The sequence below is a fragment of the Lepisosteus platostomus genome, chromosome 15 (assembly GCF_059453375.1).
Source record: "Lepisosteus platostomus isolate fLepPlt1 chromosome 15, fLepPlt1.hap1, whole genome shotgun sequence".
Lineage (NCBI taxonomy): Eukaryota > Metazoa > Chordata > Actinopteri > Semionotiformes > Lepisosteidae > Lepisosteus > Lepisosteus platostomus.
Window position 1 is genome coordinate 1,293,047 of NC_142625.1, and position 136,629 is coordinate 1,429,675.

Here is a 136,629-nt window from a genome sequence, read left to right on the forward strand (position 1 = left end):
GTTTACTATAAGGATTGATTTGAGAGTTATAATTGCAGGAGGGGTGGGATTATGAGGGAATGATGGAAATGTATAATGATGAGTTGTGATATTGATTTGCTATGTATTGGGTTCGTATTTTGTTTGGGGTTGTGTTATAAGGTTGACTGTTTACGGGTTATGTATTTTGGTTGTCTGTAATTTGTGAATTGTTTATGTTCATATTTGAAAGTTTGCTTTTTGTAATAATAAAAAAAAAAAAAAAAAAAAAATCTGTTCTTATCAGTTTAATATCTGATACGTCCCCCATCGGGGGACCACATATTAAACGGATTTTTGGAACAGGGAGCTGGATCAGGAGCTTGCTCCGTCCTCTCCACGCATCGGCCCGGTATTGCAGCGCCTCCGGGAGCGGTGCACCACCTTCTCTCAGCGGTGAAAAGACAGACGTAGGTAGCTAGCGAGCGAGCGAGCGAGCGAGCGAAGTGGACTGGAGCTCCTTCTTCTCGGGTCTCGTCCCTCGTCCCCCATCTGTGTGTCTCTGTGTTCTGTCTCTCTCTCTCGCCCTCTCGGTTCCCGTGCTCCCTCTGTGCGCTTTCCCGCGTCTCGACTCTCTGGGCAAGCAGGCCGGCCCCCTTTTCGGCTCCCGTGCGTTTTCCCTCCAAAAAACTTAGGTTTTTCAGCCTTTTCCCAGGGAGGCAGGCGTGGCTTGCTTGCTTGCTTGCTTGCTTGCTTGCTTGCTTGCTTGCTTGCTTGCTTGCGTGTGTGTCCGTCCCCGTCCCTGCAGGCGGGCCCCTTTCGACAGCTGGGCGTTTTCCCTCCCAAAAACTTAGTATATCCACCTTTTCTTTCTTTTTTTTCGGCAGGCAGGCGTGTGTGTGTGCGCGCGCGTCCCCGTCCCTCCCTCCCTCCCGAGAGAGAGCTGCCCCTTGCCTCTGCCCGCAGGTGCTGGCGCTCGGCTTTGGCTTGCAGCCGGTTGGGCGCAGCTGCTGCCGGTGGGAGGGGCCTAAGCTAAGGAGGCCGGGCGGCTGGCGCCCCCTGCGGCTGCGGTCGTTGTCGGGCCGTTGACAGAAGATCAAAGAGCAGGGCCCCCGCCCGGGACTGGCAGGAAGGCAGGCGGGCAGGCAAGAGAGAGGGGGAGCAGAGTCCCGCGGCAGGCCTCTGGCTGCAGGGAGGCCGGCAGCTGCGCGGGTCCCGGGCTCCAGAGGAGTCGGCCTGCGCCACTGTGCGCCAGCGGAACGCCCGCGCGTCGGTCCGCGCCTTTGTGGGCATCGCTTCTCGGCCTTTTGGCGAAGATCCTGAGTGCGTGGCCTGACCGCGGCTTGGGCTCTGAGTCAAAGGCGGGAAGGGGTGGACGGCGCGGCTTTTTCCAGGCGACGGCGATTTTTTCTTTGTGGCGGATAGGATTCCGGCCACTCTACACAAGATGGAGAGGACTTCAAGCAAGAATGCAAGACCAAGGCATACTGTGCGTTTTGTGCTGCGAGTGGAGGCTTCTGACAAGGATTTTGCCAAGAGGGATGCTTTCGAGGATGAAGTCCTTTTCAAGCATTTGTCCTTACAGCCTGAAGAGATCTATTGCCTCCAGGACTTTCCAGGTAAAAAGATTTTTGATTTGTCACTTTACTCTGCTGAACAGTGCACGAAAGTTTGGTCTGTTTTGACTGCTCGCAGACTGGAGGAACCTTTTGTTCATTTTTTCCTTGAACCTTTGTTTGCACGGGAGGCGAGACCCATATGGGTCCATATGAACAACCCTTTTACCCCAGACGCAGACATTGTTAATTTTCTTAAAAGATTTGTTGACGTTCAGGGCACGGGTATCAAGGAGATGGATAGGAAGAGAGTCTGGAACGGGAAAAGGAAATTTCTGGTGCGTTTCAGAGCGGACCCTAGTGCTGAAGATGGGCTCTTGCACCCTCCTGCTAACTTCTCAATTGGAACTTATACAGGTTATCTGTACTACCCTGATCAACCCTTGGCGTGTAGACGATGCAGGCAGAAGGGCCATTATGCTGCTGACTGTGATGTGGAGGTCTGTCGAAGGTGTGATACTGTGGGGCACAGCACCTTCATGTGCAGGGCTGAGCCGAAATGTAATTTGTGCGGGGTCTCTGGGCACATTTACAGGGCGTGCCCAAAGAAAGGTATGAGTTTCGCAGCCGTGGCGGGTGGCACATCGGCAGCAAGTGTTACCTCAGTTCACCAGGCAGAAGATGCAGCAGAGGGCCCGGCACCGGCGTCGCTGGTCCCTGACGCTGGCGAGGAGGTGATGGAACCTGAGGGTGTGGATCAAGGGCAGGAGGTAACGGACCACAGGCAGACGGCAACAGCACTTACCTCAGCAGAAGATCGCAGCGGCGAAGAAGAGACGGAGGCTCCGGTGAGTGCTGAGGAGGTCCTGGGGAGCGCAGAGGAGGAAGGTGGGGTCTCGCTCGCCGCGCTAGAGCATATAAGAGCGTTGGCTGAGGAATCAAGCCTGCCCTCTGCGGAGGAAGTAGGGTCAGACTGGGGGGACAGAGTGGATGAAGAGGAGGCCATGGACACCGTCCAGGCCAGGAAAGTTGTGAAAAGAAAGGCGGAAAATGATGTGCCGCCCTTGGTGAAGAAATCGGGTGTAGATCCCATGGAATACCTTGAGTCGATGGCCACAGATTCGTTGGCCCAGGCCGAATCTACTCCACTAGGGTCGGAGGGCGAGGTAAGTGGTGTGGGTGACCCCCCCCTTACGGCAGAGTCGGGTATGTCCTCAGGCTTTGTCATTCCAGAAACGGAGATGACCCCGACCTCGGCAGAAGCCTCAGAAGAACACATGCAGCCACGCGTCGCCCTGCAGAGAGAAGAACGAGATGTCTTTATATTCGCTGAGGTACCTATGAGGTTCAAGAAGTTCTGTAAATGGGACGAAAAGGCCAGCAAAATAGTCTGGCCTAGGACCTTCAATGAGCAAGGGCTATCTCCGGCAGGGATTGTCGTGCGTTGTGAGCACTCTGGTGAGGAGATTTCAACCCTCGAAGTAAAGGGCCGCAACCAGATAGATGCGACCAATAAGAAGATGTTGTTGGGTGACTTTGTAAAGAAATGGATAAGGGACAAGGGAGAACTGAAGGAGATGTACGAGGTGGGGGTGGAAAGGCGCCCTGACAAAGTGCTGAAGATTCTGGAGGTCCCGCTGCAGTTTTTGGAGGCCTGTGCCTGGAAGAACGGAAACGTGCAGTACCCGCCCCGGCCGTCAAACTTCCGACGTGTGCTGAGGTTGCATGAAGGAGTGTCAGTTGGCTGTACGCGATCAGGAGGTAAAATAGATAAACTATATTTGCAGGGACAAAGGGAGGCGTCAGTGCGTCAAGCCTACATGGAGCTGATGAGCCTTTTTACTGCCCCCTAATGTTGAAAATATTAACTTTAAATATTCGGGGTTTAAGGAACTTAGTAAAGAGGACGGCCTTTTTTTCTTACCTGAAAACCATGGTTTTTGATATTTGTTTGGTGCAGGAAGTCCATCTAAAAGATGAAAGAGACGTCATACAGTTCACTCGTGAGTGGGACAGAGGAGATTCTAGATGGAATATCGGAGGTGTCCACTCCTCGGGAGTTGGAGTTTTATTTGGCAATCGCAATTTTATAGTGGAGAAATGTGTGAATGTAGTGCCTGGGAGAGCCTTATATTTGGATATTTGTTCGGGTGAGAATTGCTTTCGGTGTGTGTGTGTGTATGCCCCGGCAATGATGGCTTTACGGGCAGATTTCTTTAAGGAACTTTATCCTGTTTGCCTTACCAACAAATGGATCATCATGGGAGGAGACTTTAACGTGGACCTCCAAGATAAGAGGGATCCAGGGGCAAAGCAGCTCAATCTTCTTCTAGCACAGTTTGGACTTTACGACTGCGCCTACCGGATCCGAAAGGAGAAAGCAGAGGCCACGTGGAGGAACGCTCAAGGTACTGTGAAGCGCCTTGATTATGTATTCGCCTCACTGGACGTACCTGTGGAGAAGGTGGTGGTGCTGCCGGTAGGTTTTTCTGACCATGCCCTAGTAGAGGCCCATTTTCCACATTTAAGGAACCAGTTTGGGCGTGGGGTGTGGAAGTTAAATACGGAGAACCTAAGAGAAGACGAATATGTCAAGGTAATGAGGTACAAATTGCAAACATGGTGGAAGGAGAGGAATCTGGGGACTCCCCTGATTGATTGGTGGGAACACTTAAAAAAGAAAATTAGAAAGGAGACCAGAATTTATGGCAGAGCAAGGCTCAAGCGTGAGCGGCAGAAGGGCAGGGCGCTGCAGGAAAGATTAAACACCTTGTTTTCCCAGTGTAATAAGGATATGTCAGTGTGCCCTGAAGATATTGCAGCAGCTAAAGCTGAACTGCGCACTTATCACGAGCAAAAGGCAAGGAGTTACCTGTTCAGAGCCCACGTGCAGTTCATACAATCTCACGAAACATGTTCCAGTTTTTTCTTCCGGCAAATTCGTCAGAGACAGAAGCGCAGTGTGATGACTGGCATTCAGACTTCGGAGGGGAAAATAGTTACTAGTAGTGAGGAGATGCTGGAAGTGGTGAGGCACTTTTACCAATGTCTTTTTTCCCTAAAGACGGTGGACGAGGCCATGGGTGCAAAGCTGCTGAGCGGTATTACAGCGCAGGTTCCTGTCAAAGCCCAAGAACAGTTGGAGGCTCCTATAAGCTTGCAGGAACTTGGCGACGCTCTGCTCGGCATGAAGGCTGGTAAGGTACCAGGTAAAGACGGACTACCAGCCGAATTTTATCGGACGTTCTGGGATATCTTAGGGCCAATCTTACTTCAGGTGACGGAGGAAATCTTTCGTAGGAAGGCTATGTGTGAGTCTATGAGGGAGGGAATCCTCACACTGTTGTATAAAAAAGGACCTGCAAAGGACCTTAAGAACTGGAGGCCGCTGCAGATGTTGTGCGTGGACTATAAGCTGATCGCTAAAGTGCTGGTAAACCGCTTGAAGGGGGTCCTAGCTCATGTGATCGGTTGGGACCAAACCTGCGGGGTTCGAGGTCGGCGTGCCAGCTGGACCCTCCAACTAGTACGGGATGTGATAGCGTGGTCCGAGAACAGGAACGTCCCGTTGCTGATCGCCAGCTTGGACCTAGAAAAAGCTTTTGACAATGTCTCACACACCTTTGTCTGGCAAGTGATGGAGAAGATGGGATTCGGCCCTGTCATGCTGGGCTGGTTAAAAATACTGTACTCACAGGTTGGCAGTAGAGTTCTGGTGAACGGGCACCTGGGAGGACTGGTTCTCCAAGAGTCTGGTGTGCGTCAGGGCTGCCCCCTGTCCCCATTACTTTTTGCACTATATATGGAACCTTATGCGCGGGCAGTCCAGAAGGAGCCATCCATTGACGGGATCCTCGTACCTGGGAGTGGAGGAAAAAGAGTTAAGGTGGCATTATATGCTGACGATGTTACCTTATTTCTCAGCTCTTACCTTAGCCTACAGGCGGCCTTGGACGTCTTCGAGAACTTCTCCCTCGCGTCAGGTGCAAAGCTAAACAGGGGGAAAAGTCAGATCAAGTTCTTCGGGCCTTGGAAAGAACAGCTGGGACCAGCGCATGGATTGGACATCTGTCAAGGGCCCCTTAAGATTCTAGGGGTGTTATTCACGGCACAGGATGCTGCTTGGTGCAATTGGTCCCAGAGGCTGGAGAAGGCTAGGCTGCAGCTGACGCACTGGAAGAACAAGCAGCTGTCCTTTGTAGGTAAAGTCCTGATCCTGAAAGTGGTGTTTCTGCCTGTGCTGGTTTATCTAGCATCGGTGTATCCCATGCCTGCGCGCTTCAACAGATATCTGGTAAGGGAGGTTTTTATGTTCATGTGGGGGGGAAAATATGAGTATGTGCGCAGAGTCGATATGTATCGCCCAGTGGAAGAAGGCGGACGGGGAGTTCCCAACTTCCCTGTAAAGCTAAACTGTATATATGTGTCTGGCCTGTGTATAGCTCTGCATTCCCCAGTCTCACATCCCTTTCAGTATTTTGTCAGGTTCTGGCTATCTAGCCACGTGCGCGCCCTGGCTCAGTGGTCCAACAGTTTGCCTCATGGGAACGATCTGCCATGGCACTATCGGCATGCGACACACTGGCTGAAACAGCACCCTGAGCTTAAAGATCACCAGGTCCTGCTTAACCACAGACGGCTCTATTCTGCAGTAACTCAAGCTGAAGAGGCCAGCCTCGTAGGTGGCGTCCCCAACGTGGTCTGGCGGCGAGTCCAGCCCAGAGGGCTACAGCACCATCTAATGGATTTGAACTGGCTATCCGCTTGGGGTCGTTTGGCAGTTCGTGAGGTTTTGTTCAAACATAAGCTGACAAAGCAGCAGGAGTGTCCTAGAGCCGGGTGTCATGCGGTGGAGTCGATCAGCCACGTGTTTTGGGACTGTAATTTTGCTCAGCGGACCTGGAACAAATGTGAAACTTTGTTTAGTAGCCTGTCCTCCACTTTCTGTGTACTTCCTGCAGTTGTGTTATATGGGTTGAAGGTGGGAGGTGGGGCAAACGCTAAGAGCTTTGTGTTATGGTTGCTAGTTAGTTTAATTAAGTTTGAGTTATGGAATTCCAGGAATTTGTTAGTCAAGAGGGGAATTGTTTGTACAGTAGATGGGTTATATAGAAGGCTTTTATGGAATTTGAGAGGGTTGGTAGAAGGGGACATAAAAAGATGGGGTTTTCATGCCGCAAAGGAGAAATGGAAATCCATAGTGGATATCTGGGATTGGAAATAGTCTAGGTCCTTTAATGTTCCTGTAATTTGTAAATAAGACTGTTGGGTGAATTTGGGGGTGGTAGGTAATTTGCATAAGGGGCGGGATTATGTAAATAGGGTTGGGGTTGGAAATCATGTACTGTGTTTTTCAAGTAAGTTGTTTATTTTATGTACGCATATCTGCTTCATGTTAATTGTGGGTTTGTTTTTGAGCAAGGGAATTGTATTGGGGTGGGTTGTGTCTATATAAGGGATGAGATTATGATACCTTTGATTTAGCTGTGTAATTGTTTTTGTTTTTGATTGTGTTTTTGGACTTATGTATTTGTAGTTTTGGTGTTTTATTTTGTATTTTGTATAATAAAAAAAAAAAAAAAATCTGTTCTTATCAGTTTAATATCTGATACGTCCCCCATCGGGGGACCACATATTAAACGGATTTTTGGAACAGGGAGCTGGATCAGGAGCTTGCTCCGTCCTCTCCACGCATCGGCCCGGTATTGCAGCGCCTCCGGGAGCGGTGCACCACCTTCTCTCAGCGGTGAAAAGACAGACGTAGGTAGCTAGCGAGCGAGCGAGCGAGCGAGCGAAGTGGACTGGAGCTCCTTCTTCTCGGGTCTCGTCCCTCGTCCCCCATCTGTGTGTCTCTGTGTTCTGTCTCTCTCTCTCGCCCTCTCGGTTCCCGTGCTCCCTCTGTGCGCTTTCCCGCGTCTCGACTCTCTGGGCAAGCAGGCCGGCCCCCTTTTCGGCTCCCGTGCGTTTTCCCTCCAAAAAACTTAGGTTTTTCAGCCTTTTCCCAGGGAGGCAGGCGTGGCTTGCTTGCTTGCTTGCTTGCTTGCTTGCTTGCTTGCTTGCTTGCTTGCTTGCGTGTGTGTCCGTCCCCGTCCCTGCAGGCGGGCCCCTTTCGACAGCTGGGCGTTTTCCCTCCCAAAAACTTAGTATATCCACCTTTTCTTTCTTTTTTTTCGGCAGGCAGGCGTGTGTGTGTGCGCGCGCGTCCCCGTCCCTCCCTCCCTCCCGAGAGAGAGCTGCCCCTTGCCTCTACCCGCAGGTGCTGGCGCTCGGCTTTGGCTTGCAGCCGGTTGGGCGCAGCTGCTGCCGGTGGGAGGGGCCTAAGCTAAGGAGGCCGGGCGGCTGGCGCCCCCTGCGGCTGCGGTCGTTGTCGGGCCGTTGACAGAAGATCAAAGAGCAGGGCCCCCGCCCGGGACTGGCAGGAAGGCAGGCGGGCAGGCAAGAGAGAGGGGGAGCAGAGTCCCGCGGCAGGCCTCTGGCTGCAGGGAGGCCGGCAGCTGCGCGGGTCCCGGGCTCCAGAGGAGTCGGCCTGCGCCACTGTGCGCCAGCGGAACGCCCGCGCGTCGGTCCGCGCCTTTGTGGGCATCGCTTCTCGGCCTTTTGGCTGCGATCCCAGTACGTGGCCTGACCGCGGCTGGAGGAACAGTCAAGAGGAAGGAAGGTGAAGGTTTTTTTTCTGAGCCTGCCTATAGGCTAGGCAGGAGCTCTTTTTTTTCTTGTGGCGGAGATGGATCCGGCCATAATCGGAAGGATGGAGAGAGGACCGAGCGGCAGGGAGGCGAAGATGCGGAATACCATTCGATTTGTCTTGAAGGAGGATTGCGGAAACCAGGAGTTCATCTACCGGGATGTTTTTGAAGAATTGGTCCTTGAAACGGCTTTGGGAGTGCGATGGGAGGACACCTTCTGCCTGCAGAATTACCCCGGGAAGAAGGTATTTGACCTTTCACTAATCTCTGATGTACGATGCAAGGAAGTATGGGCAATTATAAATGCGCATCGGAATGAGGAGCCGTTAAAAGACTTTTATGTGGAGCCATTGTTTGCAAGGGAAGTGCGGTGGCTGACTGTTCATATGTTTAGCCCCTATGTTGCGGAAGGAGACATTTTGAACTTTCTCAAACGCTTTGTGGATGTGCAAGGTGAAGGGGTTAAGCAAATAGATAAGAAAAAATACTGGACCGGGAACTGGAGATACCGAGTGAGGTTTAGGTTCAGCGAACAAGCAGTGGACGGTTTGGCGCATCCGCCGGCGAACTTTGCAATCGGTTCAGACCGGGGGTACCTGTTTTACCCGGGACAGCCCCTCACTTGTAGGCGATGTGGGCAGGAAGGACATGTGGCCCTCAACTGTGAGACTCAAATATGTAGACGGTGTGATGGGATTGGCCATATTTCGTCTATGTGCACGGAGGAAATCAAGTGTAACCTCTGTGGAAAGCGGGGCCATGTTTTTAAGGAGTGCCCCAGGAAGGCTGGCAGCTACTCAGCCGCCATTAGTAAGTCCTTGAGGGTTGAGAAGACCAAGCCTGATGATCGTGAAGGTGAAAGAGGTGGGGCAGAAGATGGAGGCGGGGCAGAAGTGGCGGTTTCGGTTGTGAACACGCCAACAGAACAAGAAGCAGCAGAAGAAGGGGTTTCCGGAGTCAATGATGTGCAGGTGCAGAATGAAGAAATGGAGATAGGTCAATCAAGTGGTGAGATCAGTGCCGGAACGCCTGGGCTGGCTTTTTTAATACAAGCGGCCGAGGAGGTGGCGCACGTGGGCCCACAGGCCAGAAGGAAGAGTTGGGGAGAGCGGATGGAGGAGGAGGAGGAGGAGGAGGAGGAAGAGGGCGCAGCCATGGCTCGAAGAACTGTGAAGAGGAAATCTGCGGAGTCAGAAGAGCTCTCCGCAAAGAAAGCGGGCAGAGAACGGGAGGATTCAACACAAAGTGACAGGCCTGAGTCCGTGACCCGAGGAGACAACTTACCTTTAGCCGAGGGGGAAGAGGAAGGGGAGATTCGAGAAGAAGAGGCAGTGGAGCTCCGCGGTAGTGCTTCCTCAGATTTTGTTGAGACACCATGTGTTCCTGAAACGGCAGACACACACGAAAGCGGTGGTTTAATACTCACCCAAGGTTTGGAGTCCGGAGTAGATCCACAGCAAGGAGAAGAGGAAGGCCTCTGGCTGGATTCGGAGTTGCCTCGGGACTTTGTGAAAATCTGCAAATGGGACGAGAAGAATAATAGGGTCAAGTGGCCTGCTGGGTTTGAGGAGCAGGAGATTCAAAAAAAAGAGATTAATTATGAGTGTGTACTTGTAGGGGGGGATATTCAGCGGTTTCGGGTGTTTGGGAAAACACATGCTGAAATAGGTTCTAAGAAAATCCTCTTTTCAGATATTGTGAAACGATGGAGAAGCAATGGGGGTATGGCTAAGGAGGCTTTCGCAGCTGGGGTAGTTAGAACAGAGGGTAGAATAATGAAAGATTTGGATGCGTCTGCTAGTTTTCTCAGGCAATGTGAATGGGCGAATGGAAATGTGCGATTCCCGGTGCGAGCAGGTGGTCTTAAAAGCATTCTTAGAGCTTTTCCAGGTGTTAGTTTAGAAAGTGAAGGAAGATCGAAGAGAGTCATTAGGTTATACGTGCACGGGCCTAAGGAGAGTGAGGTGAGAGATGCATATATTGCAGCAATGAATATCATTAGAAGATGGGAAGAGAGAAACTGTTAATCTTTAAATGAAGGTTGTGACACTTAACACAAGAGGGCTTAGAGATAGAGTTAAGAGAACTGCTGTCTTTCAGTCCCTAAAAGACCTGAATTTTGAGGTGTGCTTTTTACAGGAGGTGCACTTGAAGAATGAGAAGGATGCAGTGCTTTTTTCACGGGAATGGGATAAGGGGGGATCCAAATGGAGTGTGGGTGGGGTTCACTCGTCGGGGGTGGGTATTCTGTTTGGTAACTGTGAAATGATTGTGGAGAATTGTAATATAGTAGTGCCGGGAAGAGCCCTGAGTGTGGATGTGTGTTATGGGAATAATAACTTTAGGTTTGTATGTGTGTATGCGCCCGCAATAAGTTCACTGAGAGCAGATTTTTATAAGGAGCTCTACCCGATATGTGCTACTAATAGGATGCTTGTCATTGGTGGTGATTTTAACGTTGATCTTAGTAAACAGGAAGATGTGGGAGCTAAGCAGTTACGTGTGCTCCTAACCCGTTTCAACCTAGTGGATTGTGTTTTACGAGTCACGGCAGGTGCTGTGGCGCCCACCTGGAGGAATGCAGCAGGAGTCGCGAGGCGTCTCGATTACATGTTTGCTTCAAGAGAGGTGAGGGTGGAGACAACAGCGGCGCGTCCGATGTGGTACTCTGACCACACGTTAGTGGAGGTTAAGCTGAGCCTGCCGCAGAGGATGTATGGTCGAGGTATTTGGAGAATGAATGTTGAGATCTTGAAGGAGGAAAAGTATGTTGAACACATGAGGTTAAAATTAAATGAGTGGTGGTGTGCGAAGAAGGAGCACATCTCTGCTATGGATTGGTGGGAGATAATGAAAAAGAAAATTAGAAGGGAGACTAGAGAATATAGTCTTAACCGAAGGAGAAGGGAGGCTAAGGAAGGGAGATTGTTGCAAGAAGAATTGAATGATCTCTACATGCAACTTAATGAGGGGAAGGTAGTGAATCCGGATGAGGTGGCGGCTTCTAGAGCTAGACTCCAGGCTTATTACAAACAGAGAGCTAAGAGTTTTTTGTTTAAGGCCCGAATAGATCTTTTGTTACAGCAACAGATATGTGCTTCTTTTCTATTCAGGCAAGTGAGACGACAGCAAAGGAAAAGACGAATGGACGGGGTTCGAATAGATCAAGGCAAGATTGTAGAGCACCCTGATGAGATGTTAGAAGCGGTCTACTCCTTTTACAAGAACCTCTTTTCAGCACGAGCCTTAGAAGGAGGTTTGGAATCCACTGCTCTTGGATGCATCTCCTCACGGGTGCCCGAGAGTAGCAGGCGTCTCTTAGAGAAGCCTATTACTATAGATGAACTTAGGGGAGCCTTGGCAGGGATGAAGAATGGGAAGGCGCCTGGATTAGATGGACTTCCTGCAGAATTCTATAAAACCTTTTGGGATTTAATAGGGCCCATAATGTTAGTAACAGCGCACGAGGTTTTCAACAGGAAAATGTTAGGAGACTCGATGCGAGAAGGGGTGCTGACCTTGTTGTTTAAAAAAGGGCAGGCAACTGATCTAGGCAATTGGAGGCCACTCACGATGTTATGTACAGATTACAAGTTAATTGCTAAAGTTTTGGTTAATCGTATGAAGGAAGTGATGGGGACAGTAGTAGGGAGCGATCAGACTTGTGGCGTACGGGGAAGGAGAATTGACTGGTCTCTCCAATTAGTCAGAGACGCAATAGCGTGGTCTGAACACCGGAATATTCCGTTGGTACTAGCTAATTTAGATTTAGAGAAAGCTTTCGACAAAGTGTCGCACAACTTTTTGTGGTGTGTGCTGGAAAAGATGGGTTTTGGGCCAATTTTTATTGGATGGTTGAAGACCTTGTATACGCAGGTGGGTAGTAGAGTAGTGGTTAATGGTTTTGTTGGCAAACTGGTGAAGCAGCTTTCTGGGGTAAGACAAGGTTGCCCACTGTCCCCTTTGTTATTTGTCATTTACATGGAACCATTTGCAAGGATGGTAAACGGGGACCCGGGCATAGAGGGATTAATACTGCCTGGGAGTGGTGGAGAGCAAGTTAAAATGACACTGTACGCAGATGATGTTACCTTGGTGCTGACCGCCGATCACAGTTTGCAGAGGTCCTTGGCCATCTTCGAGGAATTTGCCAGGGTATCAGGGGCCAGACTAAACAGAAATAAAAGTAAAGTTAAGTTTTTTGGATTATGGAGAGACAGAGAGGAAGGCATACATGGCCTGGATTTTTGTAGGGGCCCTTTAAAGGTTTTGGGGATTTCTTTCCAAAAGCAGGGAACGGTGCATTATAACTGGCTTCAGGCTTTGGAGGCAATAAGGGTCCGATTGTTAAGATGGGGTGACAAACGCTTAACATTCGTAGAAAAGGTAACAGTTTTAAAGACGGACATTTTACCAGCCTTGATATACTTGGCGAATATTTACCCAATGCCAGCGAGATATAATAGGTATCTAACTAGAGAAACTTTTAGGTTTCTTTGGAACGGAAGATACGAGTATATCAAGCGACAGGATATGTATAGGTCAATTGATATGGGAGGTAGAGGAGTACCGAATATACCAATCAAGTTAAATTGTATATATGTGTCGGGGTTATGTGTTGCTTTAAGCCAATCTGTAGTGCATAATTACCAGTTTTTTGTAAAGTTTTGGCTTGCCAACAGTTTCCGACATCTCACCTGTTGGAGGAACGATGTCCCGCACGGAGAGGACTTACCGTGGCATTATAGGCATGCGGTGTCCTGGGTCCGGAAACATCGGGTGGCAGAGGATGTGCTGACTCTGAGGAATCACAGGGCACTGTACAGCGCTGTAATGGGGCAAGAAGAGGACAGAATTGTCGGGAACGTGGCTGCTGAGACCTGGAGGAGGGTTCAGCCCAAAGGTTTGCGGCCAGACATGATGGACCTGAATTGGCAGCTGGTTTGGAAGAGACTTCCCGTGCGAGACGTCTTGCACAGGCACAAGTTGTCTAGACAAACTGAGTGTCCTCGGGCAGACTGCCGAGCTAGAGAGACAATGGAACATGTTTTTTGGTTCTGTGTTTTTGCTCAGCAAGTGTGGGGTAAATGCACACCTTTATTGGAATCGATAGAAGCTGGGTTTAAGGTAAATTTGGCCACGGTAATGTTTGGGGTAAGAGGACGTGGAAGAACGAGGGGTGTGGCTTTCATATTATGGTTTGTTATGAGTTGTGTTAAATTGTATTTGTGGGCCGCTAGGAACACTTTGGTCAAAAAAGGGGTGTTATGGAGTGTGGGTGGGGTTTACAACAAAATTGTGGGGGACATTAAATGCATGGTGGCTGTAGATAAAGAAAAGCTAAGTTATCACGCTGTAAAAGAAAAATGGAAGTCTTTAGCAGATATTTAAAAAGATTGGTTGATTGATACCCAGTAGTGATTTGTTTTTGTTAAGATTTTTGTCTGCTTTGTTATTTTTGCTTTTTGGATGTGTTCATCGGAATTGATGGTATAATTGTGATGTAGTATTCCTTTGTTATCTTTGATAATAAAAAAAAAAAAAAAAAAAAATCTGTTCTTATCAGTTTAATATCTGATACGTCCCCCATCGGGGGACCACATATTAAACGGATTTTTGGAACAGGGAGCTGGATCAGGAGCTTGCTCCGTCCTCTCCACGCATCGGCCCGGTATTGCAGCGCCTCCGGGAGCGGTGCACCACCTTCTCTCAGCGGTGAAAAGACAGACGTAGGTAGCTAGCGAGCGAGCGAGCGAGCGAGCGAAGTGGACTGGAGCTCCTTCTTCTCGGGTCTCGTCCCTCGTCCCCCATCTGTGTGTCTCTGTGTTCTGTCTCTCTCTCTCGCCCTCTCGGTTCCCGTGCTCCCTCTGTGCGCTTTCCCGCGTCTCGACTCTCTGGGCAAGCAGGCCGGCCCCCTTTTCGGCTCCCGTGCGTTTTCCCTCCAAAAAACTTAGGTTTTTCAGCCTTTTCCCAGGGAGGCAGGCGTGGCTTGCTTGCTTGCTTGCTTGCTTGCTTGCTTGCTTGCTTGCTTGCTTGCTTGCGTGTGTGTCCGTCCCCGTCCCTGCAGGCGGGCCCCTTTCGACAGCTGGGCGTTTTCCCTCCCAAAAACTTAGTATATCCACCTTTTCTTTCTTTTTTTTCGGCAGGCAGGCGTGTGTGTGTGCGCGCGCGTCCCCGTCCCTCCCTCCCTCCCGAGAGAGAGCTGCCCCTTGCCTCTGCCCGCAGGTGCTGGCGCTCGGCTTTGGCTTGCAGCCGGTTGGGCGCAGCTGCTGCCGGTGGGAGGGGCCTAAGCTAAGGAGGCCGGGCGGCTGGCGCCCCCTGCGGCTGCGGTCGTTGTCGGGCCGTTGACAGAAGATCAAAGAGCAGGGCCCCCGCCCGGGACTGGCAGGAAGGCAGGCGGGCAGGCAAGAGAGAGGGGGAGCAGAGTCCCGCGGCAGGCCTCTGGCTGCAGGGAGGCCGGCAGCTGCGCGGGTCCCGGGCTCCAGAGGAGTCGGCCTGCGCCACTGTGCGCCAGCGGAACGCCCGCGCGTCGGTCCGCGCCTTTGTGGGCATCGCTTCTCGGCCTTTTGGCTAAGGTCAGAGGTCGAGGGAGAGAGGAACAAGAGGACAGCGTTTTGCGGAGACACGTTTTGGATTGCCTGGATTTTGGACCCGGATTGCTTTTGGACTACGATTTTTGCCTTTGGACGTCGGACTTTTGATTTTTCACCCGGCTTTGCATTCCGTGGCTGTTTTGGTGGCCGAAAGGCTGCCCAACCATGGCTGCAGGGCCTGGAGAGGCGAGGAGGGCTGGGAAGGACCCCAGCATTAAGTGGACTCTCCGCTTCCGCTGGAAGCCGGAGACGGCACCACCTGGAAGGGAGAAGTTCGAGGATGACGTCCTGTTTGGAGCTTTGGGGCTGAAGGCGGCAGAGATCTTGTGTGTGCAGGGGAACCAGCCACAGAAATTCATGGACACCACCTTCATCAGCGCCGATATCCACAAGAGAACGGTAGGGAAATGCATCGAGATTATTAAGAACGGCGGATTTCCGGAGTATGAGTGTGGGGGACTGCAGAGCGACAGCAAGAGGTGGGTGGTTTTGCACATGTTTGATCCGTTTGTGAAAGACGCCGACGTGAGTACCTTCCTAAGCAGGTACGTGGATGTGAAGGCGGGTCCCTTGGGGCTCAAGGACACACGTACTGTGTGGACGGGAAAACGTCGGTATCTGGTGGAGTTGCGGCAGGATAAAACATCAAAGGACGGATACAGCCACCCACCAGGCACATTCGCCATCGGAGGAGGTAGGGGGTACATGTTTTATTGGGACCAGCCTGATTTTTGCAGGAGGTGCCGGACTTTCGGGCACCGAGAGGGGGCATGTACGGCGGAGAAGTGCGGCAAGTGCGGCTGTCAGGGACACCAAACCCGAGAGTGCAAGGTGAAAGAGTGCTCCTTGTGCGGGGATAGAGGCCACCTGTTCCGGCAGTGCAAAAAGAGGGGCGCGGCCACGGAGGAGGCGGCTACGAAGAAGACGGCCGCGGAGAAGGCGGCCACCGAGGAGGAGAGCATGGAGGAGGTGGTCAGAGAGTGGATGGCGCAGGAAGACGAGGCTAGTGAGGGGGAAGGCCGGCCGAAGGGTAGCAGACCCCCTGGTAAGGGGGAGAAGAAGGGAGGAAGACAGGGGAGAGAGGTGCACCAGGGAGAAGAGGACGGAGAGCGACCAGGAACGTCGTGGGGCTCCGACGTGGAGCAACTGGAGACGGCGCAGGGAGGGGACGGTGAACATCCGGGAACATCAGGAGGAGCAGACGGAGGGGCCGGAACCTGGGCGGAGGTGGTGAAGAAGGGGCGCCCCCTGAAGGGCGGGGGAAGAACTGCGACACCGGCACCGACGCCAACAGAGGAGGAGGGGATGGTAATTCTGCAGGGCGCAGGGAAGAAGAGGAGGTCAAAGAGGCAGAGGGCGGAAAGGCGTCAACAGGAGACGCAGGAGAAGAAGAAGAGGACGGCCGAGGAGGAAGGCCAGGAGGAAGACCCGGGAGACTTCGCAGACTCTGAGGGGATGGAGGAGGAGGAGGGAGCTTTGTCGGCTTCGAGTGACTCCGAGGCCGAAAGCACCTCGGAATCTCTCCCCCCAGGGCAGGGGTCAGGGGCGGCAACGCTGGCCGTCTACTCTGTGTCGGCCAACGTAACGGACGATGGCAGCCCCGTAGTCTACTGCCAGCCTGAAACGCCAACTCCGGAACGAGAGTCCCCGGACAGCCGCGTGGTCCACTTTATGGACACAGAGGATGGCAGCTCGGAGAGTACAGCAGGGACGGCGAGCTCACCGGATTCCAGCCGATCGGAGGGAATGGAGAGTGACAGCCCCCCTCAAGACCCTCCATGACCCTCACAGTTGCAACAGCTAACGTGAGGGGTCTGAGGAAGCAGGAAAAAAGAGTGGCAGTGTTTTCCTACCTGTCTCGAAGGTATCTGGATGTGATCTTTCTGCAGGAAGTCCATCTCAAGGACCTCGACGACGTGAGGACCCTTCAGAGGGAGTGGAGGAAGGGTCCTTCGTGGTGGAGCGTCGGAGGGGTGAACTCCTCTGGTGTGGGTATCCTGTGCGGCTTGCCAGGGTTCGCCGCCCAAACAGTCAGCTCAGTAATTCCCGGACGTCTGCTGGTGGTGGACGGAACCTGGAGGGGAGTGAAGATAAGGCTGGTTAACGTATACGCCCCAGCAGACAGAAGGCAGCAGGGCTCCTTTTTGAAAGACCTGGAGCCCGTGCTGTACACCAACAGAGAGCTGATTGTAGGCGGCGACTTCAACATCGACCTGGGAGACCCGCACGGCCAGGGAGTTCATCTGTTGAGGTCCTTGATCGCGGATTTTGGCCTTCGAGATGGGTTTAAGAACGTTGCACATCACACCTGGGACAATGGAAGAGGGAGTTTTCGACGCCTCGACTACATCCTCTCTACTGTGAAGTGGACAACGCTAAGCAGGCAAGTGACCCCTACCTGGTTCTCGGACCATCGGCTGCTCACGGTCTCCTTCGGTGTTGAGGACCCGCGCTTCCAGGCTGGGTACTGGAAGCTGAACAAACAAGTTCTTCACGAGGAGAGATACCGAAGGAAGATCGAGACAGTGCTGAAAGACCTGGAAAAGAAAAGGGAGCTCTATAGCTCTGCGGTGCACTGGTGGGAATCGTGCAAACAGACTCTCGCAACGGTCACCAGGCGATACTGCTGGATCCGGCGGAGTCTGGAGGAACGCCAGTGCGCCCAGCTCCAAGAGGAGCTGGAAGCACTGTATGAGCAGCTGAACCAGGGGGGCGCCTTCGACGGCGAGAAGATCGCCAACGTCAGGAGCCTGCTTAGGGAAAAGTGGCTGCAGAGAGCAAAGAACTTTCTTTTCAGGCTGCGGGGAGTTTGGAAGGAGGGAGAAGAACAGTGCTCACCCCAATTCTTCAGCGCCGTGAGGAAGCAGCAGGAGCGCTGCTGCTTCGAAAGTGTACGGCGCGAGGATGGGACTGCAGCCACAGACTTGCCCGGGATGCTGGAGTGTGCCACAGTTTTCTATACAGCCTTGTTCCAGGAGAAGGAGATCGACGCCAGCATCAAGGAGAGGCTCCTGGAGGGTGTAGAAAAGGCGGTAGACGATCCCGCCTCGCTGGTTGGGCCTGTGACGGGGGCGGAAATAAAAACAGCATTGTTTGGATTGAAGAAGGGGACCGTCCCCGGAGTCGACGGCCTACCAGCGGAATTCTACAGGACCTTCTGGGATCAACTAGAGCCTTTTCTGGTGCAGGTTTTCAATGAGGCCCTGGACAGCAATGAACTGGGCCTCTCGATGAAGACCGGCGTCGTGACTCTGATCTACAAGGGAGGAGACAAGGCGGACCTGGGAAATTGGAGGCCGATCCAGATCCTGTGCACCGATTATAAGATCTTGGCCAGGGTGCTGGGCGGCCGTCTGAGAACGGTGATGCCGGCGCTGGTCGGGGCGGACCAGACATGTGGCGTGGCAGGCCGGAAGATCAGCTGGACCCTGCAGCTGATCCGGGACATCATCGCCTGGGTGGAGGACAGAGGCCTGCCGCTCATGCTGGTAAGCCTAGACCAAGCAAAGGCGTTCGACCGGGTCCATCACGGGATCCTGTGGGCACTCCTGAGGAAGAAGGGTCTGCCTGACGTCTTTGTCAGGTGGATTGAAGCGCTCTACAACGGCGCTGCGTCCCGGGTAAGAGTCAACGGAGCAGTAGGGAGGAGGATTCCGGTAAGGTGTGGTGTGCGACAGGGATGTCCACTCTCGCCCCTGCTGTACGTCATCTTCCTCGAGCTGCTATTAGACCCCTTGCGGAAGGACCCTGGAGTGGAGGGAATTAAAGTGCCAGGTGGAGGTGGGCAGGAAGCCAAAACTGCGGCCTACGCGGACGACGTAACGCTCTTCCTCAGCTCTGACAGGAGTCTGGGGAGAGTGTTGGAAATCGTGGAGGCCTACTCCAGAGGCACCGGCGCCCAACTGAATCGCGCCAAGAGCCTGGTGAAGCTGTTTGGAACCTGGCCGTACGTACCAGAGATCGCCGGAGGACTAAGACACACAACGGACCCGGTGAAAATCCTGGGGGTCCTATTTCACACCTTGGACCCCTCAGGACTGAACTGGGAGGCCAGGTTCCGGAAGATCAAGCAGAAGCTGGGCCTTTGGCAGCAACGATCCCTGACGTGGATAGGGAAGGCGCTGGTGCTGAAGGTGGAGATCCTGCCCTTGCTTCTCCACCTGGCAGTAGTGTACCCCCTACCAGCAAGAAGGAGAAAGGAACTGGTGAAAGCAGTTTTTACCTTCGTGTGGGGCCACTCATACGAACGGATCCGCCGGACAGACATGTGCAGACCTATCGTGGAAGGAGGCAGAGGGATCCCGAACTTCCCAGTGAAGTTGGACTGCGTCTTCGTCGCCAACCTGTGCGTCATCCTGCACGGTAACCCGCCCCACCTGTGCGGCCGGTTCGTGAGTCTCTGGCTGGCAGCGAGTATGCGACACCTGGCCGCCTGGAAGAACACGACCCCGAAGGCTGAGCGGCTCCCACTGCACTACCGCCACGCAGTGCAGTGGCTGCGGGCACACCCAGAGGTACGGGACAAGGAAGTAGCGCTGAGCCATAGGAGGATGTATTTGGTGGTCACAGCACAGGACAGGCCAGCGCTCCTGGGTGTGCCCAGTGACATCTGGCAGCAGGCCCAACCAAAGGGCCTGGACAACAGGCTCAAAGATCTGAACTGGCTTGGTGTGTGGGGTCGAATGGCGGTCAGGGCCGTCATGTACTCGCACGGACTGTCAAAGAAGAGCCAGTGCCCGAGGCTCGGCTGCACAGGGGAAGAAACAGTCAACCACGTCTTTTGGGAGTGCGGGTTCGTGCAGAGGGTGTGGAGGTCTAGTCAGCACCTGTACGCACAGGTAGGCCTGGGGTCCCTCTTGACGCTGAACACGGTAATGAAGGGTGTGGCTGGTTCCCGAAGATGGAACGCGGCGTTTCTGCTATGGCTCCTTATCAGCCTGACCAAGCTCCACGTCTGGGACGCAAGATCTGAGCTGGTCAAACACGGAGTAGAGAGATCAGTGCCGGCCATCTTAAAGAAAGTTAAGAGGGACGTCTCACGGAGGATTCGGTGGGACGTCCTCCGATGGGGATTCGCCGCGGCACGTGAACGTTGGAAGGACTTGATCACATGGGTGTAAAGGTGGAGGGTAGTGTAAACTTTTAAAGCACTGTTTTTACTGATTTCTAATAAAACATAAAAAAAAATCTGTTCTTATCAGTTTAATATCTGATACGTCCCCCATCGGGGGACCACATATTAAACGGATTTTTGGAACAGGGAGCTGGATCAGGAGCTTGCTCCGTCCTCTCCACGCATCGGCCCGGTATTGCAGCGCCTCCGGGAGCGGTGCACCACCTTCTCTCAGCGGTGAAAAGACAGACGTAGGTAGCTAGCGAGCGAGCGAGCGAGCGAGCGAAGTGGACTGGAGCTCCTTCTTCTCGGGTCTCGTCCCTCGTCCCCCATCTGTGTGTCTCTGTGTTCTGTCTCTCTCTCTCGCCCTCTCGGTTCCCGTGCTCCCTCTGTGCGCTTTCCCGCGTCTCGACTCTCTGGGCAAGCAGGCCGGCCCCCTTTTCGGCTCCCGTGCGTTTTCCCTCCAAAAAACTTAGGTTTTTCAGCCTTTTCCCAGGGAGGCAGGCGTGGCTTGCTTGCTTGCTTGCTTGCTTGCTTGCTTGCTTGCTTGCTTGCTTGCTTGCGTGTGTGTCCGTCCCCGTCCCTGCAGGCGGGCCCCTTTCGACAGCTGGGCGTTTTCCCTCCCAAAAACTTAGTATATCCACCTTTTCTTTCTTTTTTTTCGGCAGGCAGGCGTGTGTGTGTGCGCGCGCGTCCCCGTCCCTCCCTCCCTCCCGAGAGAGAGCTGCCCCTTGCCTCTGCCCGCAGGTGCTGGCGCTCGGCTTTGGCTTGCAGCCGGTTGGGCGCAGCTGCTGCCGGTGGGAGGGGCCTAAGCTAAGGAGGCCGGGCGGCTGGCGCCCCCTGCGGCTGCGGTCGTTGTCGGGCCGTTGACAGAAGATCAAAGAGCAGGGCCCCCGCCCGGGACTGGCAGGAAGGCAGGCGGGCAGGCAAGAGAGAGGGGGAGCAGAGTCCCGCGGCAGGCCTCTGGCTGCAGGGAGGCCGGCAGCTGCGCGGGTCCCGGGCTCCAGAGGAGTCGGCCTGCGCCACTGTGCGCCAGCGGAACGCCCGCGCGTCGGTCCGCGCCTTTGTGGGCATCGCTTCTCGGCCTTTTGGCTAAGATCAAGGTTTAAGCCGGCAAGCCCGCAATTCCGAGGTCTTAGTCCAGGGGGTCGGGAAGGCGAGGGGAGGATCGGACGGACCGGAAGGAGTGGATTGCTGATGGTGGAACCTGGAAGACCGGAGCGGTGTGGACGAGGAGTTTGCTGAGGCGGTGGTCGGTGCTGGACGACGGCGTTTTGCTTGCCTGGAGGTTTCGGAAGGAGAGCTGAGGAGCGTTGCTGGAGTGATGGCTGGGCATCCCTGGGCGAGGAAGGAGCGGAGGAAGAACTCCCTTTGTTTCTCGTTGAGGAGCCGCGATGGACCTGCTTTTTGGAACAGAGATAAGTTCAAGAATTTGGTTTTGATTCAATGCTTGGGTGTTGATTTGGCAGACGTATTTTGTCTCCAGGATTATGTTGCTCGGGGAGTGTTTGAACTAACTCTTGCGACAGAAGCCTTGTGTTTTGAAGTATGGAGAAAAGTTCAGGAGAGGAAAAATGAAGATCCTGTTAAGTTTTTTCGTGTTGAGCCAATGTTTGCTGGGGAGCTTACCGTAATGATGGTGCATGTTTTCGACTCATTTGTTCCGGAGGAGGATATTGTGTCTTTCTTACAGCAGTTTGTGGATCTGCAAGGAGCAGGGAAGAGGCACTTGGATTCCGATGGCGTGTGGAACGGGAAGCGGACGTATCTGATGAGACTGCGACTGGGGAACACGGCGGAGGAGGGGGTGATACATCCCCCTGCTTTCTTCGAGATCGGGACTCACAGGGGTTACCTGGTGTATTCTGGGCAGCCCCTTGCTTGCATGTTATGTGGAGAACGTGGACATTTTGCTGCACAGTGTGCGTCAGTGCTCTGTAAACGGTGTGGGAAAACGGGTCATGTGGCTAGGAACTGTGTTCAAGAGAAGAAGTGTTATCTGTGTGATGAGCCTGGACATGGACATCGGTTTTGTACGAAAAATGTGAAGAAGAGGGTTAATACAAGTGGTGTAGGGGAAGGAGGAATTTCTGTTTCTGAAGGTGTGGTATTGTGTAGGGAGGATTTTATAGATAGTGATGATGAGAGACAGTATTTAGTTTTTGAGGAAGAGTGTAGACGGGAGGATGGGAATTTTGGGGAGAGTAGGAAAGTGGAGCAGACGGGAGGGGAGGAAGTGGTAGAGAGTTTGAAGGTTGACGAAAAGAAGGGGGAAACTGATTGTGAAATAAGTATTCAGGATGCAGAACTTGAGAAGGAGTGGAATCAGTGGTGGAAGGAAAGAGAGAGGTGTATCTACTCTACTTGGCCACAGGAAGGGAAGAGGAAGGGGTTTAAAGTGGAGAAATGTACAAATGTTAAGCTGTCAGGAGATTTTGGGCAGAGTATGTACAAAAAGCGAATGATGGCTGTGACTCGTCATGTGGAGACAAAATATAAGCAATTCCGATTTGAGTATGCAATTCAGGACAAGGAATTTATTGGGTTTCGTGTGCTGGGGAAACCGAAAACGGATTGCAATGGTCCTTTCCGTGAATTCTGTGATACGATGTTTGAAGATGAAAGTCTGAGTGACATATCGGAAGATTCGGAAATGAATGTTTTTGAGGAGGTGAATTGAGTCTGGGGATGTAGTATCGATTTGTATAAGGGGAGGGGATAAGTTAATGTGGGGTTTTGAGAAGAGTGATGGTTGATTTTGTTGTGTAATAGTTTTTTTTGGGGGGATTTTGGATTTTCGAGTTTATGGGACTAGCAGAATTGAGTTTGGGGATGTATTAGCGATTTGCATAAGGGGAGGGGATAGGTTAATGTGGGGTTTGAGAAGATGGAGATTTAAGTTACAGTTTTTTAGTGGTCGGGGTTATATTTGCATAAGGGGTGGGATTATGATAAATTGTTTTTGTGGAGTTTTGGGTTATAGGGTGGGTTGCTTAGAAATGGTGGAACTGAATAATGATGAGCTGTGATATTGTTTTTGCTGTGTATTGTTTTTGTTATTAATTGACCTGAATATGTATTAGTATAAGAAAGTTATTGTATTGGTTGTTAAATGATTTTTGATTATTGGAATAGTTTGTATAAGGGGTGAAAAATGTAAATGAGATGATGTTGTGGGGTGAATTGTTTTTGAAAACTGGGATGGGGCGTTGATTGTATATAATGAGGTTAAGAAAATGAATGTATTGTAAGTTTGGGAAAGGGATCTTGTTTAATTTGCATAGGGGGCGGGATTATGGAGATTAGTGGGGTTTGAGGTTATGTAATGGGATATGAACAGATTTGTGTTGTGTATTGATTTTTCTGTGTAATAATTTGTTGAGAATGGAATGGGAAGTGTTGTTAGTATGCAGAAGTTTTTGTTAGTTGACTATTGAATGGAATTTTGTGTTTAACAGGATTATGGGTCGAGATGACTTTGGTTGTTATTGTGACTATTGTGTATTTGGGATTGTGTTTTGTTCTTTGGAGTTTTTGGAATTTCTTTTGTATTTTGTATAATAAAAAAAAAAAAAAAAAAAAAAAAAATCTGTTCTTATCAGTTTAATATCTGATACGTCCCCCATCGGGGGACCACATATTAAACGGATTTTTGGAACAGGGAGCTGGATCAGGAGCTTGCTCCGTCCTCTCCACGCATCGGCCCGGTATTGCAGCGCCTCCGGGAGCGGTGCACCACCTTCTCTCAGCGGTGAAAAGACAGACGTAGGTAGCTAGCGAGCGAGCGAGCGAGCGAGCGAAGTGGACTGGAGCTCCTTCTTCTCGGGTCTCGTCCCTCGTCCCCCATCTGTGTGTCTCTGTGTTCTGTCTCTCTCTCTCGCCCTCTCGGTTCCCGTGCTCCCTCTGTGCGCTTTCCCGCGTCTCGACTCTCTGGGCAAGCAGGCCGGCCCCCTTTTCGGCTCCCGTGCGTTTTCCCTCCAAAAAACTTAGGTTTTTCAGCCTTTTCCCAGGGAGGCAGGCGTGGCTTGCTTGCTTGCTTGCTTGCTTGCTTGCTTGCTTGCTTGCTTGCTTGCTTGCGTGTGTGTCCGTCCCCGTCCCTGCAGGCGGGCCCCTTTCGACAGCTGGGCGTTTTCCCTCCCAAAAACTTAGTATATCCACCTTTTCTTTCTTTTTTTTCGGCAGGCAGGCGTGTGTGTGTGCGCGCGCGTCCCCGTCCCTCCCTCCCTCCCGAGAGAGAGCTGCCCCTTGCCTCTGCCCGCAGGTGCTGGCGCTCGGCTTTGGCTTGCAGCCGGTTGGGCGCAGCTGCTGCCGGTGGGAGGGGCCTAAGCTAAGGAGGCCGGGCGGCTGGCGCCCCCTGCGGCTGCGGTCGTTGTCGGGCCGTTGACAGAAGATCAAAGAGCAGGGCCCCCGCCCGGGACTGGCAGGAAGGCAGGCGGGCAGGCAAGAGAGAGGGGGAGCAGAGTCCCGCGGCAGGCCTCTGGCTGCAGGGAGGCCGGCAGCTGCGCGGGTCCCGGGCTCCAGAGGAGTCGGCCTGCGCCACTGTGCGCCAGCGGAACGCCCGCGCGTCGGTCCGCGCCTTTGTGGGCATCGCTTCTCGGCCTTTTGGCTAAGGTCAGAGGTCGAGGGAGAGAGGAACAAGAGGACAGCGTTTTGCGGAGACACGTTTGGATTGCCTGGATTTTGGACCCGGATTGCTTTTGGACTACGATTTTTGCCTTTGGACGTCGGACTTTTGATTTTTCACCCGGCTTTGCATTCCTTGGCTGTTTTGGTGGCCGAAAGGCTGCCCAACCATGGCTGCAGGGCCTGGAGAGGCGAGGAGGGCTGGGAAGGACCCCAGCATTAAGTGGACTCTCCGCTTCCGCTGGAAGCCGGAGACGGCACCACCTGGAAGGGAGAAGTTCGAGGATGACGTCCTGTTTGGAGCTTTGGGGCTGAAGGCGGCAGAGATCTTGTGTGTGCAGGGGAACCAGCCACAGAAATTCATGGACACCACCTTCATCAGCGCCGATATCCACAAGAGAACGGTAGGGAAATGCATCGAGATCATTAAGAACGGCGGATTTCCGGAGTATGAGTGTGGGGGACTGCAGAGCGACAGCAAGAGGTGGGTGGTTTTGCACATGTTTGATCCGTTTGTGAAAGACGCCGACGTGAGTACCTTCCTAAGCAGGTACGTGGATGTGAAGGCGGGTCCCTTGGGGCTCAAGGACACACGTACTGTGTGGACGGGAAAACGTCGGTATCTGGTGGAGTTGCGGCAGGATAAAACATCAAAGGACGGATACAGCCACCCACCAGGCACATTCGCCATCGGAGGAGGTAGGGGGTACATGTTTTATTGGGACCAGCCTGATTTTTGCAGGAGGTGCCGGACTTTCGGGCACCGAGAGGGGGCATGTACGGCGGAGAAGTGCGGCAAGTGCGGCTGTCAGGGACACCAAACCCGAGAGTGCAAGGTGAAAGAGTGCTCCTTGTGCGGGGATAGAGGCCACCTGTTCCGGCAGTGCAAAAAGAGGGGCGCGGCCACGGAGGAGGCGGCTACGAAGAAGACGGCCGCGGAGAAGGCGGCCACCGAGGAGGAGAGCATGGAGGAGGTGGTCAGAGAGTGGATGGCGCAGGAAGACGAGGCTAGTGAGGGGGAAGGCCGGCCGAAGGGTAGCAGACCCCCTGGTAAGGGGGAGAAGAAGGGAGGAAGACAGGGGAGAGAGGTGCACCAGGGAGAAGAGGACGGAGAGCGACCAGGAACGTCGTGGGGCTCCGACGTGGAGCAACTGGAGACGGCGCAGGGAGGGGACGGTGAACAGCCGGGAACATCAGGAGGAGCAGACGGAGGGGCCGGAACCTGGGCGGAGGTGGTGAAGAAGGGGCGCCCCCTGAAGGACGGGGGAAGAACTGCGACACCGACACCGACGCCAACAGAGGAGGAGGGGATGGTAATCCTGCAGGGCGCAGGGAAGAAGAGGAGGTCAAAGAGGCAGAGGGCGGAAAGGCGTCAACAGGAGAAGCAGGAAAAGAAGAAGAGGACGGCCGAGGAGGAAGGCCAGGAGGAAGACCCGGGAGACTTTGCAGACTCTGAGGGGATGGAAGAGGAGGAGGGAGTTTTGTCGGCCTCGAGTGACTCCGAGGCCGAAAGCACCTCGGAATCTCTCCCCCCAGGGCAGGGGTCAGGGGCGGCAATGCTGGCCGTCTACTCAGTGGCGGCCAACGTAACGGACGATGGCAGCCCCGTAGTCTACTGCCAGCCTGAAACGCCAACTCCGGAACGAGAGTCCCCGGACAGCCGCGTGGTCCACTTTATGGACACAGAGGATGGCAGCTCGGAGAGTACAGCAGGGACGGCGAGCTCACCTGATTCCAGCCGATCGGAGGGAATGGAGAGTGACAGCCCCCCTCAAGACCCGCCATGACCCTCACAGTTGCAACAGCTAACGTGAGGGGTCTGAGGAAGCAGGAAAAAAGAGTGGCAGTGTTTTCCTACCTGTCTCGAAGGTATCTGGATGTGATCTTTCTGCAGGAAGTCCATCTCAAGGACCTCGACGACGTGAGGACCCTTCAGAGGGAGTGGAGGAAGGGTCCTTCGTGGTGGAGTGTCGGAGGGGTGAACTCCTCTGGTGTGGGTATCCTGTGCGGCTTGCCAGGGTTCGCCGCCCAAACAGTCAGCTCAGTAATTCCCGGACGTCTGCTGGTGGTGGACGGAACCTGGAGGGGAGTGAAGATAAGGCTGGTTAACGTGTACGCCCCAGCAGACAGAAGGCAGCAGGGCTCCTTTTTGAAAGACCTGGAGCCCGTGCTGTACACCAATAGAGAGCTGATTGTAGGCGGCGACTTCAACATCGACCTGGGAGACCCGCGCGGCCAGGGAGTTCATCTGTTGAGGTCCTTGATCGCGGATTTTGGCCTTCGAGATGGGTTTAAGAACGTTGCACACCACACCTGGGACAATGGAAGAGGGAGTTTTCGACGCCTCGACTACATCCTCTCTACTGTGAAGTGGACAACGCTAAGCAGGCAAGTGACCCCTACCTGGTTCTCGGACCATCGGCTGCTCACGGTCTCCTTCGGTGTTGAGGACCCGCGCTTCCAGGCTGGGTACTGGAAGCTGAACAAACAAGTTCTTCACGAGGAGAGATACCGAAGGAAGATCGAGACAGTGCTGAAAGACCTGGAAAAGAAGAGGGAGCTCTATAGCTCTGCGGTGCACTGGTGGGAATCGTGCAAACAGACTCTCGCAACGGTCACCAGGCGATACTGCTGGATCCGGCGGAGTCTGGAGGAACGCCAGTGCGCCCAGCTCCAAGAGGAGCTGGAAGCACTGTATGAGCAGCTGAACCAGGGGGGTGCCTTCGACGGCGAGAAGATCGCCAACGTCAGGAGCCTGCTTAGGGAAAAGTGGCTGCAGAGAGCAAAGAACTTTCTTTTCAGGCTGCGGGGAGTTTGGAAGGAGGGAGAAGAACAGTGCTCACCCCAATTCTTCAGCGCCGTGAGAAAGCAGCAGGAGCGCTGCTGCTTCGAAAGTATACGGCGCGAGGATGGGACTGCAGCCACAGACTTGCCCGGGATGCTGGAGTGTGCCACAGGGTTCTATACAGCCTTGTTCCAGGAGAAGGAGATCGACGCCAGCATCAAGGAGAGGCTCCTGGAGGGTGTGGAAAAGGCGGTAGACGATCCCGCCTCGCTGGTTGGGCCTGTGACGGGGGCGGAAATAAAAACAGCATTGTTTGGATTGAAGAAGGGAACCGTCCCTGGAGTAGACGGCCTACCAGCGGAATTCTACCGGACCTTCTGGGATCAACTAGAGCCTTTTCTGGTGCAGGTTTTCAATGAGGCCCTGGACAGCAATGAACTGGGCCTCTCTATGAAGACCGGCGTCGTGACTCTGATCTACAAGGGAGGAGACAAGGCGGACCTGGGAAATTGGAGGCCGATCCAGATCCTGTGCACTGATTATAAGATCTTGGCCAGGGTGCTGGGCGGCCGTCTGAAAACGGTGATGCCGGCGCTGGTCGGGGCGGACCAGACATGTGGCGTGGCAGGCCGGAAGATCAGCTGGACCCTGCAGCTGATCCGGGACATCATCGCCTGGGTGGAGGACAGAGGCCTGCCGCTCATGCTGGTGAGCCTAGACCAGGCAAAGGCGTTCGACCGGGTCCATCATGGGATCCTGTGGGCACTCTTGAGGAAGAAGGGTCTGCCTGATGTCTTTGTCAGGTGGATTGAAGCGCTCTACAACGGCGCTGCGTCCCGGGTAAGAGTCAACGGAGCAGTAGGGAGGAGGATTCCGGTAAGGTGTGGTGTGCGACAGGGATGTCCACTCTCGCCCCTGCTGTACGTTATCTACCTCGAGCTGCTACTGGACCCTTTACGGAAGGACACTGGAGTGGAGGGAATTAAAGTGCCAGGTGGAGGTGGGCAGGAAGCTAAAATCGCGGCCTACGCGGACGACGTGACGCTCTTCCTCAGCTCTGACAGGAGTCTGGGGAGAGTGTTGGAAATCGTGGAGGCCTACTCCAGAGGCACCGGCGCCCAACTGAATCGCGCCAAGAGCCTGGTGAAGCTTTTTGGAACCTGGCCGTACGTACCGGAGGTCGCCGGAGGACTGAAACAAACAACGGACCCGGTGAAAATCCTGGGGGTCCTATTTCACACCTTGGACCCCTCAGGACTGAACTGGGAGGCCAGGTTCCGGAAGATCAAGCAGAAGCTGGGCCTTTGGCAGCAACGATCCCTGACGTGGATAGGGAAGGCGCTGGTGCTGAAGGTGGAGATCCTGCCCTTGCTTCTCCACCTGGCAGTAGTGTACCCCCTACCAGCAAGGAGGAGGAAGGAACTGGTAAGAACAGTGTTTACCTTCGTGTGGGGCCACTCATACGAACGGATCCGCCGGACAGACATGTGCAGACCTACCGTGGAAGGAGGCAGAGGGATCCCGAACTTCCCAGTGAAGTTGGACTGCGTGTTCGTCGCCAACCTGTGCGTCATCCTGCACGGTAACCCGCCCCACCTGTGCGGCCGGTTCGTGAGCCTCTGGCTGGCAGCGAGTATGAGACACCTGGCCGCCTGGAAGAACACGACCCCGAAGGCTGAGCGGCTCCCACTGCACTATCGCCACGCAGTGCAGTGGCTGCGGGCACATCCAGAGGTACGGGACAAGGACGTAGCGCTGAGCCATAGGAGGATGTACTTGGTGGTCACAGCACTGGACAGGCCAGCGCTCCTGGGTGTGCCCAGTGACATCTGGCAGCAGGTCCAACCAAAGGGCCTGGACAACAGGCTCAAAGACCTGAACTGGCTTGGTGTGTGGGGTCGAATGGCGGTCAGGGCCGTCATGTACTCGCACGGACTGTCAAAGAAGAGCCAGTGCCCGAGGCACGGCTGCACAGGGGAAGAAACCGTTAACCACGTCTTTTGGGAGTGCGGGTTCGTGCAGAGGGTGTGGAGGTCTAGTCAGCACCTGTACGCACAGGTAGGCCTGGGGTCCCTCTTGACGCTGAACACGGTAATGAAGGGTGTGGCTGGTTCCCGAAGATGGAACGCGGCGTTTCTGCTATGGCTCCTTATCAGCCTGACCAAGCTCCACGTCTGGGACGCAAGATCTGAGCTGGTCAAACACGGAGTAGAGAGATCAGTGCCGGCCATCTTAAAGAAAGTTAAGAGGGACGTCTCACGGAGGATTCGGTGGGACGTCCTCCGATGGGGATTCGCCGCGGCACGTGAACGTTGGAAGGACTTGATCACATGGGTGTAAAGGTGGAGGGTAGTGTAAACTTTTAAAGCACTGTTTTTACTGATTTCTAATAAAACATAAAAAAAAAAATCTGTTCTTATCAGTTTAATATCTGATACGTCCCCCATCGGGGGACCACATATTAAACGGATTTTTGGAACAGGGAGCTGGATCAGGAGCTTGCTCCGTCCTCTCCACGCATCGGCCCGGTATTGCAGCGCCTCCGGGAGCGGTGCACCACCTTCTCTCAGCGGTGAAAAGACAGACGTAGGTAGCTAGCGAGCGAGCGAGCGAGCGAGCGAGCGAGCGAGCGAAGTGGACTGGAGCTCCTTCTTCTCGGGTCTCGTCCCTCGTCCCCCATCTGTGTGTCTCTGTGTTCTGTCTCTCTCTCTCGCCCTCTCGGTTCCCGTGCTCCCTCTGTGCGCTTTCCCGCGTCTCGACTCTCTGGGCAAGCAGGCCGGCCCCCTTTTCGGCTCCCGTGCGTTTTCCCTCCAAAAAACTTAGGTTTTTCAGCCTTTTCCCAGGGAGGCAGGCGTGGCTTGCTTGCTTGCTTGCTTGCTTGCTTGCTTGCTTGCTTGCTTGCTTGCTTGCGTGTGTGTCCGTCCCCGTCCCTGCAGGCGGGCCCCTTTCGACAGCTGGGCGTTTTCCCTCCCAAAAACTTAGTATATCCACCTTTTCTTTCTTTTTTTTCGGCAGGCAGGCGTGTGTGTGTGCGCGCGCGTCCCCGTCCCTCCCTCCCTCCCGAGAGAGAGCTGCCCCTTGCCTCTGCCCGCAGGTGCTGGCGCTCGGCTTTGGCTTGCAGCCGGTTGGGCGCAGCTGCTGCCGGTGGGAGGGGCCTAAGCTAAGGAGGCCGGGCGGCTGGCGCCCCCTGCGGCTGCGGTCGTTGTCGGGCCGTTGACAGAAGATCAAAGAGCAGGGCCCCCGCCCGGGACTGGCAGGAAGGCAGGCGGGCAGGCAAGAGAGAGGGGGAGCAGAGTCCCGCGGCAGGCCTCTGGCTGCAGGGAGGCCGGCAGCTGCGCGGGTCCCGGGCTCCAGAGGAGTCGGCCTGCGCCACTGTGCGCCAGCGGAACGCCCGCGCGTCGGTCCGCGCCTTTGTGGGCATCGCTTCTCGGCCTTTTGGCTAAGATCAAGGTTCAAGTGGCCTGACCGCAGTCCCAAGATCTTAGTCCAGGGGGTCGGGAAGGCGAGGGGAGAAGGACGGACTGGAAGGATGGGAATCGGAAGGATGGAGGCCGGAGTTTGAAGGATCGATGTGGCGGTGAGGACGACGAGGAGAATTGCTGGACGGTGAACGGAGTAGAGCTGCGGAGGATTGCTGAGCGGTGAAGGAGCTGGAGTTGGGAGGATTGGAACGGCGGTGGTGAGGAAGTTGGCTGTGGTGGACGGAGTTTGTGGACGGCGGTTTGCGTACCTGGAGGATTCCGGAAAGAGCGACGACACGGTTGGAGCGATGGCTGGGTACCCTTGGGCGAGAAACGAGCAGCGGAAGGACTCCCTCCGTTTTTCGCTGAGGAGCCTGGAGGGACCGACGACCTGGGACAGAGACAGGTTTAAAGAACTGGTTTTGGTGAAATGTTTGGGAGTGCATTTGAAAGATGTTTTCTGTTTGCAGGACTTTGTTAGATGTGGGATTTTTGAAGTGACTTTTACATCGGACGTGTTGTGTTTTGAAGTGTGGCGGATGGTGCAGGAAAAGAAAGAGGAGTTACCAGTAAAGTTGTTTCGAGTGGAGCCGATGTTTGTTGGAGACTTGAAGATTATGACAGTTTTCTTTTCAGATCCATTTATCCCTGAGGAGGACTTAGTTTTCTTCTTGCGGAGGTTTGTGGATCTGCAAGGAGTCGGGAAGAGAGAGCTGGACAAGGATGGCGTGTGGTCTGGGAAACGGACATATTTGATGAGACTGAGACTGGGGAAGACAGCGGAGGAGGGGGTGATCCACCCCCCAGCTTTCTTCATGATCGGGTCGCACAGGGGTTACCTGGTTTATTCCGGGCAACCCCTCGAATGCAGAGCATGCGGAGGAAGGGGACATTTTGCTGCGCAGTGCACGTCCGCGCGCTGCAAACGGTGTGGGGTGATGGGACATGTGGTGAAAGATTGTGCAGAAGAGAAAAGGTGTTTTAAGTGTGACGAGTTGGGTCATGTGTCATGGGAGTGTGGGGTTTGTCCGAGACGGAAGCCTGAGGAAAAGGTTGGTGAGGAGAATGGACGGTGTAGAGTTGTTGGAAAGAAGGAGGGGTGTGTGGGAGGGAAGAGGGTATGGAGAGTAGAGAAGAACATGGAAAAGAAAGGTGAAGTTGTGGAAGGAGGGCGGAGTGAGGATGTTGCTGTGAATAGTCGGAGTGTGGAGAGTGTACGGTTGAGTAATATAGATGGGGATAGTGGTTTGGATGAATTGTCAGATGTGGTGAGTGAACTGACGAGTGAGATGGATGGAGATAGTGATGTGGATGGAATAGTTAAGGCGGGTGTGAAAGGTGATGAGAATGGGCAGCGGAGTACGAATGGGGATGATAGCAGACGGGGTGAAGAAAGAGAGAGTGAGCAGTGGGTGGTTCCGATTGTTCAGTGTATAGATATGTATGTAGAAGAAGAAAAGAAGCAATGTTCGTATCCTGGGTGTATGGTTTTGGGAGATGTTACTTGAAGGGAAGTAAGGGGAGGAAGATGGTGGAAGGATGGTAGTAAGATGATGGTATTTGCATAAGGGGAGGGAATATGGAAATTAAGTCTATTTGGATTGTGGAGGATTAAGGTTTGGGAGGGAATGGATTATTGTGTATGGGGAAGGACAGGTTGATTTTTGGTTTGTTGTGTAAGAATTTAAGTTTGTGTTGTGTAACGTTTTAGTTTGAAGTGGGAGGGTTAAGATGAGGGGTTTATGGTTGAATTATGAATGTGTTTTTGGTGTTACCCTGGGTTGTTGTGCGGGTTTGTTATGTTGGGTGGGGTTGTTATGTTTTATTAGAAATGTGGTTGTTGTGTTTGATATTTGGTAGAATTATGAACTGTAATGAACTGTTTTCAAATAAAAAAAAAAAAAAAAAAAAAAAAAAAATCTGTTCTTATCAGTTTAATATCTGATACGTCCCCCATCGGGGGACCACATATTAAACGGATTTTTGGAACAGGGAGCTGGATCAGGAGCTTGCTCCGTCCTCTCCACGCATCGGCCCGGTATTGCAGCGCCTCCGGGAGCGGTGCACCACCTTCTCTCAGCGGTGAAAAGACAGACGTAGGTAGCTAGCGAGCGAGCGAGCGAGCGAGCGAAGTGGACTGGAGCTCCTTCTTCTCGGGTCTCGTCCCTCGTCCCCCATCTGTGTGTCTCTGTGTTCTGTCTCTCTCTCTCGCCCTCTCGGTTCCCGTGCTCCCTCTGTGCGCTTTCCCGCGTCTCGACTCTCTGGGCAAGCAGGCCGGCCCCCTTTTCGGCTCCCGTGCGTTTTCCCTCCAAAAAACTTAGGTTTTTCAGCCTTTTCCCAGGGAGGCAGGCGTGGCTTGCTTGCTTGCTTGCTTGCTTGCTTGCTTGCTTGCTTGCTTGCTTGCTTGCGTGTGTGTCCGTCCCCGTCCCTGCAGGCGGGCCCCTTTCGACAGCTGGGCGTTTTCCCTCCCAAAAACTTAGTATATCCACCTTTTCTTTCTTTTTTTTCGGCAGGCAGGCGTGTGTGTGTGCGCGCGCGTCCCCGTCCCTCCCTCCCTCCCGAGAGAGAGCTGCCCCTTGCCTCTGCCCGCAGGTGCTGGCGCTCGGCTTTGGCTTGCAGCCGGTTGGGCGCAGCTGCTGCCGGTGGGAGGGGCCTAAGCTAAGGAGGCCGGGCGGCTGGCGCCCCCTGCGGCTGCGGTCGTTGTCGGGCCGTTGACAGAAGATCAAAGAGCAGGGCCCCCGCCCGGGACTGGCAGGAAGGCAGGCGGGCAGGCAAGAGAGAGGGGGAGCAGAGTCCCGCGGCAGGCCTCTGGCTGCAGGGAGGCCGGCAGCTGCGCGGGTCCCGGGCTCCAGAGGAGTCGGCCTGCGCCACTGTGCGCCAGCGGAACGCCCGCGCGTCGGTCCGCGCCTTTGTGGGCATCGCTTCTCGGCCTTTTGGCTGCGATCCCAGTACGTGGCCTGACCGCGGCTGGAGGAACAGTCAAGAGGAAGGAAGGTGAAGGTTTTTTTTTTCTGAGCCTGCCTATAGGCTAGGCAGGAGCTCTTTTTTTCTTGTGGCGGAGACGGATCCGGCCATAATCGGAAGGATGGAGAGAGGACCGAGCGGCAGGGTGGCGAAGATGCGGAATACCATTCGATTTGTCTTGAAGGAGGATTGCGGAAACCAGGAGTTCATCTACCGGGATGTTTTTGAAGAATTGGTCCTTGAAACGGCTTTGGGAGTGCGATGGGAGGACACCTTCTGCCTGCAGAATTACCCCGGGAAGAAGGTATTTGACCTTTCACTAATCTCTGATGTACGATGCAAGGAAGTATGGGCAATTATAAATGCGCATCGGAATGAGGAGCCGTTAAAAGACTTTTATGTGGAGCCATTGTTTGCAAGGGAAGTGCGGTGGCTGACTGTTCATATGTTTAGCCCCTATGTTGCGGAAGGAGACATTTTGAACTTTCTCAAACGCTTTGTGGATGTGCAAGGTGAAGGGGTTAAGCAAATAGATAAGAAAAAATACTGGACCGGGAACTGGAGATACCGAGTGAGGTTTAGGTTCAGCGAACAAGCAGTGGACGGTTTGGCGCATCCGCCGGCGAACTTTGCAATCGGTTCAGACCGGGGGTACCTGTTTTACCCGGGACAGCCCCTCACTTGTAGGCGATGTGGGCAGGAAGGACATGTGGCCCTCAACTGTGAGACTCAAATATGTAGACGGTGTGATGGGATTGGCCATATTTCGTCTATGTGCACGGAGGAAATCAAGTGTAACCTCTGTGGAAAGCGGGGCCATGTTTTTAAGGAGTGCCCCAGGAAGGCTGGCAGCTACTCAGCCGCCATTAGTAAGTCCTTGAGGGTTGAGAAGACCAAGCCTGCTGATCGTGAAAGTGAAAGAGGTGGGGCAGAAGATGGAGGCGGGGCAGAAGTGGCGGTTTCGGTTGTGAACGCGCCCGCAGAACAAGAAGCAGCAGAAGAAGGGGTTTCCGGAGTCAATGATGTGCAGGTGCAGAATGAAGAAATGGAGATAGGTCAATTAAGTGGTGAGATCAGTGCCGGAACGCCCGGGCTGGCTTTTTTAATACAAGCGGCCGAGGAGGTGGCGCACGTGGGCCCACAGGCTAGAAGGAAGAGTTGGGGAGAGCGGATGGAGGAGGAGGAGGAGGAGGAGGAAGAGGGTGCTGCCATGGCTCGAAGAACTGTGAAGAGGAAATCTGCGGAGTCAGAAGAGCTCTCCGCAAAGAAAGCGGGCAGAGAACGGGAGGATTCAACACAAAGTGACAGGCCTGAGTCCGTGACCCGAGGAGACAACTTACCTCTAGCCGAGGGGGAAGAGGAAGGGGAGATTCGAGAAGAAGAGGCAGTGGAGCTCCGCGGTAGTGCTTCCTCAGATTTTGTTGAGACACCATGTGTTCCTGAAACGGCAGACACACACGAAAGCGGTGGTTTAATACTCACCCAAGGTTTGGAGTCCGGAGTAGATCCACAGCAAGGAGAAGAGGAAGGCCTCTGGCTGGATTCGGAGTTGCCTCGGGACTTTGTGAAAATCTGCAAATGGGACGAGAAGAATAATAGGGTCAAGTGGCCTGCTGGGTTTGAGGAGCAGGAGATTCAAAAAAAAGAGATTAATTATGAGTGTGTACTTGTAGGGGGGGATATTCAGCGGTTTCGGGTGTTTGGGAAAACACATGCTGAAATAGGTTCTAAGAAAATCCTCTTTTCAGATATTGTGAAACGATGGAGAAACAATGGGGGTATGGCTAAGGAGGCTTTCGCAGCTGGGGTAGTTAGAACAGAGGGTAGAATAATGAAAGATTTGGATGCGTCTGCTAGTTTTCTCAGGCAATGTGAATGGGCGAATGGAAATGTGCGATTCCCGGTGCGAGCAGGTGGTCTTAAAAGCATTCTTAGAGCTTTTCCAGGTGTTAGTTTAGAAAGTGAAGGAAGATCGAAGAGAGTCATTAGGTTATACGTGCACGGGCCTAAGGAGAGTGAGGTGAGAGATGCATATATTGCAGCAATGAATATCATTAGAAGATGGGAAGAGAGAAACTGTTAATCTTTAAATGAAGGTTGTGACACTTAACACAAGAGGGCTTAGAGATAGAGTTAAGAGAACTGCTGTCTTTCAGTCCCTAAAAGACCTGAATTTTGAGGTGTGCTTTCTACAGGAGGTGCACTTGAAGAATGAGAAGGATGCAGTGCTTTTTTCACGGGAATGGGATAAGGGGGGATCCAAATGGAGTGTGGGTGGGGTTCACTCGTCGGGGGTGGGTATTCTGTTTGGTAACTGTGAAATGATTGTGGAGAATTGTAATATAGTAGTGCCGGGAAGAGCCCTGAGTGTGGATGTGTGTTATGGGAATAATAACTTTAGGTTTGTATGTGTGTATGCGCCCGCAATAAGTTCACTGAGAGCAGATTTTTATAAGGAGCTCTACCCGATATGTGCTACTAATAGGATGCTTGTCATTGGTGGTGATTTTAACGTTGATCTTAGTAAACAGGAAGATGTGGGAGCTAAGCAGTTACGTGTGCTCCTAACCCGTTTCAACCTAGTGGATTGTGTTTTACGAGTCACGGCAGGTGCTGTGGCGCCCACCTGGAGGAATGCAGCAGGAGTCGCGAGGCGTCTCGATTACATGTTTGCTTCAAGAGAGGTGAGGGTGGAGACAACGGCGGCGCGTCCGATGTGGTACTCTGACCACACGTTAGTGGAGGTTAAGCTGAGCCTGCCGCAGAGGATGTATGGTCGAGGTATTTGGAGAATGAATGTTGAGATCTTGAAGGAGGAAAAGTATGTTGAACACATGAGGTTAAAATTAAATGAGTGGTGGTGTGCGAAGAAGGAGCACATCTCTGCTATGGATTGGTGGGAGATAATGAAAAAGAAAATTAGAAGGGAGACTAGAGAATATAGTCTTAACCGAAGGAGAAGGGAGGCTAAGGAAGGGAGATTGTTGCAAGAAGAATTGAATAATCTCTACATGCAACTTAATGAGGGGAAGGTAGTGAATCCGGATGAGGTGGCGGCTTCTAGGGCTAGACTCCAGGCTTATTATAAACAGAGAGCTAAGAGTTTTTTGTTTAAGGCCCGAATAGATCTTTTGTTACAGCAACAGATATGTGCTTCTTTTCTATTCAGGCAAGTGAGACGACAGCAAAGGAAAAGACGAATGGACGGGGTTCGAATAGATCAAGGCAAGATTGTAGAGCACCCTGATGAGATGTTAGAAGCGGTCTACTCCTTTTACAAGAACCTCTTTTCAGCAAGAGCCTTAGAAGGAGGTTTGGAATCCACTGCTCTTGGATGCATCTCCTCACGGGTGCCCGAGAGTAGCAGGCGTCTCTTAGAGAAGCCTATTACTATAGATGAACTTAGGGGAGCCTTGGCAGGGATGAAGAATGGGAAGGCGCCTGGATTAGATGGACTTCCTGCAGAATTCTATAAAACCTTTTGGGATTTAATAGGGCCCATAATGTTAGTAACAGTGCACGAGGTTTTCAACAGGAAAATGTTAGGAGACTCGATGCGAGAAGGGGTGCTGACCTTGTTGTTTAAAAAAGGGCAGGCAACTGATCTAGGCAATTGGAGGCCACTCACGATGTTATGTACAGATTACAAGTTAATTGCTAAAGTTTTGGTTAATCGTATGAAGGAAGTGATGGGGACAGTAGTAGGGAGCGATCAGACTTGTGGCGTACGGGGAAGGAGAATTGACTGGTCTCTCCAATTAGTCAGAGACGCAATAGCGTGGTCTGAACACCGGAATATTCCGTTGGTACTAGCTAATTTAGATTTAGAGAAAGCTTTCGACAAAGTGTCGCACAACTTTTTGTGGTGTGTGCTGGAAAAGATGGGTTTTGGGCCAATTTTTATTGGATGGTTGAAGACCTTGTATACGCAGGTGGGTAGTAGAGTAGTGGTTAATGGTTTTGTTGGCAAACTGGTGAAGCAGCTTTCTGGGGTAAGACAAGGTTGCCCACTGTCCCCTTTGTTATTTGTCATTTACATGGAACCATTTGCAAGGATGGTAAACGGGGACCCGGGCATAGAGGGATTAATACTGCCTGGGAGTGGTGGAGAGCAAGTTAAAATGACACTGTACGCAGATGATGTTACCTTGGTGCTGACCGCCGATCACAGTTTGCAGAGGTCCTTGGCCATCTTCGAGGAATTTGCCAGGGTATCAGGGGCCAGACTAAACAGAAATAAAAGTAAAGTTAAGTTTTTTGGATTATGGAGAGACAGAGAGGAAGGCATACATGGCCTGGATTTTTGTAGGGGCCCTTTAAAGGTTTTGGGGATTTCTTTCCAAAAGCAGGGAACGGTGCATTATAACTGGCTTCAGGCTTTGGAGGCAATAAGGGTCCGATTGTTAAGATGGGGTGACAAACGCTTAACATTCGTAGAAAAGGTAACAGTTTTAAAGACGGACATTTTACCAGCCTTGATATACTTGGCGAATATTTACCCAATGCCAGCGAGATATAATAGGTATCTAACTAGAGAAACTTTTAGGTTTCTTTGGAACGGAAGATACGAGTATATCAAGCGACAGGATATGTATAGGTCAATTGATATGGGAGGTAGAGGAGTACCGAATATACCAATTAAGTTAAATTGTATATATGTGTCGGGGTTATGTGTTGCTTTAAGCCAATCTGTAGTGCATAATTACCAGTTTTTTGTAAAGTTTTGGCTTGCCAACAGTTTCCGACATCTCACCTGTTGGAGGAACGATGTCCCGCACGGAGAGGACTTACCGTGGCATTATAGGCATGCGGTGTCCTGGGTCCGGAAACATCGGGTGGCAGAGGATGTGCTGACTCTGAGGAATCACAGGGCACTGTACAGCGCTGTAATGGGGCAAGAAGAGGACAGAATTGTCGGGAACGTGGCTGCTGAGACCTGGAGGAGGGTTCAGCCCAAAGGTTTGCGGCCAGACATGATGGACCTGAATTGGCAGCTGATTTGGAAGAGACTTCCCGTGCGAGACGTCTTGCACAGGCACAAGTTGTCTAGACAAACTGAGTGTCCTCGGGCAGACTGCCGAGCTAGAGAGACAATGGAACATGTTTTTTGGTTCTGTGTTTTTGCTCAGCAAGTGTGGGGTAAATGCACACCTTTATTGGAATCGATAGAAGCTGGGTTTAAGGTAAATTTGGCCACGGTAATGTTTGGGGTAAGAGGACGTGGAAGAACGAGGGGTGTGGCTTTCATATTATGGTTTGTTATGAGTTGTGTTAAATTGTATTTGTGGGCCGCTAGGAACACTTTGGTCAAAAAAGGGGTGTTATGGAGTGTGGGTGGGGTTTACAACAAAATTGTGGGGGACATTAAATGCATGGTGGCTGTAGATAAAGAAAAGCTAAGTTATCACGCTGTAAAAGAAAAATGGAAGTCTTTAGCAGATATTTAAAAAGATTGGTTGATTGATACCCAGTAGTGATTTGTTTTTGTTAAGATTTTTGTCTGCTTTGTTATTTTTGCTTTTTGGATGTGTTCATCGGAATTGATGGTATAATTGTGATGTAGTATTCCTTTGTTATCTTTGATAATAAAAAAAAAAAAAAAAAAAAAAAAAAAAAAAAAAAAAAAATCTGTTCTTATCAGTTTAATATCTGATACGTCCCCCATCGGGGGACCACATATTAAACGGATTTTTGGAACTGGAACCCGGACTGCCTTTTGGACAACGATTTTTTGACCCTTGGACGTCGGTACCTTGTTTTTTTGCACCAGGCTCTCGTGGGGGCTGTTTGCAGCCGAAAGGCTGCTTCAACCATGGCTGCGGAGCCTGGAGAGGCGAGGAGGGCTGGGAAGGACCCCAGCGTTAAGTGGACTGTCCGCTTCCGTTGGAAGCCGGAGACGGTGGCACCTGGAAGAGAGCAATTTGAAGATGAGATTTTGTTCGGAGCTTTGGGGCTGAAGGTACCGGAAATTAAGTGTGTTCAAGGGAACCGGCCACAGAAGTTCATGGATGCTACGTTTATGAGCGCGGATATCCACAAGAGAGTGGTGGGGAAGTGCACAAAGCTCATCAAGGACGGCGGATTGCGGGATTATGAATGCGGCGGATTACAGTGCGACAGCAAGAGGTGGGTGGTCTTACATATGTTCGACCCGTTCGTTTCAGACGCCGACGTGACGACTTTCTTACGCAGATATGCGGAGGTGTTGGTAGGACCAACAGTGCTCGGCGACACGCGTACTGTGTGGACAGGGAAGCGTCGGTACCTGGTGGAGCTACGGCGGGGGGACAACGGAACACCGGACGGACTCACCCACCCACCAGCCACTTTCTCAATTGGAGGAGGTAGGGGGTACTTATACTACTGGGACCAGCCGGAATTTTGTAGAAAGTGCCGGGCCTTCGGGCACCGAGAGGGGGCGTGCGACGCAGAAAAGTGCAGAAAGTGCAACCGATCGGGGCATGACACACGGAGTTGCCCGGTAAAGGAGTGCTCCCTGTGTGGGGAATCGGGGCACCTATTCCGGCAGTGTGAGAAGAGGGACAAGGACAGGGCAGTAAAGGAGTGGATGCAGCAGGAAGACGAAAAGAGTGAGGGGGAAAACCAGCCGGCGGGTAGCGGGCCCCGTAAGGGACCGAAGAAGGGGGGAAGACAACCGGAGAAGGAACAGGAGAAGGAGGAGCGCCCGACAGAAGAGGACGGCGAGCGACCCGGAACATCGTGGGGATCGGATGTCGACCAGCTGGGATCAGAAGGCGAACAGGCGGGAACATCGCGGGAGGCGGACGGAGGGGCCGGAACTTGGGTGGAGGTGGTAAGACGTGGGCGCCCCCTGAAGGGGGGGGGGAGAACTGCAGCGCCAGCTCCGGCACCAGCCGAAGAGGAGGGGATGGTGACCCTGCAGGGCGCGGGGAAGAAAAGGAGGTCGAAGAGACAGAGGGCGGAAAAGCGCCAGCAGGAGACACAAGAGAAGAAGAAGAGGACGGCTGAGGAGGAAGGCCAGGAAGAAGACCCAGGAGATCTGGCAGACTCGGAGGGGATGGAGGAGGAAGAGGGGTGCTTGTCGGGCCTGAGTGATTCAGAGTCCGAAAGCTCCTCGGACTCTCTCCCACCGGGGCAGGGTGAAGTGGTAACACGGAGCGTCTTTTCGGTGGCACAAGACATGAACGAGGAAGGCAGCCCCCTAATAACCTGCCAGCCGGCAACACCTACTCCGGAGCAAGGGCTCATGGGCAGCCCTCAGGATGTCCAGTTTATGGACACCGGGGATGAGAGTTCGGTGAGTACAGCGGGGACGGCGAGTTCCCCCGATTTCAGCCGCCAGGAAGGAATGGAGAGTGACAGCCCCTCTCGAGAACCGCCATGACCCTTACGGTAGCAACGGCTAACGTAAGGGGTCTGAGAAAGCAGGACAAAAGAGTGGCGGTTTTTTCTTACCTGTCTAGAAGGAACTTGGACTTGATTTTTTTGCAGGAAGTCCACCTCAAGGACCTCAACGACGTGAGGACCCTTCGGAAGGAGTGGAGGAGGGGTCCCTCGTGGTGGAGCGTCGGAGGGGTGAACTCCTCTGGTGTGGGCATCCTGTGCGGCTCGCCAGGGTTCGCCGCCCAAACAGTTAGCTCGGTGATTCCTGGACGTCTGCTGGTGGTGGACGGAACCTGGAAGGGAGTGAAGATTAGGGTGGTCAACGTGTACGCCCCAGCAGACAGAAGGCAGCAGGGCTCCTTTTTGAAAGACCTAGAGCCCGTGCTGTATACCAACAGAGAGCTGATTGTGGGCGGCGACTTCAACATCGACCTGGGAGACTCGCACGGCCAGGGAGTTCATCTGTTGAGGTCCTTGATTAAGGATTACAGACTTCAAGACGGGTTCCAAAACGTTGCACACCACACTTGGGACAACGGAAGAGGGAGTTTTAGACGTCTCGACTACATCCTCTCTACTGTGAAGTGGACAACGCTAAGCAGGCAAGTGACCCCTACCTGGTTCTCGGACCACCGGCTGCTCGCGGTCTCCTTCGGTGTTGAGGACCCGCGCTTCCAGGCGGGATACTGGAAGATGAATAAACAAGTCTTACGAGAGGAGAGATACCGAAGGAAGATCGAAACAGTGCTGAAAGACCTCGAGAAGAGAAGGGAGCTCTTTAGCTCTGCAGTGCACTGGTGGGAATCGTGCAAGCAGACTCTCGCAACGGTTACCAGGCGATACTGCTGGATCCGGCGGAGTCTGGAGGAACGCCAGTGCGCCCAGCTCCAAGAAGAGCTAGAAGCACTGTACGAGCAGCTGAACCAGGGGGGCGCTTACAGTGGCGAGAAGATCGCAAACATCAGGAGCCGGCTAAGAGACACGTGGCTGCAGAGAGCAAAAAACTATCTTTTCAGACTGAGGGGAGTTTGGAGAGAGGGAGAAGAACAATGCTCACCCCAGTTCTTCAGCGCCGTGAAAAGACAGCAGGAGCGCAGCTGTTTCGAGAGCATACGGCGCGAGGACGGGACTGCAGCCACGGACTTACCCGGGATGTTGGAGTGTGCCACAGGGTTCTATGCAGCCTTGTTTCAGGAGAAGGAGATCGACGCCAGCATCAAGGAGAGGCTCCTGGAAGGTGTGGAGAAGGTGGTGGACGACTCTGCCTCGCTGGTCGGGCCCGTGACGGGGGCGGAAATAAAAACAGCATTGCTCGGATTGAAGAAGGGCACCGTCCCCGGTGTCGATGGCCTACCAGCGGAATTCTACTGTACCTTCTGGGACCAACTGGAGCCTTTTCTGGTGAAGGTTTTCAATGAGGCCCTGGACAGCAATGAACTGGGCCTCTCGATGAAGACCGGCGTCGTTTCTCTGATCTTCAAGGGAGGAGACAAGGCGGACCTGGGAAACTGGAGGCCGATCCAGCTCCTGTGCACAGACTATAAGATCTTGGCCAGGGTGCTGGGCGGCCGCCTGAGAACGGTAATGCCGGCGCTGGTCGGAGCAGACCAGACATGTGGCGTGGCAGGCCGGAAGATCAGCTGGACCCTGCAGCTGATCCGGGACACCATCGCCTGGGTTGAGGACAGAGGCCTGCCGCTCATGCTGGTGAGTTTAGACCAGGCAAAGGCGTTCGACCGGGTTCACCATGGGATCCTGTGGGCGCTCCTGAAAAAGAAAGGACTGCCTGACGATTTCGTCAGGTGGATAGAGGCACTTTACAATGGTGCTACATCCCGGGTAAGCGTCAACGGAGCAGTAGGGAGGAGGATTTCGGTAAAGTGTGGTGTGCGACAGGGCTGTCCACTCTCACCCCTGCTGTACGTCATCTTCTTGGAACTCCTGCTGGACCAGTTACGGAAGGATCCCGGTGTGGTAGGAATCAAAGTGCCAGGTGGAGGAGGGCAGGAAGCAAAAATCGCGGCCTACGCGGACGACGTGACACTCTTCCTCAGCTCTGACAGGAGTCTGGGGAGAGTGCTGGACATCGTGGAGGCCTACTCCAGAGGCACCGGCGCCCAACTGAATCGCGCCAAGAGCCTGGTGAAGCTTTTTGGAACCTGGTCATACGCACCGGAGATCATCGGGGGACTGAAGCAGACAACAGACCCGGTGAAAATCCTGGGGGTCCTATTTCACACCTCGGACCCCTCAGGACTGAACTGGGAGGCCAGGTTCCGGAAGACCAAGCAGAAGCTGGGCCTTTGGCAGCATCGATCCCTGACGTGGATAGGGAAGGCGCTGGTGCTGAAGGTGGAGATCCTGCCCTTGTTACTCCACCTGGCGGTAGTGTACCCCCTACCGGTGAGAAAGAGAAGAGAGCTGGTGAGGACAATCTTCGCATTTGTTTGGGGCCGCTCATATGAACGCATCCGCCGAACGGATATGTGCAGACCCGTAGAGGAAGGAGGCAGAGGGATCCCGGACTTCCCAGTGAAGCTGGACTGCATCTTCGTCGCCAACCTGTGCGTCACCCTGCACGGCAACCCGCCCCACCTGTGCGGCCGGTTCGTGAGCCTCTGGCTGGCGGCGAGTATGCGACACCTGGCCGCCTGGACGAACGTGACCCCGAAGGCGGAGCGACTCCCACTGCACTACCGCCACGCAGTGCAGTGGCTGAGGGCACACCCAGAGGTACGGGACAGAGAGATAGTGCTGAGCCACAGACTGATGTATCGGACAATCATGACAACAGATAGGCCAGCGCTCCTGGGTGTGCCCAAGGACATTTGGCAGCAGGCCCAACCAAAGGGCCTGGATAACAGGCTCAAAGATCTAAACTGGCTTGGCGTGTGGGGTCGAATGGCGGTCAGGGCCGTCATGCACTCGCATGGATTGTCAAAACAGAGCCAGTGCCCGAGGCACGGCTGCACAGGGGAAGAAACAGTCAATCATGTCTTTTGGGAGTGCGGGTTCGTGCAGAGGGTGTGGAGGTCCAGCCAGCACCACTACGCACAGGTAGGCCTGGGGTCCCTCTTGACGCTAAACGTGGTAATGAAGGGCGTGGCCGGTTCCCGGAAGTGGAACGCAGCTTTTCTTTTATGGCTCCTGATCAGCTTGACCAAGCTATACATTTGGGAAGCGAGGGCAACGTTGGTCAAGCATGGCGTGGAGAGATCGGTCCCAGGAATCCTGAGACGAGTCAGAAAGGACGTAGCACAGAGAATCAGATGGGACGTCTTCCGATGGGGTTTCGCTGCCGCTCGGGAGAGATGGAAGGACTTGATCACGTGGTGTTAAAGGTGGTGGGTAGTTTAAACTTTTAAAAGCACTGTTTTGTACTGATTTCTAATAAAACATAAAAAAAAATCTGTTCTTATCAGTTTAATATCTGATACGTCCCCCATCGGGGGACCACATATTAAACGGATTTTTGGAACAGGGAGCTGGATCAGGAGCTTGCTCCGTCCTCTCCACGCATCGGCCCGGTATTGCAGCGCCTCCGGGAGCGGTGCACCACCTTCTCTCAGCGGTGAAAAGACAGACGTAGGTAGCTAGCGAGCGAGCGAGCGAGCGAGCGAAGTGGACTGGAGCTCCTTCTTCTCGGGTCTCGTCCCTCGTCCCCCATCTGTGTGTCTCTGTGTTCTGTCTCTCTCTCTCGCCCTCTCGGTTCCCGTGCTCCCTCTGTGCGCTTTCCCGCGTCTCGACTCTCTGGGCAAGCAGGCCGGCCCCCTTTTCGGCTCCCGTGCGTTTTCCCTCCAAAAAACTTAGGTTTTTCAGCCTTTTCCCAGGGAGGCAGGCGTGGCTTGCTTGCTTGCTTGCTTGCTTGCTTGCTTGCTTGCTTGCTTGCTTGCTTGCGTGTGTGTCCGTCCCCGTCCCTGCAGGCGGGCCCCTTTCGACAGCTGGGCGTTTTCCCTCCCAAAAACTTAGTATATCCACCTTTTCTTTCTTTTTTTTCGGCAGGCAGGCGTGTGTGTGTGCGCGCGCGTCCCCGTCCCTCCCTCCCTCCCGAGAGAGAGCTGCCCCTTGCCTCTGCCCGCAGGTGCTGGCGCTCGGCTTTGGCTTGCAGCCGGTTGGGCGCAGCTGCTGCCGGTGGGAGGGGCCTAAGCTAAGGAGGCCGGGCGGCTGGCGCCCCCTGCGGCTGCGGTCGTTGTCGGGCCGTTGACAGAAGATCAAAGAGCAGGGCCCCCGCCCGGGACTGGCAGGAAGGCAGGCGGGCAGGCAAGAGAGAGGGGGAGCAGAGTCCCGCGGCAGGCCTCTGGCTGCAGGGAGGCCGGCAGCTGCGCGGGTCCCGGGCTCCAGAGGAGTCGGCCTGCGCCACTGTGCGCCAGCGGAACGCCCGCGCGTCGGTCCGCGCCTTTGTGGGCATCGCTTCTCGGCCTTTTGGCTAAGATCAAGTTCAAGTGGCATGCCCGCAGTTCTTGTCTTGCCAGAGGTCTAGAAGGCGATCGAAGATTCTGAAGAGTGCTTGAGCTGGTATCGCTCTAGGTTGAGCCTAGGGGGTTAAGGCCAAGCAGCAGCTGAGCTGGGTGGAATCCGGCATCAACGTTCTCTCTCTCTGCTCTCTCCTCTCCTCTCCCCTCCCCCTTTCTCTTGCTCCGCCTCCTTGGCCTCTTGGCTGGAAGTGGGTACACGTGGCCTGCCCGCGGTGCTTGCTTTCTTCCTCGAGACTCGGAAGCGCTATCCGCTCCCTCTCTCTCTCGCTCTCTCTCTCTCTCTCCCTCTCTCTCTGCCTCCTTGGCCTCTTGGCTGGGAGTAGGTACACGTGGCCTGCCCGCGGTGCTTGCTTTCCACCTCGAGACTCGGAAGCGCTATCCGCTCCCTCTCTCTCTCGCTCTCTCTCTCTCTCTCCCTCTCTCTCTGCCTCCTTGGCCTCTTGGCTGGGAGTAGGTACACGTGGCCTGCCCGCGGTGCTTGCTTTCCACCTCGAGACTCGGAAGCGCTATCCGCTCCCTCTCTCTCTCTCTCTCTCTCTCTGCCTCCTTGGCCTCTTGGCTGGGAGCAGGTACACGTGGCCTGCCCGCGGTGCTTGCTTTCTTCCTTGAGACCCGGAAGCACTTTCCGCTCTCCTCTCTCTCTCTCCTCCTGCGCCTGCACCTAGCTGGGCTTTGCCCACAAGGACAAAGGCCAGGGCTCCCTCGCTGCTCCTTTTGCTCTCTCTCTTTCCCTCCTTTTTTTCCCTTTTTGTTCCCTCAGAGATGGCGGACAAGAGGACTTTGATCCGGTTCCACTGGACAAAAAAGACTGAGCCGATGCCGACTGCTAAGGCCTTTTTCGTGACCTTCCTGCGAGGGATCTTGCAGTTGGTGGCCGGCGATCTCTACTGCCTCCAGGACAACAAGGCAGAGAGATACATGGAGGCCTACATGGCCACGGACGCGGCATACGAAAAGGCAACGAGACTGGTCAGGGAGAAAGGTAAGCACCCTGGTTTCTCTGATTTCAGGCCGGAGCCTATGAGAAAGACGAACCAGAGGACCATTACGGTTTGCACGTACAATCCCTATGTACCAGCGGAGCGGGTAACAGCGTACCTAGGGAGGTATGTAACCGTAGTGGGAAAACCGACAGAGGTCAGGGACGAAGGCGTCTGGTACGGCAAACGCCAGTACCGAGTCCTCCTGAAGGAGGACCCAGAGGGCGTTGACGGTTTCCAGCACCCCCCGGCTCGCTTCAACATCGGAGCCGACAGGGGGTACCTCTACTACCCCAGGATGCCGGATTTCTGCAGCAAGTGCAGACGGTCCGGCCACAAAACAAACACATGTGACATCGTCAGATGTCACAACTGCAATGAGGACGGGCACCTGGCAAAAACCTGCCGGGCAGCCAAAAAGTGTGACGGATGCGGCGCCGAGGGACACCTCCTTCGCCAATGCAAGGTAAGCAAACCTTCGTTTGCGCAGGTGGTGGAAGCCGGCAGGCAGAAACCGGTCTCCAGACAAAGGGAGAGGGCTGAGAACAAAGAACCCGCACCTCCCCCGCTGAGACCCGAAACTGCCGAGGCCACACCCCCAGCCGCATCGGTGCCACAAGATGGCCGCCAGGAAGAGGGACAAGATGGCCGACCGGAGGAAGGGACCTGGATAACTCCCAGCAAAAAGGGAAAGCGCAAGCGGGAGAAGAGACCCAGGGCGGACCCACCTTCGGAAGGACAGAAAAAGAGAGTGGTAAGAGAAAACCGTTTCCTCGTCCTAGAGGAAACGGAACTTTCTTCCCTCCAGGCCCAGGAACAACCGGAGGAGGCGCTCCAGGAAATGGAAACCCTCCCCCCCGAGGCCCAGGAAACGGAGTCCCACGGACAAAAGGAGGAGGCAGCCCAGGAAGAGGCAACCCCCTCCCCCGAGGCCCAGGGACAAAAGGAGGAGGCAGCCCAGGAAGAGGTAACCCCCTCCCCCGAGGCCCAGGGACAAAAGGAAGAGGCAGCCGAGGAACTGGAGCCCCCTTCCCCCGAGGCCCAGGAGAAACTGGAGGCCCCCGAAACTCCCCGAGAGAGGGAAGAAAGGAGCCTCCCTGAAGCGGTGGCTGAGAGTATCCTCGAGGACGACGAGGATTATTTTGAAGCCGCCCTGGAGCCCGGACTGATGGTAGGGCTGGACCTGTCCAGCATGTTTTCCTTTCAGTCCCCAGCGAAACCTGGAGGGAGCCCAGTATATTCCCCCCAGGACCCGAACGAGAGGAGTTACATCTAGGCTAAACAGTGCCCAGATGTAGACTCCCAAGTTTATACTGTAAGTACAGAGAGGAGGTTTACTTTTCACTAGTTTAACCATGACTGTGAAACTAACCTTCTTGACAACTAACGTGAGAGGGCTGAGAGACCCAGTGAAAAGACGGGGAGTCTTTCATGATCTGGCCTCAAAGTCTTTCTCAGTTTGTTTCTTACAGGAGGTCCACCTGAAGGATGAAAGCGACAAGCTGACATTCACCAGGGAATGGACGAAGGGAGAATCATGCTGGAGCGTAGGAGGGGTCCACTCTTCCGGAGTGGGAATCCTCCTCGGGAACCCAGAGATGACGCTGGTTTCCTCCTTCTCGGTGGTGCAGGGCCGGATCCTGGTCGCAGACATCGACTGGAGGGGGCAGAAGTTGAGAGCGATTAACGTCTATGCTCCGACGGAACCCTCTATCCGGAAGGAAGTGTTTGCTGACCTGGCCAGCTGCTGCACCACTAACAGACAGGTGGTGCTCGGCGGGGACTTCAACGTCGACCGGGAGAAGGGGAGCGACGCTAGCTCGGCAGAGCTGGAGTCGCTACTCAAGCAGTTCTCCCTAGTAGACGGCTTCAGACGGTGCCGCCCGAACGACGCCGGACCGACCTGGAAGAACTCCCGGGGAGTGTGCAGCCGCCTGGACTACATCTTCGTGCACACGACCTGCTCCCTGGAGTCGGCGGCGGTGTCCCCGGCGTGGTATTCCGACCACGAGCGCTTGACGGTGGTGGCTAACACCAGCCTACCGGCATTCGGTCGTGGGTACTGGAAGCTGAACCGGGAGATACTGGAGGAAGACGACTTCAGGGCACTGTTCCGGAAAGACTACGCGAGCTGGGGAGACCTGAGAGACGGCTACAGCTCCGTGGTGGAATGGTGGGAGTCGGTGAAGGACAGGACCCGAACCCTGGCGCAGACGTACTGCAGACGGAAGGCGGCCAGGGAGAGGAAGGAAGCTGCACGACTCCAGAGGCAACTCGAGGAGGAGTACAGCTCGGCTAACGGGGGAGGAGCCTTCAATTCAGCCCGGGCACGGGACCTGAAGGAGAGGCTCCGCAGACTGCACACGGAGAAAGCCAAGGCTTTCCTCGTCAAAGCACAGAGGGAGCATTACGAAAATAATGAAACCTGTTCCTCCTATTTCTTCAACCAGGTCCGGGGAGCCCAGAAAAAGAGGGTGATCCACAGCCTGAGACGGGGAGATGGAGAGGAAGTGCTGGACGAGAGCGACAAAGTAGAGGCGGCCACCGCTTTCTACACGGAGCTCTTTTCAGAAAAGCAGACGGAGGTGGAGGCAGGCGATGCTTTTCTGGAGGGGCTGACGGCACGAGTACCGGAGGAGGTGAGGGAGGACTTGGAGGGTCCGATCACGGCCGAGGAGCTGAAGGCGGCGCTCTTGTCCATGGAGAATGGCAAGGTGCCGGGGCCGGACGGACTCCCCAAGGAATTCTACACCTGCTTCTGGGACACCCTGGCGGCAGATCTGGTGGAAGTGGCGCAGGAGATCTTCCGCCGGGGGAAACTCGGAGACACCATGAGGGAGGGCGTCATCTCCCTGCTCTTCAAGGGAGGAGACGCCGCCGACCTCAAAAACTGGAGGCCGATCACGATGCTCTGCGTGGACGTAAAGATCCTGTCCAAGCTCCTGACCGGCAGACTGAGAACCGCCCTCCCCCACATCATCCACAGCGACCAGACGTGTGGGGTGGAGGGGCGATCCGTCAGCTGGAACCTCCAGCTGACCAGAGACGCCATCGCCTGGGCCGAGGACCGGAACGTGCCCATGATGGTGGTCAGCCTGGACCAGGAGAAAGCCTTCGACAGAGTGAACCACAGCTATCTGTTCAGGGTGCTGGAACGCTTCGGTTTCGGAGAGAGTTTCAGCCGCTGGATTCAGATTCTGTACTCTGACGTGGGCAGCAGAGTGAACGTGAACGGAAACCTGGGGGATTTCATTCCCCAGGAATCCGGAGTACGACAGGGCTGCCCCCTTTCACCCCTTCTCTATGTTCTCTTCACAGAGCCCTTAGCAGAGGCGGTGAGACGGGACCCCGTCATCGACGGCCTGGAGATACCGGGAGGCGCGGGGGAAACCCTGAAGATCTCCCAGTACGCCGACGACACGACGCTGTTCCTGAGGTCGGACAGGGGGTTGAGGAGGGCCCTGCAGGTCATGGAGCAATACTCCAGAGCCTCGGGGTCGAAGCTCAACCGCCGAAAGAGCAAACTGAAGTTCTTCGGGCCCTGGAAGCACAGGACGACGGCGCCGGAGGGTCTCGAGCTCTGCACGGAGCCCCTCAGAATACTGGGGGTTTCCTTCCAGAGCCAGGACAACGAGACCAACAACTGGACTGAGAGGATCGCCAAGGTGAACGCGAAGCTGGGTCTGTGGAAAACGCGGTCGCTGTCCTACACAGGGAAAGTGACGGTGTTGAAAGCAGACGTCCTGCCGGCTTTGGTTTACCTGGCGGTGGTGTACCCGCTGCCGGCCAGACTCAGACGAGCGCTGCAAGGGATGATCTTCGGCTTCGTCTGGGGCGGCAGGTACGAGTCCATCACCAGAAACCGGATGTGTCAGCCGGTCGAGGAAGGGGGTCGAGATGTCCCACATTTCCCCCTGAAACTCGACTGCATCTTCTTCTGCAACCTCTGTCGGGCGCTGCGGGAGCCCATCGGCCACAAGTACCAGTACTTTGTCAGGCTGTGGCTCTCCATCCCGATGAGGCACTTGGTCCAGTGGTCAAACACTGGGCCCAAGGCAGAGAGGCGACCGGAGTTCTACACCCACGCTGTCAAGTGGAGCCGGAGGTACGAGGCCACGAGACAGCCAGAGCTCTGCACCAACCACAGAGCTCTGTACAAAGAGGTGAGGGGGCACCTGGTCGCCAACGAAAGGCTGCGAGTTCCCAGACAAGTCTGGGAAAGAACGCAGCCGAAAGAACTGGACAACGAACTGAAGGACCTCAACTGGATGGCCGTTCACAAGAGACTGGCTACCAGAGAGGTCCTCTACAGACACTCGATTTCCAGGAATCCGCATTGCCCCCGGGACACGTGTTTCGTCGAGGAGACTCAGGAGCACGTGTTCTGGAGCTGCCCCTTCGCCAAGGCGGTGTGGGGCAGAATGGACAACATAATGCAACTCCTGGAAACGAATGCGGTGCTCAGCTACCAGTACATCCTGCTGGGGCTGGCACCTACCGGACTGGACAGGGGGACGCAGTTCCTGATGTGGCTGCTGCTGTCCCTCACAAAGAAAGGCCTGTGGGACGCGAGGAACAATCTCATCCGGCACAACATCGAGTGGGGAGCGAGGGAGCTGGAGGAGAGGATCCTGGCGGACCTCAGGAGGAGGATGAAGCGCGACGTTGCTAAATGGGGTTTCCCCACGGCAAAGGAGCGCTGGAAAGGCCTATGGACCCTGTACAGGGATTAATGGGTTACAGCAAGTGGTAGGGTTTGGAGGGACACTCATAATAGCGCAAATCCGCCCACCCTTGCATGGATTGATAACGGACAATCACCGCCGTTCCGCCGTTGTTTTAACTTGTGGAGTGTTATTGTATGAGATGTTTTCCTTTTGAGATGTGTTTTTTTTTTCCCGAATAAAGTCTATTTTATAAGAAAAAAAAAATCTGTTCTTATCAGTTTAATATCTGATACGTCCCCCATCGGGGGACCACATATTAAACGGATTTTTGGAACAGGGAGCTGGATCAGGAGCTTGCTCCGTCCTCTCCACGCATCGGCCCGGTATTGCAGCGCCTCCGGGAGCGGTGCACCACCTTCTCTCAGCGGTGAAAAGACAGACGTAGCTAGCTAGCTAGCGAGCGAGCGAGCGAGCGAGCGAGCGAGCGAAGTGGACTGGAGCTCCTTCTTCTCGGGTCTCGTCCCTCGTCCCCCATCTGTGTGTCTCTGTGTTCTGTCTCTCTCTCGCCCTCTCGGTTCCCGTGCTCCCTCTGTGCGCTTTCCCGCGTCTCGACTCTCTGGGCAAGCAGGCCGGCCCCCTTTTCGGCTCCCGTGCGTTTTCCCTCCAAAAAACTTAGGTTTTTCAGCCTTTTCCCAGGGAGGCAGGCGTGGCTTGCTTGCTTGCTTGCTTGCGTGTGTGTCCGTCCCCGTCCCTGCAGGCGGGCCCCTTTCGACAGCTGGGCGTTTTCCCTCCAAAAAACTTAGTATATCCACCTTTTCTTTCTTTTTTTTCGGCAGGCAGGCAGGCAGGCAGGCGTGTGTGCGCGCGCGTCCCCGTCCCTCCCTCCCTCCCGAGAGAGAGCTGCCCCTTGCCTCTGCCCGCAGGTGCTGGCGCTCGGCTTTCGCTTGCAGCCGGTTGGGCGCAGCTGCTGCCGGTGGGAGGGGCCTAAGCTAAGGAGGCCGGGCGGCTGGCGCCCCCTGCGGCTGCGGTCGTTGTCGGGCCGTTGACAGAAGATCAAAGAGCAGGGCCCCCGCCCGGGACTGGCAGGAAGGCAGGCGGGCAGGCAAGAGAGTGGGGGAGCAGAGTCCCGCGGCAGGCCTCTGGCTGCAGGGAGGCCGGCAGCTGCGCGGGTCCCGGGCTCCAGAGGAGTCGGCCTGCGCCACTGTGCGCCAGCGGAACGCCCGCGCGTCGGTCCGCGCCTTTGTGGGCATCGCTTCTCGGCCTTTTGGCTAAGATCAAGGTTCAAGTGGCCTGACCGCAGTTCCAAGATCTTAGTCCAGGGGGTCGGGAAGGCGAGGGGAGAAGGACGGACTGGAAGGATGGAAGGTGGAAGGATGGAGGTCGGAGTCTGAAGGATTGATGTGGCGGTGAGGACGACGAGGAGTTTTGCTGGACGGTGAACGGAGGCGAACTGCGGAGGATCGGTGTGCGGTGAAGGAGCTGGAGTTGTTGGAGTTGGACGGAGAGCGGATCTGGTTGCGGAAAACGATGGCTGGGTTGATCGGACCGAGGAAGGATCGGAGGAAGAATTCTCTTCGCTTTTCGTTGAGAGGCCGGAGAGGATTGGTGCAATGGACAAGAGATGAGTTTAAAACTTTGATTTTGAAACAATATTTGGGTGTTAGAATGTCGGATGTGTTTTGCCTGCAAGATTTTTGTTACTATGGGGTTTTTGATTTGACTATGGTTTCGGAGTTTCTTTGTTTGGAGTTATGGGAAAAGGTGCAAGCCAGGAGGAAGGAGCCCCCTTTGTGCTTTTTTCAGGTGGATCCGATGTTTGCTGGGGAATTAAAACGTATGACAGTTTATGTATCGGACCCTTTTGTTTCGCAGGAGGAGATTGGGACTTGTTTGGAAAAGTTTGTGTTTTTGCAAGGAGATGGGAAGAAGGACCTGGATGAAGACGACAAGGTTTGGACGGGGAAGTGGATTTATTGGACACGGCTGCGACTGAGGTCAGAAGGGGAGAAGGGGGTAATCCACCCTCCCGCCTCTTTTGACATTGGATCAGAGAGGGGGTACCTGGAGTATCCAGGGCAACCTCCAACATGTTGGAGATGTTTGGAGTCGGGACATTTAGCTGCGCAATGTGAAGCGATATGTTGTGGCCGATGCGGATCGCGGGAGCATGCAACGAGGGGATGTGTACGGTGTTTTTCGTGTGGGAAAATGGGCCATAGATTTATAAGATGTGAGGAGAGGAAAGGAGGGGGGTCACGACAAAGTGTTGTCGAGACTGGGTGTAGTGTGGACAGCGTACGGGAGGAAGGAGGGCGGAGGGAGGATATTGCTGTGAATGGTCGGAGTGTGGAGAGTGTCTGTTTGAAGCTCTGGGAAAAGAAAGGTGAAATTATGGAAGGAGGACGGAGTGAGGATGTTGCTGTGAATGGTCGGAGTGTGGAGAGTGTATGTTTGAGTGATACAGATGGAGAGAGTGATTCGGATGAATTGTCAGGTGTGGAGAACGTACTGACGAGTGAGATGGATGGAGATAGCGATAGTAGTGTGGATGGAATGATGAATCCGCAATGTTTGGTTTCGATAGGTATGAAGGATGGAGGGAAGGGTGGGCAGAGGACAAATAACGTGGGTGTGAGTGGTCAATGTGATGGGAAGGTAAGGACGGAAGAAGAGGAGGGGAAGAATAAAGAGAATGCATGGAGTGTTGTGGCAAGGAAAGGGGGGAGGAAGGAATTTGTAGAGAAAGGGAAAGGTGAAGTGAGAAGGTTAGAAGGAAGAGAAGCTAGTGGGGAAGGATAATTTGCATAAAGGGTGGGAATATGGTAATGAGGAGGAAAAAGTAAATGGTTTGGTAGTTTATGACTTATTGGGCTTGGATATAGATGGGTTGGAGGGTTTGGGTTTGTTGTGTATTGGTTGTGTTGTAAATGGAAGGATTTGAAGATGATGATTGGTTTATGTTATTTATGTATGTTATGTTACCATGACTTGTTGTGCGGGTTTATTATTTGGGTTGTTTGTTTTGGTTTATGTTTAGGTTGTTGTGTTTGTAATTATGGTTGAATTTATGTGGAAGTGTTTTATGTTTTATTAGAATGTAGTACAAAAATACTGTAAAATTTGGTTGATAATGAACTTTAATGAACTGTTTTTCTAAATAAAAAAAAAAAAAAAAAAAAAAAATCTGTTCTTATCAGTTTAATATCTGATACGTCCCCCATCGGGGGACCACATATTAAACGGATTTTTGGAACAGGGAGCTGGATCAGGAGCTTGCTCCGTCCTCTCCACGCATCGGCCCGGTATTGCAGCGCCTCCGGGAGCGGTGCACCACCTTCTCTCAGCGGTGAAAAGACAGACGTAGCTAGCTAGCGAGCGAGCGAGCGAGCGAGCGAGCGAGCGAGCGAAGTGGACTGGAGCTCCTTCTTCTCGGGTCTCGTCCCTCGTCCCCCATCTGTGTGTCTCTGTGTTCTGTCTCTCTCTCGCCCTCTCGGTTCCCGTGCTCCCTCTGTGCGCTTTCCCGCGTCTCGACTCTCTGGGCAAGCAGGCCGGCCCCCTTTTCGGCTCCCGTGCGTTTTCCCTCCAAAAAACTTAGGTTTTTCAGCCTTTTCCCAGGGAGGCAGGCGTGGCTTGCTTGCTTGCTTGCTTGCGTGTGTGTCCGTCCCCGTCCCTGCAGGCGGGCCCCTTTCGACAGCTGGGCGTTTTCCCTCCAAAAAACTTAGTATATCCACCTTTTCTTTCTTTTTTTTCGGCAGGCAGGCAGGCAGGCAGGCGTGTGTGCGCGCGCGTCCCCGTCCCTCCCTCCCTCCCGAGAGAGAGCTGCCCCTTGCCTCTGCCCGCAGGTGCTGGCGCTCGGCTTTCGCTTGCAGCCGGTTGGGCGCAGCTGCTGCCGGTGGGAGGGGCCTAAGCTAAGGAGGCCGGGCGGCTGGCGCCCCCTGCGGCTGCGGTCGTTGTCGGGCCGTTGACAGAAGATCAAAGAGCAGGGCCCCCGCCCGGGACTGGCAGGAAGGCAGGCGGGCAGGCAAGAGAGTGGGGGAGCAGAGTCCCGCGGCAGGCCTCTGGCTGCAGGGAGGCCGGCAGCTGCGCGGGTCCCGGGCTCCAGAGGAGTCGGCCTGCGCCACTGTGCGCCAGCGGAACGCCCGCGCGTCGGTCCGCGCCTTTGTGGGCATCGCTTCTCGGCCTTTTGGCTAAGATCAAGGTTCAAGTGGCCTGACCGCAGTCCCAAGATCTTAGTCCAGGGGGTCGGGAAGGCGAGGGGAGAAGGACGGACTGGAAGGATGGGAATCGGAAGGATGGAGGCCGGAGTTTGAAGGATCGATGTGGCGGTGAGGACGACGAGGAGAATTGCTGGACGGTGAACGGAGTAGAGCTGCGGAGGATTGCTGAGCGGTGAAGGAGCTGGAGTTGGGAGGATTGGAACGGCGGTGGTGAGGAAGTTGGCTGTGGTGGACGGAGTTTGTGGACGGCGGTTTGCGTACCTGGAGGATTCCGGAAAGAGCGACGACACGGTTGGAGCGATGGCTGGGTACCCTTGGGCGAGAAACGAGCAGCGGAAGGACTCCCTCCGTTTTTCGCTGAGGAGCCTGGAGGGACCGACGACCTGGGACAGAGACAGGTTTAAAGAACTGGTTTTGGTGAAATGTTTGGGAGTGCATTTGAAAGATGTTTTCTGTTTGCAGGACTTTGTTAGATGTGGGATTTTTGAAGTGACTTTTACATCGGACGTGTTGTGTTTTGAAGTGTGGCGGATGGTGCAGGAAAAGAAAGAGGAGTTACCAGTAAAGTTGTTTCGAGTGGAGCCGATGTTTGTTGGAGACTTGAAGATTATGACAGTTTTCTTTTCAGATCCATTTATCCCTGAGGAGGACTTAGTTTTCTTCTTGCGGAGGTTTGTGGATCTGCAAGGAGTCGGGAAGAGAGAGCTGGACAAGGATGGCGTGTGGTCTGGGAAACGGACATATTTGATGAGACTGAGACTGGGGAAGACAGCGGAGGAGGGGGTGATCCACCCCCCAGCTTTCTTCATGATCGGGTCGCACAGGGGTTACCTGGTTTATTCCGGGCAACCCCTCGAATGCAGAGCATGCGGAGGAAGGGGACATTTTGCTGCGCAGTGCACGTCCGCGCGCTGCAAACGGTGTGGGGTGATGGGACATGTGGTGAAAGATTGTGCAGAAGAGAAAAGGTGTTTTAAGTGTGACGAGTTGGGTCATGTGTCATGGGAGTGTGGGGTTTGTCCGAGACGGAAGCCTGAGGAAAAGGTTGGTGAGGAGAATGGACGGTGTAGAGTTGTTGGAAAGAAGGAGGGGTGTGTGGGAGGGAAGAGGGTATGGAGAGTAGAGAAGAACATGGAAAAGAAAGGTGAAGTTGTGGAAGGAGGGCGGAGTGAGGATGTTGCTGTGAATAGTCGGAGTGTGGAGAGTGTACGGTTGAGTAATATAGATGGGGATAGTGGTTTGGATGAATTGTCAGATGTGGTGAGTGAACTGACGAGTGAGATGGATGGAGATAGTGATGTGGATGGAATAGTTAAGGCGGGTGTGAAAGGTGATGAGAATGGGCAGCGGAGTACGAATGGGGATGATAGCAGACGGGGTGAAGAAAGAGAGAGTGAGCAGTGGGTGGTTCCGATTGTTCAGTGTATAGATATGTATGTAGAAGAAGAAAAGAAGCAATGTTCGTATCCTGGGTGTATGGTTTTGGGAGATGTTACTTGAAGGGAAGTAAGGGGAGGAAGATGGTGGAAGGATGGTAGTAAGATGATGGTATTTGCATAAGGGGAGGGAATATGGAAATTAAGTCTATTTGGATTGTGGAGGATTAAGGTTTGGGAGGGAATGGATTATTGTGTATGGGGAAGGACAGGTTGATTTTTGGTTTGTTGTGTAAGAATTTAAGTTTGTGTTGTGTAACGTTTTAGTTTGAAGTGGGAGGGTTAAGATGAGGGGTTTATGGTTGAATTATGAATGTGTTTTTGGTGTTACCCTGGGTTGTTGTGCGGGTTTGTTATGTTGGGTGGGGTTGTTATGTTTTATTAGAAATGTGGTTGTTGTGTTTGATATTTGGTAGAATTATGAACTGTAATGAACTGTTTTCAAATAAAAAAAAAAAAAAAAAAATCTGTTCTTATCAGTTTAATATCTGATACGTCCCCCATCGGGGGACCACATATTAAACGGATTTTTGGAACAGGGAGCTGGATCAGGAGCTTGCTCCGTCCTCTCCACGCATCGGCCCGGTATTGCAGCGCCTCCGGGAGCGGTGCACCACCTTCTCTCAGCGGTGAAAAGACAGACGTAGCTAGCTAGCGAGCGAGCGAGCGAGCGAGCGAGCGAGCGAGCGAGCGAGCGAAGTGGACTGGAGCTCCTTCTTCTCGGGTCTCGTCCCTCGTCCCCCATCTGTGTGTCTCTGTGTTCTGTCTCTCTCTCTCGCCCTCTCGGTTCCCGTGCTCCCTCTGTGCGCTTTCCCGCGTCTCGACTCTCTGGGCAAGCAGGCCGGCCCCCTTTTCGGCTCCCGTGCGTTTTCCCTCCAAAAAACTTAGGTTTTTCAGCCTTTTCCCAGGGAGGCAGGCGTGGCTTGCTTGCTTGCTTGCTTGCGTGTGTGTCCGTCCCCGTCCCTGCAGGCGGGCCCCTTTCGACAGCTGGGCGTTTTCCCTCCAAAAAACTTAGTATATCCACCTTTTCTTTCTTTTTTTTCGGCAGGCAGGCAGGCAGGCAGGCGTGTGTGCGCGCGCGTCCCCGTCCCTCCCTCCCTCCCGAGAGAGAGCTGCCCCTTGCCTCTGCCCGCAGGTGCTGGCGCTCGGCTTTCGCTTGCAGCCGGTTGGGCGCAGCTGCTGCCGGTGGGAGGGGCCTAAGCTAAGGAGGCCGGGCGGCTGGCGCCCCCTGCGGCTGCGGTCGTTGTCGGGCCGTTGACAGAAGATCAAAGAGCAGGGCCCCCGCCCGGGACTGGCAGGAAGGCAGGCGGGCAGGCAAGAGAGTGGGGGAGCAGAGTCCCGCGGCAGGCCTCTGGCTGCAGGGAGGCCGGCAGCTGCGCGGGTCCCGGGCTCCAGAGGAGTCGGCCTGCGCCACTGTGCGCCAGCGGAACGCCCGCGCGTCGGTCCGCGCCTTTGTGGGCATCGCTTCTCGGCCTTTTGGCCAAGATCGGAGGATACGTGGCTTGACCGCGGTCTGAAGGCTTGCCTGGGGTCGTGGAAGGCGCGGAGGAAGAGTCGGTGGAAGACTGCGAGAGAAGAATTTTTGCAACATCAAGGAGGTACTGCTGAGACGTCGGATTGTTGGACATCGGTGGGAGCGGAGGCAGGAAGAAGACCAGAGCCACCACTGGAATCGCCCTGGGTTTAGCCCAGGGGGTGAAGGTGGGGCTCCCCGATGGCGTCGACGAGGGGTGAGATGCCTTCCTTTGCGGCGGCCGTGCGCCCGATGTCCCGTGAGGGACAAATGAGGGACACGGTGCGCTTTGTGCTTAAGAATCGAGATGAGAGAGGAGAATGGATGATCCGTGGAAGATTTGAAAAGGAGATTGTGGAAAAGGTTTTGGATGTTAAAAAGACTGATGTTTTGGCGATTCAGGATTTTCCAGGGAAATGTATTTTTGATTTAACTCTGACATCTGGGGAAGAATGCACTAGAGTGTGGTGTAAGACGCAATTGTTGAAGGACCAGGAGCCTTTGTGTCATTTCTACGTGGAACCTTTGTTTGCACGAGAATTGCGTTCGTTGGTAGTCCACATGTTTAACCCCCACGCACCTGAAGCGGACGTTGTTACTTTTTTGCAAAGGTACATGGACATTCTTGGGGCAGGACAGAAGATTATTGACGAGGAGGGTTATTGGACATGCAAGCGCCGGTACATGGTGCGTTTCCGCGCAAGTGAGGTGGAAGTGGGTGGCGTGATGTACCCCCCGGCTAATTTTAATATCGGGTCAAATAGAGGCTATGTACAGTACCCCGGGCAGCCGAGAACTTGCCGAAGATGTGGGCAGTTGGGGCATATCTCGGTAGACTGTACGACTGAGATGTGCAGAAGATGTGGGAGAGCAGGGCATGCGACAATATCTTGCAAAAATCCTTTAGTCTGCAACTTGTGTGGAGAGCAGGGTCATGGCTACAGAGTGTGTCCTAAGAAGGATAAGAGTTTTGCGTCGGTGGTGGCGGAAAGGGATTTTGCGGGTGCAGTTGCAGCGACATCAATAGTCAAGGGTGATGAGGCGGGAATGAGAGATAGTACTCACCGGGTGGAGTCTCGGAAAGAGACAGGCCAAGATCTGGGGGAAGGCCCATCCACGAAGAAGGATGCACGAAAACAACAGAGCCCGGGTGAAAGACGTTGCAGCAAGAACCGAGATCTTTTTTCAGGTCTTAAGCCTCTTGGTGTAGATGTTGTAGATTCTGAAGAGGAGGGACCTCCGGTGTCCGAGTGGACGACTGTAGAAAAAAAGGGAAGGCGTAAAAGAAAGGGGAGGAATGTACCGGAAGAGGATAGCTCCGGGATTGAGGGGAAGAAATCTAAGGAGGCCCTCTCAGCATCAGAGGAGGAGGGGCCGTTACTGTCAGACACTGGGTATGAAGACCCTAAAACACCGAATGTAGAAGAGGTGGAGCCCGATTCAGAAAAGGTGCCAGATGAGGTGGCTCCGATCCGGGAAGGTGTATTGGAGAGGGATGACACTGCAGAACCGGATCCTCCACAAGAGGTAGAAGGAGAGCCGCCGGACCCATCCTTTGAGGACCACGAGGGATTACCACCCCAGGAAGGAAGTCGGGCAGACCCTGAAGGACCCAGCGATCCGGATGAGAGTGGGACGTTGCAGCTTAGTGGTGTTCCGGCAAGGAGTGAGGCCTCCCCTTACGACGTGGAATTACCCATGACCCCTGGAGGGTTTTTTTCATCAACTGAAGGGAGTGGGGTAGAGAGTCCGGGTTTGCCGGAGTTCCTGGATGTTGGACTGGATTTTTGACTCTTACAGTAATGAACGCTTGTAAGATTGTTTCTAGTAATGTGCAGGGATTGAGGAATGACGTAAAAAGACAGGCCGTGTTTGCGTTTTTATCGGATATTAACCCGAGTATATGCTTTGTGCAGGAAGCACACTTGAAGGGTTCCGCCGACGTGCATAGATTTTCCCAAGAGTGGAAAAAAGGGCCGTCTTGGTGGAGTGTGGGTGGGGTATATTCTTCAGGGTTGGGTATTTTGTGTGGAGACCCTAGTTTTCATGCAACGGAGGTAACTTCCGTGGTGCCCGGTCGCCTGTTAGTGGTCGATGGATGCTGGGGGAAAGTTAGGATGAGGGTTGTTGGGGTTTATGCGCCGGCCGAGAGAGCCATGCAGTCTGTTTTTTTGAAAGAACTCGAGCCGTGGTTATACACCAATAGGAAGATTTTATTGGGAGGGGATTTTAATATCGATATTTCTGATTTGCATGGGGGGAGTGCATGTCATTTAAAGGAGTGTATACGGCAGTTTAAGTTACAGGACTGTTTTTCTGATTTTAAACAGGGTTTCACATGGGAAAATAGTAGGGGCCACAGACGTCGCTTGGATTACATCTTTACCTCTTCCGAATTTAAAGTTCGAGGCCTGCAATCGATACCAGTGTGGTTCTCAGACCATCTGGTCTTAACTGTGTCCTTTGAATCTGTAGGGTTTAATTACAAGGCCAGTTACTGGAAGTTAAATGTGTCTGTTTTAGACGACACTGCCTACCGCTTTTTAATAGCAGATTTCATTGACAGCTTCAAGAAAAAGATTTCAGATTATACATCGAAAACTGTGTGGTGGGAGGCGTGTAAGCGCGCCGTGGCACAGCTTACGATTGGCTTTTGCAGGAAAAAGCGACATGAGGAACGCAAGGTGCTTGCCGCTCTGCAGAAGGAATTAGAGAATCTATATACTGAATACAATGCCGGAGCCATTTTTCAGGCGGATAAGGCTACCAGCTTAAAAACAAAACTAAGAGAGTTTTGGCGTAGAAAGGCAAAAGACTTTCTTTTCAGGGCAAAATGCGCATTTCGCGAGAAAGACGAGGAGTGTACGGTACAGTTTTTTGGATCTGTAAGAGCTAGACAGGAGAAGGTCCTCTTTAGTGAGATTAGAGCCGATGATGGGTGCCTTAAAGAGGACATAAAGGAGATAGAGGCTTGCGTCACTAGTTATTATAAGAAGCTATTTGGGGAGGAAGTAATAAGTCGTGAGGGGTGGGGCGACCTGCTGGACGGTGTCGAATGTGTGTCGGAGGTATCTAAACTAGAGGCGAATTTGACGAAGGTTGAATTGCGGGAAGCTATGCACGGCATGAAAAGGGGGAGTGCCCCTGGGGTCGATGGTTTGCCCATCGAGTTTTACCTCACCTTTTGGGAACAGTTGGAAGCCCCGTTGCTGGAAGTCTTCGGGGAAATTCTTGCCGGAAGCGGTCTGGGTAGCACGATGAGAAGAGGCATCATCACTCTGATTTATAAAAAGGGTGACAGAAGGGACCTGGACAATTGGAGGCCTATTCAATTGCTTTGTTGCGATTACAAGATCTTAGCGAGAGTGTTAGGGTGCCGTTTGAAGAAGGTGATGGGAGCAATAGTGGGGGTGGACCAAACATGTGGGGTTGAGGGCCGAAAGGTCTTCTGGAATCTACAGTTAATTAGGGATGTGGTGGAGTGGGTGGAGGATAGGAGCCTTCCCCTGATGTTGGTAAACCTAGATCAAAGTAAGGCTTTCGACAGAGTGCAGCATGACTTTCTGTGGGAAGTGTTGAGGAGGTTTGGATGTGGTGCAAATTTCGTTAGTTGGTTACAGATTCTTTATAAAGATGTGGAGTCCTGTGTGAGCGTGAATGGCTTTTTGGGATCTAATTTTACGGTACAGCGTGGGGTAAGACAGGGCTGCCCCCTGTCTCCTCTACTATATGTGTTATACATTGAGCCGTTGCTGAGAAAAATACGGTATGACAGTAGGATCGAGGGGGTATTAGTGCCGGGGAGCGGTGGTTTGGTGGTTAAAGTGGCCGCCTACGCCGACGATATATCCTTGTTTTTAAGCTCAGAGTTGAGTCTGCAAAGAGTCCTTTCTATTTTTCAGGATTTTAAGGTGGGGACAGGAGGTTTCTTAAACGTTAGTAAATGCTCCATTAAGTATTTTGGGGCATGGAAGGGCCGGAAGGACGGGTTGGGTGGGATACCTGTTGTGAATGGTCCTGTTAAGGTATTGGGGATTCATTTCCATGTGACAAATTCGGCTACAATAAATTGGGAAGCGCGCCTCCGTAAGATGCACCAAAAGCTGGGCCTGTGGAGGCAAAGGCCTCTGTCCCTTGTAGGCAAAGTTTTAATACTTAAAGTAGACGTACTGCCCCTGTTGTTATACCTGGCAGAGGTTTTCCCACTGCCAGCACGTTTCCGGAAAGAGGTGGTGAGGGCTGTTTTTAATTTCATTTGGAACGGGAGATATGAATATGTCAAAAGAGTAGACATGTATAGGGCGATAGAAGAAGGGGGCAGGGGGGTTCCGGATATCCCCCTTAAGCTAGACTGTCTCTTTGTGGCCCGCCTGGGCATTGCTCTGCACACCCCCGTGTCCCACCCGGGTCAGTATTTCGTGTTGTTATGGATGTCCCAGACGTTGAGACATCTAGTGCTGTGGTCCAACACAACGCCAAAGGCAGAACAACTGCCGTGGCATTACAAGCACGCGGTGGACTGGATTAAGAAGCACCCGGAGACCAGAGAAGGGAAAATGGTTCTGGACCATAGACATATGTACAGAACTTTTAGGAAAGACGAGAGTCCCGCTGTACTGGGCGTTACAACTGAGATATGGGTGCGAGTCCAACCCAAGGGTTTAGATAATCGTCAGAAGGATTTAAACTGGTTGGGTGTCTGGAATAGGCTGCCAGTTCGGGAGACTTTGTGTAAGCACGGTCTGTCGCGGCAGCCTTTGTGCCCCAGACAGGGATGCGGGGAGGTTGAGTCGATTAAGCACGCCCTGTGGGAATGCAGGTTTGCAAGGGAGGTGTGGGGTCAGTGCGCCCCCTTGTGTTTTTTGACCACCCAGGGTTTTGTTCTCACGTTTGGTTTAATCATGAAGGGGTTGCCGCGAATAAAGAGGTGGAACGTTAATTTTTTGTTTTGGTTCACGATAAGTTTAATTAAGTATCACATTTGGTCGTCCAGGGAGGAGGCGGTTAAACATAACGTTTTTGTGACAAGTAGGGCGGTGGTTGAGAGAATCAGGGCGGATATACGCCGGCGTCTGAAATGGGATGTGGTTCGATGGGGCTTTTCGGCTGCGAAAGAGCGATGGAAAGGGTTATTTTCTGTGTTTTAGAGTGCCTATAACTGGAGGCTTGATGTTAAGGCTTTTCGGGCTATGTTTGCATAAGGGGTGGGATTAGGCTAATGAAGGTGACACTGGGCTGATGTAGTATGGTTTAATGCTAAGATAGGATTTTTGTTTATGTTTCTGCTCGGAATGTGAGATTTATGTTTTTTTGCATTTTTGTAATAAAAAAAAAAAAAAAAAAAATTCTGTTCTTATCAGTTTAATATCTGATACGTCCCCCATCGGGGGACCACATATTAAACGGATTTTTGGAACAGGGAGCTGGATCAGGAGCTTGCTCCGTCCTCTCCACGCATCGGCCCGGTATTGCAGCGCCTCCGGGAGCGGTGCACCACCTTCTCTCAGCGGTGAAAAGACAGACGTAGCTAGCTAGCTAGCGAGCGAGCGAGCGAGCGAGCGAGCGAAGTGGACTGGAGCTCCTTCTTCTCGGGTCTCGTCCCTCGTCCCCCATCTGTGTGTCTCTGTGTTCTGTCTCTCTCTCGCCCTCTCGGTTCCCGTGCTCCCTCTGTGCGCTTTCCCGCGTCTCGACTCTCTGGGCAAGCAGGCCGGCCCCCTTTTCGGCTCCCGTGCGTTTTCCCTCCAAAAAACTTAGGTTTTTCAGCCTTTTCCCAGGGAGGCAGGCGTGGCTTGCTTGCTTGCTTGCTTGCGTGTGTGTCCGTCCCCGTCCCTGCAGGCGGGCCCCTTTCGACAGCTGGGCGTTTTCCCTCCAAAAAACTTAGTATATCCACCTTTTCTTTCTTTTTTTTCGGCAGGCAGGCAGGCAGGCAGGCGTGTGTGCGCGCGCGTCCCCGTCCCTCCCTCCCTCCCGAGAGAGAGCTGCCCCTTGCCTCTGCCCGCAGGTGCTGGCGCTCGGCTTTCGCTTGCAGCCGGTTGGGCGCAGCTGCTGCCGGTGGGAGGGGCCTAAGCTAAGGAGGCCGGGCGGCTGGCGCCCCCTGCGGCTGCGGTCGTTGTCGGGCCGTTGACAGAAGATCAAAGAGCAGGGCCCCCGCCCGGGACTGGCAGGAAGGCAGGCGGGCAGGCAAGAGAGTGGGGGAGCAGAGTCCCGCGGCAGGCCTCTGGCTGCAGGGAGGCCGGCAGCTGCGCGGGTCCCGGGCTCCAGAGGAGTCGGCCTGCGCCACTGTGCGCCAGCGGAACGCCCGCGCGTCGGTCCGCGCCTTTGTGGGCATCGCTTCTCGGCCTTTTGGCTAAGGTCAGAGGTCGAGGGAGAAACGAGCGAGAGGACAACACCCGAGAGGACACGCCTTTGGATTGCCTTTTTGGAACTGGAACCCGGACTGCCTTTTGGACAACGTTTTTTGGACCCTTGGACGTCGGTACCTTTGTTTTTGCACCAGGCTCTCGTGGGGGCTGTTTGCAGCCGAAAGGCTGCTTCAACCATGGCTGCGGAGCCTGGAGAGGCGAGGAGGGCTGGGATGGACCCCAGCGTTAAGTGGACTGTCCGCTTCCATTGGAAGCCGGAGACGGTGCCACCTGGAAGGGAGCAATTTGAAGACGAGATTCTGTTCGGAGCTTTGGGGCTGAAGGTACCGGAAATTAAGTGTGTGCAAGGGAACCGGCCACAGAAGTTTATTGATGCCACGTTTATGAGCGCGGATATCCACAAGAGAGTGGTGGGGAAGTGCACAAAGCTCATCAAGGACGGCGGATTGCGGGATTATGAATGCGGCGGATTACAGTGCGACAGCAAGAGGTGGGTGGTCTTACATATGTTCGACCCGTTCGTTTCAGACGCCGACGTGACGACTTTCCTACGCAGATACGCGGAGGTGTTGGTGGGACCATCAGTGCTCAGCGACACGCGTACTGTGTGGACAGGGAAGCGTCGGTACCTGGTGGAGTTACGGCGGGGGGACAACGGAACACCGGACGGACTTACCCACCCACCAGCCACTTTCTCAATTGGAGGAGGTAGGGGGTACTTATACTACTGGGATCAGCCGGAATTTTGTAGAAAGTGCCGGGCCTTCGGGCACCGAGAGGGGGCGTGCGACGCAGAAAAGTGCAGAAAGTGCAACCGATCGGGGCATGACACACGAAGTTGCCCGGTAAAGGAGTGCTCCCTGTGTGGGGAATCGGGGCACCTATTCCGGCAGTGTGAGAAGAGGGGCAAGGAAATAGACAGGGCAGTAAAGGAGTGGATGCAGCAGGAAGACGAAAAGAGCGAGGGGGAAAACCAGCCGGCGGGTAGCGGGGCCCGTAAGGGACCGAAGAAGGGGGGAAGACAACCGGAGAAGGAACAAGAGAAGGAGGAGCGCCCGGTAGAAGAGGACGGCGAGCGACCCGGAACATCGTGGGGATCGGATGTCGACCAGCAGGGATCAGATGGCGAACAGGCGGGAACATCGCGGGGAGCAGACGGAGGGGCCGGAACTTGGGTGGAGGTGGTAAGACGAGGGCGCCCCCTGAAGGGGGGGGGGAGAACTGCAGCGCCAGCTCCAGCACCAGCCGAGGAGGAGGGGATGGTGACCCTGCAGGGCGCGGGGAAGAAGAGGAGGTCGAAGAGACAGAGGGCGGAAAAGCGCCAGCAGGAGACACAAGAGAAGAAGAAGAGGACGGCTGAGGAGGAAGGCCAGGAAGAAGACCCAGGAGATCTGGCAGACTCGGAAGGGATGGATGAGGAAGAGGGATGCTTGTCGGGCCTGAGTGATTCAGAAGCCGAAAGCTCCTCGGACTCTCTCCCACCAGGGCAGGGAGAAGTGGTAACACGGAGCGTCTTTTCGGTGGCACAAGACATGAACGAGGAAGGCAGCCCCTTAATCACCTGCCAGCCGGCAACACCTACTCCGGAGCAAGGGCTCATGGACAGCCCGCAGGATGTCCAGTTTATGGACACCGGGGATGAGAGTTCGGTGAGTACAGCAGGGACGGCGAGTTCCCCCGATTTCAGCCGCCTGGAAGGAATGGAGAGTGACAGCCCCCCTCGAGAACCGCCATGACCCTTACGGTAGCAACGGCTAACGTAAGGGGTCTGAGAAAGCAGGACAAAAGAGTGGCGGTTTTTTCTTACCTGTCTAGAAGGAACTTGGACTTGATTTTTTTGCAGGAAGTCCACCTCAAGGACCTCAACGACGTGAGGGCCCTTCGGAGGGAGTGGAGGAGGGGTCCCTCGTGGTGGAGCGTCGGAGGGGTGAACTCCTCTGGTGTGGGCATCCTGTGCGGCTCGCCAGGGTTCGCCGCCCAAACAGTCAGCTCGGTGATTCCTGGACGTCTGCTGGTGGTGGACGGAACCTGGAAGGGTGTGAAGATTAGGGTAGTCAACGTGTACGCCCCAGCAGACAGAAGGCAGCAGGGCTCCTTTTTGAAAGACCTGGAGCCCGTGCTGTATACCAACAGAGAGCTGATTGTGGGCGGCGACTTCAACATCGACCTAGGAGACTCGCACGGCCAGGGAGTTCATCTGTTGAGGTCCTTGATTAAGGATTACAGACTTCAAGACGGGTTCCAAAACGTTGCACACCACACTTGGGACAACGGAAGAGGGAGTTTTAGACGTCTCGACTACATCCTCTCTACTGTGAAGTGGACAACGCTAAGCAGGCAAGTGACCCCTACCTGGTTCTCGGACCATCGGCTGCTCGCGGTCTCCTTCGGTGTTGAGGACCCGCGCTTCCAGGCTGGATACTGGAAGCTGAATAAACAAGTCTTACGAGAGGAGAGATACCGAAGGAAGATCGGAACAGTGCTGAAAGACCTCGTGAAGAGAAGGGAGCTCTTTAGCTCTGCGGTGCACTGGTGGGAATCGTGCAAGCAGACTCTCGCAACGGTCACCAGGCGATACTGCTGGATCCGGCGGAGTCTGGAGGAACGCCAGTGCACCCAGCTCCAAGAAGAGCTAGAAGCACTGTACGAGCAGCTGAACCAGGGGGGTGCTTACAGTGGCGAGAAGATCGCAAACATCAGGAGCCTGCTAAGAGACACGTGGCTGCAGAGAGCAAAAAACTATCTTTTCAGACTGAGGGGAGTTTGGAGAGAGGGAGAAGAACAATGCTCACCCCAGTTCTTCAGCGCCGTGAAAAGACAGCAGGAGCGCAGCTGTTTCGAGAGCATACGGCGCGAGGATGGGACTGCAGCCACGGACTTACCCGGGATGTTGGAGTGTGCCACAGGGTTCTATGCAGCCTTGTTTCAGGAGAAGGAGATCGACGCCAGCATCAAGGAGAGGCTCCTGGAAGGTGTGGAGAAGGTGGTGGACGACTCTGCCTCGCTGGTCGGGCCCGTGACGGGGGCGGAAATAAAAACAGCATTGCTTGGATTGAAGAAGGGCACCGTCCCCGGTGTCGATGGCCTACCAGCGGAATTCTACTGTACCTTCTGGGACCAACTGGAGCCTTTTCTGGTGAAGGTTTTCAATGAGGCCCTGGACAGCAATGAACTGGGCCTCTCGATGAAGACCGGCGTCGTTTCTCTGATCTTCAAGGGAGGAGACAAGGCGGACCTGGGAAACTGGAGGCCGATCCAGCTCCTGTGCACAGACTATAAGATCTTGGCCAGGGTGCTGGGCGGCCGCCTGAGAACGGTAATGCCGGCGCTGGTCGGAGCAGACCAGACATGTGGCGTGGCAGGCCGGAAGATCAGCTGGACCCTGCAGCTGATCCGGGACACCATCGCCTGGGTTGAGGACAGAGGCCTGCCGCTCATGCTGGTGAGTTTAGACCAGGCAAAGGCGTTCGACCGGGTCCACCACGGGATCCTGTGGGCGCTCCTGAGAAAGAAAGGACTGCCTGACGATTTCGTCAGGTGGATAGAGGTACTTTACAATGGTGCTACATCCCGGGTAAGCGTCAACGGAGCAGTAGGGAGGAGGATTTCGGTAAAGTGTGGTGTGCGACAGGGCTGTCCACTCTCACCCCTGCTGTACGTCATCTTCTTGGAACTCCTACTGGACCAGTTACGGAAGGATCCCGGTGTGGTAGGAATCAAAGTGCCAGGTGGAGGAGGGCAGGAAGCAAAAATCGCGGCCTACGCGGACGACGTGACACTCTTCCTCAGCTCTGACAGGAGTCTGGGGAGAGTGTTGGACATCGTGGAGGCCTACTCCAGAGGCACCGGCGCCCAACTGAGTCGCGCCAAGAGCCTGGTGAAGCTTTTTGGAACCTGGTCATACGCACCGGAGATCATCGGGGGACTGAAGCAGACAACAGACCCGGTGAAAATCCTGGGGGTCCTATTTCACACCTCGGACCCCTCAGGACTGAACTGGGAGGCCAGGTTCCGGAAGACCAAGCAGAAGCTGGGCCTTTGGCAGCATCGATCCCTGACGTGGATAGGGAAGGCGCTGGTGCTGAAGGTGGAGATCCTGCCCTTGTTACTTCACCTGGCGGTAGTGTACCCCCTACCTGTGAGAAAGAGAAGAGAGCTGGTGAGGACAATCTTCGCATTCGTCTGGGGCCGCTCATATGAACGCATCCGCCGAACGGATATGTGCAGACCCGTAGAGGAAGGAGGCAGAGGGATCCCGGACTTCCCAGTGAAGCTGGACTGCATCTTCGTCGCCAACCTGTGCGTCATCCTGCACGGCAACCCGCCCCACCTGTGCGGCCGGTTCGTGAGCCTCTGGCTGGCGGCGAATATGCGACACCTGGCCGCCTGGACGAACGTGACCCCGAAGGCGGAGCGACTCCCACTGCACTACCGCCACGCAGTGCAGTGGCTGAGGGCACACCCAGAGGTACGGGACAGAGAGATAGTGCTGAGCCACAGACTGATGTATCGGACAATCATGACAACAGATAGGCCAGCGCTCCTGGGTGTGCCCAAGGACATCTGGCAGCAGGCCCAACCAAAGGGCCTGGATAACAGGCTCAAAGATCTAAACTGGCTTGGTGTGTGGGGTCGAATGGCGGTCAGGGCCGTCATGCACTCGCATGGATTGTCAAAACAGAGCCAGTGCCCGAGGCACGGCTGCACAGGGGAAGAAACAGTCAATCATGTCTTTTGGGAGTGCGGGTTCGTGCAGAGGGTGTGGAGGTCCAGCCAGCACCACTACGCACAGGTAGGCCTGGGGTCCCTCTTGACGCTAAACGTGGTAATGAAGGGCGTGGCCGGTTCCCGGAAGTGGAACGCAGCTTTTCTTTTATGGCTCCTGATCAGCTTGACCAAGCTGTACATTTGGGAAGCGAGGGCAACGTTGGTCAAGCATGGCGTGGAGAGATCGGTCCCAGGAATCCTGAGACGAGTCAGAAAGGACGTGGCACGGAGAATCAGATGGGACGTCTTCCGATGGGGCTTCGCTGCCGCTCGGGAGAGATGGAAGGACTTGATCACGTGGTGTTAAAGGTGGTGGGTAGTTTAAACTTTTAAAAGCACTGTTTTGTACTGATTTCTAATAAAACATAAAAAAAAAAAAAAAAAATCTGTTCTTATCAGTTTAATATCTGATACGTCCCCCATCGGGGGACCACATATTAAACGGATTTTTGGAACAGGGAGCTGGATCAGGAGCTTGCTCCGTCCTCTCCACGCATCGGCCCGGTATTGCAGCGCCTCCGGGAGCGGTGCACCACCTTCTCTCAGCGGTGAAAAGACAGACGTAGCTAGCTAGCTAGCGAGCGAGCGAGCGAGCGAAGTGGACTGGAGCTCCTTCTTCTCGGGTCTCGTCCCTCGTCCCCCATCTGTGTGTCTCTGTGTTCTGTCTCTCTCTCGCCCTCTCGGTTCCCGTGCTCCCTCTGTGCGCTTTCCCGCGTCTCGACTCTCTGGGCAAGCAGGCCGGCCCCCTTTTCGGCTCCCGTGCGTTTTCCCTCCAAAAAACTTAGGTTTTTCAGCCTTTTCCCAGGGAGGCAGGCGTGGCTTGCTTGCTTGCTTGCTTGCGTGTGTGTCCGTCCCCGTCCCTGCAGGCGGGCCCCTTTCGACAGCTGGGCGTTTTCCCTCCAAAAAACTTAGTATATCCACCTTTTCTTTCTTTTTTTTCGGCAGGCAGGCAGGCAGGCAGGCGTGTGTGCGCGCGCGTCCCCGTCCCTCCCTCCCTCCCGAGAGAGAGCTGCCCCTTGCCTCTGCCCGCAGGTGCTGGCGCTCGGCTTTCGCTTGCAGCCGGTTGGGCGCAGCTGCTGCCGGTGGGAGGGGCCTAAGCTAAGGAGGCCGGGCGGCTGGCGCCCCCTGCGGCTGCGGTCGTTGTCGGGCCGTTGACAGAAGATCAAAGAGCAGGGCCCCCGCCCGGGACTGGCAGGAAGGCAGGCGGGCAGGCAAGAGAGTGGGGGAGCAGAGTCCCGCGGCAGGCCTCTGGCTGCAGGGAGGCCGGCAGCTGCGCGGGTCCCGGGCTCCAGAGGAGTCGGCCTGCGCCACTGTGCGCCAGCGGAACGCCCGCGCGTCGGTCCGCGCCTTTGTGGGCATCGCTTCTCGGCCTTTTGGCTGCGATCCCAGTACGTGGCCTGACCGCGGCTGGGTAAACAGTCATAAGGAAGTGAAGGCGGCGGCGGGAAGGATTGCTTTCGGAGGAGCCATCGAGGATTTGGGATTGCTGAGGGAGCAGAAGGCGCTGGGACCAAGATGACTTCGACGATCTGCGGACGACCTTTTTTTATGGCGGCGGGAGATCCTCTGTCCCGAGAGGGGCAGATGAAAGACACCGTGCGTTTTGTTTTGAAGAGCCTGGATGTTGGGGAACGGTTTGTTATTCGGAGCGTTTTTGAGAAGGAAATTCTGCATAAGATGTTTGGAATTACGGCTGAAGACACGTTTTGTCTGCAAGATTTTCCAGCCAAAGGAATTTTGAACCTGACTTTGATTTCGTCGGCTATATGCAACAGAGTATGGAGCAAAGCGATGGAGTTAAAAGACAAAGAACCCTTGAGCTTTTTTCTGTTAGAGCCACTATTTGCGAGGGAAGTACGGCCTCTGTATGTACAAATGCACAATCCCTTTGTCCCAGAGGCAGAGATTGTGTATTTTTTGAAACGGCATGTGGACGTGGTGAGTGCGGGGAGGAAGATGTTGGACCCTGAACGTTATTGGAATGGGAAGAGACAGTTTTTGGTTCGTTTCAGAGCTAAAGCCTCGGAAGCTGGGGGTGTGATGCACCCCCCAGCCAATTTTTCAATAGGCTCGAATAGAGGTTTTTTGCACTATTCAGGGATGCCTGCAGGTTGTAGAATTTGTGGGGAACTAGGACATTTGGCCGCCAAGTGTGAAGCAGTGGTGTGTCGACGGTGTGGGGAGTTGGGACATGTGACAAGCGGATGTACAAAGCGTGCTGCGTGTAATTTGTGTGGAGATCCGGGACATCTGTATCGAGCCTGCCCGCAGAGGGAGCGTACGTATGCAGCCGCAGTGACGGAGCTGAGAGGCCCGGAGACGGGTCCAAAGGCCACTGTCACCGCTGACCAGCAGGAGGCGGAAGAGGTTGTCTCTTTCGGAGGTGGCCAAGATGTGATGGTTTCGGCATCGGACAATCAGAACGGGACTGATATGGAGGAAGACAGGATGTCTACGTCTTTGGGAGTGCAAAACCTGAGGGAACAAGATTTGGGACACGAGGATTTGGTGCCTCCTAGTTGTGTGTCAGGACTTTTGAGGGAAGCCAGTTGTGAAAGTAAAGAGGTCTCAGGGCAGTCTACCGAGCAGTGCTCGGCTGTTTCCGGGCACAGCACGGGTGTAGGGTTGGAGGAGGGCTTATCGGGGGTGGGAGAGAGGCCTGATGAGGGAAAGGGAGAGTTTCAAGAGGTGTGTACAAAAAGGCAGGGGAAGAGGAAACATGGGAGAGAAGTAGCAGAGCCTAAGAGCAAGGAGGGTAGGTTGAATGGAGGTGACCCCAATCCCTTTGAAGTTTTAGAGGTTGAGGGTTTGGAGGCAGAGAGTGAGACGGGAGGTAATAGTGTTGAGGTTTTGGGTCAGATGGGGATGTCTGAGGTTGTTAGGGGTGCAGAGAGTATGGGGGAAGGTACGACAGGTGAAGAAACAGGGGGAGAAGGCAGGAAGGAAGCGGGTGGAGAGGAGAGGTTTTTGGGGAGGGCGCGTATGAAGAAAGGGCTCCGAGCTAAACTTATTGCCTGGCGGGAGGAGCGTAAACAGAGAATTTTCTTTGCAGATAAGGCTCCTGGATGGGCGGACTGGTACGATGGTGTTAGATTTCAGGAGATGGAGGTACTTGCGATTGAGGATAATGCTTTTGTGGACCTTGGTAAGGAGGGTGAGCTCCTTATGAAGGGGTCACGAGAGTTGGAAGTACAGCATAAGAGTGTGCATATTGAGTACGTATTGAAAGATCATTTCCTTGTTGGGATCCGTGCTTTGGGGGAGACTGAATTGGAATGTGCACAGTGTGTTGCTAGTTTTGACAAACTGTTTGGGTTCATAGTACGAGACAGTAGTGAGGAAGACAGTGACAGAGAGGTAGTACCAGGGACGGAGAAAGTGATGGAGTGTAGTACTAGTGTTGGAGGTGGGAAGGTATAGGAATTTGCATGAGGGGTGGTTTTATGGTAATGAGGAGTGATGATGGTTTGTGTTTTATGCTGTTGGGATTGGTATACGGTTGTATTGGGGATTGATGTTTTGGTTTGTTACGTAAGGGAGCGGGTGGGTTTTGAAGGGTTTTGTTTTTTGTAGAAAATGATGTTTTGCCATACAGTTTAGTTATATAGGGTTTTGATACCCTGTGCTGGTTAGTGTTGTGGTTCGGTATGAGGGTTGTTGAAAGGTTTGTTTGTGTGGGTAATAAGTTAAATGAATATTATGGTTATGTATGAACTGTAAATTTAGGTTGGAATTTGTGAGAATGTGAAGTTGATGAAATATTTTATGAACTGTTTTGTTAATAAAAAAAAAAAAAAAAAAAAAAAAAATCTGTTCTTATCAGTTTAATATCTGATACGTCCCCCATCGGGGGACCACATATTAAACGGATTTTTGGAACAGGGAGCTGGATCAGGAGCTTGCTCCGTCCTCTCCACGCATCGGCCCGGTATTGCAGCGCCTCCGGGAGCGGTGCACCACCTTCTCTCAGCGGTGAAAAGACAGACGTAGCTAGCTAGCTAGCGAGCGAGCGAGCGAGCGAGCGAGCGAGCGAAGTGGACTGGAGCTCCTTCTTCTCGGGTCTCGTCCCTCGTCCCCCATCTGTGTGTCTCTGTGTTCTGTCTCTCTCTCGCCCTCTCGGTTCCCGTGCTCCCTCTGTGCGCTTTCCCGCGTCTCGACTCTCTGGGCAAGCAGGCCGGCCCCCTTTTCGGCTCCCGTGCGTTTTCCCTCCAAAAAACTTAGGTTTTTCAGCCTTTTCCCAGGGAGGCAGGCGTGGCTTGCTTGCTTGCTTGCTTGCGTGTGTGTCCGTCCCCGTCCCTGCAGGCGGGCCCCTTTCGACAGCTGGGCGTTTTCCCTCCAAAAAACTTAGTATATCCACCTTTTCTTTCTTTTGTTTCGGCAGGCAGGCAGGCAGGCAGGCAGGCGTGTGTGCGCGCGCGTCCCCGTCCCTCCCTCCCTCCCGAGAGAGAGCTGCCCCTTGCCTCTGCCCGCAGGTGCTGGCGCTCGGCTTTCGCTTGCAGCCGGTTGGGCGCAGCTGCTGCCGGTGGGAGGGGCCTAAGCTAAGGAGGCCGGGCGGCTGGCGCCCCCTGCGGCTGCGGTCGTTGTCGGGCCGTTGACAGAAGATCAAAGAGCAGGGCCCCCGCCCGGGACTGGCAGGAAGGCAGGCGGGCAGGCAAGAGAGTGGGGGAGCAGAGTCCCGCGGCAGGCCTCTGGCTGCAGGGAGGCCGGCAGCTGCGCGGGTCCCGGGCTCCAGAGGAGTCGGCCTGCGCCACTGTGCGCCAGCGGAACGCCCGCGCGTCGGTCCGCGCCTTTGTGGGCATCGCTTCTCGGCCTTTTGGCTAAGATCACAGTACGTGGCTTGACCGCGGCTGTAGGAGCAGTCAGAAGGAGAGAAGGTGAGGGGGCTTTTTTCCCCGGACCTGTCTACAGGCTAGGCGGGAGCATTTTTCTTTTTTCTACGTGGCGGAGGAGGATCCGGCCATTTCGGAAGGATGGAGAGAAGATCGAGCACCAGAGAGGCGAGGCTGAGGAACACGATCCGGTTCGTTTTGAAGGAGGAGGAAGAAGCCCAGGAGTTGATCTACAGAGATACTTTTGAGGAAGTGGTGCTGGAGAAGACCTTGGGAGTGCACCCGGAGGACACTTACTGCCTACAAGACTTTCCCGGGAGGAAGGTATTTGACCTCACTTTAATCACTGACACTAAATGCAATGAGGTTTGGTCACTTGCTAGTGAGCACAGGAATGAAGAGCCACTCAAACGGTTTTATATTGAACCTTTATTTGCACGAGAACTGAGGCCTTTAACAGTGCATGTATTCAACCCTTACATGGCGGAGGAGGACATTGTGAGCTACCTCAAGCGCTTTGTGGATGTGCAGGATGAGGGAGTCAAATTGCTGGACAGAAAGAAATACTGGAGTGGGAAAAGACGGTACCGAGTCCGATTCCGGTTTAGTACGCAGGCAAGCGACGGTTTACTACACCCGCCAGCTTCCTTTACTATCGGTTCGAGCAATGGGTACTTGTTCTATCCGGGCCAGCCCCTCACGTGCAGGCGCTGTGGACAAGAGGGCCATATAGCTCTGAACTGTAGAGTGCAGATATGCAGAAGGTGCGGTGGTATCGGGCATGTTGGGTCCGCTTGCACAGAAGACATCAAGTGCAATTTATGTGGAAAGCCGGGGCATGCCTATAGGGAGTGCCCTATAAAGGCTAGGAGCTATTCCGCAGCCATGAGCAGGCCACGGAAGGATGAGGAAGCTGTGTCTGCAGGCCAGAGGGACTCCGGGAGCGAGGCAGCTGACACGGGCGTGCTGGGAAGCTCGGCAGAAGATCCACCAGCGGAACAGGAGGCAGCTGGGGAAGGTGTCCCAGGAGACAGTGAGGAGCAGATGGCAAATGAGGAGATGGAAACGGGCCACTCCGGAGATGCCATCAGCTATGATACACCCGGGCTACCTTTCTTAAAGGACGCGGTGAGTGAGATGGAGGGCATAGCCCCACCAAGGGACTGGGAGGATAGAGTGGAGGAGGAGGAGGAAGATGGGGTTTCTTCCTCCAAAAAGTCAGTCAAGAGGAAGGCTGCCGAATCCGATGAGCTTTCTGCAAAAAAAGCGGGCAGGGATCCAGAGGAACTGGCCCCGGGTGGCAGACAGGTGTCTGAGGCTTCAGCCCCCTTACTGTGCCGGGTGGAGGAAGAGGAAGGAGAGATCCGGGACGTGGAGCATGAGGAGCTTGGTGGCAGCGGCTCCTCGGAACGCACTGGAACACCTTTTGTCCCCGAAACTGAAGGCACTATTGACGGAAGCGGTAATGTACTCACCCAAGATGCGCAGGCCGGTGCAGTCCAAAGACAAGGAGAGGGGGGAGGCCTCTGGCTGGACTCCGAACTTCCCCGAGACTTTGTAGAACTCTGCAAATGGGACGAGAGGAGCGATAAGGTTATATGGCCCGCCGATTTTGAGGAACAGCAGATATCGCAGAGGGACATTCGTTTCGGCTGCGTGCGCGAAGGGAGTGAGATCCGGCGTTTTGAGCTGTATGGGGAGACGCACACGGAAATCGTCCCTAAAAAGATTCTTTTGCAGGACATGGAGAGGAAGTGGCGAAACAATGACGGCTTGGCAAAGGCGGCCTTTGCGGCCGGTGCATTCAAAAGAGATGGCGGAATAGTGAAGTATCTCGACGCATCTTCCAGTTTCCTGAAACGGTGTGAATGGATGGAGGGGAGCATAAGGTTTCCTAATCGAGCCGGGGGGCTTAAAAATGTTTTGAGGTCCTTCCCGGGAGTTAAGATCGAAAGTAACGGGAAAACTAGGAAGGTCACTGGATTGTACGTGTATGGGCAGAAGGAGTCGGAGGTTAGGGATGTGTACATCGCGGCCATGAAGATCATTAGGAAATGGGAAGGAAGGCTCTAACCAGCATCTGAGATGAAGCTAGCTACTCTCAATGTGAGGGGGCTGAGAGACAGGGTGAAGAGGACAGCAGTGTTTCTTTCTTTGAAAAGCCTGAGCTTTGATGTGTGCTTTTTGCAGGAAGTGCACCTGAAGAACGGCGAGGACGTTGTGGCTTTTACGAGGGACTGGGACAAGGGGGGGTCTCGGTGGAGTGTGGGAGGGGTTCACTCGTCGGGTGTGGGGATTTTATTTGGTAACCGTGAAATGAGTGTGGAAGAGTGCAACGTAATAGTGCCTGGGAGGGCCTTGTGTGTGGATGTGTGTTTTGGCAATGATAATTTTAGGTTTATTTCAGTGTATGCCCCTGCAGTAGGCTCCTTGAGGGCAGATTTTTTTAAAGAGCTCTACCCGCTTTGTGCCACAAATAAAACCCTCGTCATAGGTGGAGATTTCAATGTGGACCTCAGCAGCCGGGAGGATGCGGGGGGGAGACAGCTGCGAGGGCTCTTGACGCGTTTTAACCTGGTGGATTGCTTTTCCCGAGTCGCACCCGGAGCAGTGGCGATGACTTGGAGGAACTCAGCAGGAGTTGCAAGACGCCTAGATTACTTTTTCGCCTCAAGGGAAGTGAAAGTGGAGAGAGCTGCTGTCCAGCCAACGTGGTGCTCCGACCACACCATCGTCGAGGTTGAATTGCGTCTTCAGCACAGATTGTATGGCAGGGGTTATTGGCGAATGAATGTGGGGGTATTGAGTGAGGAGCCTTACCTTAAGTGTATGGCATCCAAGCTGAATGAATGGTGGGGCGCAAAGAGGAGCCATATTTCGGCTCTGGACTGGTGGGAGGTAGTGAAGAAGCGGATCAGAAAGTTCACTAAGGAGTATAGTTTAAATCGCCGGAGGAGTGAAGTAAGGGAGGGGAGGACCCTGCAACGGGAGTTGCATAACCTTTATTCTCTGCTTAATGAGGGGGTGGAAGTTGACATGGAGGAAATAGCAGCTGTCAGGGCCAGGTTGAAAACTTATCACCAGCAAAGAGCTAGAAGCTTTCTGTTTAAAGCCCGGATCGATTCCCTGTTGCAGCAACGGACATGCGCCTCTTCTCTGTTCCGGCAGGTGAGGAGACTTCAGAACAGGAGAAGTATGAGTGGGGTCCGCGTTAGTGCCGACAAAATAGTGGAAGACACTGATGGTATGCTGAAGGCGGTCCATGCATACTATAAAGAACTCTTCTCGGGTGAACTTGTAGGAGAAGCATCGGGGTCCGCTGTGTTGGAGTGCATCACTGCACGGGTGCCGGAGAGTGGCAGGCTTTTTTTGGAAAGGCCTATCAGTATAGAAGAACTTAAAGGAGCGCTGGCCGGGATGAAAAACAGGAAGGCACCAGGCTTGGACGGCTTGCCTGCAGAATTCTACAAGGCTTTTTGGGGCATACTAGGGCCTATAATGCTCAGAATAACAATTGAGGTCGTCACTAAGGGGAGACTAGGGGACTCGATGCGTGAGGGGGTCCTGACCTTATTATTTAAGAAAGGACAGACAACAGACTTAGGGAATTGGAGGCCACTCACTATGTTGTGTGCCGATTACAAGCTCATTGCCAAGGTACTGGTCAATCGGTTGAAGGAGGTAATAGGGTCGGTGGTGGGCAAAGATCAGACTTGTGGCGTGAAAGGGAGAAGGATCAGCTGGTCTCTGCAGCTCATTAGGGATGCAGTTGCATGGTCTGAACAAAGGAACCTGCCACTAGTTTTAGCCAACCTAGACCTGGAGAAGGCGTTTGACAAGGTATCGCACGCGTTCCTGTGGCAGGTGATGGAACGAATGGGCTTCGGACGCACTTTTATTGGCTGGCTGAGGACTTTGTATGCACAGGTGGGCAGCAGAGTCGTGGTCAATGGTTTCACTGGGAAGATCGTGAAGCAAAACTCGGGAGTGAGGCAAGGTTGCCCCCTGTCCCCGTTGCTGTTCATCCTCTACATGGAACCGTTTGTGAGGATGGTGAACATGTCCCCAGAGGTGGACGGGCTGTTAGTGCCTGGGAGTGGCGGAGAGCGGGTCAAGTTGTCTGCGTATGCGGACGACGTAACGCTGATGCTGACCTCTGACCATGGCCTGCATAAAGCTCTGGTCCTTTTTGAGGACTTTGCTAAGGTGTCAGGGGCCAGGCTGAACAAGCAAAAAAGTAAGGTTAAGTTTTTCGGGTCATGGAGAGAGAGGGAGGGAGGGATATGTGGGCTGGACTTTTGTAAGGGCCCCTTGAAAGTGTTGGGCATCTCCTTCCAAGACCAGGGGATGGTGCATCACAACTGGCTGCAGACTTTAGAAGTCACAAGGGTGAGATTGCAGCGATGGAGCGATAGACTTTTAACTTTCACGGAGAAGGTCGTAGTATTGAAAACAGAAGTCTTGCCTGCGCTGATTCATCTCGCTTATGTCTTCCCAATGCCTGCAAGATACAATAGATATCTTGTTAAAGTCACCTTTGATTTCTTGTGGAGCAAGAAATATGAGTACATCAAGCGCATCGATATGTACCGTCCAATCGAGAAGGGAGGTAGGGGGGTTCCAAACATCCCCGTCAAACTGAATTGCCTGTATGTGTCGGGGTTGTGCGCTACTTTAGGTCAACCAGTAACGCACTGCTCTCAGTTTTTTGCAAGGTTCTGGCTGGCCAGCAGTATGAGGCACCTTACAGGCTGGAGGAACGACGTCCCGCACGGGGAAGACTTACCGTGGCATTACAGGCACGCAGTAGCCTGGGTGAGAACTCATCTGGCCGGGGGAGATCCTCCTCTGGCGGACCACAAGGCACTGTACCGCGCAGTAATGGAGCAGGGGGAAGCCACTATCGTCGGGGGTGTCGCCACAAAGATCTGGAAGAGGGTACAGCCCAGAGGCCTACGACTTGACATGCAGGATCTGAACTGGCTGGCGGCGTGGAAAAGGCTTCCGGTGCGGGATGTCTTGTACAAGCACAAGCTCACCAGGCAGGCCAGGTGCCCGCGGGCGGACTGCCAAGCTGTTGAGACGATCGAACATGTGTTTTGGTTTTGTTCTTTTGCACAGCGCGTGTGGGGGAAGTGTGCGCCTTTTTTAGGAACGCTAGAGTCCGGTTTTAAAATAAATCTAGCGACCTTGATGTATGGCGTCGGGGGGAGGGGGAGGACAAAAGGGACTGTTTTTGTTTTATGGTTTTTGATCAGTTGCGTTAAGTTTGAATTATGGGCTGCCAGAAATGTCCTAGTTAAAAAAGGTGTGTTGCGGAGTGTGAGGGGAGTTTGGGACAAAGTAAAGTGGGACGTCAAATGCATGATAGCAGCCGACCTGAGAAATTGGAGCTACCATGCGGTCAAGGAAAAGTGGAAATCTCTAGTAGATATTTAGAGTAGAAGGGATGATTCTGAGTTTTTGAGAGAGTTTTTGTTTCTTAGAGGGTGTGTGTTCATTAGAATAAGGGGTGGGGTTATGGTAATGAGGAGTGTTTGGGGTTTTTGTTTTTTGTTCTGTTTCAGGGCTTTGTTTTCTGTTATGTACAGTGTTGTCGTTGTGATTAAGGTTTGATTATGATTGTTTGTGATGTCTTTTGTAATAAAATATATTTAAAAACAAAAAATCTGTTCTTATCAGTTTAATATCTGATACGTCCCCCATCGGGGGACCACATATTAAACGGATTTTTGGAACAGGGAGCTGGATCAGGAGCTTGCTCCGTCCTCTCCACGCATCGGCCCGGTATTGCAGCGCCTCCGGGAGCGGTGCACCACCTTCTCTCAGCGGTGAAAAGACAGACGTAGGTAGGTAGCGAGCGAGCAAGCGAAGTGGACTGGAGCTCCTTCTTCTCGGGTCTCGTCCCTCGTCCCCCATCTGTGTGTCTCTGTGTTCTGTCTCTCTCTCGCCCTCTCGGTTCCCGTGCTCCCTCTGTGCGCTTTCCCGCGTCTCGACTCTCTGGGCAAGCAGGCCGGCCCCCTTTTCGGCTCCCGTGCGTTTTCCCTCCAAAAAACTTAGGTTTTTCAGCCTTTTCCCAGGGAGGCAGGCGTGGCTTGCTTGCTTGCTTGCTTGCTTGCTTGCTTGCTTGCTTGCTTGCTTGCTTGCTTGCTTGCGTGTGTGTCCGTCCCCGTCCCTGCAGGCGGGCCCCTTTCGACAGCTGGGCGTTTTCCCTCCAAAAAACTTAGTATATCCACCTTTTCTTTCTTTTGTTTCGGCAGGCAGGCAGGCAGGCAGGCAGGCGTGTGTGCGCGCGCGTCCCCGTCCCTCCCTCCCTCCCGAGAGAGAGCTGCCCCTTGCCTCTGCCCGCAGGTGCTGGCGCTCGGCTTTCGCTTGCAGCCGGTTGGGCGCAGCTGCTGCCGGTGGGAGGGGCCTAAGCTAAGGAGGCCGGGCGGCTGGCGCCCCCTGCGGCTGCGGTCGTTGTCGGGCCGTTGACAGAAGATCAAAGAGCAGGGCCCCCGCCCGGGACTGGCAGGAAGGCAGGCGGGCAGGCAAGAGAGTGGGGGAGCAGAGTCCCGCGGCAGGCCTCTGGCTGCAGGGAGGCCGGCAGCTGCGCGGGTCCCGGGCTCCAGAGGAGTCGGCCTGCGCCACTGTGCGCCAGCGGAACGCCCGCGCGTCGGTCCGCGCCTTTGTGGGCATCGCTTCTCGGCCTTTTGGCCAAGATCTGAGGATACGTGGCTTGACCGCGGTCTGACGGCTTGCCAGAAGTACGGGAAGGGCGGCGGCGGCGGCGGAGCGGTGGACGGTTGCTGGGGAGAGGACTTGGAGGGAAGGAGACGCTACCGGTGGAGGAGTCCAGTCTTTGGAGGAACATCAGCGGGGAACACCATCGAGCCACCACTGGAATCGCTCTGGGTTGAGCCCAGGGGGTGAAGGTGGGGCTCCCAGATGACATCTACAACCGGTAGGATGGCGTCGGGGATGGCGACCGGACCTTCATTGTCCCGTGAGGGACAAATGAAGGACACGGTGCGCTTTGTCTTGAAAGAGGAAGGAGATAGAGAAGGTTGGATGGTCAGGAGTGTCTTCGAGAAGGCCATTTTGGGCAAGATCTTGGGCGTGAAGAAGGAGAACGTGTTATGCCTGCAGGATTTTTACTGGAAAGGCACGTACGATATTACTCTGCATTCTAGTAATCTTTGCGACGAGTTTTGGGCCAAGACTCAAAGTTTAAAAGATCAGGCACCTCTTGATAAGTTTCATATTGAGCCACTATTTGCAAGAGAATTACGCACTCTGACTGTGCATTTGTTCAACCCTCGTGTGCTTGAGGAGGACATTATGACTTTTTTGAGGCGGTTTGTTGACGTACAGGGGGCAGGCAGGAAGATAATCGACGCCGAAGGATACTGGACAGGGAAAAGATCATATGCAGTGCGCCTGAGGTCTAAACCCGGGGCAGAAGGGGGACTGTTACATCCGCCCGCCTTCTTCTCCATTGGGGCAAACCGTGGTTCCATGTATTATCCCGGTCAACCATTAACGTGTCGGAACTGTGGCGGGCACGGACATTTTCAGACTGAATGCAGAGAAGTAGCATGTAGGAGGTGCGGAAAGATGGGCCACCTGGCGAAGGATTGTAATAGCGCCCTAATGTGTAATCTTTGTGGGGCTACAGGGCATGTATTTAAAGACTGTCCAAAAAGAGCCAGAAGTTTTGCTAATATAGTCAAAGAGAAAAACTTACCTGCCAAGGATACAGGTGGTGGTGCGGCGGAGGCCTGGCGACGGTCTGGGGGACCCCAAGAGGGAGAAAGACCTGTGGGAAAGGAGCAGATGATTAGACCAGCCGTAAGAGCAACGAGAGATGATGACCCATCAACATCCCACGGAGCAGGTGAATCACGCATCCCGGAAGAAAACGGCAGAACAGTGGCTGAAGGACAAGCGGAACAGGAGGGCTGGACAATAATGCAGACTCGGAGGAAAAGATTGACTGGGAGGGGTTTGGGGGGAGTACAATTGTGTCAAGAAAATAGGTACAGTGCTCTTGTAGATCTTGATGAGGGGGAGGGGTGTAGTAATGTTACGAGAAGGTTGCCTGGTGGGGGGGCGGACGAAGGTGAGGGTGTGATGAGTGAGGATGGAGATGGTAGTGAGAGTGATTGTGGTGTGTCTGGTGTTGTGGCTAACAAAGCTAACAAAGACAGGACCAAAAACATACAAGACAAAGGAAAGGGTAGAAAGAAAAAGAAGGTGTCCCAGAGGCCAAAGATTCCTGAGCCCACAGGGGACGCTCAGAAACGTGAAAGACCAGTCTCTAGTGAGGACAGTGATTTTATTGAAGGGAAAAGAAGCAAGGAGGAGGAGATGGCCTGGCTTATTGATTTCGACTCATCCCTTCAAACTGTTAATGTTCAAGGTGAGGCAGTTGGCGGTTTAGCTAAGGAAGGGGACAAGGGGGAGGAGAAGGGTTTAGAAGGGGATAAGGTTAATGAGGGGGAGGGAGATGAGGGAGGAGGGGAGGGGGAGGAGCTATCCAGATCTTTCGTAGAAGAGACAAGTTTAGAGACACATTCCCTGGAAGGATTAAGTATTTCTTCTTTCATTAATATGAGTCCAATTAGTTCTGTAGAAGGTCAAACTCCAGAACCAGTTTTTGAGGCAGAAGGTTTTGGTGAGGTAGATACCTTAAACAGCCCAAATGGATAATTTATCTGTATGCACCATAAATGTAAGAGGTCTGAGAGGGCACAGCAAGAGGATTGCTGTCTTCGATTTCCTCAAGGGTTTAAAGGCAGATTTTTACTTCTTACAGGAAGCCCATGTGAAAAGTGATGAGGATAGTAAGAGATTTACCAAAGAATGGGGGGAAGGTTTCTCAAAATGGAGCATAGGAGGAGTACACTCCGCAGGAGTGGGTATTCTTATTAGTAATAGTTTTTTTAAACTAACGAATCATTTTGTGGTAAGGCCCGGAAGAATACTTGTAGTAGATGGCCAGTTAGGGAAGGAAAAACTAAGACTAATTAATGTATATGCCCCAGCGCAAAAAAGGTTGAGAAGAGATTTCTTTCAGGAGTTAGAGCCCTGGTTTATGACAAACAAAAGAATTATTTTAGGGGGAGATCTTAATGAAGATTTGGATGGGTGTAAGACGAAAGGAGCCAAGCAGCTCCTCTCTCTTTTTGAAAATTACGACTTGAAAGATAGCGCAAAGCAGATCGACGGTGGAAGAGGGCGTCCCACGTGGAGTAATAGCCAAGGTAAGGAAAAAAGGCTAGATTACATCTTGCTATCTCCATATTTTAAAGTGAGTGCTTTGAAGATCATACCAGCATGTTTCTCGGACCATGATGTGGTTAAAGTAGAGCTGGATGGTGGAAAGATTAGTTTTGGGCCGGGGTTTTGGAAATTAAACACAGAAATTCTGGTGGAAGAGGAGTATAAAAACTTAATAGAGACAAATTGGAAAAAATGGGAAGCCAGGAAATGCTTGTTTGAATCAGCAATAAGATGGTGGGAGAATACAAAAAAGAGGATAAAGAGCATATCAATCCGATATTGCAGGAAAAGGAGGAATAAGGAAAAGGAGGAGTTTGTTAAATTACAACAAAGATTGAATGATTTGTATGAAAGGAAGAATGGTGGCGTGCATGTGGAGAGAGTGGAAATTTTAAAAGCTAAAAACGATTTGAAGTGCTTGTATAAGGAAAAAGCGAAAAGGTTTTTGTTTAAATCAAAGTGTGATGTCTTAGAGATGGGGGAGGGTAACTCCTCAGCCTTATTTAGAGCAATAAGGAAAGACCAAAAGAAGATGAACTTTGATGGTGTACGGGGGAATGATGGGAGTGTCACTGAGGACCCACTGGAGATGGTAAGGGAGGCTACCAGTTATTACAAAGATCTCTTCAAGAAAGACTTAATAGTGGGGAACACTGAAGGGTTTTTAAATAAGCTTCAATTAAGAATAGGAGAAGGAAGTAGAGAGGGTTTAGAAAAGGAATTAACTTTAGAAGAGGTAGAGCAGGCTTTATTTAGCTTGAATAAAAAAAAAGTGCCAGGAATTGATGGACTCCCAAAAGAATTTTACGAGACCTTTTGGCCTTTAATTAAGTATGCTCTCTTTGATGTTTATAAGGAAATTCTTGAAGGGGGACAATTGGGTGTAACCATGAGGACCGGGGTATTGTCCTTGTTGTACAAGAAAGGGGATAAAACTTGCCTTGGAAACTGGAGGCCGGTCCAGTTGTTAACAATGGACTATAAGGTTTTAGCGAAGGTCCTTTGTATGAGACTAAGGAATGTATTAGCTGAGGTTATTAGAGATGACCAGACATGTGGAGTTAAGGGACGAACTTTAATTTGGAATTTGTTCTTGATTAGAGACACTATAAGCTGGGTGGAAAAGAGACACCTACCGCTTATTTTACTAAGTCTGGATCAAGAAAAAGCGTTTGATCGGGTAGATCACAACTTTTTGTGGCAGGTTTTAGAACGGTTTGGGTTTGGAGGGAAGTTTATTGGATGGCTAAGACAATTGTACACAAATGTTGGAACCCGAGTCAATATCAATGGATTTATAGGGGAGTTGATTGCTTTAGAGAAAGGAGTCAGGCAGGGGTGTCCGCTGTCACCTCTGTTATATGTACTGTGTTTAGAACCTCTGTTAGAAGCAATCCGGTCAAATATGGAGATAACAGGGATTACAATTCCTGGTAGCAGGGGTCAACAAGCCAAAGTCGCTGCTTACGCAGACGATTTAGTTTTGCTGTTAGATTCAGACAGAGGGGTACTGAGGGCACTGGAGGTCTGTGATCTTTTTGGGCAAGCATCAGGTTCAAAACTCAACATAAAGAAAAGTAAAATAAAATATTTTGGTATTTGGGAACATAGGACAGAAACTCAAGGAGGGCTAACATTAGAGTCGGGACCTATTAAGGTATTAGGGGTAAGTTTTGACACACAGGGATCGGCGCATTTGAATTGGAGTATAAAACTGAAACTCTTAAAAAGGAAATTAGGTCTGTGGAAAAGTATACATTTGTCTCATATGAGTAAGATTGTAGTTGTTAAGACGGACATTCTTTCGAACCTGATTTTTTTAGCATATGTTTTTCCGTTGCCTCCGACATTCAGAAAAGAGCTGGTTAGAATGGTTTTTAACTTTATTTGGAACAATAAATATGAATATATTAAAAGGGTTGACATGTATAGGCCAGTGGAAGAGGGAGGGAGAGATGTACCTAACATCCCCCTTAAATTGGATGTTTTCTTTGTGACGAGTTTATGCAAAGCATTGCATTTTGAGTTTGCACACAAGAGTCAATATTTTGTAATACTTTGGTTTAATTGGGTCATGCCACATTTGAGAGCTGTGTCAAATTTAACCCCAAAAGCAGAAGATTTACCTTGGCATTATGAACATGCCAGAACATGGCTTAAACAACACCCAGAAGGGAAAGAGATGCCGGAGTGTTTACAGCACAAAGCACTGTATAAGAAAATAAATACAAGATCTGACAGTGCAGTAGTGGGGAAAAAAAGGGAGCACTGGGTGAGGGTTCAACCACAAGGTTTGGAGGGACAGTACAAAGACCTTAACTGGTTGGGGGTCTGGAATCGCCTCCCAGTGAGGGAGGTAATGTACAAAAGAAAGTTAACCAGGACAAAGTATTGTCCATATGTAAACTGTGGGAAGCTCGAAACGATAAGACATGTGTTTTGGGAGTGTATGGTGGCTAGACGAGTGTGGGGGGAGTGTAAATGTATGTTATTAAGCATTTTTTCTAATTTTGTGTTGTCTTATGAGAAAATAATGAATGCCTGGAAGGGAACGGAAAAGAAGATGACAACAGATTGGGTTTTGTGGATGGTTATAAGTGTGATAAAGCATTTTATTTGGAATGCAAGATGTGCCCAGGTTAAAGGGGATGTGAAAAGAAGAGATAGAGAAATCATTTGGGGAGTACGTCATGAACTCAAAAGAAGAATGAAAAGAGACATACTGAGATGGAAATTCCATGCGGCGAAAGACAAATGGAAGGGACTATTTCTGTGTTTTCCTGAGTTAAACACGTCTTGATTGTGGATTTGTGAATGGTATGGCCTGAATTATGAGTCAGTTTTGTATTTTCATAATAAAAAACAAAAAAAAATCTGTTCTTATCAGTTTAATATCTGATACGTCCCCCATCGGGGGACCACATATTAAACGGATTTTTGGAACAGGGAGCTGGATCAGGAGCTTGCTCCGTCCTCTCCACGCATCGGCCCGGTATTGCAGCGCCTCCGGGAGCGGTGCACCACCTTCTCTCAGCGGTGAAAAGACAGACGTAGCTAGCTAGCTAGCGAGCGAGCGAGCGAGCGAGCGAGCGAGCGAAGTGGACTGGAGCTCCTTCTTCTCGGGTCTCGTCCCTCGTCCCCCATCTGTGTGTCTCTGTGTTCTGTCTCTCTCTCGCCCTCTCGGTTCCCGTGCTCCCTCTGTGCGCTTTCCCGCGTCTCGACTCTCTGGGCAAGCAGGCCGGCCCCCTTTTCGGCTCCCGTGCGTTTTCCCTCCAAAAAACTTAGGTTTTTCAGCCTTTTCCCAGGGAGGCAGGCGTGGCTTGCTTGCTTGCTTGCTTGCGTGTGTGTCCGTCCCCGTCCCTGCAGGCGGGCCCCTTTCGACAGCTGGGCGTTTTCCCTCCAAAAAACTTAGTATATCCACCTTTTCTTTCTTTTTTTTCGGCAGGCAGGCAGGCAGGCAGGCGTGTGTGCGCGCGCGTCCCCGTCCCTCCCTCCCTCCCGAGAGAGAGCTGCCCCTTGCCTCTGCCCGCAGGTGCTGGCGCTCGGCTTTCGCTTGCAGCCGGTTGGGCGCAGCTGCTGCCGGTGGGAGGGGCCTAAGCTAAGGAGGCCGGGCGGCTGGCGCCCCCTGCGGCTGCGGTCGTTGTCGGGCCGTTGACAGAAGATCAAAGAGCAGGGCCCCCGCCCGGGACTGGCAGGAAGGCAGGCGGGCAGGCAAGAGAGTGGGGGAGCAGAGTCCCGCGGCAGGCCTCTGGCTGCAGGGAGGCCGGCAGCTGCGCGGGTCCCGGGCTCCAGAGGAGTCGGCCTGCGCCACTGTGCGCCAGCGGAACGCCCGCGCGTCGGTCCGCGCCTTTGTGGGCATCGCTTCTCGGCCTTTTGGCTAAGGTCAGAGGTCGAGGGAGAAACGAGCGAGAGGACAACACCCGAGAGGACACGCCTTTGGATTGCCTTTTTGGAACTGGAACCCGGACTGCCTTTTGGACAACGTTTTTTGGACCCTTGGACGTCGGTACCTTTGTTTTTGCACCAGGCTCTCGTGGGGGCTGTTTGCAGCCGAAAGGCTGCTTCAACCATGGCTGCGGAGCCTGGAGAGGCGAGGAGGGCTGGGATGGACCCCAGCGTTAAGTGGACTGTCCGCTTCCATTGGAAGCCGGAGACGGTGCCACCTGGAAGGGAGCAATTTGAAGACGAGATTCTGTTCGGAGCTTTGGGGCTGAAGGTACCGGAAATTAAGTGTGTGCAAGGGAACCGGCCACAGAAGTTTATTGATGCCACGTTTATGAGCGCGGATATCCACAAGAGAGTGGTGGGGAAGTGCACAAAGCTCATCAAGGACGGCGGATTGCGGGATTATGAATGCGGCGGATTACAGTGCGACAGCAAGAGGTGGGTGGTCTTACATATGTTCGACCCGTTCGTTTCAGACGCCGACGTGACGACTTTCCTACGCAGATACGCGGAGGTGTTGGTGGGACCATCAGTGCTCAGCGACACGCGTACTGTGTGGACAGGGAAGCGTCGGTACCTGGTGGAGTTACGGCGGGGGGACAACGGAACACCGGACGGACTTACCCACCCACCAGCCACTTTCTCAATTGGAGGAGGTAGGGGGTACTTATACTACTGGGATCAGCCGGAATTTTGTAGAAAGTGCCGGGCCTTCGGGCACCGAGAGGGGGCGTGCGACGCAGAAAAGTGCAGAAAGTGCAACCGATCGGGGCATGACACACGAAGTTGCCCGGTAAAGGAGTGCTCCCTGTGTGGGGAATCGGGGCACCTATTCCGGCAGTGTGAGAAGAGGGGCAAGGAAATAGACAGGGCAGTAAAGGAGTGGATGCAGCAGGAAGACGAAAAGAGCGAGGGGGAAAACCAGCCGGCGGGTAGCGGGGCCCGTAAGGGACCGAAGAAGGGGGGAAGACAACCGGAGAAGGAACAAGAGAAGGAGGAGCGCCCGGTAGAAGAGGACGGCGAGCGACCCGGAACATCGTGGGGATCGGATGTCGACCAGCAGGGATCAGATGGCGAACAGGCGGGAACATCGCGGGGAGCAGACGGAGGGGCCGGAACTTGGGTGGAGGTGGTAAGACGAGGGCGCCCCCTGAAGGGGGGGGGGAGAACTGCAGCGCCAGCTCCAGCACCAGCCGAGGAGGAGGGGATGGTGACCCTGCAGGGCGCGGGGAAGAAGAGGAGGTCGAAGAGACAGAGGGCGGAAAAGCGCCAGCAGGAGACACAAGAGAAGAAGAAGAGGACGGCTGAGGAGGAAGGCCAGGAAGAAGACCCAGGAGATCTGGCAGACTCGGAAGGGATGGATGAGGAAGAGGGATGCTTGTCGGGCCTGAGTGATTCAGAAGCCGAAAGCTCCTCGGACTCTCTCCCACCAGGGCAGGGAGAAGTGGTAACACGGAGCGTCTTTTCGGTGGCACAAGACATGAACGAGGAAGGCAGCCCCTTAATCACCTGCCAGCCGGCAACACCTACTCCGGAGCAAGGGCTCATGGACAGCCCGCAGGATGTCCAGTTTATGGACACCGGGGATGAGAGTTCGGTGAGTACAGCAGGGACGGCGAGTTCCCCCGATTTCAGCCGCCTGGAAGGAATGGAGAGTGACAGCCCCCCTCGAGAACCGCCATGACCCTTACGGTAGCAACGGCTAACGTAAGGGGTCTGAGAAAGCAGGACAAAAGAGTGGCGGTTTTTTCTTACCTGTCTAGAAGGAACTTGGACTTGATTTTTTTGCAGGAAGTCCACCTCAAGGACCTCAACGACGTGAGGGCCCTTCGGAGGGAGTGGAGGAGGGGTCCCTCGTGGTGGAGCGTCGGAGGGGTGAACTCCTCTGGTGTGGGCATCCTGTGCGGCTCGCCAGGGTTCGCCGCCCAAACAGTCAGCTCGGTGATTCCTGGACGTCTGCTGGTGGTGGACGGAACCTGGAAGGGTGTGAAGATTAGGGTAGTCAACGTGTACGCCCCAGCAGACAGAAGGCAGCAGGGCTCCTTTTTGAAAGACCTGGAGCCCGTGCTGTATACCAACAGAGAGCTGATTGTGGGCGGCGACTTCAACATCGACCTAGGAGACTCGCACGGCCAGGGAGTTCATCTGTTGAGGTCCTTGATTAAGGATTACAGACTTCAAGACGGGTTCCAAAACGTTGCACACCACACTTGGGACAACGGAAGAGGGAGTTTTAGACGTCTCGACTACATCCTCTCTACTGTGAAGTGGACAACGCTAAGCAGGCAAGTGACCCCTACCTGGTTCTCGGACCATCGGCTGCTCGCGGTCTCCTTCGGTGTTGAGGACCCGCGCTTCCAGGCTGGATACTGGAAGCTGAATAAACAAGTCTTACGAGAGGAGAGATACCGAAGGAAGATCGGAACAGTGCTGAAAGACCTCGTGAAGAGAAGGGAGCTCTTTAGCTCTGCGGTGCACTGGTGGGAATCGTGCAAGCAGACTCTCGCAACGGTCACCAGGCGATACTGCTGGATCCGGCGGAGTCTGGAGGAACGCCAGTGCACCCAGCTCCAAGAAGAGCTAGAAGCACTGTACGAGCAGCTGAACCAGGGGGGTGCTTACAGTGGCGAGAAGATCGCAAACATCAGGAGCCTGCTAAGAGACACGTGGCTGCAGAGAGCAAAAAACTATCTTTTCAGACTGAGGGGAGTTTGGAGAGAGGGAGAAGAACAATGCTCACCCCAGTTCTTCAGCGCCGTGAAAAGACAGCAGGAGCGCAGCTGTTTCGAGAGCATACGGCGCGAGGATGGGACTGCAGCCACGGACTTACCCGGGATGTTGGAGTGTGCCACAGGGTTCTATGCAGCCTTGTTTCAGGAGAAGGAGATCGACGCCAGCATCAAGGAGAGGCTCCTGGAAGGTGTGGAGAAGGTGGTGGACGACTCTGCCTCGCTGGTCGGGCCCGTGACGGGGGCGGAAATAAAAACAGCATTGCTTGGATTGAAGAAGGGCACCGTCCCCGGTGTCGATGGCCTACCAGCGGAATTCTACTGTACCTTCTGGGACCAACTGGAGCCTTTTCTGGTGAAGGTTTTCAATGAGGCCCTGGACAGCAATGAACTGGGCCTCTCGATGAAGACCGGCGTCGTTTCTCTGATCTTCAAGGGAGGAGACAAGGCGGACCTGGGAAACTGGAGGCCGATCCAGCTCCTGTGCACAGACTATAAGATCTTGGCCAGGGTGCTGGGCGGCCGCCTGAGAACGGTAATGCCGGCGCTGGTCGGAGCAGACCAGACATGTGGCGTGGCAGGCCGGAAGATCAGCTGGACCCTGCAGCTGATCCGGGACACCATCGCCTGGGTTGAGGACAGAGGCCTGCCGCTCATGCTGGTGAGTTTAGACCAGGCAAAGGCGTTCGACCGGGTCCACCACGGGATCCTGTGGGCGCTCCTGAGAAAGAAAGGACTGCCTGACGATTTCGTCAGGTGGATAGAGGTACTTTACAATGGTGCTACATCCCGGGTAAGCGTCAACGGAGCAGTAGGGAGGAGGATTTCGGTAAAGTGTGGTGTGCGACAGGGCTGTCCACTCTCACCCCTGCTGTACGTCATCTTCTTGGAACTCCTACTGGACCAGTTACGGAAGGATCCCGGTGTGGTAGGAATCAAAGTGCCAGGTGGAGGAGGGCAGGAAGCAAAAATCGCGGCCTACGCGGACGACGTGACACTCTTCCTCAGCTCTGACAGGAGTCTGGGGAGAGTGTTGGACATCGTGGAGGCCTACTCCAGAGGCACCGGCGCCCAACTGAATCGCGCCAAGAGCCTGGTGAAGCTTTTTGGAACCTGGTCATACGCACCGGAGATCATCGGGGGACTGAAGCAGACAACAGACCCGGTGAAAATCCTGGGGGTCCTATTTCACACCTCGGACCCCTCAGGACTGAACTGGGAGGCCAGGTTCCGGAAGACCAAGCAGAAGCTGGGCCTTTGGCAGCATCGATCCCTGACGTGGATAGGGAAGGCGCTGGTGCTGAAGGTGGAGATCCTGCCCTTGTTACTTCACCTGGCGGTAGTGTACCCCCTACCTGTGAGAAAGAGAAGAGAGCTGGTGAGGACAATCTTCGCATTCGTCTGGGGCCGCTCATATGAACGCATCCGCCGAACGGATATGTGCAGACCCGTAGAGGAAGGAGGCAGAGGGATCCCGGACTTCCCAGTGAAGCTGGACTGCATCTTCGTCGCCAACCTGTGCGTCATCCTGCACGGCAACCCGCCCCACCTGTGCGGCCGGTTCGTGAGCCTCTGGCTGGCGGCGAATATGCGACACCTGGCCGCCTGGACGAACGTGACCCCGAAGGCGGAGCGACTCCCACTGCACTACCGCCACGCAGTGCAGTGGCTGAGGGCACACCCAGAGGTACGGGACAGAGAGATAGTGCTGAGCCACAGACTGATGTATCGGACAATCATGACAACAGATAGGCCAGCGCTCCTGGGTGTGCCCAAGGACATCTGGCAGCAGGCCCAACCAAAGGGCCTGGATAACAGGCTCAAAGATCTAAACTGGCTTGGTGTGTGGGGTCGAATGGCGGTCAGGGCCGTCATGCACTCGCATGGATTGTCAAAACAGAGCCAGTGCCCGAGGCACGGCTGCACAGGGGAAGAAACAGTCAATCATGTCTTTTGGGAGTGCGGGTTCGTGCAGAGGGTGTGGAGGTCCAGCCAGCACCACTACGCACAGGTAGGCCTGGGGTCCCTCTTGACGCTAAACGTGGTAATGAAGGGCGTGGCCGGTTCCCGGAAGTGGAACGCAGCTTTTCTTTTATGGCTCCTGATCAGCTTGACCAAGCTGTACATTTGGGAAGCGAGGGCAACGTTGGTCAAGCATGGCGTGGAGAGATCGGTCCCAGGAATCCTGAGACGAGTCAGAAAGGACGTGGCACGGAGAATCAGATGGGACGTCTTCCGATGGGGCTTCGCTGCCGCTCGGGAGAGATGGAAGGACTTGATCACGTGGTGTTAAAGGTGGTGGGTAGTTTAAACTTTTAAAAGCACTGTTTTGTACTGATTTCTAATAAAACATAAAAAAAAAATCTGTTCTTATCAGTTTAATATCTGATACGTCCCCCATCGGGGGACCACATATTAAACGGATTTTTGGAACAGGGAGCTGGATCAGGAGCTTGCTCCGTCCTCTCCACGCATCGGCCCGGTATTGCAGCGCCTCCGGGAGCGGTGCACCACCTTCTCTCAGCGGTGAAAAGACAGACGTAGCTAGCTAGCTAGCGAGCGAGCGAGCGAGCGAGCGAGCGAAGTGGACTGGAGCTCCTTCTTCTCGGGTCTCGTCCCTCGTCCCCCATCTGTGTGTCTCTGTGTTCTGTCTCTCTCTCGCCCTCTCGGTTCCCGTGCTCCCTCTGTGCGCTTTCCCGCGTCTCGACTCTCTGGGCAAGCAGGCCGGCCCCCTTTTCGGCTCCCGTGCGTTTTCCCTCCAAAAAACTTAGGTTTTTCAGCCTTTTCCCAGGGAGGCAGGCGTGGCTTGCTTGCTTGCTTGCTTGCGTGTGTGTCCGTCCCCGTCCCTGCAGGCGGGCCCCTTTCGACAGCTGGGCGTTTTCCCTCCAAAAAACTTAGTATATCCACCTTTTCTTTCTTTTTTTTCGGCAGGCAGGCAGGCAGGCAGGCGTGTGTGCGCGCGCGTCCCCGTCCCTCCCTCCCTCCCGAGAGAGAGCTGCCCCTTGCCTCTGCCCGCAGGTGCTGGCGCTCGGCTTTCGCTTGCAGCCGGTTGGGCGCAGCTGCTGCCGGTGGGAGGGGCCTAAGCTAAGGAGGCCGGGCGGCTGGCGCCCCCTGCGGCTGCGGTCGTTGTCGGGCCGTTGACAGAAGATCAAAGAGCAGGGCCCCCGCCCGGGACTGGCAGGAAGGCAGGCGGGCAGGCAAGAGAGTGGGGGAGCAGAGTCCCGCGGCAGGCCTCTGGCTGCAGGGAGGCCGGCAGCTGCGCGGGTCCCGGGCTCCAGAGGAGTCGGCCTGCGCCACTGTGCGCCAGCGGAACGCCCGCGCGTCGGTCCGCGCCTTTGTGGGCATCGCTTCTCGGCCTTTTGGCTAAGATCAGGGTTCAAGTGGCTTGTCCGCAGTTCTCTCAGATCTTAGTCCAGGGGGTCGGGAAGGCGTGGGGAGGAATGCAGTGACGGGAAGGTGCGGTGATCGTGGATTGGTGCCAGGAGGATTGTGGAAGGCGAGACGAGGATTTGCTGTGCGGCGGACAAGGAAGAAGACGGTGGTGTTTCTGCGGACCTGGAAGTGTGGGCGGAGGTTCGGAACCATGGAGTTGTTGGCAGGATACATTTGGGCGAGGAAGGAGCGACGGAAAAATTCATTTCGTTTCATGTTGCGGAGACGAGATGGACCTGAAAGCTGGACTCGAGATAAGTTCATGACTTTAATTTTGGAAGAGGTTTTGGGCATATGTATGCGGGACATTTTATGTTTACAAGATTTTTGTGAACGTGGTTTTTTTGTGTTAACTTTGGTTTCTAGCGAACTGTGTTTTGAGTTGATGCGGAAGATTCAGGAGAAGAGAGAGGAGGCTCCGTTGAGCCTCTTCATCGTGGACCCAATGTTTGCAGGGGATCTGAAGAAGATGACTGTACACGTTTCGGATCCGTTTATTTCAGAGGAGGAAATTGTGGGTTATTTACAAGGCTTTATGTTTGTGCAAGGGAAAGGACATAGAGAGGTGGATCCCAAAGGAGTCTGGACGGGGAAAAGGGTTTTTTGGGCGAGATTGCGCTTTGGAGAAGAAGTGGAAGAGGGGGTGATACACCCTCCACCGTTATTTGAGATTGGGACAGGGATGGGTTGTCTGTCCTACCCGGGACAGCCACCTGTCTGTAGAAGATGTGGAAGGTTGGGACACTTTGCTGCACAATGTACAACAGTGTTTTGTGGGCGTTGTTTTGTTCAAGGACATACAGTGAAAGAATGCAAGAAGGGGGTGAAATGTTTTTCGTGTGGGGGATTAGGGCATATATATAAAAACTGTGTGGGGAAGGAAGGGGGTGGAGAAGGACATGAGTTTGAAGGGGAGGAAAGGCAGGTATTACAGGTGCAGGAAGAGATACGTGTGGGTAGAGAGAAGGAGAGGGCAGAGGTTGAAGTAGAGGGTGTTAAGGTGTCTGAGGGGGATTTAGGAGTGGATGGGGAAAATAGGGTGGATGAGGTGGATGGGTTGGCATTTAAAATAGATGTGGAGTGTGATGTAGGGAGGGGCGATAGTATGGTGAATGAGGTTGAGAGTTTGGTGGAATGTGAGGCTGTGAGTAAGGATGCTGAAAGGACGAATGAGGTTGCTGGGGATGTGGGGCGAGTTTCTGTAGTAGAACAAGTAAGATTGGAATCTGCTTTGGTGCCGGACATAGGGGGGACCGAGAGACAAGCAAGTGTGCAGGTGGCAAAGGACACACAAGGGGGGAGTCTTTCAGAGTCGGAAGTGGTTGCTAGTTTTGAGTATGTATGTTTTGATGTACATCCAGTTTGGAAGCAGTGGTTTTTGGATAATCGAACAAAATGTTGGGCTGCAATAGAAGCACTGAAGGTTAGGTATAAAGGTTGCAATATAGAGTTTGCGTCAGACGGGAAGCTGCCTTGTAGGTATAGGATAAGGGGGAGAACGAAAGAAGAGTGTCATTTGATAAGGGATGATTTTGACAAGGCATTAGATCGGAAAAAGTGATAATTTTGAATTTGTTGAGAGAAGAAAGGCTGAGTGAGCGGTGATAGGAAAGGGGTTATAGTGTTGAGCTGGTTTTGAGTTGGTAAAATGGATGGAAAGTTTTATTTGTGTAATGTTTTTGTTTGGTTTTTGAAAAGGGGGATTGGTCTTGTGTTTATTTACATGTGGGGTGGGTCTATGACAATGAAGGTTGTATGCAGTTCGGGATTATTGGGTTTGATGGTTTTGGGGTTTGGTTTGGGGATCGTTTGGTTTTGTTGGTGGAAATTAGTTGAAGGGTTTAAGGGGGATGGGTTTGTGCTGTGAAAAGGAAAGGATTATGTTAAAGTGCTCGTTAAGAGGGGTGGTTGGTTGATTTTGCATAAAGGGTGGGGTTATGATAATAGACGGTTTGTGTAAGTTTGGGACATTTTGTGAGTTGGGTTTTAGGTTTTGAGTTTTTGGGTTTTCGGATTCATGGAGTTTTGGCTTGTTGTATTTTGTATTTTGTAATAAAAAAAAAAAAAAAAAAAAAAAAAAAAAAATCTGTTCTTATCAGTTTAATATCTGATACGTCCCCCATCGGGGGACCACATATTAAACGGATTTTTGGAACAGGGAGCTGGATCAGGAGCTTGCTCCGTCCTCTCCACGCATCGGCCCGGTATTGCAGCGCCTCCGGGAGCGGTGCACCACCTTCTCTCAGCGGTGAAAAGACAGACGTAGCTAGCTAGCTAGCGAGCGAGCGAGCGAGCGAGCGAGCGAAGTGGACTGGAGCTCCTTCTTCTCGGGTCTCGTCCCTCGTCCCCCATCTGTGTGTCTCTGTGTTCTGTCTCTCTCTCGCCCTCTCGGTTCCCGTGCTCCCTCTGTGCGCTTTCCCGCGTCTCGACTCTCTGGGCAAGCAGGCCGGCCCCCTTTTCGGCTCCCGTGCGTTTTCCCTCCAAAAAACTTAGGTTTTTCAGCCTTTTCCCAGGGAGGCAGGCGTGGCTTGCTTGCTTGCTTGCTTGCGTGTGTGTCCGTCCCCGTCCCTGCAGGCGGGCCCCTTTCGACAGCTGGGCGTTTTCCCTCCAAAAAACTTAGTATATCCACCTTTTCTTTCTTTTTTTTCGGCAGGCAGGCAGGCAGGCAGGCGTGTGTGCGCGCGCGTCCCCGTCCCTCCCTCCCTCCCGAGAGAGAGCTGCCCCTTGCCTCTGCCCGCAGGTGCTGGCGCTCGGCTTTCGCTTGCAGCCGGTTGGGCGCAGCTGCTGCCGGTGGGAGGGGCCTAAGCTAAGGAGGCCGGGCGGCTGGCGCCCCCTGCGGCTGCGGTCGTTGTCGGGCCGTTGACAGAAGATCAAAGAGCAGGGCCCCCGCCCGGGACTGGCAGGAAGGCAGGCGGGCAGGCAAGAGAGTGGGGGAGCAGAGTCCCGCGGCAGGCCTCTGGCTGCAGGGAGGCCGGCAGCTGCGCGGGTCCCGGGCTCCAGAGGAGTCGGCCTGCGCCACTGTGCGCCAGCGGAACGCCCGCGCGTCGGTCCGCGCCTTTGTGGGCATCGCTTCTCGGCCTTTTGGCTAAGATCAAGTGTGTGGCCTGACCGCAGCTTGCATCTTAGCCAGGAGAAAGGGAGAGACGGATCGCTTGTTTCGGGGAGACTCGAAGCCTTTTTTTGCGTGGCGGTTTTTTTCCGGCCATTTTTGACGATGGAGGGAGGAGCCTTTTCAAGGGAAGGAAGAGTGCGACATGCTGTGCGTTTTGTGTTACGAGACAACGGGGAGAAGACGGAGTTCACTTCAAGGGACAGTTTCGAGGACGAGGTGATCAGAGATGCCCTGCACCTGGAGCCTGAGGACGTGTTCTGCCTACAAGACTTCCCGGGTAAGAGGTGTTTTGACCTTTCGCTCAACTCAGAGAATCTTGTCAGGGGCGTTTGGGCAGTGGTGAACAGAAGGAAAGAGGAAAAACCTTTCGTGGACTACTATGTGGAGCCCTTGTTTGCCAGGGAGTTAAGAACCTTGACAGTGGCAATGTTTAACCCCTATATGCCTGAAGAAAACATAGTCTGTTTTTTGAAGCGCTTCGTGGATATTCAGGGCATAGGGGTGAAGATAATAGACAGGAAAAACTATTGGACAGGGAAGTGGCGTTACAGGGTGCGTTTCAGAGCGAATGGGTCAGCACCGGACGGTCTTTTGCACCCGCCTGCATCATTTGAGATAGGCTCCAACAGGGGGTACTTGTTCTATTACGGACAGCCCTCGGTTTGCAGGAGATGTAGGAAGGAGGGACATCATGTGGTGGATTGCAGGGAGCGAATCTGCAGAAGATGTGAGGGGGTTGGTCACCTATCTTCAGAATGCAAGGAAGAGAGGAGGTGTAATCTGTGCGGAGGTGCAGGGCATATATTTAAAGACTGTGCTTTACGGAAAAGGACTTTTTCAGAAGTCGTTAGTGGAGTTGCAGGTGAAAGACCAGGTGCTGCAAATGAAGAGGAGAGACGAAGAGAGGTGGATGAAGGTGGGGAGGCTGACAATAGGGAGCCTGGAAAAAAGGGAAACCGAAGGTTTTCAAAAGATGGAAGCTTCTTAACGGTAGAAGAAGAGGAAACCGGAGAAGTGGTGAGAGGGGCAGAAGAAGGGGCGGAGCTCAATTTGCATATGCAAAGTGAGCCCACAGATGGAAGTTTTTCTGAAAAGGACAGCTTTTCAGAGGTTTCAGAGACGCCAGGACTAGACTTTTTGAAAGCAGCTGCGATGGAAGTGGGGCAGGAGGTGCAAAGTGTCCAGGAAGGGAGTTGGGGAGAGAGGATGGAGGAAGAGGAGGGAGAAGGGCCGTCGGTGTCAAAAAGATCCATAAAGAGGAAGGCACAAGGCTCAGATGCTCTAGTGGCCAAAAAGGCAGATAGAGGTACTGAGGATTTGTCACTGAGTGATACACCTGTCTCAGAGGTCCTGGTGGCAGTTTACACACCTGGAGAGGGTGAAGTCCATGATGAGGGACTTGTTCTGTCCCAGTCCGGAGATTGCTCAGTATTATCAGGAGCTTCTTGCATACCTGAAACGGATGAGGGTAACCAGGTACTTACCGGAGGTGGGGGTGTCCAGGCTGAGCAGAAGCTGAGGAGTGAGGAGGGCCTTTGGCTCGATTCGGACCTCCCCAGAGATTTCATCGACCTATGTAAATGGAACGAAAAGAATAGAGATGTTCATTGGCCAGCTGGGTTTGAAGAACAGGATCTGCAGAAGAAAGGGATTAAGTACAAGTGTGAGTACCTTGGTAAAGAAGTGAGGCGCATTCAAATATATGGAAGAACCCACTCAGAGATAGGTTCAAAAAAGTGCCTTTTCTCGGATTTAGTAAAGCAGTGGAGGAACAGTGCTGGGAAGGCAAAGGAAGCCTTTGCTTCAGGGGTGTACAGAAAGGAAGGAAGGTATGTGAAAAAGTTGGATGCCTCATCAGGTTTTTTAAAGAAGTGTGAATGGCAGAACGGGAATGTGAGGTTCCCGAACAAGGCGGGTGGAATCAAAAACGTACTCAGAAGATTTCCGGGAGTGAAACTCGAGAACGAAGGAGCGGCTAGGAGAATCACAAGATTGACTGTGAGTGGTCATCAAGAATCGGAAGTGCGGGACGCTTACATAGCGGTGATGGCCATTATAGATAAATGGGAAGAGAAAATGTAAAATAATTATTCATGACCATAAAAGTCCTCACGTTAAACACCAGGGGGCTGAGGGACAAAGTGAAAAGGACAGCAGTCTTTCAGTCTTTGAGGATTTTTAATTTCGATGTCTGTCTTTTGCAGGAGGTTCATTTGAAAAATGATAATGATGTGGTTGGTTTTGCGCGTGAGTGGGATAGAGGTGATTCTAGGTGGAGTGTGGGTGGGGTTCACTCATCGGGTGTGGGTGTGTTGATTGGAAATCGGGATGTTTTAGTCGAAGGGAGTGTTGCAGTGGTACCGGGAAGAGTTTTAAGTGTTGATTTGTGCATTGGTGAGTGTAACTTTAGAATAGTGTGTGTCTATGCTCCTGCTGTAGGGTCAATGAGGGCAGATTTTTTTAAAGAACTGTTCCCTTTGTGTGCCACGAATAGGTTCCTGGTTATTGGTGGAGATTTTAATGTTGACCTCTTTAATAAGGAAGAGGCAGGGGCAAAGCAGCTGCGCACACTATTGACGCGCTTTAATTTAGTTGATAGTGCAGTGCGTTTCCGAGCAAAAGGGGTGGTACCTACCTGGAGAAACACAGCGGGTGTAGCGAAGCGCCTTGATTATGTTTTTGTATCCAGGGAGGTGGCAGTTGGTGGAGTGAACACTCATCCGGCCTGGCTTTCAGATCACGATATTGTAGAAGTGGATTTGAGCCTGGCAAGAGGAATGTATGGGAAGGGTGTATGGAGAATGAATGTTGAGGTGTTGGAAGAGAGAGAGTATGTGGATTGTATGAGTTTGTATTTGAACAGGTGGCGGGAAGAAAGGCGACAGCATGTTCCCACTGTGGAATGGTGGGAGCAGATCAAAAAGAAAATCAAAAAAGAAACGAGGTCATATTGTCGTGAGCGTCAGAAAAAGGTGAGGAGAGAGGGGAGGCTGCTCCAGGAAGAGCTGAATAAGCTCTACGCTCTCCTTAACGAAGGAGTGCAAGTGGACATGGCTGAGGTGGCAGCCTCAAAAAGGAAATTAAGGGCATATCACGAGGAGAGGGCAAAGAATTTTATTTTTAAGGCCCGAGTTGACTCATCCCTGCAGCAAGGGACCTGTGTTTCTTATCTTTTTAGACAGGTGAGAAAGCAACAGGTTAAAAGAAGGCTGGACGGGATACAAGTGGATGCGAGCACAGTAGTAGCAGATAAAGAAGGCATGTTGGAGGCAGTGTTTGGTTATTATCAGAATCTCTTTTCTGAAAAGGAGATGGGAAGGGAGACAGATTACGCCTCCCTGGATTGTATTGTCTCAAAGCTGCCAGAGGAGAGTAGGGCCCTCTTAGAAAGGCCGTTTACATTAGAAGAGCTCAGGGTGGCCTTAGCTGGCTCAAAAAATGGGAAGGTGCCTGGAATTGATGGTTTGCCAGCAGAATTTTACAGGACCTTCTGGGGTATATTGGGGCCGATCTTGCTTGAGGTAATGAAGGAGGTTTTTTGCAAGGACGTTTTGGGAAGATCGATGCGGGAGGGGGTTTTGACTCTGCTGTATAAAAAAGGCCAACCGACAGAGTTAGCGAATTGGAGGCCTTTAACTATGCTTTGCTCAGACTATAAACTGTTCGCAAAGGTGTTAGTTAATAGGATGAAAGGGGTGTTGGACAAAGTGATTGGGAAAGATCAGACGTGTGGGGTCCAGGGAAGGAAAATTACCTGGTCATTGCAGTTGGTTAGGGACATAATAGCGTGGTCCGAGCAGAGGAATATCCCCCTTGCACTGGTGAGCCTTGATTTGGAGAAGGCCTTTGATAGAGTGTCACATAAGTTTTTGTGGGCCGTGATGGAGAGGATGGGTTTTGGTTCACTTTTTATTAGGTGGCTAAAGACTCTGTATAAGCACGTAGGGAGTAGAGTGGTGGTGAATGGGTATCTTGGGAAATTGGTAGAACAGAAGGTGGGCGTGAGACAAGGTTGTCCTTTATCGCCTCTATTGTTTGTACTCTATTTGGAGCCCTTTGTTAGGATGGTTAACGCGAGCCCACGTGTAGAAGGAATAATGCTGCCTGGGAGTGGTGGGGGGAGGGTGAAGATGACTTTGTATGCTGACGATATCACTTTGATGGTAGAATCGAAGGAAAGTTTGCAGGAGGCTCTGGGGATTTTCGACAGCTTCGCCCGGATATCTGGAGCAAAGTTAAATAGACAAAAAAGCAAAGTTAAATATTTTGGGTGTTGGAGGGATGAAAAGGGGAGTCTCTGCGACCTGAATTACTGCAGAGGTCCTTTGAAAGTTTTGGGGGTTTCTTTTAATGACCTGAGTACGATTCATAACAGCTGGCAAGAGGCATTGGAGGTGGTCAGGAAAAGACTACTCCGATGGGGCGACAGAAGGCTTTCTTTCATCGAAAAGGTAATCATATTTAAAACAGACGTGTTACCTGCCCTCACGTTTTTAGCAAATGTGTATCCTATGCCGGCTAGGTATAACAGGTATCTGGTCAGAGAAGTGTTTAGTTTTTTGTGGAATAAAAAATATGAATATGTAAAACGTGTAGATATGTATAGATCCATAGAAAAGGGGGGTAGGTCAGTACCGAACATGCCGATCAAGCTAAACTGTTTATTTGTGTCTGGTTTGTGTAAAGCTTTGAAACAGCCTGTGTCTCATGATCATCAGTACTTTGTAAGATTTTGGTTATCAAACAGCATGCGCAGACTCACCAACTGGAAGAACGACGTCCCTCACGGTGAAGATCTGCCCTGGCATTACAGGCATGCAGTGTCCTGGACAAGGAAACATCTGGAGTCGGTGGAAGAGTCGGAGCTGCTGGATCACAGGGCACTGTATTGCGCTATAACAGAAAGAGGAGAAGCCAGGGTTGTGGGGGGCGTCGCAAATGAGTTCTGGAGAAGAGTGCAGCCCAAGGGTCTGCGTTTGGACTGTCTAGACCTCAATTGGTTAACGTTATGGAAGAGACTTCCAGTAAGATCTGTATTATATAAACATAAGTTGACTAAACAAGTCGGGTGCCCTCGAACTGGATGTTGTGGCGAGGAAAGTATCGAACATGTATTTTGGTTGTGTAATTTTGCGCAAAAAGTGTGGGAAAAGAGTAAAATTGTTTTGGAAGCTATAGATAGTGCCTTTACAATAAATCTTGCAACAATAATGTTTGGTGTAAGGAGGGGGGGGAGAACGAAAGAAATGAGTTTTTTGTTATGGTTTTTAATTAGTTTTGTGAAAATAGAACTGTGGGCTGCAAGAAATTTGTTGGTGAAGAAGGGAGTGACATGTGATGTGGGAGGGGTGTGGAACAAGGTTTTGTGGGATGTCAGATGTATGGTGGCCAATGATAAAAGGAAGTTGAGTTTCCACGCTGTTAAAGAAAAGTGGAAAGTATTGGCTAATATCTAACAATTGATGGTCTTGTTTATTGTAATCCCATGTTTTGATTGGTTTATGCAGTGTTTTGTTTGAGTTATTTGTGTGTCTATATGTTTGATTTTGGTGATTGACGAAGTTCCTGTAAACTTGTTTGTTGTTATTTTTTGATAATAAAAAAAAAAAAAAAAAATCTGTTCTTATCAGTTTAATATCTGATACGTCCCCCATCGGGGGACCACATATTAAACGGATTTTTGGAACAGGGAGCTGGATCAGGAGCTTGCTCCGTCCTCTCCACGCATCGGCCCGGTATTGCAGCGCCTCCGGGAGCGGTGCACCACCTTCTCTCAGCGGTGAAAAGACAGACGTAGCTAGCTAGCTAGCGAGCGAGCGAGCGAGCGAGCGAAGTGGACTGGAGCTCCTTCTTCTCGGGTCTCGTCCCTCGTCCCCCATCTGTGTGTCTCTGTGTTCTGTCTCTCTCTCGCCCTCTCGGTTCCCGTGCTCCCTCTGTGCGCTTTCCCGCGTCTCGACTCTCTGGGCAAGCAGGCCGGCCCCCTTTTCGGCTCCCGTGCGTTTTCCCTCCAAAAAACTTAGGTTTTTCAGCCTTTTCCCAGGGAGGCAGGCGTGGCTTGCTTGCTTGCTTGCTTGCGTGTGTGTCCGTCCCCGTCCCTGCAGGCGGGCCCCTTTCGACAGCTGGGCGTTTTCCCTCCAAAAAACTTAGTATATCCACCTTTTCTTTCTTTTTTTTCGGCAGGCAGGCAGGCAGGCAGGCGTGTGTGCGCGCGCGTCCCCGTCCCTCCCTCCCTCCCGAGAGAGAGCTGCCCCTTGCCTCTGCCCGCAGGTGCTGGCGCTCGGCTTTCGCTTGCAGCCGGTTGGGCGCAGCTGCTGCCGGTGGGAGGGGCCTAAGCTAAGGAGGCCGGGCGGCTGGCGCCCCCTGCGGCTGCGGTCGTTGTCGGGCCGTTGACAGAAGATCAAAGAGCAGGGCCCCCGCCCGGGACTGGCAGGAAGGCAGGCGGGCAGGCAAGAGAGTGGGGGAGCAGAGTCCCGCGGCAGGCCTCTGGCTGCAGGGAGGCCGGCAGCTGCGCGGGTCCCGGGCTCCAGAGGAGTCGGCCTGCGCCACTGTGCGCCAGCGGAACGCCCGCGCGTCGGTCCGCGCCTTTGTGGGCATCGCTTCTCGGCCTTTTGGCTAAGGTCAGAGGTCGAGGGAGAGAGGAACAAGAGGACAGCGTTTTGCGGAGACACGTTTTGGATTGCCTGGATTTTGGACCCGGATTGCTTTTGGACTACGATTTTGCCTTTGGACGTCGGATTTTTGATTTTTCACCCGGCTTTGCATTCCGTGGCTGTTTTGGTGGCCGAAAGGCTGCCCAACCATGGCTGCAGGGCCTGGAGAGGCGAGGAGGGCTGGGAAGGACCCCAGCATTAAGTGGACTCTCCGCTTCCGCTGGAAGCCGGAGACGGCACCACCTGGAAGGGAGAAGTTTGAGGATGACGTCCTGTTTGGAGCTTTGGGGCTGAAGGCGGCAGAGATCTTGTGTGTGCAGGGGAACCAGCCACAGAAATTCATGGACACCACCTTCATCAGCGCCGATATCCACAAGAGAACGGTAGGGAAATGCATCGAGATTATTAAGAACGGCGGATTTCCGGAGTATGAGTGTGGGGGACTGCAGAGCGACAGCAAGAGGTGGGTGGTTTTGCACATGTTTGATCCGTTTGTGAAAGACGCCGACGTGAGTACCTTCCTAAGCAGGTACGTGGATGTGAAGGCGGGTCCCTTGGGGCTCAAGGACACACGTACTGTGTGGACGGGAAAACGTCGGTATCTGGTGGAGTTGCGGCAGGATAAAACATCAAAGGACGGATACAGCCACCCACCAGGCACATTCGCCATCGGAGGAGGTAGGGGGTACATGTTTTATTGGGACCAGCCTGATTTTTGCAGGAGGTGCCGGACTTTCGGGCACCGAGAGGGGGCATGTACGGCGGAGAAGTGCGGCAAGTGCGGCTGTCAGGGACACCAAACCCGAGAGTGCAAGGTGAAAGAGTGCTCCTTGTGCGGGGATAGAGGCCACCTGTTCCGGCAGTGCAAAAAGAGGGGCGCGGCCACGGAGGAGGCGGCTACGAAGAAGACGGCCGCGGAGAAGGCGGCCACCGAGGAGGAGAGCATGGAGGAGGTGGTCAGAGAATGGATGGCGCAGGAAGACGAGGCTAGTGAGGGGGAAGGCCGGCCGAAGGGTAGCAGACCCCCTGGTAAGGGGGAGAAGAAGGGAGGAAGACAGGGGAGAGAGGTGCACCAGGGAGAAGAGGACGGAGAGCGACCAGGAACGTCGTGGGGCTCCGACGTGGAGCAACTGGAGACGGCGCAGGGAGGGGACGGTGAACATCCGGGAACATCAGGAGGAGCAGACGGAGGGGCCGGAACCTGGGCGGAGGTGGTGAAGAAGGGGCGCCCCCTGAAGGGCGGGGGAAGAACTGCGACACCGGCACCGACGCCAACAGAGGAGGAGGGGATGGTAATCCTGCAGGGCGCAGGGAAGAAGAGGAGGTCAAAGAGGCAGAGGGCGGAAAGGCGTCAACAGGAGACGCAGGAGAAGAAGAAGAGGACGGCCGAGGAGGAAGGCCAGGAGGAAGACCCGGGAGACTTCGCAGACTCTGAGGGGATGGAGGAGGAGGAGGGAGTTTTGTCGGCCTCGAGTGACTCCGAGGCCGAAAGCACCTCGGAATCTCTCCCCCCAGGGCAGGGGTCAGGGGCGGCAACGCTGGCCGTCTACTCTGTGTCGGCCAACGTAACGGACGATGGCAGCCCCGTAGTCTACTGCCAGCCTGAAACGCCGACTCCGGAACGAGAGTCCCCGGACAGCCGCGTGGTCCACTTTATGGACACAGAGGATGGCAGCTCGGAGAGTACAGCAGGGACGGCGAGCTCACCTGATTCCAGCCGATCGGAGGGAATGGAGAGTGACAGCCCCCCTCAAGACCCTCCATGACCCTCACAGTTGCAACAACTAACGTGAGGGGTCTGAGGAAGCAGGAAAAAAGAGTGGCAGTGTTTTCCTACCTGTCTCGAAGGTATCTGGATGTGATCTTTCTGCAGGAAGTCCATCTCAAGGACCTCGACGACGTGAGGACCCTTCAGAGGGAGTGGAGGAAGGGTCCTTCGTGGTGGAGCGTCGGAGGGGTGAACTCCTCTGGTGTGGGTATCCTGTGCGGCTTGCCAGGGTTCGCCGCCCAAACAGTCAGCTCAGTAATTCCCGGACGTCTGCTGGTGGTGGACGGAACCTGGAGGGGAGTGAAGATAAGGCTGGTTAACGTATACGCCCCAGCAGACAGAAGGCAGCAGGGCTCCTTTTTGAAAGACCTGGAGCCCGTGCTGTACACCAACAGAGAGCTGATTGTAGGCGGCGACTTCAACATCGACCTGGGAGACCCGCACGGCCAGGGAGTTCATCTGTTGAGGTCCTTGATCGCGGATTTTGGCCTTCGAGATGGGTTTAAGAACGTTGCACATCACACCTGGGACAATGGAAGAGGGAGTTTTCGACGCCTCGACTACATCCTCTCTACTGTGAAGTGGACAACGCTAAGCAGGCAAGTGACCCCTACCTGGTTCTCGGACCATCGGCTGCTCACGGTCTCCTTCGGTGTTGAGGACCCGCGCTTCCAGGCTGGGTACTGGAAGCTGAACAAACAAGTTCTTCACGAGGAGAGATACCGAAGGAAGATCGAGACAGTGCTGAAAGACCTGGAAAAGAAAAGGGAGCTCTATAGCTCTGCGGTGCACTGGTGGGAATCGTGCAAACAGACTCTCGCAACGGTCACCAGGCGATACTGCTGGATCCGGCGAAGTCTGGAGGAACGCCAGTGCGCCCAGCTCCAAGAGGAGCTGGAAGCACTGTATGAGCAGCTGAACCAGGGGGGCGCCTTCGACGGCGAGAAGATCGCCAACGTCAGGAGCCTGCTTAGGGAAAAGTGGCTGCAGAGAGCAAAGAACTTTCTTTTCAGGCTGCGGGGAGTTTGGAAGGAGGGAGAAGAACAGTGCTCACCCCAATTCTTCAGCGCCGTGAGGAAGCAGCAGGAGCGCTGCTGCTTCGAAAGTGTACGGCGCGAGGATGGGACTGCAGCCACAGACTTGCCCGGGATGCTGGAGTGTGCCACAGTTTTCTATACAGCCTTGTTCCAGGAGAAGGAGATCGACGCCAGCATCAAGGAGAGGCTCCTGGAGGGTGTAGAAAAGGCGGTAGACGATCCCGCCTCGCTGGTTGGGCCTGTGACGGGGGCGGAAATAAAAACAGCATTGTTTGGATTGAAGAAGGGGACCGTCCCCGGAGTCGACGGCCTACCAGCGGAATTCTACCGGACCTTCTGGGATCAACTAGAGCCTTTTCTGGTGCAGGTTTTCAATGAGGCCCTGGACAGCAATGAACTGGGCCTCTCGATGAAGACCGGCGTCGTGACTCTGATCTACAAGGGAGGAGACAAGGCGGACCTGGGAAATTGGAGGCCGATCCAGATCCTGTGCACCGATTATAAGATCTTGGCCAGGGTGCTGGGCGGCCGTCTGAGAACGGTGATGCCGGCGCTGGTCGGGGCGGACCAGACATGTGGCGTGGCAGGCCGGAAGATCAGCTGGACCCTGCAGCTGATCCGGGACATCATCGCCTGGGTGGAGGACAGAGGCCTGCCGCTCATGCTGGTAAGCCTAGACCAAGCAAAGGCGTTCGACCGGGTCCATCACGGGATCCTGTGGGCACTCCTGAGGAAGAAGGGGCTGCCTGACGTCTTTGTCAGGTGGATTGAAGCGCTCTACAACGGCGCTGCGTCCCGGGTAAGAGTCAACGGAGCAGTAGGGAGGAGGATTCCGGTAAGGTGTGGTGTGCGACAGGGATGTCCACTCTCGCCCCTGCTGTACGTCATCTTCCTCGAGCTGCTATTAGACCCCTTGCGGAAGGACCCTGGAGTGGAGGGAATTAAAGTGCCAGGTGGAGGTGGGCAGGAAGCCAAAACTGCGGCTTACGCGGACGACGTAACGCTCTTCCTCAGCTCTGACAGGAGTCTGGGGAGAGTGTTGGAAATCGTGGAGGCCTACTCCAGAGGCACCGGCGCCCAACTGAATCGCGCCAAGAGCCTGGTGAAGCTGTTTGGAACCTGGCCGTACGTACCAGAGATCGCCGGAGGACTAAGACACACAACGGACCCGGTGAAAATCCTGGGGGTCCTATTTCACACCTTGGACCCCTCAGGACTGAACTGGGAGGCCAGGTTCCGGAAGATCAAGCAGAAGCTGGGCCTTTGGCAGCAACGATCCCTGACGTGGATAGGGAAGGCGCTGGTGCTGAAGGTGGAGATCCTGCCCTTGCTTCTCCACCTGGCAGTAGTGTACCCCCTACCAGCAAGAAGGAGAAAGGAACTGGTGAAAGCAGTTTTTACCTTCGTGTGGGGCCACTCATACGAACGGATCCGCCGGACAGACATGTGCAGACCTATCGTGGAAGGAGGCAGAGGGATCCCGAACTTCCCAGTGAAGTTGGACTGCGTCTTCGTCGCCAACCTGTGCGTCATCCTGCACGGTAACCCGCCCCACCTGTGCGGCCGGTTCGTGAGTCTCTGGCTGGCAGCGAGTATGCGACACCTGGCCGCCTGGAAGAACACGACCCCGAAGGCTGAGCGGCTCCCACTGCACTACCGCCACGCAGTGCAGTGGTTGCGGGCACACCCAGAGGTACGGGACAAGGAAGTAGCGCTGAGCCATAGGAGGATGTATTTGGTGGTCACAGCACAGGACAGGCCAGCGCTCCTGGGTGTGCCCAGTGACATCTGGCAGCAGGCCCAACCAAAGGGCCTGGACAACAGGCTCAAAGATCTGAACTGGCTTGGTGTGTGGGGTCGAATGGCGGTCAGGGCCGTCATGTACTCGCACGGACTGTCAAAGAAGAGCCAGTGCCCGAGGCTCGGCTGCACAGGGGAAGAAACAGTCAACCACGTCTTTTGGGAGTGCGGGTTCGTGCAGAGGGTGTGGAGGTCTAGTCAGCACCTGTACGCACAGGTAGGCCTGGGGTCCCTCTTGACGCTGAACACGGTAATGAAGGGTGTGGCTGGTTCCCGAAGATGGAACGCGGCGTTTCTGCTATGGCTCCTTATCAGCCTGACCAAGCTCCACGTCTGGGACGCAAGATCTGAGCTGGTCAAACACGGAGTAGAGAGATCAGTGCCGGCCATCTTAAAGAAAGTTAAGAGGGACGTCTCACGGAGGATTCGGTGGGACGTCCTCCGATGGGGATTCGCCGCGGCACGTGAACGTTGGAAGGACTTGATCACATGGGTGTAAAGGTGGAGGGTAGTGTAAACCTTTAAAGCACTGTTTTTACTGATTTCTAATAAAACATAAAAAAAATCTGTTCTTATCAGTTTAATATCTGATACGTCCCCCATCGGGGGACCACATATTAAACGGATTTTTGGAACAGGGAGCTGGATCAGGAGCTTGCTCCGTCCTCTCCACGCATCGGCCCGGTATTGCAGCGCCTCCGGGAGCGGTGCACCACCTTCTCTCAGCGGTGAAAAGACAGACGTAGCTAGCTAGCTAGCGAGCGAGCGAGCGAGCGAGCGAGCGAGCGAGCGAGCGAAGTGGACTGGAGCTCCTTCTTCTCGGGTCTCGTCCCTCGTCCCCCATCTGTGTGTCTCTGTGTTCTGTCTCTCTCTCGCCCTCTCGGTTCCCGTGCTCCCTCTGTGCGCTTTCCCGCGTCTCGACTCTCTGGGCAAGCAGGCCGGCCCCCTTTTCGGCTCCCGTGCGTTTTCCCTCCAAAAAACTTAGGTTTTTCAGCCTTTTCCCAGGGAGGCAGGCGTGGCTTGCTTGCTTGCTTGCTTGCGTGTGTGTCCGTCCCCGTCCCTGCAGGCGGGCCCCTTTCGACAGCTGGGCGTTTTCCCTCCAAAAAACTTAGTATATCCACCTTTTCTTTCTTTTTTTTCGGCAGGCAGGCAGGCAGGCAGGCGTGTGTGCGCGCGCGTCCCCGTCCCTCCCTCCCTCCCGAGAGAGAGCTGCCCCTTGCCTCTGCCCGCAGGTGCTGGCGCTCGGCTTTCGCTTGCAGCCGGTTGGGCGCAGCTGCTGCCGGTGGGAGGGGCCTAAGCTAAGGAGGCCGGGCGGCTGGCGCCCCCTGCGGCTGCGGTCGTTGTCGGGCCGTTGACAGAAGATCAAAGAGCAGGGCCCCCGCCCGGGACTGGCAGGAAGGCAGGCGGGCAGGCAAGAGAGTGGGGGAGCAGAGTCCCGCGGCAGGCCTCTGGCTGCAGGGAGGCCGGCAGCTGCGCGGGTCCCGGGCTCCAGAGGAGTCGGCCTGCGCCACTGTGCGCCAGCGGAACGCCCGCGCGTCGGTCCGCGCCTTTGTGGGCATCGCTTCTCGGCCTTTTGGCTGCGATCCCTAGTACGTGGCTTGACCGCGGCTGGGGGAAACACCAAGAGACCGTGAAGGGAAGACCGAAGAGGAGACCGCTTGGAGGAGACTGCGCTGTTGGATTTGCTGGATTTGGACCTCGGATTTGTGCCTGGACGACGGTTTCTGGATTTCGTTTTTTGGATTGGACGTTTGGACTCTTGCGGACCCCGGGTTCGGTGAGTAGGCTGCTTCGGCAGCCGAAAAAGCTGCGCAACCATGGCTGCAGATCCCGGGGCAGCAAGGAAGGCGGAGGAGGGTCCCCTTATCCGGAAGACCATCCGCTTCATTTGGAAGGCGGATGGGGAGATGCCGGGAAGGGATGTTTTTGAAGGGGAGATCCTCTTTGGGATCTTGGATCTGGAAGTAACGGAGATTAAGTGCTTGCAGGGGAATCGGGTGCAACGCTATATGGATCTCTCGTTTGTGGAGGAGAAAGGACATCGCAGCGCTTCGGAAAAGATCGCGAAGGCAATGGAAAGTGGCGGGCTTGCAAATTATAAGTGCGTGGGTTTGCAAAGCAACAATGAAAGGTCAGTGATCCTGCACATGTTTGACCCCTTTGTCCCCGACAGCGATGTCACGACTTTTCTTCGCCGGTATGTCGACGTCTTGGAGCCTCCGCGGGTGATCATGGACCCGTATAAGGTTTGGACGGGGAAGAGGCAGTATCACGTCGAGTTGCGGCCGGACGGGAGAAGCAGGGATGGTTTTGCCCACCCACCCGCCACTTTCGCGATCGGTCCAGGTAGGGGGTACCTCTTTTACGGGAATCAGCCGTCGTTTTGTCGCAAGTGTCGGGAGTCCGGGCATCGGGAAGCTGAGTGCAATGCAACAGAATGCAGGAAGTGCCATAAGCGAGGTCATCAGGCGCGTAACTGTCCTGTTAAGGAGTGTTCCTTGTGTGGCAACACCGGCCACTTGTACCGCAGCTGCCTTCTTAGGAACGCTGAGTTTGCTAGAGCCATCCATGACCCAGCGGGGCTGGCAGGGGAAGAGACGGAGTCAGAGGGCAGTGAGGCGGGGGACAACGAGGAAGGACATCGGGATGGCGGTGGAGGAGGCCCTGGAGAAGCCAAGAAGGACACCGAGTGGACGGTGGTGGTAAGGCAGAAACGGAAAGGGAAGGGGAAGGGGAAGGGGAGGCAACAAGAGGAGGGAGTCGCCGACCCACAGGAAGGGCCATCATGGGTAGGAGAAGGGGATGTAAGGAGCTGGGCGGAGGCCGTAAAAGTTACACCCGCTGCAGCAGATGCAGGACCACCCGCAGATCCAGGGCAAGGTGAGGAGGAGGGGGGGATCCTCCACATGCCGGTGACGGTGAAGAAGAACAGGAAGAGGTCGCAGGCGGGCAAGGGACAGGCGGAGATGGGCGATAAGAAGAAGAAGACGTCCAGGGTGTATTATGAGGAGGCAGAGCTGGTCCCAGAGACGGAGGCAGGCCAGGCGACGACGCCAGAGCAGGAGGAGATGGCAGACCAGGAAGAGATGGAGGAGGGAGCAGTTCCGGAGGCGACGCGGGACGACCAGGAGCTGGGAGGCACCGCAGGTTCCCTTCCCCCTGGGCAGGGAGACAGAGTTGTGGTACGGGGTCCCTACTCTGTTGTGCAGAACCTTTCAGGTGATGGGAGCCCCGTGGTAACATGCCAGGTCATTACCCCGGACCGCGATTATTCGCTCCGGTCTGACCCTGATCAGGGCTTTAGCCCCAACCTTAATCCCGCCCCCCCTCCCCCCGACCCTGACCCCGACCCCAACCCTGACCGTGGGCCTGGTTTTGGGCCCGGCCTTATTTCCAGCCCAGGATTTATTCCCGATCCCGGGCCCGACCTCGTCTCGGAAATGGAGGTGGCTCTGAGTCCAGTCTCGTCGGCCGCCTGCGTGGAGGAGACAGACACCGAGAGTTCGGTCAGTACAGCAGGGGCAGAGCATCCATCTGGCTCTAGCTCCAGCGAGGGCATGGAGAGTGACAGTTCCCCGGAGCAGCCATGACTCTCGCAGTGGCCACGGCTAATGTGAGAGGTCTGCGAAACCGGGAAAAACGAACAGGAGTTTTTCGGTTTTTATCCCAAAGATCTGTAGACATTTGTTTTTTGCAGGAGACCCATTTGAAGGACCGCGAAGATGTGATTGCGTACAAGAAGGAGTGGACAAAGGGGCCCTCATGGTGGAGCGTTGGAGGGGTGAACTCCTCTGGCGTGGGCATTTTGTGTGGTTCCCCAGGTTTTGTGGCACAGGTGGTCAGTTCTGTGGTCCCCGGGCGCCTGCTAGTGGTCGATGGGACCCGGCATGGAGTGCGGACTAGACTGATTGGCGTGTACGTCCCGGCGGACAGGCGACAGCAGGGCTCCTTCCTTAAAGATCTGGAGCCCCTGCTGTATACGAACAGGGAGCTGATTATTGGCGGGGATTTCAACATCGACCTGGGGGACTCACAAGGTGAGGGTGCCCACGTCTTCCGGTCCATGATTGCAGATTTCGGCTTGCGGGATGGATTCCAGAATGTTGCACACCACACCTGGGACAACGGAAGGGGAACCTTCAGGAGGCTGGACTACGTCCTTACTTCGGCGAGCTGGACGACCCTAAGCAGGCAAGTGACCCCTACTTGGTTCTCAGATCACCACATGCTGACGGTTTCCTTTGGTGTTGAGGACCCTCGTTTCCAGACTGGTTACTGGAAATTGAATAGGCAAGTCTTGCAAGAGGCGAGATACCGGAGGAAGGTCGTTACAGTGCTGAGAGAATGTGCGGAGAGGAGGGAAGCCTTCAGTTCGGCGGTGCACTGGTGGGAGTCCTGCAAGCGCACCATCTCGGTGGTGACAAAGAAGTATTGCAGGGTCCGCCGAAGCTTGGAGGAACGCCAGTGCGCCAAGCTCCAGGAGGAGCTCGAGGCACTGTATGCTCAGCTGAACCAAGGGGGCGCTTACGATGGCATGAAGATCGCCCAGATCAAGAGCCTGCTTAGGGGTAAGTGGCTGCAGGGAGCTAAGGATTTTCTCTTCAGGTTGCGGGGAGTTTGGAGGGAGAATGAGGAAAGCTGCTCGTCCCATTTCTTCGGCGCCGTGAGGAGGCAACAAGAACGAGGATCCTTTGAAGGCGTTCGGAGAACGGACGGGTCTGTAGCCACTTCCATACCCGGGATGTTGGAGTGTGCCACAGAATACTACAGCACCTTGTTTGAGGAAAAGGAGACCGACGCCGGTGTCAGGAACAGGCTCCTGGATGGAGTGGAGACGGTGGTAGACGACCCCGCTGCATTGGGCGGGGCAGTGTCAGGGGCAGAAATCAGATCTGCCCTGTTGGGTATGAAGAAGGGCACTGTCCCTGGCATAGACGGTCTACCGACCGAGTTCTATCTTACCTTTTTTGACCAGTTAGAGCCGTTTCTGGTGCGGGTGTTTAACGAGGTGCTGGATCGTGATGGGCTCGGTTCCACCATGAAGATCGGTGTCATCTCCCTCATCCATAAGGGAGGTGACAAGGCAGACCTGGGCAATTGGCGGCCAATTCAGCTCCTGTGTACTGACTACAAGATCTTGGCCAGGGTGCTGGGCGGCCGCCTGAGAGCAGTGATGCCGGCCTTGGTGAAGGCTGACCAGACATGTGGCGTGGCAGGCCGTAAGATCAGCTGGACCCTGCAGCTGATCCGCGATGTCATAGCATGGGTAGAAGATAGGGGCCTGCCGCTCATGCTGGTGAGCCTGGACCAGACCAAGGCCTTTGACCGGGTTCATCATGAGATTCTGTGGGCACTCCTGAAGAGGAAGGGTCTGCCGGACAGGTTTGTCGGCTGGATCCAGACCCTGTACAACGGAGCGACGTCCCGGGTATGCGTCAATGGAGCGTTGGGTAAGCGTATTCCAGTGCGGTGTGGTGTGCGACAAGGCTGTCCTCTCTCGCCCCTGTTGTACGTAATCTTCATCGAGATCCTCCTGGACCAGCTCAGGAGGGACCCGGAGGTGGATGGGATCCCGGTGCCAGGTGGAGGAGGGCAGATGGCGAAGATCGCGGCATATGCAGATGACGTCACGCTCTTCCTGGGCTCTGAAGGCGGCCTGGGAAGGGCTCTCAGCATTGTCGAGGATTTCTCTAAAGGTACCGGCGCCCGACTGAACAGGGCCAAGAGCCTGGTAAAAGTATTTGGGACCTGGCCGAGCGAGCCGAGGGACTTCGGCGGTCTGTCACACACGACTGGGCCGCTGAAGATCTTAGGCGTGAGCTTCCATTCTACAGATCCAGGAAGTCTCAACTGGGAGGCCAGGTTCCGGAAAGTCAACCGGAAGCTGGGCCTTTGGCAGCAAAGATCGCTGACCTGGATTGGGAAGGCGCTGGTCCTGAAGATAGAAATCCTGCCTCTGCTTCTCCACCTGGCGGTAGTGTACCCCCTACCGGTCCGGAGGAGGAGAGATCTGGTAAGGAGCATTTTCAACTTCGTCTGGGGTCACACCTATGAGCGGGTCAAAAGGTGTGACATGTACAGGCCCCTGGCCGAAGGGGGCAGGGAGATTCTGGACTTCCCGGCGAAGTTGGACTGTGCCTTTGTAGCAAGCCTGTGCACGGTCCTGCACGACAACCCGGCCCACCTGTGCAGCCGGTTTGTGAGTCTGTGGCTGGCGGCCAGCATGCGGCACCTGACGGTGTGGACCAACACGACCCCTAAAGCGGAGCGGCTCCCGCTGCACTACCGCCACGCGGTGCGGTGGCTGCGGGCACACCCGGAGGTAAGAGAGGGAACACGGTCCTTGAACCATCGGACGATGTATGTGATGGTGAAGACAGAGGGAAAGTCGGCAATCCCGGGTGTGTCCAGGAACATCTGGCAGCGGGTCCAGCCGAAAGGGCTGGACAATAAGCTCAAAGACTTGAACTGGCTCTGCGTGTGGGGTCGTATGTCAGTCAGGGCCGTTATGCATGCGCACGGGCTCTCTAAACAGAGTTTGTGCCCGCGACATGGCTGTGCAGGTGAGGAGACGGTGAGCCACGTTTTCTGGGAGTGTGCCTTCGCCCAGAGGGTGTGGAGATTGTGCGGGACCTTTTTTGCGCAGGTAAGCCCCGATTCCCCGATCTCGCAAGCGGTCATCCTGAAAGGGATATCTGGCATCCGAGCCAGAAATCGGAAGTTCCTTTTGTGGCTACTGATTAGCCTGGTCAAGGCCTTCCTGTGGGACGCCCGGACGGATTTAGTGAAGCATGGAGTGGAGAAATCTGCGTCTGGGATCTTGAGGAGGGTGAAGGAAGAGGTGGCCAGGAGGGTCAAATGGGACATTCAGAAGTGGGGGTTTGATGCCGCAAGAGAGCGGTGGAAGGACTTGTGCACGGGACATTAGGGGGGTGTTAGTGTAGGACTGTTTTTTTATGACACTATGTTTTGAACTTTTTTCTAATAAAAAAAAAAAAAAAAAAAAAAAATCTGTTCTTATCAGTTTAATATCTGATACGTCCCCCATCGGGGGACCACATATTAAACGGATTTTTGGAACAGGGAGCTGGATCAGGAGCTTGCTCCGTCCTCTCCACGCATCGGCCCGGTATTGCAGCGCCTCCGGGAGCGGTGCACCACCTTCTCTCAGCGGTGAAAAGACAGACGTAGCTAGCTAGCTAGCGAGCGAGCGAGCGAGCGAGCGAGCGAGCGAAGTGGACTGGAGCTCCTTCTTCTCGGGTCTCGTCCCTCGTCCCCCATCTGTGTGTCTCTGTGTTCTGTCTCTCTCTCGCCCTCTCGGTTCCCGTGCTCCCTCTGTGCGCTTTCCCGCGTCTCGACTCTCTGGGCAAGCAGGCCGGCCCCCTTTTCGGCTCCCGTGCGTTTTCCCTCCAAAAAACTTAGGTTTTTCAGCCTTTTCCCAGGGAGGCAGGCGTGGCTTGCTTGCTTGCTTGCTTGCGTGTGTGTCCGTCCCCGTCCCTGCAGGCGGGCCCCTTTCGACAGCTGGGCGTTTTCCCTCCAAAAAACTTAGTATATCCACCTTTTCTTTCTTTTTTTTCGGCAGGCAGGCAGGCAGGCAGGCGTGTGTGCGCGCGCGTCCCCGTCCCTCCCTCCCTCCCGAGAGAGAGCTGCCCCTTGCCTCTGCCCGCAGGTGCTGGCGCTCGGCTTTCGCTTGCAGCCGGTTGGGCGCAGCTGCTGCCGGTGGGAGGGGCCTAAGCTAAGGAGGCCGGGCGGCTGGCGCCCCCTGCGGCTGCGGTCGTTGTCGGGCCGTTGACAGAAGATCAAAGAGCAGGGCCCCCGCCCGGGACTGGCAGGAAGGCAGGCGGGCAGGCAAGAGAGTGGGGGAGCAGAGTCCCGCGGCAGGCCTCTGGCTGCAGGGAGGCCGGCAGCTGCGCGGGTCCCGGGCTCCAGAGGAGTCGGCCTGCGCCACTGTGCGCCAGCGGAACGCCCGCGCGTCGGTCCGCGCCTTTGTGGGCATCGCTTCTCGGCCTTTTGGCTAAGATCAAGGTTCAAGTGGCCTGACCGCAGTTCCAAGATCTTAGTCCAGGGGGTCGGGAAGGCGAGGGGAGGATCGGACGGACCGGAAGGAATGGATTGCTGATGGTGGAACCTGGAAGACCGGAGCGGTGTGGACGAGGAGTTTGCTGAAGGCGGTGGTCGGTGCTGGACGACGGCGTTTTGCTTGCCTGGAGGTTTCGGAAGGAGAGCTGAGGAGCATTGCTGGAGCGATGGCTGGGCATCCCTGGGCGAGGAAGGAGCGGAGGAAGAACTCCCTTTGTTTCTCGTTGAGGAGCCGCGATGGACCTGCTTTTTGGGACAGAGATAAGTTCAAGAATTTGGTTTTGATTCAATGTTTGGGTGTTGAATTGGCAGACGTATTTTGTCTCCAGGATTATTGTGCTCGGGGAGTGTTTGAACTAACTCTTGCAACAGAAGCCTTGTGTTTTGAAGTATGGAGAAAAGTTCAGGAGAGAAGAAATGAAGATCCTGTTAAGTTTTTTTGTGTTGAGCCAATGTTTGCAGGGGAGCTTGCAGTAATGATGGTGCATGTTTTTGACTCATTTGTTCCAGAGGAGGATATTGTATTCTTTTTACAGCAGTTTGTGGATCTGCAAGGAGCAGGGAAGAAGCACTTGGATTCGGATGGCGTGTGGAATGGGAAGCGGACGTATTTGATGAGACTGCGACTGGGGAACACAGCGGAGGAGGGGGTGATACATCCCCCTGCTTTCTTCGAGATCGGGACTCACAGGGGTTACCTGGTGTATTCTGGGCAGCCCCTTGCTTGCATGTTATGTGGAGAACGTGGACATTTTTCTGCACAGTGTGAGTCAGTGTTTTGTAAACGGTGTGGGAAGAAGGGTCATGTGGTTAGGAACTGTGTTCAAGAGAAGAAGTGTTATTTGTGTGATGAGCCAGGACATGGTCAAAGGTATTGTATGAAAAATGTGAAGAGGGTTAATATGGGGATGGAAGATATAGAGGGGAAGGTGGGTGTGTTGGATAAGGGATGTGTGATGGTTAGGGCAGAAGAAGTGAACGAGAGCGTGGAAGTAGGACAGCAGAGTTTGCGAGAGGTGAGTGTGTCTGAAGATAGCGAGACGGAAGAGAGTGATGATTGTGAGAGTCAGACAGAAGGAGAGAGTTCAGTGACTGAGGAGGAGGTGAAAGGTGAAGGGAAGAGTGTTGCTGAGCAAAAGGTTGAAGCGGGTGGGCAGGCAGTGGAGGTCACAAACCCCTTTGCTGTTCTAGCTGTAGAAGAACTGATGGTTGAGAGTATGGTAGGAGTTAGTGGGGAGTTGGTGGAAGATGTTGAAGTGGGGCAGAAGGGTGGGGGAGAGTTAGTAGAAGGTTCAGGGTTTGGTGGAAAGGCAGTGGGAATGGAGAGAGAAGGGGATTGTTGGTATGGAGACATTGAATGGAAGCAGTGGAGGGAAGAAAGAGAGGATCGTATTTATTTTCACTGGCCTATAAAAAGAAGGAAGAAGGGGCTTCGGGGGTGGGTGGCTCGGGATGAGAGGGAAGATCTTCGGGAGAGTTCAGTTAGGAAACGACTGATGGCGGTTTCACGGTTTGTGGAAAAAAAGTATCCGCATGTTGTTTTTGAATTTTCGATTGAGAAGAATTTGTTGGTAGGTTATCAAGTGTTAGGGAAAGCGAAAGGGGAGTGTGAAGATGCTTCTTATGATTATTTTGACAAATGGTGGAGGAAGAGGATGAGTGTGTAATTATTTGTTGAGAATTGAGTGGGAAGGGTTGTTAGTAGTTAGAGGTTTTGTTAGTCGACTATTGAAGTGCAAAGTGAAGGAGGGGAAGACTGCTGAAGAAGAAGGTACGGGAAAATAAGAAGGGGAAGGTAAGGGTGGGATAGACGGTTAGAAAAAAAGGAAAAAAGAAAGGGAAGGGGTGATGGAGAACTAAGTTATAGTTTTTTCAGAGGTCAGGGTTATATTTGCATAAGGGGTGGGATTATGGTAAAGTGAGAGTGGTTTTGTGGTGGTTTGGGTTATAGGGTGGGTTGCTTAGAAATGGTGGAACTGAATAATGATGAGCTGTGATATTGGTTTTGCTGTGTATTGTTTTTGTTATTAATTGACCTGAATATGTATTAGTGTAAGAAAGTTATTGTATTGGTTGTTAAATGATTTTTGATTATTGGAATAGTTTGTATAAGGGGTGAAAAATGTAAATGTGATGATGTTGTGGGGTGAATTGTTTTTGGAAACTGGGATGGGGCGTTTGATTGTATATAATGAGGTTAAGAAAATGAATGTATTGTAAGTTTGGGAAAGGGATCTTGTTTAATTTGCATAGGGGGCGGGATTATGGAGATTAGTGGGGTTTGAGGTTATGTAATGGGATATGAACAGATTTGTGTTGTGTGTTGATTTTTCTGTGTAATAATTTGTTGAGAATTGAATGGGAAGTGTTGTAAGTATGCAGAAGTTTTTGTTAGTTGACTACTGAATGGAATTTTGTATTTAACAGAATTATGGGTTGAGATGACTTTGGTTGTTATTGTGACTATTGTGTATTTGGGATTGTGTTTTGTTTTTTGGAGTTTTTGGAATTTCTTTTGTATTTTGTATAATAAAAAAAAAAAAAAAAATCTGTTCTTATCAGTTTAATATCTGATACGTCCCCCATCGGGGGACCACATATTAAACGGATTTTTGGAACAGGGAGCTGGATCAGGAGCTTGCTCCGTCCTCTCCACGCATCGGCCCGGTATTGCAGCGCCTCCGGGAGCGGTGCACCACCTTCTCTCAGCGGTGAAAAGACAGACGTAGCTAGCTAGCTAGCGAGCGAGCGAGCGAGCGAGCGAGCGAGCGAAGTGGACTGGAGCTCCTTCTTCTCGGGTCTCGTCCCTCGTCCCCCATCTGTGTGTCTCTGTGTTCTGTCTCTCTCTCGCCCTCTCGGTTCCCGTGCTCCCTCTGTGCGCTTTCCCGCGTCTCGACTCTCTGGGCAAGCAGGCCGGCCCCCTTTTCGGCTCCCGTGCGTTTTCCCTCCAAAAAACTTAGGTTTTTCAGCCTTTTCCCAGGGAGGCAGGCGTGGCTTGCTTGCTTGCTTGCTTGCGTGTGTGTCCGTCCCCGTCCCTGCAGGCGGGCCCCTTTCGACAGCTGGGCGTTTTCCCTCCAAAAAACTTAGTATATCCACCTTTTCTTTCTTTTTTTTCGGCAGGCAGGCAGGCAGGCAGGCGTGTGTGCGCGCGCGTCCCCGTCCCTCCCTCCCTCCCGAGAGAGAGCTGCCCCTTGCCTCTGCCCGCAGGTGCTGGCGCTCGGCTTTCGCTTGCAGCCGGTTGGGCGCAGCTGCTGCCGGTGGGAGGGGCCTAAGCTAAGGAGGCCGGGCGGCTGGCGCCCCCTGCGGCTGCGGTCGTTGTCGGGCCGTTGACAGAAGATCAAAGAGCAGGGCCCCCGCCCGGGACTGGCAGGAAGGCAGGCGGGCAGGCAAGAGAGTGGGGGAGCAGAGTCCCGCGGCAGGCCTCTGGCTGCAGGGAGGCCGGCAGCTGCGCGGGTCCCGGGCTCCAGAGGAGTCGGCCTGCGCCACTGTGCGCCAGCGGAACGCCCGCGCGTCGGTCCGCGCCTTTGTGGGCATCGCTTCTCGGCCTTTTGGCTAAGGTCAGAGGTCGAGGGAGAGAGGATCGAGAGGACAGCTTTGCGTCGACACGTTTGGATTGCCTGGATTTTGGACCCGGATTGCTTTTGGACTACGATTTTTTGCCTTTGGACGTCGGACTTTTGATTTTTCACCCGGCTTTGCATTCCTTGGCTGTTTTGGTGGCCGAAAGGCTGCCCAACCATGGCTGCAGGGCCTGGAGAGGCGAGGAGGGCTGGGAAGGACCCCAGCATTAAGTGGACTCTCCGCTTCCGCTGGAAGCCGGAGACGGCACCACCTGGAAGGGAGAAGTTCGAGGATGACGTCCTGTTTGGAGCTTTGGGGCTGAAGGCATCAGAGATCTTGTGTGTGCAGGGGAACCAGCCACAGAAATTCATGGACACCACCTTCATCAGCGCCGATATCCACAAGAGAATGGTAGGGAAATGCACTGAGATCATTAAGAACGGCGGATTTCCGGAGTATGAGTGTGGGGGACTGCAGAGCGACAGCAAGAGGTGGGTGGTTTTGCACATGTTCGATCCGTTTGTGAAAGACGCCGACGTGAGTACCTTCCTAAGCAGGTACGTGGATGTGAAGGCGGGTCCCTTGGGGCTCAAGGACACACGTACTGTGTGGACGGGAAAACGTCGGTATCTGGTGGAGTTGCGGCAGGACAAAACAGCAAAGGACGGATACAGCCACCCACCAGGCACATTCGCCATCGGAGGAGGTAGGGGGTACATGTTTTATTGGGATCAGCCTGACTTTTGCAGGAGGTGCCGGGCCTTCGGACACCGAGAGGGGGCATGTACGGCGGAGAAATGTGGCAAGTGCGGCTGTCAGGGACATCAAACCAGAGAGTGCAAGGTGAAAGAGTGCTCTTTGTGCGGGGATAGAGGCCACCTGTTCCGGCAGTGTAACAAGAGGGGCACGGCCACGGAGGAGGCGGCCACGAAGAAGGCGGCCGCGGAGAAGGCGGCCACCGAGGAGGAGATCATGGAGGAGGCGGTCAGAGAGTGGATGGCGCAGGAAGACGAGGCTAGTGAGGGGGAAGGCCGGCCGAAGGGTAGCAGACCCCCTGGTAAGGGGGAGAAGAAGGGAGGAAGACAGGGGAGAGAGGTGCACCAGGGAGAAGAGGACGGAGAGCGACCAGGAACGTCGTGGGGCTCCGACGTGGAGCAACTGGAGACGGCGCAGGGAGGGGACGGTGAAAATCCGGGAACATCAGGAGGAGCAGACGGAGGGGCCGGAACCTGGGCGGAGGTGGTGAAGAAGGGGCGCCCCCTGAAGGACGGGGGAAGAACTGCGACACCGACACCGACGCCAACAGAGGAGGAGGGGATGGTAATCCTGCAGGGCGCAGGGAAGAAGAGGAGGTCAAAGAGGCAGAGGGCGGAAAGGCGTCAACAGGAGACGCAGGAAAAGAAGAAGAGGACGGCCGAGGAGGAAGGCCAGGAGGAAGACCCGGGAGACTTCGCAGACTCTGAGGGGATGGAAGAGGAGGAGGGAGTTTTGACGGCCTCGAGTGACTCCGAGGCCGAAAGCACCTCGGAATCTCTCCCCCCAGGGCAGGGGTCAGGGGCGGCAATGCTGGCCGTCTACTCAGTGGCGGCCAACGTAACGGACGATGGCAGCCCCGTAGTCTACTGCCAGCCTGAAACGCCAACTCCGGAACGAGAGTCCCCGGACAGCCGCGTGGTCCACTTTATGGACACAGAGGATGGCAGCTCGGAGAGTACAGCAGGGACGGCGAGCTCACCTGATTCCAGCCGATCGGAGGGAATGGAGAGTGACAGCCCCCCTCAAGACCCGCCATGACCCTCACAGTTGCAACAGCTAACGTGAGGGGTCTGAGGAAGCAGGAAAAAAGAGTGGCAGTGTTTTCCTACCTGTCTCGAAGGTATCTGGATGTGATCTTTCTGCAGGAAGTCCATCTCAAGGACCTCGACGACGTGAGGACCCTTCAGAGGGAGTGGAGGAAGGGTCCTTCGTGGTGGAGCGTCGGAGGGGTGAACTCCTCTGGTGTGGGTATCCTGTGCGGCTTGCCAGGGTTCGCCGCCCAAACAGTCAGCTCAGTAATTCCCGGACGTCTGCTGGTGGTGGACGGAACCTGGAGGGGAGTGAAGATAAGGCTGGTTAACGTATACGCCCCAGCAGACAGAAGGCAGCAGGGCTCCTTTTTGAAAGACCTGGAGCCCGTGCTGTACACCAACAGAGAGCTGATTGTAGGCGGCGACTTCAACATCGACCTGGGAGACCCGCACGGCCAGGGAGTTCATCTGTTGAGGTCCTTGATCGCGGATTTTGGCCTTCGAGATGGGTTTAAGAACGTTGCACATCACACCTGGGACAATGGAAGAGGGAGTTTTCGACGCCTCGACTACATCCTCTCTACTGTGAAGTGGACAACGCTAAGCAGGCAAGTGACCCCTACCTGGTTCTCGGACCATCGGCTGCTCACGGTCTCCTTCGGTGTTGAGGACCCGCGCTTCCAGGCTGGGTACTGGAAGCTGAACAAACAAGTTCTTCACGAGGAGAGATACCGAAGGAAGATCGAGACAGTGCTGAAAGACCTGGAAAAGAAAAGGGAGCTCTATAGCTCTGCGGTGCACTGGTGGGAATCGTGCAAACAGACTCTCGCAACGGTCACCAGGCGATACTGCTGGATCCGGCGGAGTCTGGAGGAACGCCAGTGCGCCCAGCTCCAAGAGGAGCTGGAAGCACTGTATGAGCAGCTGAACCAGGGGGGCGCCTTCGACGGCGAGAAGATCGCCAACGTCAGGAGCCTGCTTAGGGAAAAGTGGCTGCAGAGAGCAAAGAACTTTCTTTTCAGGCTGCGGGGAGTTTGGAAGGAGGGAGAAGAACAGTGCTCACCCCAATTCTTCAGCGCCGTGAGGAAGCAGCAGGAGCGCTGCTGCTTCGAAAGTGTACGGCGCGAGGATGGGACTGCAGCCACAGACTTGCCCGGGATGCTGGAGTGTGCCACAGTTTTCTATACAGCCTTGTTCCAGGAGAAGGAGATCGACGCCAGCATCAAGGAGAGGCTCCTGGAGGGTGTAGAAAAGGCGGTAGACGATCCCGCCTTGCTGGTTGGGCCTGTGACGGGGGCGGAAATAAAAACAGCATTGTTTGGATTGAAGAAGGGGACCGTCCCCGGAGTCGACGGCCTACCAGCGGAATTCTACCGGACCTTCTGGGATCAACTAGAGCCTTTTCTGGTGCAGGTTTTCAATGAGGCCCTGGACAGCAATGAACTGGGCCTCTCGATGAAGACCGGCGTCGTGACTCTGATCTACAAGGGAGGAGACAAGGCGGACCTGGGAAATTGGAGGCCGATCCAGATCCTGTGCACCGATTATAAGATCTTGGCCAGGGTGCTGGGCGGCCGTCTGAGAACGGTGATGCCGGCGCTGGTCGGGGCGGACCAGACATGTGGCGTGGCAGGCCGGAAGATCAGCTGGACCCTGCAGCTGATCCGGGACATCATCGCCTGGGTGGAGGACAGAGGCCTGCCGCTCATGCTGGTAAGCCTAGACCAAGCAAAGGCGTTCGACCGGGTCCATCACGGGATCCTGTGGGCACTCCTGAGGAAGAAGGGTCTGCCTGACGTCTTTGTCAGGTGGATTGAAGCGCTCTACAACGGCGCTGCGTCCCGGGTAAGAGTCAACGGAGCAGTAGGGAGGAGGATTCCGGTAAGGTGTGGTGTGCGACAGGGATGCCCACTCTCGCCCCTGCTGTACGTCATCTTCCTCGAGCTGCTATTAGACCCCTTGCGGAAGGACCCTGGAGTGGAGGGAATTAAAGTGCCAGGTGGAGGTGGGCAGGAAGCCAAAACTGCGGCCTACGCGGACGACGTAACGCTCTTCCTCAGCTCTGACAGGAGTCTGGGGAGAGTGTTGGAAATCGTGGAGGCCTACTCCAGAGGCACCGGCGCCCAACTGAATCGCGCCAAGAGCCTGGTGAAGCTGTTTGGAACCTGGTCGTACGTACCAGAGATCGCCGGAGGACTAAGACACACAACGGACCCGGTGAAAATCCTGGGGGTCCTATTTCACACCTTGGACCCCTCAGGACTGAACTGGGAGGCCAGGTTCCGGAAGATCAAGCAGAAGCTGGGCCTTTGGCAGCAACGATCCCTGACGTGGATAGGGAAGGCGCTGGTGCTGAAGGTGGAGATCCTGCCCTTGCTTCTCCACCTGGCAGTAGTGTACCCCCTACCAGCAAGGAGGAGGAAGGAACTGGTAAGAACAGTTTTTACCTTCGTGTGGGGCCACTCATACGAACGGATCCGCCGGACAGACATGTGCAGACCTATCGTGGAAGGAGGCAGAGGGATCCCGAACTTCCCAGTGAAGTTGGACTGCGTCTTCGTCGCCAACCTGTGCGTCATCCTGCACGGTAACCCGCCCCACCTGTGCGGCCGGTTCGTGAGTCTCTGGCTGGCAGCGAGTATGCGACACCTGGCCGCCTGGAAGAACACGACCCCGAAGGCTGAGCGGCTCCCACTGCACTACCGCCACGCAGTGCAGTGGCTGCGGGCACACCCAGAGGTACGGGACAAGGAAGTAGCGCTGAGCCATAGGAGGATGTATTTGGTGGTCACAGCACAGGACAGGCCAGCGCTCCTGGGTGTGCCCAGTGACATCTGGCAGCAGGCCCAACCAAAGGGCCTGGACAACAGGCTCAAAGATCTGAACTGGCTTGGTGTGTGGGGTCGAATGGCGGTCAGGGCCGTCATGTACTCGCACGGACTGTCAAAGAAGAGCCAGTGCCCGAGGCTCGGCTGCACAGGGGAAGAAACAGTCAACCACGTCTTTTGGGAGTGCGGGTTCGTGCAGAGGGTGTGGAGGTCTAGTCAGCACCTGTACGCACAGGTAGGCCTGGGGTCCCTCTTGACGCTGAACACGGTAATGAAGGGTGTGGCTGGTTCCCGAAGATGGAACGCGGCGTTTCTGCTATGGCTCCTTATCAGCCTGACCAAGCTCCACGTCTGGGACGCAAGATCTGAGCTGGTCAAACACGGAGTAGAGAGATCAGTGCCGGCCATCTTAAAGAAAGTTAAGAGGGACGTCTCACGGAGGATTCGGTGGGACGTCCTCCGATGGGGATTCGCCGCGGCACGTGAACGTTGGAAGGACTTGATCACATGGGTGTAAAGGTGGAGGGTAGTGTAAACTTTTAAAGCACTGTTTTTACTGATTTCTAATAAAACATAAAAAAAAAAAATCTGTTCTTATCAGTTTAATATCTGATACGTCCCCCATCGGGGGACCACATATTAAACGGATTTTTGGAACAGGGAGCTGGATCAGGAGCTTGCTCCGTCCTCTCCACGCATCGGCCCGGTATTGCAGCGCCTCCGGGAGCGGTGCACCACCTTCTCTCAGCGGTGAAAAGACAGACGTAGCTAGCTAGCTAGCGAGCGAGCGAGCGAGCGAGCGAGCGAAGTGGACTGGAGCTCCTTCTTCTCGGGTCTCGTCCCTCGTCCCCCATCTGTGTGTCTCTGTGTTCTGTCTCTCTCTCGCCCTCTCGGTTCCCGTGCTCCCTCTGTGCGCTTTCCCGCGTCTCGACTCTCTGGGCAAGCAGGCCGGCCCCCTTTTCGGCTCCCGTGCGTTTTCCCTCCAAAAAACTTAGGTTTTTCAGCCTTTTCCCAGGGAGGCAGGCGTGGCTTGCTTGCTTGCTTGCTTGCGTGTGTGTCCGTCCCCGTCCCTGCAGGCGGGCCCCTTTCGACAGCTGGGCGTTTTCCCTCCAAAAAACTTAGTATATCCACCTTTTCTTTCTTTTTTTTCGGCAGGCAGGCAGGCAGGCAGGCGTGTGTGCGCGCGCGTCCCCGTCCCTCCCTCCCTCCCGAGAGAGAGCTGCCCCTTGCCTCTGCCCGCAGGTGCTGGCGCTCGGCTTTCGCTTGCAGCCGGTTGGGCGCAGCTGCTGCCGGTGGGAGGGGCCTAAGCTAAGGAGGCCGGGCGGCTGGCGCCCCCTGCGGCTGCGGTCGTTGTCGGGCCGTTGACAGAAGATCAAAGAGCAGGGCCCCCGCCCGGGACTGGCAGGAAGGCAGGCGGGCAGGCAAGAGAGTGGGGGAGCAGAGTCCCGCGGCAGGCCTCTGGCTGCAGGGAGGCCGGCAGCTGCGCGGGTCCCGGGCTCCAGAGGAGTCGGCCTGCGCCACTGTGCGCCAGCGGAACGCCCGCGCGTCGGTCCGCGCCTTTGTGGGCATCGCTTCTCGGCCTTTTGGCTCAGATCTGAAAAGTACGTGGCCTGACCGCGGCTTGACGACTGGGCTGGGGGACGAGAAGGGCGGCGGAGGAGCGGCTGGAGAGCGGAGCGGAGCGGTGCGGCCAAACTTACCTGGAGGACTGAAGTGCGGACAGACAGGAGGAGATCCCGGATCTTTTTTTGTTGGCAGAGAGAGAGAGCCGAGGAAGGAGCGGAGGAGCGTCGGGCCCTGGTCATCCTTGCGATGGCCTGGGCTATGGATCCTGCTGAAAAGCAGGGGAATGGGCCGAGTGTGAAGTGGACGATTCGGTTTGAGTGGAACCTGGAGAGAGAGATGCCGGGAAGAGAGGAATTTGTGGAGAAGGTTGTGATGAAGACCCTACAGGTAGGAACTTATGATGCTAAGTGTATACAGCAGAACCGACCAGGAAGATATTTCGACATGTCTTTGCGGGATGAAGCAACATACAAGAAGGTATCGGAGTTGTGTGTGGAAAAGGCGGAGAGGCAATGGCTGAGAGATTTTAAGTGTTTGGGATTGGCTACAGATGACACCAGGTCAATTATTGTGCACATGTATGATCCGTTTGTGGAGGAGGATGATGTCACGGCTTTTTTAGAAGCACATACCGAATCTGCGGGGAAACCAAAGAAAATTAACGGCAGGTTTGGTTATTGGACCGGGAGGTGGCAGTATAATGTTACGCTGAGGGCCAATCCGAATTATATAGGAGGGTTTTCACACCCCCCAGCCCTGTTTTCGTTGGGTTCGAGTCGTGGGTACCTTTTCTACCGTGATCAGCCCCCTTTTTGTCGCCGCTGTTATGAAATTGGACATTTTGAAAAGGACTGTAAAGCAACAGAGTGCACAAGATGCCATGAAAGGGGACACATGAAAAAGAACTGTCGTATCAAATTGTGTTCTTTGTGTGGGGCTGATACCCACGGGTATAGGAGTTGTCTTTGGAGAGATCTGAGCTATGTTGCAGCGAAAAAGGGACTTCTGGAGAGTGCCATCGAGGCGGAGGACGAGGAGGAGGAGGAGGAGGAGTGGAGCGGGCAGCGCGTACGTTCCAAGGAGAGGAGGAGGAGACGTGGGAAGAATTTGCCTGCTGGAGGAGGGAAGGTAAAGGTTGCGGAGGAAGGCCGGGGGCCCCGAGAGAGCAGTGGTGGGGCGGGATCAGCAGGTGTTCGTCCAGCAGAGCAGCCGGAGGAGACAGTCCAGAGTCCTACGGAAACAGCGCAGGAAACAGCGCAGGAGGCGGCGCAGGAGGCAGCGCAGGGAGTGGAGCGGGAAGTGGTGCAGGAAACGGCGCAGGAAATGGCGCAGGAAACAGTGCAAGAAACGGAGCCGGAAAGCGGGCGAGAGGAGGAGAGCACAGGTGGAAAGGTGAACCCTAAGAGGCACCGAGGGGACAATGACGAACAAGTTTCGTCCGAAGGTAAGAAGGCCAAAATTAAAGCAGGTGCTGGGGTGGCAGAAGGAGGCGAGCGGAGTCAAGGAGAAGGAGAAGGCGGCCAGGAGGTCCTGGAGCATCGCCAGGAAGATCCGGGAGGATCGGAGGACATGGAGGGGTCTTTGCCGCCGGGGCAGCCGGTGCGGGCGACTGGGTCTTGCAACCCGTTCTCCGTAATGGCTGGTCTGCAGGGGGACGAGAGTCCATGTGCCTCATGCCTACCCGACACACCGGGCCGGGCAGAAGGAATGGATGTGGAGATGGAGGTAGGAGATTTCAACGAGAGGGGGTATGTGGAACCGGAGAGGGCGGCCAGTCTTATTGGGACGATCAGCCCCTCGACAGGGCTCTCAGAGGACGGGATGGACAGTGAGAGCTCTAGCGACATGCCATGACCCTCACTGTTGCAACTATCAATGTGAGAGGACTGAAAAATAAAGAAAAAAGGACAGCTGTCTTCGATGAGGTAAAGGCGCGGCGGTTTGATATTTGTGTATTGCAGGAAGTACATTTAGCTGGACACAAGGACGCAGATCAATTCCGGAAGGAGTGGAGTGGCGGAAGATCTTGGTGGAGCATAGGAGGAGTCCATTCCTCCGGAATAGGTATACTTTGTGGTACTAGAGATTTCATGCCACAGGATGTTAGATCAATAGTTCCTGGCAGATTGCTGGTAGTAGATGGGCGGTGGAGGGATGTGCCTTTAAGAGTGATTGGAGTGTATGCGCCTGCAGACAGGAGGATGCAAAGTGATTTTCTGAAAGACTTGGAACCCGCGCTTTTTACAAATAGAGGCGTGTTGTTAGTTGGGGATTTTAACACTGATCTGACGGACACACAAGGGGAAGGGAATGCTGCACTAGGGAAGATTATAAATGGGTTTAAGCTAAAAGACGGGTTTAAAGACCTAAACCATTACACTTGGGACAACAGCCGTGGAATACGAAGACGTTTGGATTATATTTTTCATAATCTAGGTTTGGACATAAGGGAAAAGGCAGTAGTACCCTTATGGTTTTCAGACCACGCCTGTTTGTTTGTGACTTTTAATGCTGGGAAAGCGGGCTTTCAGACGAGATATTGGAGGCTAAACCGAATGGTGCTAGAGGATAAGGAGTATCAGGCCAGTGTTATTCGCCTGCTCAAACACTTTGCGGAGATGCGGCAAAGGTTTGCGACGGCAACAGAGTGGTGGGAGACTTGTAAGCGAATAATTGCCAAGATCACTAAGACCTACTGCGCAGCGCGCCGACAGAGTGAGAGGGAAGAACTGACTGGCCTCCAAAGGGAGCTAGAGAGGCTTTACACTGAAGCTAACCAAGGGCGGGATTTTAATGTGGAAGCCGTCACTAGGGTGAAAGCTTTGCTCCGGGCAAAATGGCTGCGAAGAGCCAAGGAGTATCTGTTTCGGCTTAGAGGTACCCAGCTGGAGGGGGAAGAACAATGCTCATCTCAGTTTTTTAGCTCAGTGAGAACACAGCAGGAGGAAACCTGGATGGAGAAGCTGGTGAGTGGAAACGGGGATGTGGCGGAAAGCACTGACGAGATGTTGGAATGTGCTATGAACTATTACGGAGCTCTTTTTGCAGAAAAACAGGTGGATGGAGAAGTGCGGAGCAGGTTGATGGCCAGAGTGCAAAACAAGATCCAGGATGATGCTGGTTTGACGGCCCCCATAACAGCTGGGGAAATAAGAGAGGCCATGAGAGGCCTGCGTAAAGGTACTGCTCCCGGTGTGGATGGCTTGCCTACCGATTTTTATGATGTTTTTTGGGAACAGGTGGAGCCCTTTCTACTACAGGTTTTTACCGAAATCTTAGAGATCGGGGAGTTGGGACCTTCCATGAAGACCGGGATCTTGGCCCTGATATATAAGAAGAAGGGGGAAAAGTCTGAGCTGGACAACTGGAGGCCTATCCAATTGTTATGCACGGACTATAAGATCCTCGCAAGAGTCTTGGTGAGGAGGCTAAGAGACATCATGCCGCACTTGGTAAGTGAAGATCAGACTTGTGCAGTGGCTGGGAGGAAGATCTCTTGGAATTTACAACTTGTGAGAGATGTGGTGGAGTGGGTGGACGACAGAAAGCTTCCTTTGATGCTAGTCAATCTCGACCAAAACAAGGCGTTTGACAGAGTCCATCATGCAGTCTTATGGGAGATTCTAGCAAAGATGGGAGTGAGCGCGAAGTTCATTGAGTGGATAAGAACACTGTACAGGTCGGTGGAGACAAGAGTGCGCATTAATGGTGCGGTAGGTGGAGGAATCCCCGTTTCCTGTGGTGTGCGACAGGGGTGCCCCCTGTCCCCTCTGCTTTATATTTTGTATTTGGAGCCTTTTTTGGACAGGATCCGGGAAGACCCAGGAGTGAGAGGCGTCATGGTGCCGGGAAGCAAAGGAAGGCAGGTGAAGGCCATTGCATACGCAGATGACATCACCCTGTTCTTGAGCTCAGAGGAGAGTCTGCACCGTGTACTCAGCATTGCTCAGGAATTTGAGGTCGGTACGGGGGCAAGGCTAAACAAGAGTAAGAGCACGATCAAGTACTGGGGTACCTGGAGAGAGAAAAAGGACGAGATTGGAGGGCTCTCAGTGTTGCAGTCCCCAGTCAAGATCCTCGGAGTCCAGTTCCACTCTGAAGGTGCCGCCCGGCTGAACTGGGAGGAGAAAATAAAGAAAGTGAACACAAAGCTGGGATTGTGGCAGCATAGGTCTCTGTCTTTTCTTGGGAAGGTATTGGTTTTGAAAGTTGAGGTAATGCCGCTGCTTTTCCACCTGGCAGTGGTTTATCCTATGCCGGCCAGGTTGCGGAAGGAACTAGTACGCACGGTTTTTGCTTTCATGTGGGGGCAAAAATATGAATACATCAGGCGCACAGATATGTACAGGTCAGTGGAGGAAGGAGGGAGGGGGGTCCCAGACTTACCTTTGAAGATTGACTGTGTTTTTGTCTCCAGCCTTTGTGAAGTCCTGCATGGCAATCCGGCGCATTTCTGCAAGTTTTTTGTTCATCTGTGGTTCGCCCCTGTAATGAAACACCTGGTACAGTGGACAAATACTACGCCAAAAGCAGAGCGACTACCGTGGCACTATCGGCACGCGGTGCATTGGCTGAGGAATCATCAGGCGGTAAAGGCAGGGTTAACTTCCCTTAGCCACCGGGCAATGTACAAGGAGCTGAGAGAGGACAACAGTGCAGCAGTGGTGGGAGTGTCCCGCGGAACCTGGACACGCATACAACCCAAGCCCTTGGACAACAGGATGTGTGATCTGAACTGGTTGTGTGTATGGGGTAGGCTGGCGGTGAGGGAGGTTCTGAATAAACATGGCTTATCCAGACAGAAAGAATGTCCCCGTTTGCTGTGTACCAGGGAGGAAACAGTTAAACATGTTTTTTGGGAATGTGACTTTACACAGCAGGTGTGGAGGGAGTGCACAGGGTGGGTGCCATCTTTTTTTTCACAGGAACGGCTAAGCTACGAGATGGTGATAAAAGGTTTGACTGGGGTAAAGAAGTGGAATGAGAAGTTTTTGGTGTGGTTGTTGATTAGTTTGGTGAAATTGTATGTGTGGCAAGACAGAAGTAATTTAGTGAAACATGGGGTGCAAGGGTCAGTGGGAGCTGTGGTATGGAGAGTGAGACATGATATTGGGAACCGGGTGAAGTGGGACATAAGGAAGTGGGGATTTTCTGCGGCAAAAGAAAGATGGAAAGATTTGTTTGTGTTAGGGGTTTAAAGTAGAAATAAGAAAGAGTAAATGTGGGGCTTAAATGGGTAGTTTGCATAAGGGGTGGAGCTATGGAAATGAGATGTATATCGGATAGCAGAGTGACGGGGGTGGGAAGTGATGAACAACTGTACCTAAGTATGAATGTGTCAAGACTTTGTGTTTGCTATGTAATTTTTTCTGTTAAATCTGGAAAAGTTTCTTTGTATAATGTGATGATTTGATTTTGTTAGTCTGTTACCCTAGGTTGTCTAACTGATGGTTTTTTGTTGTCGATTGTGATTCAGTGTATGACTTGTTATGATTTGTTTTAATAAAAAAAAAAAAAAAAAAAAAAAATCTGTTCTTATCAGTTTAATATCTGATACGTCCCCCATCGGGGGACCACATATTAAACGGATTTTTGGAACAGGGAGCTGGATCAGGAGCTTGCTCCGTCCTCTCCACGCATCGGCCCGGTATTGCAGCGCCTCCGGGAGCGGTGCACCACCTTCTCTCAGCGGTGAAAAGACAGACGTAGCTAGCTAGCTAGCGAGCGAGCGAGCGAGCGAGCGAGCGAAGTGGACTGGAGCTCCTTCTTCTCGGGTCTCGTCCCTCGTCCCCCATCTGTGTGTCTCTGTGTTCTGTCTCTCTCTCGCCCTCTCGGTTCCCGTGCTCCCTCTGTGCGCTTTCCCGCGTCTCGACTCTCTGGGCAAGCAGGCCGGCCCCCTTTTCGGCTCCCGTGCGTTTTCCCTCCAAAAAACTTAGGTTTTTCAGCCTTTTCCCAGGGAGGCAGGCGTGGCTTGCTTGCTTGCTTGCTTGCGTGTGTGTCCGTCCCCGTCCCTGCAGGCGGGCCCCTTTCGACAGCTGGGCGTTTTCCCTCCAAAAAACTTAGTATATCCACCTTTTCTTTCTTTTTTTTCGGCAGGCAGGCAGGCAGGCAGGCGTGTGTGCGCGCGCGTCCCCGTCCCTCCCTCCCTCCCGAGAGAGAGCTGCCCCTTGCCTCTGCCCGCAGGTGCTGGCGCTCGGCTTTCGCTTGCAGCCGGTTGGGCGCAGCTGCTGCCGGTGGGAGGGGCCTAAGCTAAGGAGGCCGGGCGGCTGGCGCCCCCTGCGGCTGCGGTCGTTGTCGGGCCGTTGACAGAAGATCAAAGAGCAGGGCCCCCGCCCGGGACTGGCAGGAAGGCAGGCGGGCAGGCAAGAGAGTGGGGGAGCAGAGTCCCGCGGCAGGCCTCTGGCTGCAGGGAGGCCGGCAGCTGCGCGGGTCCCGGGCTCCAGAGGAGTCGGCCTGCGCCACTGTGCGCCAGCGGAACGCCCGCGCGTCGGTCCGCGCCTTTGTGGGCATCGCTTCTCGGCCTTTTGGCTAAGATCAAGGTTTAAGCCGGCAAGCCCGCAATTCCGAGGTCTTAGTCCAGGGGGTCGGGAAGGCGAGGGGAACGACTGGATGGACCGGATGGAGTGATGCTGGATTGAAGAGTTGGAAGCCTGGAGAATTGACGTGGCGAGGAGGATTGCTGTGCTGCGGGAGGAGTTTGGACGACGGTGGCGATTTCCTGGTGGATCAGACGGCGTGTTGTGACCTGGTTGCTGGAAAGATGGCTGGACATCCCTGGGCAAGGAACGAGCGACGGAAGAACACCCTCCGGTTTTCCCTGAGAGGTCGGGATGGACTGGCAGAGTGGACAAGGGATAAGTTTAAGTCTTTTGTTCTAAAACGTGCTTTGGATGTTCGAATGGAGGATATTTTTTGCCTGTTAGATTTTCATGTCCGAGGTATTTTTGAGGTATCTATGGTTTCGGAGACTCTTTGTTTTGATTTATGGGACACGGTGCAGGCAAGGAAGGAGGAGGCTCCTTTGAGTCTCTTTCGAGTGGAGCCATTGTTTGCTGGGGAATTAAAATGTATGACTGTGCTGATGTTTGATTCTTTTGTTCCAGAGGAGGACATTGTTTCTTTTTTGCAGCAGTTTGTGGTTCTGCAGGGGACGGGGAAGCAAGAACGGGATGAAGACAATGTGTGGACTGGGAAGTGGAAGTTCTGGGTGAGACTGCGTCTGAGTGCGACAGAGGAGGGGGGAGTTGTTCACCCCCCAGCGTTTTTCGCCATTGGATCTAGAAGAGGGTACCTTGTTTACCCAGGACAACCCTTAGCGTGCTGGAGATGTGGGACTCGGGGACATTTTGCTGTACAATGTAAAAAGTTGTATTGTAATCATTGTAAATCAAAGGATCATGTCACGAAGGACTGTGTGCGGGAGGTACAGTGTTATGCATGTGGGGAGGTTGGGCATTTTTATAGAGATTGTGCGGAGAGGCGAGATGGGAGGAGTGTTGTGGATATGGGAAAGAGTGAAATGATCGAGGATAGTGATGTGGACATGGGTTTAATTACTGAGTCTGAAGTGGAAAGTGTGGTGAGTGTGTCGGAGAGTGAGGGGGCGGTTGTGCGGGATGGTTTTGTGTCTAAAGATGGTAAAAGTGGGAAAACTGACAGTGAGAATGGGAATGTGGAAGGTGTGGCGTGTGCGTCGGAGAATGAAGGGAAAGTTGCGATTGATGTTTTTGTGTTTAAAGGATGTACAAAAACTGAAGGTGGACAAGAGGAAGAGGATGAGGGGAAGAGTGGACTTAGTTGGATGAAGTTAATAGGTGGTGAAATAAAGTTTGATTTAGTGCAAAGTGAAGGAGGGGAAAGACTGCTGAAGAAGAAGGTACGGAAAAATAAGAAGGGGAAGGTAAGGGTGGGACAGACGGTTAGAAAAAAAGGAAAAAAGAAAGGGAAGGGGTGATGGAGAGCTAAATTATAGTTTTTTCAGAGGTCAGGGTTATATTTGCATAAGGGGTGGGATTATGGTAAGGTGAGAGTGGTTTTGTGGTGGTTTTGGGTTATAGGGTGGGTTGCTTAGAAAGGGTGGAACTGAATAATGATGAGCTGTGATATTGGTTTTGCTGTGTATTGTTTTTGTTATTAATTGACCTGAATATGTATTAGTATAAGAAAGTTATTGTATTGGTTGTTAAATGATTTTTGATTATTGGAAGGGTTTGTATAAGGGGTGAAAAATGTAAATGGGATGATGTTGTGGGGTGAATTGTTTTTGGAAACTGGGATGGGGCGTTTGATTGTATATAATGAGGTTAAGAAAATGAATGTATTGTAAGTTTGGGAAAGGGATCTTGTTTAATTTGTATAGGGGGCGGGATTATGGAGATTAGTGGGGTTTGAGGTTATGTAATGGGATATGAACAGATTTGTGTTGTACATTGATTTTTCTGTGTAATAATTTGTTGAGAATTGAATGGGAAGTGTTGTAAGTATGCAGAAGTTTTTGTTAGTTGACTATTGAATGGAATTTTGTGTTTAACAGAGTTATTGGTTGATATGACTTTGGTTGTTATTGTGATTACTGTGTTTTTGGGATTGTGATTTGTTTTTTGGAGTTTTGGGAATTTCTTTTGTATTTTTGCAATAAAAAAAAAAAAAAAAAAATCTGTTCTTATCAGTTTAATATCTGATACGTCCCCCATCGGGGGACCACATATTAAACGGATTTTTGGAACAGGGAGCTGGATCAGGAGCTTGCTCCGTCCTCTCCACGCATCGGCCCGGTATTGCAGCGCCTCCGGGAGCGGTGCACCACCTTCTCTCAGCGGTGAAAAGACAGACGTAGCTAGCTAGCGAGCGAGCGAGCGAGCGAGCGAGCGAGCGAAGTGGACTGGAGCTCCTTCTTCTCGGGTCTCGTCCCTCGTCCCCCATCTGTGTGTCTCTGTGTTCTGTCTCTCTCTCGCCCTCTCGGTTCCCGTGCTCCCTCTGTGCGCTTTCCCGCGTCTCGACTCTCTGGGCAAGCAGGCCGGCCCCCTTTTCGGCTCCCGTGCGTTTTCCCTCCAAAAAACTTAGGTTTTTCAGCCTTTTCCCAGGGAGGCAGGCGTGGCTTGCTTGCTTGCTTGCTTGCGTGTGTGTCCGTCCCCGTCCCTGCAGGCGGGCCCCTTTCGACAGCTGGGCGTTTTCCCTCCAAAAAACTTAGTATATCCACCTTTTCTTTCTTTTTTTTCGGCAGGCAGGCAGGCAGGCAGGCGTGTGTGCGCGCGCGTCCCCGTCCCTCCCTCCCTCCCGAGAGAGAGCTGCCCCTTGCCTCTGCCCGCAGGTGCTGGCGCTCGGCTTTCGCTTGCAGCCGGTTGGGCGCAGCTGCTGCCGGTGGGAGGGGCCTAAGCTAAGGAGGCCGGGCGGCTGGCGCCCCCTGCGGCTGCGGTCGTTGTCGGGCCGTTGACAGAAGATCAAAGAGCAGGGCCCCCGCCCGGGACTGGCAGGAAGGCAGGCGGGCAGGCAAGAGAGTGGGGGAGCAGAGTCCCGCGGCAGGCCTCTGGCTGCAGGGAGGCCGGCAGCTGCGCGGGTCCCGGGCTCCAGAGGAGTCGGCCTGCGCCACTGTGCGCCAGCGGAACGCCCGCGCGTCGGTCCGCGCCTTTGTGGGCATCGCTTCTCGGCCTTTTGGCTAAGATCGAGGTTTAAGCCGGCAAGCCCGCAATTCCGAGATCTTAGTCGGGGGTCGGGAAGGCGACGGGAAGAGCTGGAAGGATCAGAAGGCGTGAAGGTCTGAGCGTGGAACGTGGAAGGGAGAAGATCGACGGCGGTGACGAGGAGGAGTGCAGAACGGTGCAGAGTTGGACGGCGGTGGTGGCAGTTACCTGGAGGCCGTGGAAGGAGTTGGGGCAGCGTGCTGTTGGCGTTCGGCTGGAGCGATGGCGGGATTCCCTGGGCCGAGGAAGGAGCGGAGGAAGAACTCCCTTCGCTTCGTGTTGCGAGGTATGGCCTGGGAGCATGGAACAGAGGGAAGTTTAAGGATTTAATTTTGAAGCGTTTTTTGAATGTACAGATGCCTGATTTAGTTTGTTTGCAAGATTTTTGTGAACGGGGGATTTTTGATTTGACTTTGATTTCTGAGTCTTTGGTTTGGGAACTTTGGGACTTGATACAAGTACGAAGGGAGGAGGCGCCATTGAGCCTCTTTAAAGTAGAACCGTGGTTTGCGGGGAATTTGAAAGGCATGACTGTTTTTGTGTTGGATCCTTTCGTTTCAGAGGAGGACTTAGAGGGGTTTTTGGGGAAATATGTGACATTGTATGGAAGAGGGAAGAAGGAACGGGATGAAGATGGCGTGTGGACTGGGAAGCGGCGGTATTGGATGAGTCTGCGTCAGTGTCCGGCGGCTGAGGAGGGGGTGCTTCACCCCCCGGCGTTTTTCGAAATAGGGTCGGACGGGGCATACCTGTCTTATCCGGGACAGCCCCGGGTGTGTTGGAAATGTTTTGAACTGGGACATTATGCGAAGCAATGTGGAACTATGAACTGTGGTCAGTGTGGATCACGAAGGCACGGGACAAAGGATTGTGTACGATGTTTTGTATGTGGGGAATGGGGTCATCTGCAGAGGGAGTGTTTGAGGGGAAGGGGAAAAGTCTTTGTACAGGAAGTTGGTGTGAAGGAACAAAAGGGGGCAGAAGAGGTAGGGGGAGGTGTGATAGTTGGGGACGGGGAGGTGAGTGTGCATGATATGAGTG

At 54.0% G+C, this 136,629-nt stretch overlaps 23 non-coding genes and 3 pseudogenes across 23 annotated transcripts; all 26 read left to right on the plus strand.

Annotated features, from left to right (window-relative positions):
• Positions 1–211: 211 nt before the first annotated feature.
• Positions 212–404, plus strand: LOC148647547 (U2 spliceosomal RNA). The gene has a single exon (XR_015926939.1). It is a non-coding gene; the product is annotated as a U2 spliceosomal RNA (small nuclear RNA).
• A 6,654-nt stretch (positions 405–7,058) lies between these two features.
• Positions 7,059–7,250, plus strand: LOC148647548 (U2 spliceosomal RNA). Its single transcript, XR_015926945.1, has one exon. It is a non-coding gene; the product is annotated as a U2 spliceosomal RNA (small nuclear RNA).
• A 6,458-nt stretch (positions 7,251–13,708) lies between these two features.
• On the plus strand, positions 13,709–13,905 carry LOC148647549 (U2 spliceosomal RNA). Its single transcript, XR_015926989.1, has one exon. It is a non-coding gene; the product is annotated as a U2 spliceosomal RNA (small nuclear RNA).
• Positions 13,906–19,942: 6,037 nt separating this feature from the next.
• Positions 19,943–20,133, plus strand: LOC148647550 (U2 spliceosomal RNA). Its single transcript, XR_015926953.1, has one exon. It is a non-coding gene; the product is annotated as a U2 spliceosomal RNA (small nuclear RNA).
• Positions 20,134–23,445: 3,312 nt separating this feature from the next.
• Positions 23,446–23,647, plus strand: LOC148647551 (U2 spliceosomal RNA; annotated as a pseudogene).
• A 6,036-nt stretch (positions 23,648–29,683) lies between these two features.
• LOC148647552 (U2 spliceosomal RNA) lies at positions 29,684–29,876 on the plus strand. The gene has a single exon (XR_015926988.1). It is a non-coding gene; the product is annotated as a U2 spliceosomal RNA (small nuclear RNA).
• A 2,776-nt stretch (positions 29,877–32,652) lies between these two features.
• LOC148647553 (U2 spliceosomal RNA) lies at positions 32,653–32,847 on the plus strand. The gene has a single exon (XR_015927095.1). It is a non-coding gene; the product is annotated as a U2 spliceosomal RNA (small nuclear RNA).
• A 6,456-nt stretch (positions 32,848–39,303) lies between these two features.
• Positions 39,304–39,496, plus strand: LOC148647554 (U2 spliceosomal RNA). The gene has a single exon (XR_015927182.1). It is a non-coding gene; the product is annotated as a U2 spliceosomal RNA (small nuclear RNA).
• A 4,977-nt stretch (positions 39,497–44,473) lies between these two features.
• On the plus strand, positions 44,474–44,665 carry LOC148647555 (U2 spliceosomal RNA). Its single transcript, XR_015927022.1, has one exon. It is a non-coding gene; the product is annotated as a U2 spliceosomal RNA (small nuclear RNA).
• A 6,796-nt stretch (positions 44,666–51,461) lies between these two features.
• On the plus strand, positions 51,462–51,643 carry LOC148647556 (U2 spliceosomal RNA). The gene has a single exon (XR_015926866.1). It is a non-coding gene; the product is annotated as a U2 spliceosomal RNA (small nuclear RNA).
• Positions 51,644–54,370: 2,727 nt separating this feature from the next.
• On the plus strand, positions 54,371–54,562 carry LOC148647557 (U2 spliceosomal RNA). The gene has a single exon (XR_015926981.1). It is a non-coding gene; the product is annotated as a U2 spliceosomal RNA (small nuclear RNA).
• A 2,750-nt stretch (positions 54,563–57,312) lies between these two features.
• LOC148647558 (U2 spliceosomal RNA) lies at positions 57,313–57,498 on the plus strand. The gene has a single exon (XR_015927032.1). It is a non-coding gene; the product is annotated as a U2 spliceosomal RNA (small nuclear RNA).
• Positions 57,499–63,694: 6,196 nt separating this feature from the next.
• LOC148647559 (U2 spliceosomal RNA) lies at positions 63,695–63,891 on the plus strand. Its single transcript, XR_015927091.1, has one exon. It is a non-coding gene; the product is annotated as a U2 spliceosomal RNA (small nuclear RNA).
• A 5,964-nt stretch (positions 63,892–69,855) lies between these two features.
• Positions 69,856–70,059, plus strand: LOC148647560 (U2 spliceosomal RNA; annotated as a pseudogene).
• Positions 70,060–73,279: 3,220 nt separating this feature from the next.
• LOC148647561 (U2 spliceosomal RNA) lies at positions 73,280–73,483 on the plus strand (annotated as a pseudogene).
• Positions 73,484–79,981: 6,498 nt separating this feature from the next.
• Positions 79,982–80,171, plus strand: LOC148647562 (U2 spliceosomal RNA). The gene has a single exon (XR_015926830.1). It is a non-coding gene; the product is annotated as a U2 spliceosomal RNA (small nuclear RNA).
• Positions 80,172–86,449: 6,278 nt separating this feature from the next.
• On the plus strand, positions 86,450–86,640 carry LOC148647563 (U2 spliceosomal RNA). Its single transcript, XR_015926868.1, has one exon. It is a non-coding gene; the product is annotated as a U2 spliceosomal RNA (small nuclear RNA).
• Positions 86,641–92,611: 5,971 nt separating this feature from the next.
• On the plus strand, positions 92,612–92,804 carry LOC148647564 (U2 spliceosomal RNA). Its single transcript, XR_015927053.1, has one exon. It is a non-coding gene; the product is annotated as a U2 spliceosomal RNA (small nuclear RNA).
• Positions 92,805–95,759: 2,955 nt separating this feature from the next.
• LOC148647565 (U2 spliceosomal RNA) lies at positions 95,760–95,958 on the plus strand. Its single transcript, XR_015927117.1, has one exon. It is a non-coding gene; the product is annotated as a U2 spliceosomal RNA (small nuclear RNA).
• A 6,457-nt stretch (positions 95,959–102,415) lies between these two features.
• Positions 102,416–102,601, plus strand: LOC148647566 (U2 spliceosomal RNA). Its single transcript, XR_015926955.1, has one exon. It is a non-coding gene; the product is annotated as a U2 spliceosomal RNA (small nuclear RNA).
• A 6,014-nt stretch (positions 102,602–108,615) lies between these two features.
• LOC148647567 (U2 spliceosomal RNA) lies at positions 108,616–108,805 on the plus strand. Its single transcript, XR_015926878.1, has one exon. It is a non-coding gene; the product is annotated as a U2 spliceosomal RNA (small nuclear RNA).
• A 6,254-nt stretch (positions 108,806–115,059) lies between these two features.
• On the plus strand, positions 115,060–115,250 carry LOC148647568 (U2 spliceosomal RNA). Its single transcript, XR_015926983.1, has one exon. It is a non-coding gene; the product is annotated as a U2 spliceosomal RNA (small nuclear RNA).
• Positions 115,251–118,674: 3,424 nt separating this feature from the next.
• On the plus strand, positions 118,675–118,867 carry LOC148647569 (U2 spliceosomal RNA). The gene has a single exon (XR_015926834.1). It is a non-coding gene; the product is annotated as a U2 spliceosomal RNA (small nuclear RNA).
• A 6,021-nt stretch (positions 118,868–124,888) lies between these two features.
• Positions 124,889–125,082, plus strand: LOC148647570 (U2 spliceosomal RNA). Its single transcript, XR_015927038.1, has one exon. It is a non-coding gene; the product is annotated as a U2 spliceosomal RNA (small nuclear RNA).
• Positions 125,083–131,400: 6,318 nt separating this feature from the next.
• Positions 131,401–131,589, plus strand: LOC148647571 (U2 spliceosomal RNA). Its single transcript, XR_015927039.1, has one exon. It is a non-coding gene; the product is annotated as a U2 spliceosomal RNA (small nuclear RNA).
• A 2,933-nt stretch (positions 131,590–134,522) lies between these two features.
• LOC148647572 (U2 spliceosomal RNA) lies at positions 134,523–134,716 on the plus strand. The gene has a single exon (XR_015926860.1). It is a non-coding gene; the product is annotated as a U2 spliceosomal RNA (small nuclear RNA).
• Positions 134,717–136,629: the final 1,913 nt, after the last annotated feature.